This window comes from Carcharhinus amblyrhynchos, unplaced genomic scaffold, assembly GCF_965287045.1.
Source record: "Carcharhinus amblyrhynchos unplaced genomic scaffold, sCarAmb.v2.hapA chromosome_277, whole genome shotgun sequence".
NCBI classification, from domain to species: Eukaryota; Metazoa; Chordata; class Chondrichthyes; order Carcharhiniformes; family Carcharhinidae; genus Carcharhinus; species Carcharhinus amblyrhynchos.
Genome location: NW_027650017.1, coordinates 53,616 through 197,787, shown reverse-complemented (window position 1 = coordinate 197,787; position 144,172 = coordinate 53,616). Strand labels below are relative to the sequence as shown.

The 144,172-nt window shown below is 48.9% G+C and overlaps 1 protein-coding gene across 1 annotated transcript; it reads right to left on the bottom strand.

The window, feature by feature from the left end:
- Window positions 1-37,004: 37,004 nt before the first annotated feature.
- Window positions 37,005-125,640, bottom strand: LOC145338983 (uncharacterized). The gene is made up of 18 exons (XM_080183403.1): window positions 125,567-125,640; window positions 114,340-114,448; window positions 110,556-110,618; window positions 107,340-107,671; window positions 105,947-106,025; window positions 94,698-94,764; window positions 93,586-93,728; window positions 92,458-92,571; window positions 86,540-87,262; window positions 68,233-68,349; window positions 65,179-65,299; window positions 62,073-62,148; window positions 59,721-59,825; window positions 57,605-57,676; window positions 56,151-56,244; window positions 43,206-43,298; window positions 40,361-40,558; window positions 37,005-37,387 (listed from the first exon to the last, which is right to left on the bottom strand). Exons 2-18 carry the CDS (start codon window positions 114,353-114,355, stop codon window positions 37,005-37,007), a joined length of 2,796 nt encoding a protein of 931 aa, XP_080039529.1. The 5' UTR covers window positions 114,356-114,448; window positions 125,567-125,640.
- Between the last annotated feature and the right edge of the window lie 18,532 nt (window positions 125,641-144,172).

Here is a 144,172-nt window from a genome sequence, read left to right as displayed (position 1 = left end):
GCCGCTACTTTTGCAAAAGAAAAGTTTGGGGGGTGGGCGGCGGGGTGAAAAAGATACCAAAGAAAGTGGGGGTGGGGGGGGTGGTTGGGGGGGGTTAAAAATGGGAAGAAAGCGATGGGGGTGGCTGCTCGGAGCATGTTTAGAGTTGGCAGGGTGTTCAGACACGGCCCAGCAGATATCCTGTTTACCTCTCCAATCTCTGCTATCCCACAGGGGAGAGACAGAGAGAGACACACACACACACACACAAACACACACACACACACACACACACACACACACACACACACACACGCGCGCGCGCGCGCCACTGAATACAATCGCAATTTCCTTTCCAGAGAAATCCCTGGAACTCTGTTGTCCGCCGAAGATTTGGCCTAACATCTCCCGTCCCCGGGAAATCGTGTCGGCGCCACCCCCCCCCCCTTCTTCTCCCCACGGACGAGGTTGGGGGGGGGTGGGGGCACTGCGACCGCCTGGCGCCAAAATAATCAGACCCACCCCCCCCCCCCCCCCCCCACACAGCCCCGACTCCCTTCCCCATCACTGGCCAGGTTGGAGAGGAGGAGGAGTTCTCGCTCCCCCCCACTGGCCCCACACCCCCCCCCCCAACCAACAAACGGGGTGGGGAGGCCAAATTGATCTGCTCCCCCAACACCTCCACCCCCCCCACCCAAACCCACCCTGGTCACCTTCTCTCAAGCACAGTGTCCCCCGCTGACCGGGCCCTCCCACGCCAGGTCATCCGCGGCAGCACCGCAAACGCAGTGTCCCCCGCTGACCGGGCCCTCCCACGCCAGGTCATCCGCGGCAGCACCGCAAAACTCGCTAGGGTCTTTTAAGAGACTTCTGGATGAGCTCTCGGGACTTAGGAGGATTGAGGGTGATCGAACGTAGAAAAACTACAGCACAAACAGGCTCCTTTGGCCCACAGGTTGCGCCCATCATAGCCCTACCTCCCAGGCCTATCTACAACCCTCAATCCCACTAAATTATAGGTAAGCCTAGTAGGTCGAGATGTTCGCCTCAACTTGTGGGCCGAAGGGCCTGTTTGTGCTGTAGTTTTTCTACGTTCTAAAACAATGGTGGGGGAGTAGCGCTCGCCAACAAAGATCTGCACCGCGACTCGATGAAAAGACCAAGAGCGCAGAGCTCCTGACCGCCACCAGTAAGGACAGGCAACAACACCTCCTCCACGGGCATCCTCCACACCGGTGCCCCACAAGGCTGTGTTCTCAGCCGCCCCTACTATACTCCTTATACACCTATCATTGTGCGGCCAAATTCCGCTCCAATTCGATTCTCATGTTTGCTGACGACACCACCGTATTGGGTCAGATCCCAAACAATGACGAGACAGAGCACAGGAATGAGATAGAGAATCTGGTGAACTGGCGCGGCGACAATAATCTCTCCCTCAACGTCAAACGGAATTGTTATCAACTTCAAGAAGCGTAGTGGAGAACATGCCCCTGTCGACATCAACGGGGACAAAGTAGAAAGGGTCAAAAGCTTTAGGTTTTTAGGTGTCCAGATCACCAACGACCTGTCCTAGTCCCTCCCCAGGCCGACACTGTAGCCTCTCACAACACCTCTACTTTCTCACAGGACTAAGGAAATTTGGCATGTCCGCTACGACTCTCCCCAACTTTTACAGATGCCCCAGAGAAAGCATTCTTTCTGGTTGTATCACAGCTTGGTCTGGGCTCCTGCTCTGCCCGAGACCGCAAGGAACTACAAAAGGGTTGTGAATGTGGCCCAATCCATCACACAAACCAGCCTCCCATCCATTGACTCTGTCTACACTTCCCGCTGCCTCGGGGAAAAGCAGCCGGCATAATCAAGGACCCCCCCACACCCCGGACATTCTCTCTTCCACCTTCTTCCATCGGGAAAAAGATACAAAAGTCTGAGGTCCCGTACCGACCGACTCAAGAACAGCATCTTCCCTGCTGCTGTCGGACTTTTGAATGGACCCACCTCGCATTGAGTTGATCTTTCTCTGCACCCTGGCTATGACTGTAACACTACATTCTGCACCCTCTCCTTTCCTTCTCTGTGAACGGTATGCTTTGTCTGTATAGCGCGCAAGAAACAATACTTTTCACTGTATCCCGATACATGTGACAATAATAAATCAAATCCTTCTCCCCTGTGTACTCTATGAACGGTATGCTTTGTGTAACGCACAAGAAACAACACTTTTCACTGTATCCCAATACATGTGACAATAATAAATCAAATCCTTCTCCCCTATGTACTCTATGAACGGTATGCTTTGTGTAACGCACAAGAAACAACACTTTTCACTGTATACTAATACGTGACAATAATAAATCAAACCAAACCAAATCAGTAACTGTAACACGACATTCTGCACACGCTCCTTTCCCTTCTCCCCTACGTACTCTATGAACGGTATGCTTTGCCTGTACAGTGCGCAAGAAACAATACTTTTCACTGTATCCCAATACATGTGACAATAATAAATCAAATCCTTCTCCCCTGTGTACTCTATGAACGGTATGCTTTGTCTGTATAGTGCGCAAGAAACAATACTTTTCACTGTATCCCAATACATGTGACAATAATAAATCAAATCCTTCTCCCCTATGTACTCTATGAATGGTATGCTTTGTCTGTATAGCGCAAGAAACAATACTTTTCACTGTATCCCAATACATGTGACAATAACAAATCAAATCCTTCTCCCCTATGTACTCTATGAATGGTATGCTTTGTCTGTATAGTGCGCAAGAAACAATACTTTTCACTGTATCCCAATACCTGGGGCAATAATAAATCAAACTGAATGTAGCCATCACCGCTCTCCTGCATTGCAGCCAGACCTGGTTGGCACCACGATCCGGTGCTTTGGCCAGACCCCGATTCCACGCCACGGTCTTGTCGGGGTGCGAGGGAAAATTCACTGAGTGACCCCACCCCCCCCCCCCCCCCACTCCCCGTGGGGGGAACATCCTCCAGACTCAGAGGGAGTCACCCCACCAAACGGGTCCCACTTCCTCAACTTGCCAGCGGGCAGCGTTCTGGCAGGAGGGTTTGGGGAAGCGGGGGGGGGGGGGGGGCGATGGATAACGTTTCAAGAGATGCTCCAAAGCTCTCCCACGAGGGTGGGGGTTGTAGGCCCGCCTTTCAAAATGGTGGCAGCGCAGGCCCACGGGGCTGATCCACACTCAAAACGACAAGGTCTTCATCTTCAGGTGGAGCGAGAGCAGCACGGGGTGGGGGGGGTGAGGTGGTGGGGAAGAAAGGGGGCGAATCCTGCACTCCAGGTGCCAGCACAAACATCTGAACAAGGCCGCTCTGCCCCTCAGGCCCTGCTGCCGCCCCCCCCCCCCCCCCTCAATAAGATTGTGGCCACTCTGATTTGAACCTCAATCCAAACATCTCCACCAACTCCCTTCACCGCCCCCTGCCACAACCCCCCCACCTCCCCTCCCTCACCGTCAACCAAGAATCCAGCTCCCTCTCCCTTAATATTCCCAGACGCTGCCCCCACTGCCTTTCGAGGAAGGAAGTTCCAGAGATTCACCACCCTCTGAGAGAAAATATTCCTCCCCACCTCCGTCTCAATAAGGGCGGTTAGCACTGCTGCCTCACAGTGCCAGGGACCCAGGTTCGACACACCTAACCTGCACATCTTTGGACACTAAGGGGCAATTTAGCATGGCCAATCCACCTAACCTGCACATCTTTGGACACTAAGGGGCAATTTAGCATGGCCAATCTACCTAATCTACACATCTTTGAACACTAAGGGGCAATTTAGCATGGCCAATCCACCTAACCTGCACATCTTTGGACACTAAGGGACAATTTAGCATGGCCAATCCACCTAACCTACACATCTTTGGACACTAAGGGACAATTTAGCATGGCCAATCCACCTAACCTGCACATCTTTGGACACTAAGGGACAATTTAGCATAGCCAATCCACCTAACCTACACATCTTTGGACACTAAGGGACAATTTAGCATGGCCAATCCACCAAACCTACACATCTTGGGACACTAAGGGACAATTTAGCATGGCCAATCCACCAAACCTACACATCTTGGGACACTAAGGGACAATTTAGCATGGCCAATCCACCTAACCATCTTTGGTGACTAAGGGGCAATTTAGCACAGCCAATCCACCTAACCCGCACATCTTTGGACTGTGGGAGGAAACTGGAGCACCTGGAGGAAACCCATGCAGACACGGGGAGAGAACGTGCAAAACTCTATGCAGACGGTGACCCCCGAGCTGGGAATCGAACCTGGGTTCCCTGGTGCAGTGAGGCAGCCGTGCTAACCACCGTGCGAGAATGACTGTGTGTGTCTGTGTGTGTGAGTGTGTGTGTGTGTGTGTGTGTGTGTGTGTGAGTGTGTGTGTGTGTGTGTGTGTGTGTGTGTGAGTGAGTGCTTGTGAGCGTTAAGTATGTGACAGAGAGAGTGCGAGAGAGAGAGAAGGTGTGAGTGGGTGTGCACGCGCGTGCGACCGAGTGTGTACGGAAAGAAACCATTCCCGAACTCGCTCCTGAACAATCACAGTTCAGATCGGAATGCTGTAACTGAAGATTAAAGACCACCCCCCCCCCTGCCCCACCCCACCCTTATACCAGTTCCCACGCCCCCCTCCACTCCTGACGCAGTCACAGAATCCCCCCTCCTCCTTGTGGGCTCGAGGGAGGGGATACACATGGGTTTGCAAATGATAAAAGGACAGCAGACGGCAACAGAGAGGGAGGGAATCGCTCCAAATTCAGCAAAATCTGAGCTTCAACATGACCCAAAAAGAAAAGATCTCCACACCTGAAAAACGACAAGAGTTTCTGCTCCCCCCACCCCCACACACCCCCAACACCCCCCTCTCCACGGCCCCTCTCACCTTTTCAAAACACTTTAAACCAAAGCCACCACTAAACAGTCCTGTTCACTAACAGGGCACATAAACTCAATTTACAAGATAATGGCTGGAATGCGAGTCTTTAACCTAATCAAGTCTTAAAGGTACAGACAATGTGAGTGGAGAGAGGGTTAAGCACAGGTTAAAAGAGATGTGTATTGTCTCCAGACAGGACGGTTAGTGAGATTTTGCAAGCCCAGGCATGTAACGGGGGTTACAGACAGTGCGACATCAACCCAAGATCCCGGTTGAGGCCGTCCTCATGTGTGCGGAACTTGGCTATCAGTCTCTGCTTGATGATTCTGCACTGTTGTGAAGGCCGCCTTGGAGAACGCTTACCCAAAGATCTGAGGCCGAATGCCCGTGACCGCTGAAGTGTTCGCCAACAGGAAGGGAACAGTCTTGCCTGGTGATTGTCGAGCGGTGTTCATTCATCCGTTGTTGTAGTCTCCCCAATGTACCAGGCCTCAGGACATCCTTTCCTGCAGTGTATCAGGTGGACAATGTTAGCCCAGTTGCAAGAGTATGTACCGTGTACCTGGTGGATGGTGTTCTCACGTGAGATGATGGCATCCGTGTCGATGATCCGGCACGTCTTGCAGAGGTTGCTGTGGTAGGGTTGTGTGGTGTGGTGGTCACTGAAGGCTGGGTAGTTTGCTGTGGACAATGGTCTGTTTGAGGTTGTGCGGTTGTTTGAAGGCAAGATGTGGGGATGGCCTTGGCGAGATGTTCGTCTTCACCAATGATATGTTGAAGGCTCAGGAGAAGATGTTGTAGCTTGTCCGCTCCGGGGAAATAGTGGACGACGAAAGGTACTCTGTCCACCATGTCCCGTGTTTGTCTTCTGAGGAAGTCGGTGCGGTTTTTCGCTGTGGCGCATCGGAACTGTCGATCGATGAATCGACTGCCACATCCTGTTCTTATGAGGGCGTCTTTCAGTGTCAGGAGGTGTCTGTTGTGATCCTCCTCAACTGAGCAGATCCTGTGTATACGGAGGGCTTGTCCGTAGGGGATGGCTTCTTTAACGTGTTTAGGGTGGAAGCTGGAGAAGTGGAGCATCGTGAGGTTATCCGTGGGCTTGCGGTACAGTGAGGTGCTGAGGTGACCGTCCTTGATGGAGATGTGTGTGTCCAAGAATGCAACCGATTCCGGAGAGTAGTCCATGGTGAGTCTGGTGGTGGGATGGAACTTGTTGATGTCATCTATACGATGTTGTCTACCTGATACGCTGCAGGAAAGGATGTCCCGAGGCATGGTACATTGGGGAGACCACGCAGACGCTACAACAATGGACGAATGAACACCACTCGACAATCACCAGGCAGGAGTGTTCCCTTCTTGTTGGCGAACATTTCAGCGGTCATGGGCATTCGGCCTCTGACCTTCGGGTAAGCGTTCTCTAAGGCAGCCTTCACGACAGCGCGGACTGAGTAGAGACTGATCGCCAAGTTCCGCACACATGAGGACAGCCTCAACCGGGACCTTGGGTTCATGTCACACTCCCACAACTTGCCTGGGCTTGCAAAATCTCACTAACCGCCCTGTCTGGAGACAATACACATCTCTTTAACCTGCACTTAACCCTCTCTCCACTCACACTGTCTGTACCTTTAAGACGTGATTACCTGTAAAGACTCGCATTCCAACCATTATTTTGTAAATTGAGTTTGCGTCTGTATATGCCCTGTTTGTGAACACAACTCCTCACTCACCTGAACAAGGAGTGACTCTCCGAAAGTTGTGCTACCAAATAAACCAGTTGGACTTTAACCTGGTGTTGTGAGACTTCTTACTGTGCCCACCCCAGTCCAGTCTCCACATCACCGCTAAACGGGTCAGAGTGGTTTGTGATGAATGAGGTGCTGGGTCGGGGAGGTGCTGTGGGTTGGGATGGGGTTGCACAGATATCCCTACACCGGCACCCAAGGTATCTCGAAGTTCCACAGGTTGTAAGGAGTCGACACAGCACATGGTACAGGGTCCCACATTCTCCCCCAGTCCCCCTGTGGGAGCGAGTCCCACATTCTCCCCCGTGGGAGCGAGTCCCACATTCTCCCCCACTCCCCCCGTGGGAGCAAGTCCCACATTCTCCCCCACTCCCCCTGTGGGAGCGAGTCCCACATTCTCCCCCACTCCCCGTGGGAGCGAGTCCCACATTCTGCCACTCCCCCGTGAGAACCAGCCCCGCATTCTCCCCCACTCACTGTGGAAGCAAGTCCTGATTTTGTAGGCCCAGTGAGCAAAGGTTTGGCTAAGGGAGGTTAGGAGAGAGACAGCGAGAGAATTCCAGAGCTAAAGGCCAGACAGGTACAGCATGGGGTTTGATACAGAGTAAAGCTCCCTCTACACTGTCCCCCATCAAACACTCCCAGGACAGGTACAGCACGGGGTTAGATACAGAGTAAAGCTCCCTCTACACTGTCCCCCCATCAAACACTCCCAGGACAGGTACAGCACGGGGTTAGATACAGAGTAAAGCTCCCTCTACACTGTCCCCCATCAAACACTCCCAGGACAGGTACAGCACAGGGTTAGATACAGAGTAAAGCTCCCTCTACACTGTCCCCCCATCAAACACTCCCAGGACAGGTACAGCACGGGGTTAGATACAGAGTAAAGCTCCCTCTACACTGTCCCCATCAAACACTCCCAGGACAGGTACAGCACGGGGTTAGATACAGAGTAAAGCTCCCTCTACACTATCAATGTGGTGTGACCCCCCCCCCCACCAAAGGTTGTTGGGTGATGATACATTGGCCAGGGGTCTATTTTGAGTGGGATTTATTAGCTCTGCTTACATCCACGTCACTCAGCTGTGTGGAATTGTTAATCACTACGTGTTTCCAGACTCTGATCCAGGAGCTAGAATAACAGGGTGAATCAGAGTGATACATTACCAGTCCAGATTGTAGATGCTTAGGATTGAGTCCCTGCCAGTCTGGAAGATCAGGAGATAGCAACAGGAACGCGACAGGGGTTCCGGCAGCAGAGACCACCCCCCCCACAACCGTTCGGGTTTGCTGACGACACCACCGTAGTGGGACGGATCTCAAACAATGACAAGACAGAGTGCAGGAATGAGATTGAGAATCTGGTGAACTGGTGCAGCAACAATAATCTCTCCCTCAGTGTCAACAAGACGAAGAAGGAGATTATCATCGACTTCAGGAAGCGTAAAGGAGAACATGTCCCCGACTACATCAACCAAGTGGAAATGATCGAGAGCTTCACATTTCCAGGTGTCCAGATCACCAACAACCTGTCCTGGTCCCCCCCACGCCGACACTATAGTTAAGAAAGCCCCACCAACGCCTCTACTTTCTCAGAAGACTAATGAAATTTGGCATGTCCACTACAACTCGCACCAACTTTTACAGATGCACCACAGAAAGCATTCTTTCTGGGTGTATCACAGCTTGGTCTGGGCTCCTGCTCTGACCAAGACCGCAAGGAACTACAAAAGGGCCATGAATGTAGCCCAATCCATCACACAAACCAGCCTCCCATCCATTGACTCTGTCTACACTTCCCGCTGCCTCGGGGAAAAGCAGCCGGCATAATCAAGGACCCCACACACCCCGGACATTCTCTCTTCCACCTTCTTCCATCAGGATAAAGATACAAAAGTCTGAGGTCCCGTACCGACCGACTCAAGAACAGCTTCTTCCCTGCTGCTGTCAGACTTTTGAATGGACCTACCTCGCATTAAGTTGATCTTTCTCTACACCCTCGCTATGACTGTAACACTACATTCTGCGCTCTCTCCTTTCCTTCTCTATGAACGGTATGCTTTGTCTGTATAGCGCTCAAGAAACAATACTTTTCACTTATCCCAATACATGCGACAATAATAAATCAGATCAAAATTAGAAGTTACCAAATTGCCTGACCTATCCCTCATTCAGAGACCTGTGCCCTTTGATTCAAGGATTTGATTTGATTTATTATTGTCACATGTATTGGGATACAGTGAAAAGTATTGTTTCTTGCGCGCTATACAGACAAAGCATACCGTTCATAGAGTACATAGGGGAGAAGGATTTGATTTATCATTGTCACATGTATTGGGATACAGTGAAAAGTATTGTTTCTTGCGCGCTATACAGACAAAGCATACCGTTCATAGAGTACATAGGGGAGAAGGATTTGATTTATCATTGTCACATGTAATGGGATACAGTGAAAAGTATTGTTTCTTGCACGCTATACAGACAAAGCATACTGTTCATAGAGAAGGAAAGGAGAGGGTGCAGAATGTAGTGTTACAGTCATAGCGAGGGTGTAGAGAAAGATCAGCTCAATGCGAGGTAGGTCCATTCAAAAGTCTGACAGCAGCAGGGAAGAAGCTGTTCTTGAGTCAGTTGGGACGTGACCTCAGACTTTTGTACCTTTTTCCTGTTGGCAGCTGAGGCCAATTCTTGCGCACGTTCTTGGAGGTGCTCGATTAAGTTCTGTGGTGTAAATAGGTCATCAGTATTCGTACAGGAAACCGTCCCCACAGACTCTCTGCAGCTCGGAGCGGCTTCCATCGCAACCTCTGCAACTCACAAGTCAGTGGTCGCCAGGAACAAAACCGACCTGAGCCCACAGAATCACAGCACAGGAGGCAGCCATTCGGCCCCGTCACCTCTGTACTAGCTCCCCAAAGCAGCAATTCTCCTCATCCCACTGCCGCCCACCCCTCCTTTAGCTCTGTACATTTTCCCTTTACTGCATGGTGGGCACAGTGGGTTAGTGCCGCTGCCTCACAGCGCCAGGGACCTGGGTTCACTTCCTGGCTTGGGCCACTGTCTGTGTAGAGTCTGCATGTTCTCCCCGTCTCTGCGTGGGTTTCCTCCGGGTGCTCCGCTTTCCTCCCACAGTCCAAAAGGTGTGCAGGTTAGGTGGATTGGCCATGCTAAATTGCCCCTCAGTGTCCAAATATGTGCAGGTTAGTATCAAAGGACCCCTACAGTACAAGGGAGGCCATTCGGCCCGCACTCACAACAACCCCACCCTAACCCGGGAACCCCACGCATTTACCCCGCAAATTCCCCAACCCCCCCCCCGAACTTGGGGTCAATTTAGCACGGCCAATCAACCTAACCTGCACATCTTTGGAGGGTGGGAAGAAACCGGAGCACCCGGAGGAAACCCAGGCAGACACGGTGGGGGAGAACGTTCAGACTCCATGCAATCACCCAAGCCGGGAATCGAACCTGGGTCCCTGGCGCTGTGAGGCAGCAGTGCTAACCACTGTGTCACCGGGATACCCACGGTGGAAAAGCCATGCTAAGTTGCCGTTAATGTCCAAAGATGACATAAGTCGCCTGGACCAGATGGGATGTACCCCAGGATACTGTGGGAGGCGAGGGAAGAGATTGCAGAGCCCCTGGCGATGATCTTTGCGTCGTCAATGGAGACGGGAGAGGTTCCGGAGGATTGGAGGATTGCGGATGTAGTTCCTATTTTCAAGAAAGGGAACAGAGATAGCCCGGGAAATTACCGACCGGTGAGTCTGACCTCTGTGGTTGGTAAGCTGATGGAGAGGCTTCTGAGGGACAAGATTTACGAATATTTGGAGAGGTTTGACATGATCAGGAATAGTCAGCATGGATTTGTCAAGGGCAGGTCGTGCCTTACAAGCCTAGTTGAGTTCTTCGATAATGTGACTGAACACATTGACGAAGGAAGTGCCGTGGACATAGTGTACATTGACTTCAGCAAGGCGTTTGATAAGGTCCCCCATGCAAGACTTCTTGAGAAGGTGAGAGGGCATGGGATCCAAGGGCCTTTGGCCTTGTGGATTCAGAACTGGCTTGCCTGCAGAAGGCAGAGAGTGGTTGTGGATGGGGCTTTTTCTGAATGGAGGTCAGTCACCAGCGGAGTGCCTCAAGGATCTGTTCTGGGACCCTTGTTGTTTGTCATTTTCATAAATGACCTGGATGAGGAAGTGGAGGGATGGGTAAGTAAGTTCGCTGATGACACTAAGGTCGGTGGTGTTGTGGATGGTCTGGAAGGATGGCAAAAGTTGCAGCAGGACATAGATAGGATGCAGTACTGGGCGGAGAAGTGGCAGATGGACTTCAACGCGGATAAATGTGTAGTCGTCCATTTTGGCAGAACCAACGGGATGAACGAGTACACTATCAAGGGCAGAAGTCTGAGTAGTGTTGAAGAGCAGAAGGATCTTGGGGTCCGGGTCCACAGGACTCTTAAATCGGCCTCGCAGGTGGAGGAGGTGGTCAAGAAGGCGTATGGTGTACTGGCCTTCATTAATCGAAGGATTGAGTTTAGGAGTCGGGAGGTAATGCTGGAACTTTATAAGACCCTTGTCAGGCCTCATTTAGAGTATTGTGTGCAGTTCTGGTCGCCTCACTATAGGAAAGATGTAGAAGCTATTGAGAGGGTACAGAGGAGATTTACAAGGATGTTGCCTGGACTGGGAGGCATGCCTTATGAAGTTAGGTTGAGGGAGCTGGGACTCTTTTCCCTGGAGAGACGAAGGTTGAGAGGCGGCCTGATAGAAGTTTACAAAATGTTGAGAGGAATAGATAGGGTGGACTCTCAGAGGCTATTTCCCCGGGTTGAAATGGTTGCTACGAGAGGACACAGATTTAAGGTGCAGGGAGGGAAGTTCAGAAGTGATGTTAGGGGTAAGTTTTTCACTCAGAGGGTGGTGAGTGAATGGAATCGGCTGCCGTCAGTGGTGGTGGAGGCGAACTCGCTGGGGTCTTTTAAAAGACTTCTGGATGAGTATATGGGGTTTAATGAGATTGAGGGTTATGGATAGGTCTGTAGGTTGGTAGGTGTTGATGTGATCGGCGCAACTCGTGGGCCGAAGGGCCTGTTTGTGCTATAGTGTTCTATGTTCTATGTTCTATGTGCAGGTTGGCCATCAATATTGTTGCTACATGTGACAATAATAAATCAAATCCTTCTCCCCTATGTACTCTATGAACGGTATGCTTTATCTGTAGAGCGCGCAAGAAACAATACTTTTCACTGTATCCCAATACATGTGACAATAATAAATCAAATCAAATCCTTCTCCCATATGTACTCTATGAATGGTATGCTTTTTGTGTATAGAGCACAAGAAACAATACTTTTCACTGTATCCCAATACATGTGACAATAATAAATCAAATCCTTCTCCCCTATGTACTCTATGAACAGTATGCTTTGTCAGTACAGCATTCAAGAAACAATACTTTTCACTGTATCGCAATTACATGTGACAATAATAAATCTAATCTCTCGGCCTGCTCCCAGGCTGTTGAAATTCAGTGGGAGATCAGTGAAGCAAGACTCAGATGGATTCTATGAGGGGCGCACAACACACACAACTCCAATGGAAACCTACTCCTAAACGTGTGCATCTCGTTTTACACGGTCTAAATATAGCACGAGGGTAAAGGGTTAGGTCACAACACTTACATCATGCACTGACTCTAACCCGGTTTAAAATAGGGGCTGAGATAGAATTCCTACAGTGCAGGAGGAGGCCATTCAATCCTCCAGTCTGTACTAGCTCCCCGAATGAGATTCTTATCCAGGCCTACCCTATCCCCAAGTATTACCCTGCTCGTCCCCCAAACCTACATTAAAAGGGCAATTTAGCACGGCCAATCCACCTAACCTTCACATCTTTGGACACTAAGGGGCAATTTAGCATGGCCAATTCACCTAACCTACACATCTTTGGACACTAAGGTGCAATTTAGCATGGCCAATCCACCTAACCTGCACATCTTTGGACACTAAGGTGCAATTTAGCATGGCCAATCCACCTAACCTGCACATCTTTGGACACTAAGGGGCAATTTAGCATGGCCAATTCACCTAACCTTCACATCTTTGGACACTAAGGGGCAATTTAGCATGGCCAATTCACCTAACCTTCACATCTTTGGACACTAAGGGGCAATTTAGCATGGCCAATTCACCTAACCTACACATCTTTGGACACTAAGGGGCAATTTAGCATGGCCAATCCACCTAACCTGCACATCTTTGGATACGAAGGGACAATTTAGCACGGCCAATCCGCCTAACCTGCACATCTTTGGATACGAAGGGACAATTTAGCATGGCCAATCCGCCTAACCTTCACATCTTTGGACACTAAGGGACAATTTAGCATGGCCAATCCACCTAACCTGCACATCTTTGGACACTGAGGGGCAATTTAGCATGGCCAATCCACCTAACCTGCACATCTTTGGACACTAAGGGGCAATTTAGCACGGCCAATCCACCTAACCTGCACATCTTTGGATACGAAGGGACAATTTAGCATGGCCAATCCACCTAACCTGCACATCTTTGGATACGAAGGGACAATTTAGCATGGCCAATCCACCTAACCTGCACATCTTTGGATACTAAGGGGCAATTTAGCATGGCCAATCCACCTAACCTACATATCTTTTGGGCTAAACCTACGCCCTCTAGTTTTGCACTCCCCTTACCCTAGGGAAAAGACCTCATCAGAAACCTCTCCAACGTCACCCCTCATCCTCCGACACTCCAGGGAGCCAATCCAGCCTCTCCTTATAATTCAACCTCCTCGTCCCAGTAGCATCCTTGTAAATCTTTTAATTCATTTGAGAGACACTGGAATCGCTGGCTGGCCAGCATTTGTTGCCGATTCCTGAGTTGCCTAAGGGCAGTTGCGAGCCATCCACCCAGGCTCTATGCAAATATTACCCATGCTAATCCTCCTGATATTAAAGGGGGCAATTTAGCATGGCAAATCCACCTAACCAGCGCCATCTGGGCGGTGCAGTGGGTTAGCACTGCTGCCTCACAGTGCCAGGGACCCGGGTTCAATTCCCGACTTGGGTCACTGTCTGTGCGGAGTCTGCGCATTCTCCCCGTGTCTGCGTGGGTTTCCTCCAGGTGCTCTGGTTTCCTCCCACAGTCCAAAGATGTGCAGGTTAGGGTGCACTAGCCGTGCTAAATTGCCTCTTAGTGTCCAAAAATGTGCAGGTTAGGTGGGTTGGCCATGCTAAATTGTCCCTTAGTGTCCAAAGATGTGCAGGTTAGGTGGATTGGCCATGCAAAACTGTCCCTTAGTATCCAATGATGTGTAGGTTAGGTGGATTGGCCATGCTAAATTGCCCCTCAGTGTCCAAAGATGTGCAGGTTAGGTGGATTGGCCATGCTAAACTGTCCCTTAGTATCCAATGATGTGTAGGTTAGGTGGATTGGCCATGCTAAATTGCCCCTCAGTGTCCAAAGATGTGCAGGTCAGGTGGATTGGCCATGTTAAATTACCCCTTGGTGTCCAAAGATGTGTAGGTTAGGTGGATTGGCCATGCGAAATTGCCCCTTAGCGTCAGGGGACTAGCTGGGGTAAGTGTATGGGGTGATGGGGAGAGGGCCAGGGTGGGATTGTGCTTGGTGCAGACTCAGTGGGCCGAATGGCCTCCTTTTGCACTGTAGGATTCTATGATCTTTGGACACTAAGGAACAATTTAGCATGGCCAGCGCACTCTAAAAAGTACGTCTTTGGACTGTGGAAGGAAACCAGAGCACCCGGAGGAAACCCACGCAGACACCAGGGGGAGAACGTGCATACTCTGCATAGACAGTGACCCAAGCCGGGAATCGAACCCGGCTCCCTGGCACCGTGAAGTAGCAGTGCTAACCCACTGTGTCACCGTGCTGTTGCTTTCCATCTGCCAAAGTGTCATTTGTCCTTAAAAAAAAGTAACCCATAGATTGGGCATATTTGATTTTTTTTGACTTCCACAGAGAGTCCTGCTTCCCCAGACATACCCGAAAATTGCTCAGCCCCATTGCAAAGCCGACAGTTACCAAGAGTCTCTGCAGAGTCTGTACGTTCTCCCCGTGTCTGCATGGGTTTCCTCCAGTTTCCTCCAGTTTCCTCCCACCGTCCGAAAGACGTGCTGGTTCGGGTGCATTGGTCGTGCTAAATTCTCCCTCAGTGTTACCCGAACAGGCGCCGGAGTGTGGAGATTTTCACGGTCGGTCGGTACGCGACCTCAGACTTTTGTATCTTTTTCCCTGACGGAAGAAGGTGGAAGAGAGGATGTCCGGGGTGCGTGAGGTCTTTGATTTTCCCGAGGCAGTGGGAAGTGTCGACAGAGTCAATGGATGGGAGGCTGGTTTGCGTGATGGATTGGGCTACATTCACCACCCTTTGTAGTTCCTTGCGGTCTTGGGCAGAGCAGGAGCCCATACCAAGCTATGATACAACCAGAAAGAATGCTTTCTGTGGTGCATCTGTAAAAGTTGGTGAGAGTCACAGCTGACATTCCAAATTTCCTTCGTGTTCTGAGAAAGTAGAGGCGTTGGTGGGGCTTTCTTAACGATAGTGTCGGCATGGGGGGGGACCAGGACAGGTTGCTGGTGATCAGGACACCTAAAAACCTGAAGCTCTCGACCCTTTCTACTTGGTCCCTGTTGATGTAGACAGGGGCATGTTCTCCTTTACGCTTCCTGAAGTCGATGAGAATCTCCTTCGTTTTGTTTGACATTGAGGGAGAGATTATTGTCTCTGCGCCGGTTCACCAGATTCTCTAGCTCATTCCTGTTCTCTGTCTCATCACTGTTTGAGATCCGACCCACTACGATGGTGTCGTCAGCAAACTTGAACAGTTGGAGGGGACGGCGGGGGGGGCTCTGCTACTCAAACCCCATCCCGTCCCTCTTGCTATCTCCTGATCTTCCAGATTGTAGATACTTACGTCCCTGCCAATCTGGACTGGTAATGTGTTACCCTGACTTACCCTGTTATTCGAGTTCCTGAGTCTGGAAATGCGTGGTGATTAATAATTCCACACAGCTGAGTGACGTGAGCAGAGTTAATAAATCCCACTCAAAATAGACCGCTGGCCAATGTATCATCACCCAACAACCTTTGGTGGGGGGTCACTACACAACGATAGTGTAGAGGGAGCTTCACTCTGTATCTAGCCCCGTGCTGTACCTGTCCTGGGAGTGTTTGATGCGGTACAGTGTAGAGGGAGCTTTACTCTGTATCTAACCCCGTGCTGTACCTGTCCTGGGAGTGTTTGATGGGGGATACTGTTGAGGGAGCTTTACTCTGTATCTAACCCTGTGCTGGACCTGTCCTGAGAGTGTTTGATGGGAGGACAGTGTAGAGGGAGTTTTACTCTGTATCTAACCCCGTGCTGTACCTGTCCTGGGAGTGTTTGATGGGGGGGACAGTGTAGAGGGAGTTTTACTCTGTATCCAACCCTGTGCTGTACCTGTCCTGGGAGTGTTTGATGGGGGGACAGTGTAGAGGGAGCTTTACTCTGTATCTAACCCTGTGCTGGACCTGTCCTGAGAGTGTTTGATGGGAGGACAGTGTAGAGGGAGTTTTACTCTGTATCTAACCCCGTGCTGTACCTGTCCTGGGAGTGTTTGATGGGGGATACTGTTGAGGGAGCTTTACTCTGTATCTAACCCCGTGCTGTACCTGTCCTGGGAGTTTGATGGGGACAGTGTAGAGGGAGCTTCACTCTGTATCTAGCCCTGTGCTGTACCTGTCCTGGGAGTGTTTGATGGGGGGACAGTGTAGAGGGAGCTTTACTCTGTATCTAACCTCGTGCTATACCTGTCCTGGGAGTATTTGATGGGGATGGTGTCGAGGGACAAAGTGTTCTGTTCATAGAGTACATAAGGGAGATGGATTTGATTTATTATTGTCACAAGTATTGGAATATAGTGAAAAGTATTATTTCTTACACGCTATACAGACAAAGCATAATGTTCACAAGAACAAAGAAAATTACAGCACAGGAACAGGCCCTTCGGCCCCTCCAAGCCCATACCGACCATGCTGCCCGACTGAACGAAAACCCCTTAACCTTCCGGGGACCGTATCCCTCTATTCCCATCCTATTCATGTATTTGTCAAGATGCCCCTTAAAACTCACTACCGTATCAGCTTCCACTGCCTCCCCCAGCAGCGAGTTCCAGGCACCCACCACCCTCTGTGTAAAAAACTAGCCTTGTACATCTCCTTTAAACCTTGCCCCTTAAACCTGTGCCCCCCCAAGTAATTGACTCTTCCACCCTGGGGAAAAAGCTTCTGACTATCCACTCTGTCCATGCCTCTCATAATCTTGTAGACTTCTATCAGGTCGCCCCCCCCCCCCCCCCCCCCCCCCCCGCCGCCTCCCCCCTCTCAACCTCTGACATTCCAGTGAGAACAAACCGAGTTTCTCCAACCTCTCCTCCTCGCTAATACCCTCCAGACCAGGGCAACATCCTGGTAAAACTTTTCTCTACCCTCTCCAAAGCCTCCACATCTATCAATAGAGTATATAGGGGAGAAGGATTTGATTTGATTTATTATTGTCACATGTATTGAGACTCAGTGAAAAGTATTGTTTCTTGCGCGCTGCACAGACAAAGCATACCGTTCATAGAGTACACAGGGGAGAAGGATTTTGATTTATTACTGTCACATGTATTGGGATACAGTGAAAAGTATTGTTTGATTTATTATTGTCACGTATTGGGATACAGTGAAAAGTATTGCTTCTTGCGCACTATACAAACAAAGCATGCTGTTCATAGAGTACATGGGGGAGAAGGATTTGATTTATTATTGTCACATGGATTGGGATACAGTGAAAAGTATTGTTTCTTGCGCGCTATACAGACAAAGCATACTGTTCATTGAGAAGGAAAGGAGAGAGTGCAGAATGTGGTGTTACGATCATAGCGAGGGTGCAGGGGAAGAACAAGGTCGGCACTTTTTGGGGATTATTCCTGCAATTGTGCAGGAGGCCATTCGGCCCGCTGTCGCCGGTACTGGCTCTCCAGTGTAACTTTGTCGCAGTGCCGTTCCCCTGCCTTTTCCCTCCACCCACCCTCTGCATGCTCACCGTTCCAACAGTCAATCCAATGCCCTCTTGAACGCTCTGTTGAACAGTTACGGCTTTGCGCCCTGCAAGCAGGGGGTACAGGGGTGTAAAGGCAGAAGGCGTTAAGCTTACTCACTCGACTTGCAGCCTCCACCGCTCCTTCCTTCCGATCGTTCCCCCAGTTGATATTCCACAAAACCGGCGGGATCTTTCTCTGCAGCAATCCAGGAGGGTTCTCTTCTTAAAAACAGTCCACCCCACCTGCAGCTCCCCCCCACCCTTCCTCCTCCTCACCGAGCCCCCTCTTCCTCCTCCTCCTCCCCCCTTACCTACCCCTTCAAAGGGGAGGAGGGAGGGAGGAGAAGCAAGTGCAGATTCGACCGTGGGAGGGGATAGAGGAGAAACGGGGAGGGGAGGGGAGGGGGGTGGAAAAGGGACGGAGGTGGGGAGGGAGGGGAGAGAGGGAGGGGAGTGGGGGAGGGAGGGGAGAGGAGTGGGGGAGGGAGGGGAGAGAGGGGATGGGGAGAAACTAAGGGGAGGGATGGGGAGGGAGGGAGAGACAGGAGGGGAGAGACAGAGGGACGGGGGGAGAGGGGACAGGGGAAGAAGGGGGGAAGGAGAGGGGGGAGGTGGGGAATGGGGAGAGGGGGAATGGAGTGAGGGGGAATGGAGTGAGGGAGAGGGGGAGAGATGGGGAAGGGGGAGGATAAAGGGTCAGGAATTGCCTGGCATTGGCCCTCAGTGAGTTTGCTGTGCCCCTGTCTCTGGGTCAGAGTCTCTGCCTGGCTGCCAGGCTCTCTCTGTGTCTGTGTCTCTGCCCCTCTCTCTCAGTCTCTGTCTCAGCCTCTCTGTGTCTCTGTCTCTCGGTCGCTGCGTCTCTGTCTGTGTCTCAGCCCCTGTCTCTCTCTGCACTGCTCTTTGTTGAGGGCTCCCCGACCTCTCTCTTTTTCTCTCTCTCCGTCCCCGGCCTCTTTCTCACTGTCCCCAGCCTTTCTCTCGCTCTGTCCCCGGCCTCTCTCTCTCTCACTTTATCCGCAGCCTCTCTCTCTCACTCTATCCGCAGCCTCTCTCTCTCGCTCTGTCCCCGGCCTCTCTCTCTCTCACTCTATCCGCAGCCTCTCTCTCTCGCTCTGTCCCGGCCTCTCTCTCTCGCTCTGTCCCGGCCTCTCTCTCTCACTCTGTCCCGGCCTCTCTCTCTGTCCCCGGCCTCTGTCTTTCTCTCACTCTGTGTCTGCGGCCTCTCCCTCACTGTGTCCCCGGTGCCGGTCTCTCTGTATCCAGAGCTCCGGGGGCGCGGATATCCGCTCACTCCAGCCCGGGAAGCCGGGAGTGCTTAAAGGGACAGGCAACCCCCGGTTCCAGCACTGACTCCTTAAAGGGATCGGCACCCAGCTCTGGCACTGCCTCCTTAAAGGGACAGGCAACCCACAACAGCACTGACTCCTTAAAGGGGCAGGCAACCCCCCCCACCCCAACCCCACCTCTCAGGCACCATCTCCTGAAAGAGGCAGGCACCTAACCCTGACTCCTTAAAGGGATCAGCACCCACCCCAGTATTTTCACCTTAAAGGGACAGGCACTCAACTCCCAGTACATTTTCCTTAAAGGGGCAGGAACCCCATCCCAGGATTAATTCCTTAAAGAGACATGCGCACCACCACCTCCCCCACCCTGCTCCGGGAACCATGCCTTAAAGGGATAGGCAACTAATCCTGTCCTGTCTCCTTAAAGGAGCAGGCACCTGACCTTGGCACTGACCCCTTAAAGGAATAGGTACCCCACCCCAGTATGTTTGCCTTAAAGGGACAGACACTCAACCCCAGCACATTCTCCTTAAAGGGACAGGCAATCATCCCGGCACAGACTCCTTAAGGGGACAGGCACCAGACTCTGGCACTGACTCCTCAAAGGGATTGGCACCCCACAACAGCACTGACTTCTTAAAGGGGCAGGCACCTGACCCTGGAATTGACTTCTTAAAGGGACAGGCACTCAACCCCAGCATGTTCTCTTTAAAGGTGCAGGCACCCTGTCCCAGCATGAACTCCTTAAAGGGATAAGCACACTGCCCCTGGTGCTGTTTCTTTAAGGGGCAGGCACTCTGCTTTAAAGGGACAGGCACCCCACCCTGGCACTGACTCCTTCAAGAGACAAGCACTCACCACTGAACTGTCTCCTTAAAGGGACAGGCACCTGCCCTGGTACTGACTCCTTAAAGGGGCAGGTACCCCACGAAGGCACCATCTCCTTAAAGGGGCAGGCACCTGACCCGGGCATTGATCCTTAAAGGGACAGGCAAGCCACCCTGGCACGGTCTCCTTAAAAAGGCAGCCAACTTGCCCCAGCACTGACTTCTTAAAGGGACAGGCACTCTCCACCAAACTGTCTCCTTAAAGGGAAAGGCACCTGCCCCAACACAGGCTCTTTAAAGGGACAGGCACCCCACCCTGGCAGTAGCTCCTTAAAGCTGCAGGCAACCTGCCCTGGCACTGTCGCCTTAAAGGGACAGACACCCCACTCCGGCACTTTCTTCTTGAAGGGGAAGCCCCAGAACTGTTTCTGTGAAGAGGCAGGCATCCCATCGTGGCACTGACTCTTTAAAGGTGCAGGCACCTGGCACTGACATCTTAAAGGGGCAGGTACCCAGCATTATCTCCTTCAAGGGGTAGGCGGTCTCCACTGAACTGCCTCCTTAAATTGATAAGCACCCGCTCCGAAACTATATCCTTAAAGGTTCAGGCACGTCGTCCCAGTCTTCTAAAAGGGACAGGCGACCGATCATGGCATGTTCTCCTATAAGGGAAGGGGACCCCACCCTGGCACAATCTCCTTAAAGGGGCACAAACCGCATCCCCGCATTATTTCCTTAAAGGGACAAACATCCCGTCCTTTGCCCTCTCTCTCCTAAAAGGAACAGACACCCAAATCCGGAACTGTCTCCTTAAAGGGGCAGACACCCTGCCCTGGCACTGCCCTTAAAGGGACATGCATCGGAAATGTCTTCTTAAAAGGAGAGGCGCGCTGCTCCAGTCCTGTCTCCTTAAGGGGACAGACACACCGCCCAGACACTGTCTTCCTAAAGGGGCAGACACTCTCCACTGAACTGTCTCCTTAAAGGGACAGGCACCCAGCCCCAGTCTCCTTAAAGGGAGAGGCAAACATTTCCGGAGCATTCTCCCTAAAGGGATAGGCATCCCAACCAAGGCATTATCTCTTTAAAGGAACGGGCACCAAGCCCCACTGACTCCTTAAAGGGATGGGCACCTTGCTGTGGCACCCCCTCCTTAAAGGGGCGGGCATCTTGCCTTGGAAATATCTCCTTAAAGGGATAAACACCCTGTTCCAGCACTGTCTCCTTAAAGTGACAGACTCACCATCGCTGCATTGCCTCCTTAAAAGGACAGGCACCCCGCTCTGACACTGTCTCATTAAAGAGGCATGCATCCCACACTATTACAGACTCCTTTAAGGGGGAGGCACCCCACCTCTCTCTCCTCAAATGGGCAGTCCTACCACCTCTCTCTGCTTACAGCTGTAGGAACCCCAGCCCGGCACAGTACCCTTAAAGGGACGAGCAGCCGACCTGGCACTGATTCCGTAAAGGGAAAGGTACCCTGTCCCCTTAAATAAACAAGCAACCTCTCCTGCACTGTCCCAATTTTAGCAACAGGTGTCGAGAAGTGATCAAAATAAGTTGTGGTAGAGTACTGGTGGGGTTGGTCTGGCACTGTATAACACTGGGGTACAGTACTGGTGGGGACGGGTCTGTCGCTGTATAACACTGGGGTACAGTACTGGTGGGGATGGGTCTGTCATTGTATAACACTGGGGTACAGAACTGGTTGGGATGAGTCTGTCCCTGTATAACACTGGGGTACAGTACTGGTGGGGACGGGTCTGTCCCTGTGTAACACTGGGGTACAGTACTGGTGGGGACGTGTCTGTCGCTGTATAACACTGGGGTACAATACTGGTGGGGATGGGCCTGTCACTGTATAACACTGGGGTACAGTACTGGTGGGGATTGCTCTGTCCCTGTGTAACACTGGGGTACAGTACTGGTGGGGATGGGTCTGTCGCTGTATAACACTGGGGTACAGTACTGGTGGGGACGGGTCTGTCGCTGTATAATACTGGAGTACAGTACTGTTCGGGACGGGTCTGTCATTGTATAACACTGGGGTACAATACTGGTGAGGATGGGTCTGTCACTGTATAACACTGGGGTACAATACTGGTGGGGATGGGCCTGTCACTGTATAACACTGGGGTACAGTATTGGTGGGGATTGGTCTGTCCCTGTGTAACACTGGGGTACAGAACTGGTTGGGATGAGTCTGTCCCTGTATAACACTGGGGTACAGTACTGGTGGGGACGGGTCTGTCCCTGTGTAACACTGGGGTACAGTACTGGTGGGGACGTGTCTGTCGCTGTATAACACTGGGGTACAATACTGGTGGGGATGGGCCTGTCACTGTATAACACTGGGGTACAGTACTGGTGGGGATTGGTCTGTCCCTGTGTAACACTGGGGTACAGTACTGGTGGGGACGGGTCTGTCACTGTATAACACTGGGGTACAGTACTGGTGGGAATGGGTCTGTCACTGTATAACACTGGGGTACAGTACTGGTGGGGATTGGTCTGTCCCTGTGTAACACTGGGGTACAGTACTGGTGGGGATGGGTCTGTCACTGTATAACGCTGGGGTACAGTGCTGGTGGGGCGGGTCTGTCACTGTATAACACTGGGGTACAGTACTGGTGGGGACGTGTCTGTCGCTGAATAACACTGGGGTACAGTACTGGTGGGGATGGATCTGCCGCTGTATAACACTGGGGTACAGTACTGGTGGGGACGTGTCTGTCGCTGAATAACACTGGGGTACAGTACTGATGGGGATGGATCTGCCGCTGTATAACACTGGGGTACAGTACTGGTGGGGATGGGTCTGTCACTGTATAACACGGATACAGTACTGGTGGGGATGGGTCTGTCACTGTATAACACTGGGGTACAGTACTGGTGGGGACGGGTCTGTTGCTGTATAACACTGGGGTACAGTGCTGGTGGGGCGGGTCTGTCGCTGTATAACACTGGGGTACAGTACTGGTGGGGACGGGTCTGTTGCTGTATAACACTGGGGTACAGTGCTGGTGGGGCGGGTCTGTCGCTGTATAACACTGGGGTACAGTACTGGTGGGGACGGGTCTGCCGCTGTATAACACTGGGGTACGGTACTGGTGGGGACAGGTCTGTCACTGTATAACACTGGGGTACAGTACTGGTGGGGAAGGATCTGTAGCTGTATAACACTGGGGTACAGTACTTGTTGGGGCAGTTCTGTCACGCTACAACACCAGTGTAATTTAAACTTATATTGTTCCAATAATTGTGGTTTCAGCGCTGGAGAAACAACTCAAGGGCAATTCGAGATGGCTATTCAATGCAAGAGCCCCATCCTATGAACTCATGTAAAAACAGCGCCTGTCAGTCTCAAACCGTTAGCGTGTAAAGCCCTGAGAAGCACCTAGGGCTGGCTGCAAAAACCGCGAGACCCCCTCCCGTTCTGCCTAAACTTCAATACTCAGGTTGAGAGCTTCATGATTTCAGGTGTCCAGACCACCTGAACTGGTTTCCCCCCACGCCGACATTATAGTTCAGAAAGCCCACCAACGCCTCTACTTTCTCCGAAGACTAAGGGAATGTGGTGTGTCCGCTACGATTCTCTCCAACTTTTACAGATGCATCGTAGAAAGCATTCTTTCTGGTTGTATCACAGCTTGGTATGGGCTCCTGCTCTGACCAAGGCTGAAAGAAACTGCTAAGAACGTGAATGTGGCCCAATCCATCATACAAACCAGCCTCCCATCCATTGACTCTGTCTACACTTCCCGCTGCCTTGGGAAAAGCAGCCAGCATAATCAAGGACCCCCACGCACTGCAGACATTCACTCTTCCACCTTCTTCCGCTGGGAAAAAGACACAAAAGTCTGAGGTTATGTACCAATTGTTAGACTTTAGAATGGACTTACCTTGCATTAAGTTGATCTTTCTCTACATCTTGTCTATGACTGTAACCCTACATTCTGCACTCTCTCCTTTCCTTCTCTATGACCGGTATGTTTTCTCTTTATAGTACGCAAGAAACAATACTTTTCACTGTATCCCAATACATGTGACAATAATAAATCAAATCAAATCCTTCACCCCTATGTGTTCTTTGAACGGCATGCTTTGTCTGTATAACGCGCAAGAAACAATACTTTTCACTGTATCCCAACACGTGTGACAAGAATAAATCAAATCAAATCCTTCTCCCCTATGTACTCTATGAACGGAATGCTTTGTCTGTCCAGTGCGCAAGAAACAATACTTTTCACAATATCCCAATACATGTGACAATAATAAATCAAATCCTTCTCCCCTATGTACTCTATGGACGGAATGCTTTGTCTGGAGGGAGTGCAGAGGAGGTTTACTAGGCTGATACCGGAGTTGAGGGGGTTGAGGTATGAGGAGAGGCTGAATAAATTAGGCTTGTACTCATTAGAGTTTAGAAGAATGAGGGGAGATCTCATTGAGACGTATAAGATGATGAATGGGATGGATAGGATAGAGGTGGAGAGACTCTTCCCGCTCAGAAAGGACAGTAGGACTAGGGGGCATAGCCTCAAGATAAAGGGGGGGCGGTTTAGAACGGAGTTGAGGAGGAACTTCTTCACTCAAAGGGTGGTGAATCTCTGGAATTCTCTGCCCGTTGAAGTGGTGGAGGCTACCTCGCTAAGTATTTTTAAGACGCGGGTTGATGGGTTTTTGATAAGAGAGGGGATTAAGGGTTATGGGGAGAGGGCGGGAATGTGGAACTGAGCCACGACAGATCAGCCATGATCTTATTGAATGGTGGGGCAGGCTCGAAGGGCTAGATGGCCTACTCCTGCTCCTATTTCTTATGTTCTTATGTATAGCGCGCAAGAAACAATACTTTTCACTGTATCCCAATATGTGTGACAATAATAAATCAAATCAAATCCTTCTCCCCTATATACTCTATGAACGGTATGCTTTGTCTGTATAGCGCACAAGAAACAATACTTTTCACTGTATCCCAGTACATGTGACAATAATAAATCAAATCAAATCCTTCTCCCCTATGTACTCTATGAACAGAATGCTTTGTCTGTATAGCGCGCAAGAAACAATACTTTTCACTACATGCTCATACATGTGACAATAATAAATCAAATCAAAACTTAAAACCAACTCAGAAGAGTGAGCTTTGCTTCAACTCACGTGAGATTGCCCAACTTGTTCCCTAGCCATGTCGTTAACTCCCTGAAGGATGATGTGGAGATGCCGGTGTTGGTCTGGGGTGGGCACAGTAAGAAGTCATACAACCACCAGTTTAGAGTCCAGCAGGTTTATTTGGTAGCACAAGCTTTCGGAGCGCTGCACCTTCGCTCACCCAATGAAGCGGCAGTGCTACAAAAGCCTGTGCCACCAAATAAACCTGTTGGACTTTAACCTGGTGGTGGTGAGACTTCTTGCTGTCTCTGAAGAATGGAGCAGTGGAGGCAGGGGAAAAGAATCACAAGACAACTTCCAGGGTTCTATCCACAAAGATCAATGGTCTTTTAATGCGAATCAACATTTGAAATAAGGGCAGCTGAAGTACATTGCAATGTTTCTCCCTGGCTGATATCTCCTTCGGAACTTACTCTCAGGGCGGCCCCGATTCACAGGGAGTGTGACAAACATGAGCCCGGTTCTCCATATCGAAGGAAAATATCAACGATTTACGAATGGAACGCCTTTTTTCCCCCCCTTTCTATTTTTAAAAACCGAACGTGCGTTCAAACAGTAAGGGGTGAAAATTGCCAATACTCAAAAGGCTCACGCAATCGTGAGAAAAGAGAAGTCGTCAACACTAAATAGAAACCAGCCCTCAGAGAGCAATAACGCATGGTCGCACCCACGTAGGCAACTGCAGGCTTTGGAAGAACTGAAAGAAGCGGTGAAAACTACCGTCGAGTCTGTGGGAGAAGCCAGGCTTAAGCTGGAAAGATAAACGCTTGCTTCAGTTTGACCTGTTCCTCTCGGTGGCTCAGCGGTGAGCACCACAGCCGCACGACGCCAGGGACCCGGGTCCAATTCCCCGGCTTGGGTCACTGTCTGCGTGGAGTCTGCACGTTCTCCCTGTGTCTGCGTGGGTTTCCTCCCACAGTCCGAAAGATGTGCGGGTTAGGTCGATTGGCCGTGCGAAATTGGCCCCAGTGTCAGAGGGGGGATTAGCTAGGGTAAATGTGAACGGTTCCAACGTTAGGGCCTGGGTGGGATTGTGCTCGGGGGCAGGCTCGATGGGCCGAATAGCCTCCTTCTGCACTGTAGGGATTCTGTATTCTGTTCTATGCACCTCCCAATCGCTCGAACGCAGTCGAGACTCAACTCGTCCTCCTCTGGACTACAATTACGTTAAAGAAAGGGGGCACAGGTTCATGGGAGAAAATGCAAAAATTAGTGGCTTGACACTCGGACTGAGAAGGTGTAACTATCAGAAAAACCGGACGGGCTGGAGATTTTTTTTCCTTATAAAAGGTAAGGCTGGGGGGTGAACTGACGGAATTATGAAGGGGTTCGACCAGAGAAGATGGGTGCAATTTTCCTGTCACAGGATTTGTAGTGGACGGGACAGGGACCACGGAAAGGTCCACTGACCTCAGGTGGGGTATTTCCAGTCTTGGGGCAAATGCGGCTGCAAAATCCACCCCCCCCCCCACCCAACCCACCTGATGTCTCCACCAGTCCAAAACAGAAGGTCACAACCTTAAGCTGGACACTCGTAAGCCCGGTCAGGAATTCAGGAGAAACCTTTCCACTCAGAGAGTGGGGAGAATGTGGAGTTCGCTTCCACGGGGACTGGTTGAGGTGGATCGTGTTGATACACTTGAGGGTGGAGCTGCTTTAAACACACGAGGGAGGCAGGGTTCAACGGATCATAGAATCCCTACAGTGCAGAAGGAGGCTGTTCGGCCCATTGAGTCCGCACCAACCATAATCCCGCTCAGGCCCCATCCCCATAGCCCCATGCATTTACCCTAGCTAGTCCCCCTGACACTAAAGGGCAATTTAGCATGGCCAATCCATCTAACCCGCACATCATTGGATACTAACAGGCAATTTAGCACAGCCCATCCACCTAACGTACACATCTTTGGACACAATGGGACAATTTATCATTACCAACCCATCTAACCTGCACATCTTTGGGCTGTGTCAGGAAACTGGAGCATGCGGAGGAAACCCACATAGACACAGGGAGAACATGCGGACTCCGCACAGACAGTGACCCGAGCCGGGAATCAAAGCTGGGTCCCTGGTGCTGAAAGGCAGCAGTGCTAACCACTGTGCTGCCTGGATAGGCGCCAGCATGTGGCGACTGGGGGATTTTCGCAGTAACTTCATTGCGGTGTTAATATAAGCCGACTTGTGACAATAACAAATAAACCATAAACTTAAACAGTGTCTCGGATTCTGATCGCGTCCTCTGACCACGGAAATCAGGATGAAATACGGGAACATTGGGAAATGGGCTAATACAGGTGGAGGAGATGCCAGCGTTAGACTGGGGTGGGCACAGTAAGAAGTCTTGCAACGCCAGGTTCAAGTCCAACGGGTTTATTTGGGAGCACGAGCTTTCTGAATACTGCTCCTTCACTCACCTGATGAAGGGGCAACGTTCCGAAAGCTCGTGCTACCAAATACACCTGTTGGACTTTAACCTGGTGTTGTGAGACTTCTTACTGTCTTTTTTGGGTGAGGTAGTACCATACACTGACAATTTCTAAAATGAATTTGCTGCAGCTCTGAACCAATGTCCTTATTAGCAACTCTGGACTTATCCACTGCCATAACAGATGCTGGACTGTCTTGCAAAGAGAAATAGTCTTTACAGTCTCGACCACCAAATGCTGCTGTGAAGGAAGGGCCAGGCATGGGGGCCCCCAAGGCTGGTCTGGTGCTAACTGTTCTGAGAAAGCTTCTCGTTGCAGGTGGAGGTGTGTGTGATTACTGGGAGGCGTTAGTTGTGTGTGTGTGTGTGTGTGTGTGTGTATGTGGCACACTGTGTGTAGCTTGCTGTACGGAAAAGGATGAGGGTCACAGTGCAAAAGACTTAAAAAGACTTACACCAATTGCTTGCTTTTAAATCCAGTCTGCCTGGTTACACACACACTCACTCTCCCTCTCTCATACATGCTTTCCCACCCACTCTCAGACATATACTCAACCAAACACACACACAGCAACACACACACACACACACTGTCACTCTCCCTCTCTCACACATGCTCTCTCACCCACTCTCACAGTCTGACACTCAACCAACCACACACACCTAACATTCTACCAAACACACACACACTCACATTCACAAACACACACTCACATACACACTCACTCACACACAAACACACACTCACATTCACATACACAAACACACACTCACATACACACTCACTCGCACACAAACACACACTCACACACACACTCTTTTCTCACACACACACATTGGCACACACAAACACACTCACACACACAAACTCCTACACATTCTCTCTCACACACACACTCTCTCACACTCACATTCATGTACACACACACACAAACACACACTCTCTCTCAAAAGCACACTCTTTTCTCACACACGCACTCACTCACAAACACTCACACATTCACATAGATACACACACACACTCACATACACACACACTCACATACACACACACACTCTCTCTCACACACACACACACACACACACACTCTCACACACACACTCTCTCACACACATACATACACTCACACACACACACACTCCCTCACACACACACTCTCACACACACTCACTCTACCAAGCACAGATCCATTCGGAACTTATTACCGAAGAATTTTAAAATGCAGCTAGTCAGGGTCTGGAGGTTTGCCGAGTCTCATCGCAACAGCAGACGGTTGCCATGGCAATCTTAAAATGTTCCCACAGTCTGCCAGCACAACTGATAGACTTCATTAGAATTATTGGCAGCGAAACTGTTGGTACTGTGTGATGGGAGAAGAGTCTGTGAGGCGTCCAGCCCAGCAGTGGGCTGGCCCAGAAAATCCCCTGCAGAGTCCAGACCCACGCACAGCACCCCCCACACACAAAAAAACAAAGAGGGCGGGCGCTTGTCCCTCGAGGACAACCAGATAGTCTTCCCCGTATGAGACAAGAGCGCCAGCTCCATGGCGGGGGATTCCCTGCCTTGCCTTTGAGCTGGGCTGTCCTCTAACCCTGACCATCAAACCCAACACGTGGGGTTCAGAAGCGTCCCTTAGCAGCCCCTGAAATTCAAGAGCTGGGATTGGCACAACATGAATGAGCTGACCTTAAACACCTGACAACTCACCTTGCTGGCTCCTTCCTCTCTCGCTTAACGGGATAACGCAGAAACAAGAGGAGGCCATTTGGCCCTTCCAGCCTGCTCTCCCATTCATCTTGATCATTGGCTGATCAACAAATTCAATGTTCTGATTTCCGCCGTATTCCTTCAACCCCAAGAGCTATATCTACGACTGTGGACAGTTCCGGTCACCCGATTACAGAAAGGATATTATCAAACTAGAAAGAGCGCAGAAAAGATTTACCGGGATGTTACCGGGACTTTATGGATTCAGTTAGAAGGAGAGGCTGGATAGACTGGGGCTTTTTTCTCTGGAGCGTAGGAGGCTGAGGGGATGATCTTATCGAGGTCTGTAAAATAATGAGGGGCACAGATCAGCTAGATAGTCAATATCTTTTCCCAAAGGTAGGGGAGTCTAAAACTAGTGGGCATAGGTTTAAGATGAGAGGGGAGAGATACAAAAGAGTGGGGCAATTCTTTCTCACAGAGGGTGGTGAGTTTCTGGAACAAGCTGCCAGAGGTAGTAGTAGAGGAGGGTACAATTTTGCCTTTTAAAAAGCGTTGAGATATCTGAGTGAGATGGGTATAGAGGGATATGGGACAAATGCAGGCAATTGGAACTCGTTTAAGGGTTTTAAAAAAAGGGCGGCATGGGCAAGTTGGGCCGAAGGGCCTGTTTCCATGCTGCAAACCTCTATGACTCTACCTAATTCCTTCTTGAAATCACACAACGTTTTGGCCTCAATCACTTTCTGTGGGAGTGAATTCCACACATTCACCACTCTCTGGGTGAAGAAATTTCTCCTCACCTCAGTCCTAAAAGGTTTACACCTTATCCTCAAACTATGACCCCCTAGTTCTAGGCTCCCCCAGCATCGAGAACATTCTTTCTGTATCTACCCTGTCTAACCCTGTTAGAATTTTATAAGTTTCTATGAGATCCCCTCTCACTCTTCTAATCTCCAGTGAACATAACCCGAACCGAATTAGTCTCTCCTCATATGACAGACCTGCCATTCCAGGAATCAGCCTGGTAAACCTTCGCTACACTCCCTCTGCAGCAGGGACAGCCTCATACGACAGATCTCTTTCTGTTGTAGCGTTTATTAAAAAGTTTGCCCTTGTTAAAATTGAGTTGAGTGATCAGTCGCTGAAAGTAAGCACACAGGTACAGCAGGAAGTAAAGAAGGCGAATGGTATGTGGGCCTTCATAGCGAGAGGATGTGAATATTGGTATGTTTTGCTGCAACTGTACAGGGCGTTGGTGAGGCCATACCTGGAGTACTGTGTGCAGTTTTGGTCTCCTTACGGAGGAAGGATGTCCTTGCGATAGAGGGAGCGCAGCGAAGGTTTGCCAGGCTGATTTTGGGATGGCAGGTCTGTCATTTGAGGAGAGACTAAGTCGGTCAGGATTATATTCACTGGAGGTTAGAAGAGAGAGAGGGGATCTCATAGAAACTTATAAAATTCTAACAGGGTTAGACAGGGTAGATTCACACAGAATGTTCCCGATGGTGGGGGGGGCATCCAGAACTAGGGGGTCACAGTTTGAGGATAAGGGGTAAACCTTTTCGGACTGAGGTGAGGAGAAATTTCTTCACCCAGAGGGTGGTGAATGTGTGGAATTCACTACCAAAGTTAAAGTTTATTTATTAGTCACAAGCAAGTCTGACATTAACACTGCAATGGAGTTACTGTGAAATTCTCCAAGTCGACACAGTCCGACGCCTGTTCAGGTCAATGCACTCAAACCAGCGCGCCTTTTGGACTGTGGGAGGAAACCGGAGCACCCGGAGGAAACCCACGCAGACATGGGTAGCAGTTGAAAGTAGAAAGTAGTTGAGGCCAAAACGTTGTGTGATTTCGGGAAGAAATTAGATACAGCTCTTGGGGGCTAAAGGGATTTGGGGGCGGGAGGGATATTGAATTCGATGATCAGCCATGATCAAAATGAATAGTGGAGGAGGTTCAAAGGGCTGAATGGCCTACTCCTGCTTGTTGTTTTTGCATAAGAGTCAGCATCACGGGCAGTCTTCCCCCTTCCTGAACCTGAAACACTGAAGGTGGATCACACGCAGCCTGAACATCTGATGGCCCCAGAATAAACCTCAGCTCATGTAGCGCCCCAATTGCTGCCATTGCGTGAGAGTGGACGGCAGAAGCGGCGAGGGGCTGGCCGGCCACACAGGGGCAGTTTGTAGCTGGTACTTTCTGCACTCCTGATTCGCTCACGTTAAGCAACACCGAGGGAGAATTTAGCATGGCCAATCCACCTAACCTACACATCTTTGGACACTAAGGGGCAATTTAGCATGGACAATCCACCTAACCTACACATCTTTGGACACTAAGGGGCAATTTAGCATGGACAATCCATCTAACCTACACATCTTTGGACACTAAGGGGCAATTTAGCATGGCCAATCCACCTAACCTACACATCTTTGGACACTAAGGGGCAATTTAGCATGGCCAATCCACCTAACCTGCACATCTTTGGACACTGAGGGAGAATTTAGCGTGGCCAATCCCCCTAACCTGCACATCTTTGGACACTAAGGGGCAATTCAGCATGGCCAATCCACCTAAGCTGCGCGTCTTTTGCACTGTGGGAGGAAACCGAAGCATCCGGAGGAAACCCACACAAGCACGGCGGGGCGGGGGCAGAACGTGCAGACTCCACACTGACAGTCACCCAAACTGTGAATCGAACCTGAGAGAGGTATGTAGTGGGCGGACAGTTGATGCTGTGTATGTTACAATAACATTGGAAGTCAGAACGATCTCTGACATTGAGTGTGTGTGTGTGTGTGTGTGTGTTTGTGTTGGCCAACCAAACCAGCAGGCAAAGTCAGGAGAACACTGGCATTTGAGCAGAAGAGCCAGGAGGAGGATTTTAAAACACTTCAACGCTCGGTTCTCGATGAAGCTGCAGCAATTACATAAAACACTTCATCGGATCCCTACAGTGGGGAAGGAGGCCATTCAGCCCATCGAGTCTGGCACCGACCACAATCCCACCCAGGCCCATACCCCGTAACCCCACATATTTACCCTGCCAGTCCCCCGGCATTAGGGTCAATTTAGCACGGCCAATGCCCCCTAACCCGCACGTCTTTCGGACTGTGGGAGGAAACCGGAGCACCCGGAGGAAACCCACGCAGACACGGGGAGAACGTGCCGGGAATTGAGCCTGGGTCCCTGGCGCTGTGAGGCAGCAGTGCTAACCGCTGTGCCGCCCCTATCTTACTGGGGTTATTGAATCTGATTGGGGTTATTCTAGCAACTGGCTATTGTTAGCAGCCATGTTTGCTATTTAGATAAAAGAAGAAATTTACATCAAAATGTCGATAATAGGTCAAAGGGAACTAAAGGGGGAAGCGGAGGGAGGGGAGAGAGAGACACACACACAGAACTGTCCTCTTAATAGAGGGGATAATTTTTCCTACAGGATCTAGCCTCCATAAAACAAGCAATAGTGACTCATTCATCCATCAAAAGCCTCTCCCAATACTTGAATTTCTAGTTTAGTTTCTTTATTAGTGTCACAAGTCAGCTGCATGAAGTTACTGTGAAAATCCCCCTAGTTGCCACACTCCAGCACCTGTTTGGGTATCACTGAGGGAGAATTTAGCACGGCCAATGCATCCTAACCAGCACGTCTTTCGGACTGTGGGAGGAAACCGGAGCACCCGGAGGAAACCCCACGCAGACACGGGGAGAACGTGCAGACTCCACACAGACAGAGACCCAAGCCGGGAATCAAATCCTGGTCCTTGGCGCTGTGAGGTAGCAGTGCTAATCACTGTGCCACCGTGTCACCCTCTTAAACGCCCCTTAAGTTTAATGTTTATTTTATTATTAGGTTACATTAACACTGCAATGCAGTTATTGTGAAAATACCCCAGTCGCCACACTCCGGCACCTATTCTGAGGGACAATTTAGTATGGCCAATGCGCCTAACCTGCACATCTTTGGACACTGAGGGGGGAATTTAGCAAGGCCAATGCACCTAACCTGCACATCTTTGGACACCGAGGGAGAATTTAGCATGGCCAATCCACCTAACCTCCACATCTTTGGACACTAAGAGGCAATTTAGCATGGCCAATGCACCTAAGCTGCACATGCAGGAATGGGACGGCAGTAGTTATGGGAGATTTCAATCTGCATATTGATTGGTCGACCCATGTTGGACGAGGTGGGCTCGAGGAGGAGTTCTTGGAATGCTGCCGGGATAATTTCCTTGAACAGTGTGTGTTGGAGCCGACGAGGGAGCGAGCTATCTTGGATCTGGTGCTATGTAATGAGGCGGGTAGAATTAGGGACCTTGCGGTGAAGGATCCTCTTGGAGAGAGTGATCATTGTATGGTGGAGTTTCTGGTGCAGATGGAGGAGGAGAAAGTGGGTTCCCGGACACGCGTCCTTTGTTTGAATAGAGGGGAGTATGGTAGGATGAGAGAAGAATTGGCGAATGTGGACTGGGGGAGTGCGTTGGAAGGTAGGTCTGCTGAGGAGCAGTAGAGGATCTTTAAGGAGATCTTTCTTGGTGCTCAGCAGAAATTTATTCCGATGGTTAAAAAGGACAGTAGGAAGAGAGGTAATAAGCCGTGGATAACGAAGGAGGTGAAGGAAAGTGTTAAATTAAAAGCGGAGGAATTTAGAGTAGCTAAGAGCAGTGGGCGAGAAGAGGATTGGGAAAGGTTTAAATGTCAACAAAGATTGACAAAGAAGTTGATAAAGGAGGGTAGGAGAAGCTATGAGGCTGGGCTAGCACTTAATATAAAAAAGGATAGCAAGAGTTTTTATAAATATATAAAAAGGAAGAGGCTGGCTAGGGTGAACGTTGGTCCTTTAGAGGATGAGAAAGGGGAGCTAGTGGTAGGGGATGGGGATATGGCTAAGGTCTTGAATAACTTTTTTGTTTCTGTCTTCACGGAGGAGGATGTGAATAATTTGCCGGGTGTTAGCGATGGAAAGGTGGTAGGAATGGAGGGTCTTAATGACATTACTGTTACTAGAGAGGTGGTGCTCGACAGACTGGAGGGGCTGATTGTGGACAAGTCCCCAGGACCGGATGGAATGCATCCGAGGGTTCTGAAATAAATGGCGGAGGTTATAGTGGATGCCTTGGTGGTTATTTTCCAGACGTCGCTGGATTCCGGGGAAGTGCCGGAAGATTGGAAAACGGCTAATGTTACGCCGTTGTTTAAGAAGGGTGCCAGGCAAAAGGCGGGGAATTATAGGCCGGTTAGTTTAACGTCTGTGGTAGGTAAAATGTTAGAATCCATCATTAAGGAGGAAATTGCGAGGCATCTTGAAGGGAATTGCTTGATAGGGCGGACGCAACACGGTTTCATTAAAGGGAAGTCGTATCTGACAAATTTACTGGAGTTCTATGAGGATGTGTCTAGGGCAGTGGATAGAGGAGAGCCGGTGGATGTGGTCTTTCTGGATTTTCAGAAGGCGTTTGACAAGGTACCTCACAAGAGGTTATTGCAGAAGGTCAGGGGACATGGAGTTGGGGGTAGGGTGTTAGCGTGGATAGAGGATTGGTTGTCAAATAGGAGGCAGAGAGTGGGGGTCAATGGGTGCTATTCGGATTGGCGGTTGGTGACTAGTGGGGTGCCCCAGGGGTCGGTGCTGGGGCCTCAGCTATTTACCATTTATATAGATGATCTGGAGGAGGGAACCGAGTGCAGGGTGTCGAAATTTGCTGATGACACCAAGATTGGGGGAAAGGCAAATTGTGCGGAGGGTGTGGAGATTCTGCAGAAGGATCTAGATAGGCTGGGCGAATGGGCCAGGAAATGGCAAATGGAATTTAATGTTGGCAAGTGTGAGGTGGTCCACTTTGGTAGGAAGAATGGTAGGAAGGACTATTACTTACGGGGCGAAAAACTGCAGCAGGCGACGGTGCAGAGGGACCTCGGGGTCCTTGTGCATGAGTCGCAAAAACCCAGCTTGCAGGTGCAGCAGGTGGTCAGGAAGGCGAATGGGATGCTGGCCTTCATAGCGAGGGGGATTGAATATAAAAGTAGGGAGGTCTTGCTGCAGCTGTATAGGGCATTGGTGAGGCCGCAGCTGGAGTACTGTGTGCAGTTTTGGGCGCCGCACCTGCGCAAGGATATTTTGGCCCTGGAGGGAGTGCAGAGGAGGTTTACTAGGCTGATACCGGAGTTGAGGGGATTGAGCTATGAGGAGAGGCTGAATAAACTAGGCTTGTACTCGTTAGAGTTTAGAAGAATGAGGGGAGATCTCATTGAGACGTATAAGATGATGAATGGGATGGATAGGATAGAGGTGGAGAGACTCTTCCCGCTCAAAAAAGACAGTAGGACTAGGGGGCACAGCCTCAAGATAAAGGGGAGGCGGTTTAGAACGGAGTTGAGGAAGAACTTCTTCACTCAAAGGGTGGTGAATCTCTGGAATTCTCTGCCCGTTGAAGTGGTGGAGGCTGCCTCGCTAAATATTTTTAAGAAGCGGGTTGATGGGTTCTTGATAAGAGAGGGGATTAAGGGTTATGGGGAGAGGGCGGGAAAGTGGAACTGAGCCACAACAGATCAGCCATGATCTTATTGAATGGCGGGGCAGGCTCGAAGGGCTAGATGGCCGACTCCTGCTCCTATTTCTTATGTCCTTATGTTATCTTTTGCACTGTGGGAGGAAACCGAAGCATCCGGAGGAAACCCACACAAGCACGGCGGGGGGGGGCAGAACGTGCAGACTCCGCACTGACAGTCACCCAAACTGTGAATCAAACCTGAGAGAGGTATGTAGTGGGCGGACAGTTGATGCTGTGTATGTTACAATAACATTGGAAGTCAGAACGATCTCTGACATTGTGTGTGTGTGTGTGTGTGTGGGGCGGTGGAGGGGGGTGGGTGCAGTGGTTGGTGCTTGTGGTGGTGGTGGAATTGGCACTCAGTCAAATCCCTGTTCACTGCAGCGGGATCAGCCGGTGTGAATGGCTGGAAGATAGTTATTTAGATAAAAGAAGAAATTTACATCAAAATGTAGATAATAGGTCAAAGGGAAGGGACAGGTGGAAACTAAAGGGGGAAGCAGAGAGATGGGAGAGAGAGAGAGACAAAGAATTGTACTCTTAATAAAGGGGATAATTTTTCCTACAGGATCTAGCAAGGCGCTCGGTTAACAAGCCCTGGTCCCATTGACCACACGAAGGTGGCACGGTGGGTTAGCACTGCTGCCTCACTGCGCCAGGGACCTGGGTTCGATTCCCGGCTTGGGTCACTGTCTGTGCAGAGGCTGCACGTTCTCCCCCCGTGTCTGCGTGGGTTTCCTCCGGGTGCTCCGGTTTCCTCCCACAGTCTGAAAGACGTGCTGGTTGGGGTGCTAAATTCTCCCTCAGTGTTACCCGAAGAGGCACTGGATGGTGGCGACTCGGGGATTTTCACAGTAACTTCATTGCGGTGTTAACGTAAGCTGACTCGGTCGAGGCGCGCGTCAGGAAATTGGTCTGTTACATGAAAAGCAGGGGGACGGGGATGAGTGGGAGAATGGCACGGAGTAATTTGTGAGAGAGATTCGGAGCTGTCGACACGATGGGCTAAATGGCCTCCTGCGCGCGTGGTGAGGTTTCCAGCATTAGATGGCATACTCTATGGTTGAGAACGAAACTGAGATTCTAGTTAAAGCACGGTGCAACATTCGAAACCAGACGGGCCCTGATTTTACCAGCACGGTTGCCCGAGGCTCGCAAGATCACACCCAAGACCAACGGGGGGAATGCCGTTCTGCGCGCCTCGCCTGCCCCGATTTCAGGGCGGCCGTCCCGCTAAAAAAAATCAGGGCCGTGATCTCAGTTACTCCTCGAACATGAGCTCAGCGAAGTCTTCTTTCCCCTCCGGCTTCGCCGAGGTCAGGATCGCCATGTCCTCGTCCGAGAACGCGTCGGCATCCTGCTTACTCGCCGTGACCTCCCGGGGCGGCTTGGCAATACCCCCGCGGTCCGGGTCATCCCCGCCGGGCTTCGCGTGGTCTTTGCGGAGGGCTCTCGGCTCCACCGGGGCATCTTCCTCGCTCGGGTCAGACGCTACGCTCAGCTCCACGCTGAAGGGGTCGGGGTTCGGGCAGGAGTTTCGGCTGGCGTGATCGCGCCCTACGACCTTGCCCTCGGCCGCCTCGGACTCCGGAGGACCCAGGTCCGGCTCTTCCACCCCGTTTGGGACGGCCGATTTCCCGGCAACTGCGGAAGAGAGCAGTCAACACATCAGCACTAACACGGAGGTCAACAACGGGATTGGCAAGCACAGAAAAGTAGATTTGCAGCTCGCTGGAGTGGAGGACAACACAGGCCCTTCGGCCCCTCCAAGCCTGTACCGACCATGCTGCCCGACTGAACTGAAACCACTTACCCTTCCGAGGACCATATCCCTCTATTCCCATCCTATTCATGTATTAGTCAAGACGCCCCTTAAAAGTCAATATCATATTTGCTTCCACTACCTCCCCCGGCAGCGAGTTCCAGGCACCCATCACCTTCTATATAAAAAACTTGCCTCGTACATCCCCTTTAAACTTTGCACCTTAAACCTGTGCCCCCAAGTAATTGACTCTTCCACCCTGGGGAAAAAGCTTCTGACTATCCACTCTGTCCATGCCCCTCATAATCTTGTAGACTTCTATCAGGTCACCCCCTCAACCTCTGTTGTTCCAGTGAGAACAAACCAAGCTTCTCCAACCTCTCCTCATAGCTAATGCCCTCCAGACCAGGGCAACACCCTGGTAAATCTTTTCTGCACCCTCTCCAAAGCCTCCACATCCTTCTGGTCGTGTGGCGAACAGAATTGAACACTATATTCCAAGTGTGGCCTAACTAAGGTTCGAGAAATTGCAACATGACTTGCCAATTTTTATACTCAATGCCCCGGCCGATGAAGGCAAGCATGCCGTATGCGTTCTTGACTACCTTCTCCACCCACGTTGCCCCTTTTAGTGATCTGTGTACCTGTACACCCAGATTCCTCTGCCTATCAATACTCTTAAGGGTTCTGCCATTTACTGTATATTTCCTATCTATATTAGACCTTCCAAAGTGCATTACATTACTGTTGCAAGTCGTGTTACATTAACACTGCAATGAAGCTACTGTGAAAATCCCCTAGTTGCACACTCCAGCGCCCGTTCGGGTACATTGAGGGAGAATTTAGCATGGCCAATGCACCCTAACCAGCACATCTTTCAGATTCTGGGAGGAAATCGGAGCACTCAGAGGAAACCCATGCATGCATGGGAAGGCACAGGCCTGATCCCAAATATTTACCTTGCTAATCCCCCTAACCTCTGAGTGATCAAAGACCTGCAGGTTAGGTGGATTGGCCATGCTAAATTGCCCCTTAGTGTCCAAAGATGTGTAGGTTAGATACATTGGACATGCTAAATTGCCCCTTTGTGTCCAAAGATGTGCAGGTTAGGTGGATTGGCCATGCTAAATTGGCCTCTTAGTGTCCAAATATGTGCAAGTTAGGTGGATTGACCATGGTAAATTGCCCCTTAGTGTCCAAAGATGTGCAGGTTAGGAGGATTGGCCATGCTAAATTGCCCCTTAGTATCCAAAGATGTGCAGGTTAGGTGGATTGGCCATGCCAAATTGCCCCTTAGTGTCCAAAGATGTGCAGGTTAGGAGGATTGGCCATGCTAAATTGCCCCTTAGTATCCAAAGATGTGTAGGTTAGGTGGATTGGCCATGCCAAATTGCCCGTTAGTGTCCAAAGATGTGCAGGTTAGGTGGATTGGCCATGTTAAATTACCCCTTACTGTGCAAAGATGTGCAGGTTAGGGGACTGGCCATGCTAAATTACCCCTTAATGTCAGTCGGATTAGTGGGGTAATTACGTGGGATCGAGGGTATATGCCTGGGTGGGATTGTGGCCGGTGCAGACTCGATGGGCCGAATGCCCTCCTTCTACGCTGTAGGGATTCTATGATCACCTTTCTGTTGCTTCACATTTTAAACTACCACATCTCAGTGTGTGAAGGGCTCTTTGCTCTTGTGCAGTGTGTGTGCAGGAGTTCATTATGTGTACCAGGCATCTATGATCCTCTCTGGTGAAATGTGCTCTGTGCCCAGGTTCCCACACTTTTGGGTGAGTCAGCAGAACAATCACGGACTTGTAGAGTCATCTCCTGGGTGGGCTGGGCTTGTGTGTGAACTATTTAATTACACAAGCAGCTGAATCAGCAGAGAAGGTTTCCAAGTAAATGGTTCGGGCCTGATAATTAAACTATGTGGTATTATATCAGCCCTCAGATCTACATCTTATCCAGGATGTGCCCATGCTAAATTGCGCCTGAGTGTCTAAAGATGTGTGGGTTAGGTGGATTGGCCATGCTAAATTGCCCTTTAATGTCCAAAGATGTGCAGGTTAGGGGGATTGGCCATGCTAAATTGCCCCTTAATATCCAAAGATGTGTAGGTTAGGTGGACTGGCCACGGTAAATTGCCCTTTCATGTCCAAAGATCTGCTGGTTAGGTGGATTGGCCATATTAAAATGCCCCTTAGTGTCCAAAGATATATAGGTTAGGTGGATTAGCCATGCTAAATTGCCTCTTAGTGTCCAAAGGTGTGCAGGTTAGGTGGATTGGCCATGCTAAATTGCCTCTTAGTGTCCAAATATGTGAAGATTAGGTGGATTAGCCTTGATAAATTGGCCCTTAGTGTCCAAAGGTGTGTGGGTGAGGTGGATTGGCCATGCTATATTGACCCTTAGTGTCCAAAGATGTGCTGGTTAGGTGGACTGGCCATGCTAAATTGTCCCCTAGTGTCCAAAGATGTGCTGGTTAGGTGGACTGGCCATGTTAAATTGTTCCTTAGTGTCCAAAGATGTGCAGATTAGTTGGATTGGCTATGCTAAATTGCCCCCTTATGTCAAGTGGATTAGCAGAGTAAATAATGTGGGGTCGTGGGATACAGCATGGGTGGGATTGAGGTTGGCGCAGGCTCGGTGGGCCGAATGGCCTCCTTCAGCGCTGCAGTGATTCTATAATTCTATTCTATGAATCTGTAAGATGGGCCTGCTTCTGTGCTGCATCATTCTGACTGGTTCTAACTCTGTAGGCGTAATCCACATGCTTAGATTTGCCTTGCCCATGTTATCACATCCCCAAGGCAGTACTGCACCTCAGCCCAGTGCCCAGAAACATTTTGCTTCAGCTAACCTCTCGGCTTCTCCCCGAGGCTGCTGTCCTTTCTCACTGTGGGAGCTCTGAACCGTTTGCAGGGATTGGCAAAGGTCTTTTTCACAAGCTGTACCGGGGATTCTTGTTTCCTCTGTTTCTTTGGACTGACACCGTGGTTGGCATCTGTGTTGCAAAAGGAGAAGCCATCAGTCACGTTGCTTGAGCTTTCGACCGCAGCTGCCGACAACAAAATTATGAAGCTTTATTTATTTGTCACAAGTAAGGATTATATTCGCACTGCAATGAAGTTACTGTGAAATTCCCAAGATCACCACACTCTGTTTGGGTCAATCCACCCTAACTAACACATCTTTCAGACTGTGGGAGGAAACCGGAGCACCATGTAACATGTACACAGAGGACTGAGCTAATTGTAAGATACTTGGTAGTGTGGATGAGCAGAGAGATCTCGGTGTCCATGTGCATAGATCCCTGAAAGTTGGCACCCAGGTTGATAGGGTTGTTAAGAAAGCGTACAATGTGTAGCTTTTATTGGTAGAGGGATTGCGTTTCGGAGCCATGAGGTCATGTTGCAGCTGTATAAAACTCTGATACGGCCGCACTTGGAGTATTGCGTACAGTTCTGGTCGTTGCATTATTGGAAGGATGTGGAAGCATTGGAAAGAGGAGGTTTACCAGGATGTTGCCTGGTATGGTGGAAAGGACTTACGAGGGACTTGAGGCTGTTTTTGTTCAAGAGAAGAAGGTTAGTTAATAGAGGCATACAAGATGATCAGAGGATTAGAAAGGGTGGACAGTGAGAGCCTTTTTCCTCGGATGGTGATGGCTAGCATGAGGGGACATAGCTTTAAATTGAGGGGTGACAGATACAGGGCAGATGACCTGTATCTGTTCTTTACTCAGTAGTAAGGGCGTGGAATGCCCTGCCTGCAACAGCAGTGGACTCGCCAACATTAAGGGCATTGAAATGGTCAATGGGTAAACATATGGATGATATTGGAATAGTGTAGGTTAGATGGGATTTAGATAGGTTTCACAGCTCAGCAGAACACTGAGGGCTAAAGGACCTGTATTGCGCTGTAATGTTCTACATTCATCTGGAAGAAGCCCACGCGGACACAGGGAGAACATTCAAACTCCGCACAGACAGACAGTGACCCGAGGCTGGAATCGAACCGGGGTCCCTGGTGCTGTAAGGCAGCAATGCTAACCATGGTGCCAGTGGGAATTGAACCTGGGTCCCTGGCGTTGTGAGGTAGCAGTGCCAACCCACTGTGCCATCGTGCCACCCTCTCAAGGAGCTTGACACCATCCAGGACAAAGCAGGCCCGCTTGATTGGCACCCCATCTACAAACATCCACTCTCTCCACGGCTTCAAGTTTTTAGATGTCCAGATCACCAACAACTTGTCCTGTTCCCCCCCTCCACCCCCCATGCCGACGTTATAGTTAAGCCCCCCAGTGCCTCTACTTTCTCAGAAGACCAAGAAAATTCGGCATGTCAGTGACGGCTCTCCTTCTCTATGAATGGTATGCTTTGTCCATACAGCGCGCAAGAAACAATACTTTTCACTGTATCCCAATACATGTGACAATAATAAATCAAACCAAATCAAAAAGATTTAGGGAGGATGTTCTCAATGGTGGGGGGAGCCCAGGGGTCACAGTCTGAGGATTCAGGGTAGACCATTTAGGGCGGAGGTGAGGAGACATTTCTTTCTCCAAAGATTGGTGAGCCTGTGGAATTCATTCCCACAGGAAGTAGTTGATGCCAAAACATTGACTGTATTCAAGAGGCGGCTGGAGAGAGCACTTGGAGCGAATGGGATCAAAGGTTATGGGGAGAAAGCAGGATTAGGCTATTGAGTTGGATGATCAGCCATGATTGTGGTGAATGGCAGGGCAGGCTCAAAGGGCTGAATGGCCTCCTCCTGTTCCTATCTTCTATGTTTTTGTATGTAGAGGGGTGGAGTCGATGATGGTCTCTTATATTTGCTATAAAAAGCATACCATTCATAGAGTACATGGGAAGAAGGATTTGATTTATTATTGTCACATGTATTGGGATACAGTGAAAAGTATTGTTTCTTGCACGCTGTACAGACAAAGCATAGCATTCATAGAGAAGGAAAGGAGAGGGTGCAGAATGTCATGTTGCAGTCATAGCTAGGGTGTAGAGAAAGATCAACTTAATGCAAGGTAGGTCCATTCAAAAGTCTGACAGCAGCAGGGAAGAAGCTGTTCTTGAGTCGGTTCGGATGTGACCTCAGACTTCTTCCCCACTTTGCTGAGGCAGCGGGAAGTGTAAACAGAGTCAATGGGTGGGAGGCTGGTTTGCGTGATGGATTGGGCTACATTCACGACCTTTGTAGTTTCTTGCGGTCTTGGTCAGAGCAGGAGCCCATACCAAGCTGTGATACAACCAGAAAGAATGCTTTCTACGGTGCATCTGTAGAAGGTGGTGAGAGACGTAACTGACATGCCAAATTTCCTTAGTCTTCTGAGAAAGTAGAGGCGTTGGTGGGGCTTTCTTAACTATAGGGTCAGCATGGGGGAAACCAGGACAGGTTGTTGGTGACCTGGACATCTAGAAACCTGAAGTTGTCGACCCTCCATGGCCTGGGCGACTGGATCCTGAACTTCCTAACCCACAGACCACAATCAGGGGGTACAGGCAACAACACCTCCTCCACAATCATGCTCAACACCAGCGCCCCACAAGGTTATATTCTCAGCCTCAATGGAGTTGCTCCAACAACTCTCTTGACTTGCCCTGAGCCAGGGCTTCTTGGCCATCTCGTCTTCCACTCTTCTCGACCTCTGGTCACGCCCCACAACAACAGTGTTAGCCCTTTGCTCATACATTGACTAAAAGTGAAATACGGCACTTCCCTCTTTGCTTTCTGGCTTTCAGCTGAGGGGTTCCAGCCACGGCAGGCTCCTTCACGGCACCGTCCTAGAGGCAAAAGGACATTGTATTTATTAAACAGACAATATCAATTACTAGCAGGTTCAAGGTGCGAGGGGCAAGGTTTAAAGGAGACGTACGAGGCAGATTTTTTTTACACAGAGGGTGGCGGGTGCCTCAGACTCACAGCCGGGGGAGGTAGTGGAAGCCGATACGGAAGTGACTTTTAAGGGGCGTCTTTGACAAATGCATGAATGGGATGGGAATGGAGGGATATGGTCCCCAGAAGGGTAGGGGGTTTTAGTTCAGTCAGGCAGCAATGCTCGGTGCAGGCTTGGAGGGCCGAAGGGCCTGTTCCTGAGCTGTAATTTTCTTTGTTCCTTGTTCAAAGAGATTTGATTTGATTTATTATTGTCATGTGTATTGGGATGCAGTGAAAAGTATTGTTTCTTGTGCGCTATACAGGCAAAGCATACCATTCATGGAGAAGGAAAAGAGAGATTGCAGAAAGTAGTGTTACACTCATAGCTTGGGTGTAGAGAAAGATCAAGTTAATGCGAGGTAGGCCCATTCAAAAGTCTGACGGCAGCAGGGAACAAGGTGGAAGAGAGAATGTCCGGGGTGAAACTACCAAGCATAAAATGGCAGGCGGGCTTTAATGTGTGACCTTCCTTGTACATATACATATATGTGTGTGTATATCTCAGCTTTAATTATATTTCAGGAAGACAGTTTGGAAGGATTAGTCTGAACTGGAAATCATCAGATTAATTCGCACTGGTTCACCTCATTAAGAGTCCCCACGTGCTACTCTGGATCAGTTACTGGCTTATCCCTTGGGCAGGTGAACTGTAAAAAATGGGAATACCTCAGGATCAATCAGAGTTCTGTCCTGATTTGCGGGCACCAAGTTTGGGAGCGTAAGGTTGGTGGTGCAGTGGGGTGGCACAGTGGTTCGCACTGCTGCCTCACTGCGCCAGGGACCCGGGTTCGATTCCCAGGCTTGGGTCACTGTCTGTGCAGAGTCTGCACATTCTCCCCGTGTCTGCGTGGGTTTCCTCCCACAGTCCGAAAGACGTGCTGGTTAGGGTGCATTGGCCGTGCTAAATTCTCCCTCAGTGTTATCTGAACAGGAACCGGAGTGTGGCGACTCGGGGATTTTCACAGTTACTTCATTGCAGGGTTAATGTAAGCCTTACTTGTGACTAATAAATCAGCTTTACTTTAGAATCATTCGTAAGTTTATAAGTTCACAGGATATAGGAGCAGAATTAGGTAATTCGGCCCATCGGGTCTGCTCCATCATCTGATCATGGCTGATTTGCTCCTCATCCCCATTTTTCTGCCTTCTCCCCATAACTCTTCAACCCATTAAAAATCTGTCTAACTCCTCCTTAAATGTACTCACTATCGCAGCCTCCACCGCACACTCCGTTGCCTATTTGGGTAACACTGAGGGAGAATTTAGCACGGTCAATGCACCCTAACCAGGACGTCTTTCGGACTGTGGGAGGAAACCGGAGCACCCGGAGGAAACCCACGCAGACACGGGGAGAACGTGCAAACTCCACACAGACAGTGACCCGAGCCGGGAATCGAACCCGGGTCCCTGGTGCTGTGAGGCAGCAACGCTAACCACTGTGCCACCATGCTGCCCCTTTGTATCCAGAGATGTGCAGGTGAGGTGGATTGCCCATGCTAAATTGCCCTTTAGCATCAGGGAGACTGACTAAGATTATGGGGTTACTGTGAAAATCCCCTAGTCGCCACACTCCGGGCGCCTGTTTGGGCAACACTGAGGGAGAATTTAGCACGGCCAATGCACCCCAACCAGCACGTCTTTCGGACTGTGGGAGGAAACCGGAACACCCGGAGGAAACCCGCACAGACATGGTCGGGGGAGAACATGCAGACTCCGCACAGAAGGTGACCCGAGCCAGGAATCAAACCCAGGTCCCTGTCGCTGCGAGGCAGCAATCTCCCAGCTTGCCACTCCAATCGACCGGCCCAGCCAAGTTGGTAAGATCATGCCGGGGTTCTGTCCTCACCCTTACCCATCGCAAAAACAAAACAAAAAAAATCACCGCACGGTGGCTCGGTGATTAGTTGCCAAGGATCTGCCTTTGCGCGGAGAGCTGAACGGGGAGCAGAAATCAATTTAACCGCAGGCCCATGCAAAATTTGATGCCAGCGACAGATTTTTTATTTTGTGTCACAACTTGCGTTTTCCTCCCTGCCTTGTGCAATGTCACCTTGCTGTATAAGGCGCTGACTTGTGCTGGGATGCAGCTGCACGGGAGCTGGACACCATCCAATGCCTCGCCCAAATGCACAGCCTTTGCGTGGAAACTAAAACGGCGGCCCCATCCTCTCCTCACCCCCGCTTTCCACAGAGGTCGAAAGCTCCCTAATTTTATCCCGGCACTCCCAGCCCAGAGCCGCTGACGGTCGAGACGAAGAAACTCGAAGGGCAGGTCATGGAAACGGATACGGTAGTGACTTTTAAGGGGCACCTTGACAAATGCATGAACAGGATGGGAATAGAGGGATATGGTCTCTGGAAGGGTAGCGGGGTTTTAGTTCAGTCAGGCAGCACAGAACATAGAACATTACAGCGCAGTACAGGCCCTTCGGCCCTCGGTGTTGCGCCGACCAGTGGAACAAATCTAATGACCCTCCAACCTCAACTATTCCAATGTTGTCCGTATGCCTATCCACTGACCATTTGAATGCCCTCAAAGTTGGCGAGTCCACAACTGCTGCAGGCAGGGCATTCCACACCCTTACTACCCTCTGAGTAAAGAACCTACCTCTGACATCCGTCCTATTACTACCACCCCTCAATTTAAAGCTGTGTCCCCTCGTGTTAGCCATCACCATCCGAGGTAAAAGGCACGGTCAGTGCAGGCTTGGAGGGGCTGAAGGGCCTGTTCCTGTGCTGTAATTTTCTTTGTTCTTTTTTCTAGAAGTTGGAGGAGGCCATTCGGCCCTTAACCCTGCTCCCCCATTCATCATGGCTAATGATTAAGTTCAATATCCTGATCCCTCCCTTCCTCCCATATCCCTTGATCCCTTTCACCACACCCCCCCCGCCCGAAACCCCCCGCAGAGCTATATCTAATTTCTTCCTGAAATCACACCACATTTTGGCCTCGACTACTTTCTGTGGTAGTGAATTCCACACAGTCACCACCCTCTGGGTGAAGAAATTTCTCCTCACCTCAGTCACAGGTAGCACAGTGATTAGCACAGCTGCTTCACAGCACCAGGGAGCCGGGTTCGATTCCTGGCTTGTGTCACTGTCTGTGCAGAGTCTGCACGTTCTCCCCCGACCGTGTCTGCGTGGGTTTCCTCCGGGTGCTCCGGTTTCCTCCCACAGTCCGAAAGACGTGCTGGGTTCGGGTGCATTGGCCGTGCTAAATTCTCACTCAGTGTTACCCGAACAGGCACCGGATTGTGGCCACCAGGGGAATTTCACAGTAACTTCATTGCATTGTTAATGTAAACCTACTTGGTGCACTATTAAATAAACTTTCAACTTAAACTGACATTTGGTTACGTGGCTTGGTGGTTTGAGCTTTAACCGTCTGTGACACACTTTGGGACATTTTGCTATGTTAAGAGATGATACACAGACGCAAGGATGAAGTAGAAAAGATTGAAAGCTTCAAGGTTTTAGGTGTTCAGATCACCAACAACCTGTCCTGGTAACCCCCATGCCGACACTGCAGGCAAGAAGTCCACTATTCCGCAGGTGGAGGTCCACCTCGTTGTCAAACGAGGGGCATGCACACGGTGGGTCGTGCGTGGGCTGCTCTTGGAGGTTCCGGGAGAGGCCTAGTACTTCGTGTCGGTGTGTGTGCTTGATCCTGGACCGGTAGAAGGGCGCCGCAACAGCTCGGTGACTAGCACTGCTGGCTGTGCAGATACATGGATTTGGGCCTGTGTCTGTGGGAGTTTGTGCATTCTCCCTGTGGTTGCGTGGGTTTCCTCCGGGCGCTCCGGTTTCCTCCCACACCCCAAAGATGTGCTCTTAGGCTGATTGGTTTACCAAATTGACACTATTCTCCCCTGAATCTGGCTAAGTTAGGGGTTCCATTCGTAGACACGCAGGTTAGAATAGGTGTAGGGTGATGCGGCGGTGCGGGCTCGTTGGGCCGAAGGGCCTGCTTCCCGCACTGGGTTGTTCTTTGTTCTAACGCCTCTACTTTCTCAGAAGACTAAGGAAATTTGGCTTGTCAGCTACGACTCTCACCAACTTTTACAGATGCACCATAGAAAGCATTCTTTCCGGTTGTATCACAGCTTGGTATGGGCTCCTGCTCTGCCCAAGACTGCAAGAAACTACAAAGGGTCATAAATGTAGCCCAATCCATCACACAAACCAGCCTCCCATCCATTGACTCTGTCTACACTTCCCGCTGCCTCAGCAAAGCAGCCAGCATAATCAAGGATAAGCCACACCCCGGACATTCTCTCTTCCAAAAGGGACAAAATGTTCTGTATCAACCGACTCAAGAACAGCTTCTTCCCTGCTGCCGTCTGACTTTTGAATGGACCTACCTCGTATTAAGTTGATCTGTGACTGTGACACTACATTCTGCATCCTCTACCTTTCCTTCTCTGTGAATGGTATGCTTTGTTTGTACAGCTTGCAAGAAACAATACTTTTCACTGTATCCCAATACATGTGACAATAATAAATCAAATCAAATCCTTCTCCCTGAAATACTTTATGAACAGTATGCTTTGTATAGTGCACAAGAAACAATACTTTTCACTGCATCCCAATACATGTGACAATAATAAAACAAATCCTTCTCCCCTATGTACTCTATGAATGGTATGCGTTGTCTGTATAGCGCGCAAGAAACAATACTTTTCACTGTATCCCAATACATGTGACAATAATAAAACAAATCCTTCTCCCCTACGTACTCTATGAATGGTACGCGTTGTCTGTATAGCGCACAAGAAACAATACTTTTCACTGTATCCCAATACATGTGACAATAATAAATCAAATCAAATCCTTCTCCCCGAAATACTTTATGAACAGTATGCTTTGTATAGTGCACAAGAAACAATACTTTTCACTGCATCCCAATACATGTGACAATAATAAAACAAATCCTTCTCCCCTATGTACTCTATGAATGGTATGCGTTGTCTGTCTAGCGCGCAAGAAACAATACTTTTCACTGTATCCCAATACATGTGACAATAATAAAACAAATCCTTCTCCCCTACGTACTCTATGAATGGTACGCGTTGTCTGTATAGCGCACAAGAAACAATACTTTTCACTGTATCCCAATACATGTGACAATAATAAATCAAATCAAATCCTTCTCCCCGAAATACTTTATGAACAGTATGCTTTGTATAGTGCACAAGAAACAATACTTTTCACTGCATCCCAATACATGTGACAATAATAAAACAAATCCTTCTCCCCTATGTACTCTATGAATGGTATGCGTTGTCTGTCTAGCACGCAAGAAACAATACTTTTCACTGTATCCCAATACATGTGACAATAATAAAACAAATCCTTCTCCCCTACGTACTCTATGAATGGTACGCGTTGTCTGCATAGCGCACAAGAAACAATACTTTTCACTGTATCCCAATACATGTGACAATAATAAATCAAATCAAAATCAATTAGCTGTTTTCAGCCAATCACAACCACACCTGATATTCAAAGCACACACCTGCCAGCACTGATCAATGAGGTAGCTCTTTTTGACACCAACCAAATAGCTCAAATTAACTTAGGGAGAAATTAAAAGGGGCAGCTCCCCAAAAGGAGGGGGTGCAGCCCGAACAAAAAACAAAGTTGAAAGGAAACTCAAAACATTAAATCAAAATGTGACTGTCGGGGTCTATAATACACCCCAGCCCCTGCGGTGCCCAACTGGCCTATTAATGAGGTGTGATCTCTCTCTCTCTCTAGCCCAGAGATGCCCAGATCCGTCCACACTTCTCTCTATAGCTGTCTCGCCTTAGTTCAAGTAACTTAACACATATCGCAGGTCTGGACATTGTACTGAGACCTACCGCTCTCCGAGTACCCTCCTCCTTCCTAGGCCGAGGTCTTTTCTCATCCTTGACAACACAGGGAGTCTCTGTGGAAACAAGTGCAATGACTTCAAAGCTGATGCTTTTGTACACGCTTTAAACTTTATTTATTAGTGCCACAGGTCGGCTTACATTAACACTGCAATGAAGTTACCGCGAAAATCCCCCAGTCGCCACACTCCGACACCTGATCGGGTAACACCGAGGGAGAATTTAGCATGGCCAATGCGCCTAACATAAAGTTTTATTTATTACTGTCACAAGTTGGCTTACATTAACGCTGCAATGAAGTTACTGTGAAAATCCCCTAGTTGCTACACTCCCAGCCCCTGTTCAGGTAACACCGAGGGAGAATTTAGCACGGCCAATGCACCTAACATAAAGTTTTATTTATTAGTGTCACAAGTTGGCTTACATTAACGCTGCAATGAAGTTACTATGAAAATCCCCTAGTTGCTACAGTCCCAGCCCCTGGTCAGGGAACACTGAGGGAGAATTTAGCATGGCCAAACCACCCTGATCTAAAGTTTATTTATTAGTGTCACAAGTAGGCTTACGTTAATGCTGCAATGACGTTACTGTGCAAATCCCCCAGTCGCCACAGTCTGGCGCCTGTATGGGTAACACTGAAGGAGAAGTAAGAAGTCTCACAATACCAGGTTAAAGTCCAACGGGTTTATTTGGTAGCACGAGCTTTCGGAGCGCTGCTCCTTCATCAGGTGAGTCAAGGAACGGTGATACGAAAGCTTGTGCTACCAGATAAACCTGTTGGACTTTAACCAGCTGTTGTGAGACTTCTTATTGTGCCCACCACAGTCCAACGCCGGCATCTCCACAACGCTGAGGGAGAATTTAGCACGGCCAATCCATCCTAAGCAGCACGCCTTTCGGACTGTGGGAGGAAACCGGAGCACCCGGAGGAAACCCACAAAGACACGGCGGTGGAGGGGGGTGGTGGAAGTGGGCAGACTCTGCACAGAAAGTGAGACAAGCTGGGAATTGGACCTGTGCTAACCACAGATGGCTACGCTCAGATGGACACGATGTTTAACGTAGATAAGTGTGAGGTTGTTCATTTTGGCAGATAAAATTGAAAGGCAAATTATTTATCCGAATGAAAAGCAGACTCAAAATGCGTCTGGGGCAGAGGGATCTGGGTGTCATTGTCCATGAATCGCAGAAAGTCGGCACGCAGGTGCAGCACATGATTAAAAAAAGGCAAATGGGATGTTGACGTTTATTGCAAAGAGACTGGAGTATAAAACTAGAGGAGTGTGGTTGCAATTGTATAAGATGTTGGTGAGACAATATCTGTAGCACTGTATCCAGCTTTGGTCTCCTTCTTTGAGGAAAGATGTGGTGACATTTGAGGCAGTTCAGAGGAGGTTCGCCCAGATTGATTCCGGGGATGGAAGGGTTGACTTATGAGGAGAGATTAAACAGTTTGGGGTTGTACTCGCTGGAGTGTAGAAGGATAGTAAAAAGTCTGACAACACCAGGTTTTAGTCCAACCTATTTATTTGATAATATTCTCACTAGCTTTCGAGGGGACAGCCTCTTCGTCAGGTGAATGGAGAGTTCTGGCCTCAGACAGAGCATATAAAGCACAGACAGTTTAGAGATTACTGATTAAAATGCGAATCCTTACACCTAACCTGCTGTTCAAGACCTGAAGTGGCTGACAATGAAGGATGACAGGGATCTGATCAAGGGATATGAAATTCTAAAAGGGATTGATAGCGTGAATGTAGACTAAATATTTCCCCTGTGTGGGGCAATCTAGAACAAGAGGTGACAGGGTATAGATTGAGAGGCAGTAGATTTAAAACTGAGATGAGGCGAAACTACTTCTCACAGAGGGTGGGGTGAATTTGTGGAACTCGATGCCCCGTAGCGCTGAATTGTTTCAAGCAGGAACAGTGGCACAGCGGGTTAGCACTGCTGCCTCAGAGTGCGAGGGACCCGGGTTCGATTCCCGGCTCGGGTCACTGTCTGTGCGGAGTCTGCACGCTATATTTCACGATTTCAAAAAAAAAACGGTTCAAAGGGAGATGGCGAGCAGGTGGGGAGGTGGATTTGAGACCAGGGAGAAGTCAGCCACGATCCGACTGAATGGCGCAGCAGGCTCAAGAGGGCTGAATTTGCCCATCTTCCGCTCCTAATTCCGACGTTCCTGTGAACAATTTGCTTCCCTATGGAAGGGTTACTGTCATCGGGGGGGAAATGGGCAGCACTGTGTCCATTTCTGATCACTGTGACACCGGAGGACACGCGAGCCCTGGCAGTGAGCACAGAGAAGAGGCACGAGGTTAGTTCCCAGTGCCAGGGTTCCGAGGAAAGATTTGGGCTGCTCGGCCCAGAAAAGAGGCGTCCTGAGAGGCGATCTCGTAATAAGATAATTAAGGGAAAGTTAAAAAATAAATCCTGAATAATACTGGTTTAAAGTTGGAGACCATGGCAAAGGAACACAGGTTCAAACGAGGGGGACGGCACGGTGGTTAGCACTTGCAGCACCCCAGGGACCCGGGCTCAAAGCAGCCATGACCAATTAAATGGGGGTGCAGGCTCGAGGGGCTGAATGGCCTCCTACTCCTGCACCTATTATCTATGTTCCCTGCCAGTCTCAGGTGTGACTCCTTGCTGGGGTATGACTGGGGTATCTACGTAATCCCCCTTGACACTCCCACTCAATAAAATCCCCTCCGAAGAGGGCAGGATCAGTGGCACGGTGGTTAGCGCTGCTGCCTCACAGCACCAGGTTCCCGGGTTCAATTCCCAGCCTGGGTCACTGTCTGTGCGGAGTCTGCATGGTCCTCCCCCCTCCTACCCGTGACTGTGTGGGTTTCCTCCAGGCGCTCCGGTTTCCTCCCACAGCCGGAAAGACGTGCTGGTTAGGGTGGATCGGCCGTGCTAAATTCCCCCTCAGTGTTACCAGAACAGGAGCCGGAGTGAGAAGATTTTCACAGTAATTTTTCACAGCAGTGTTAATGTGAGCCGACTTGTAACACTGATAAGTAAACTTAAATATTCCGATCTGATCGCTAGCTCCGTTTTAAATGTGATCGCAAATAGCGGCGTACAGTAACATTGTATACCGCAATAAGAGCCTGTGGTTAGAGTGAACTTCCTTGTGTGGTTCACATTCCTAAAACGGGCCCCAACTTTGAGGAACAACATGTAAGGAAGCCTGAATTTTCTTTGTTACTCAATCGTAGGACATGGGCATCACTGGCTGGGTCAGCATTTATTGCCCATCCCTAGTTGCCCTTGAACTGAGTGGCTTGCTAGGCCATTTCAGTGGGGCAGTTGAGAGTCAACCTCATTGCTCTGGAGTCACATGTAGGCCAGACCGGGTAAGGACGGCAGATCTCCTTCCGCACAGACAGTGACCCAAGCTGAGTCCCTGGCACTGTGAGGCAGCAGTACTAACCACTGCGCCACCATGAACCAGATGGGTTTTTCCGACAATGGGTCATCAGTAGATTCTTAATTCCAGATTTTTTGTTTTAATTGAATTCAGATTCCACCACGTGCCGTGGCGGGATTTGAACTCGGATCCCCAGGAACATTAGCTGAGCTTCTGGTTCAATGGTCCAACAATAATACCAGTAAGGCCATCGCCTCCCCATTATGTGTGACCCGAATTTTAAGTTTAAGTTCACTTATTGGCGTCAGAAGTAGGCTAATCGTCAGTGTTCGGCTAACACTGAGGAAGAATTTAAGTTTAAAGTTTATTTATTAGTCACAAGTAGGCTGACATTAACATTGCAGTGAAGTTACTGTGAAAACCATCATCCACGATCATCCTCAACACCAGTGCCTCACAAGGCTGTGTTCTCAGGCCCCTACTACACTCCTTATACACCTATGACTGTGCGGCCAAATTCCCCTCTGATTTGATTTTCAAGTTTGCTGACAACACTGACGCCACGACAACGGATGAATGAACATCGCTCGACAATCACCGGGCAAGACTGTTCCCTTCCTGTTGGCGAACACTTCAGTAGTCACGGGCATTCCGCCTCTGACCTTCTGGTAAGCGTTCTCCAAGGCGGCCTTCACGACACACGACAGCGCAGAGTCGCTGAGCAGAGACTGATAGCCAAGTTCTACACACATGAGGACGGTCTCAACAGGGATCTTGGGTTCATGTCGCACTATCTGTAACCCCCGTTACTTGCCTGGGTTTGCAAAACCTCACTCACTGTGCTGTCTGGAGACAATACACATCTCTTTAACCTGTGATCAGTGCTCCTTCCACACACATTGTCGGCCACTTTAGGACTTGAACAGCAGGTTAGGTGTAAAGATTCGCATTCCAATCAGTAATCTCTAAACTGTCTGTGCTTTATATGCTCTGTCCGAGGCCAGAACTCTCCATTCACCTGACGAAGAGGGAGTCCCCTCGAAAGCTTGTGGGTTTACTAACAAATAAATCGGTTGGACTAAAACCTGGTGTTGTCAGACCTTTTACTGTGACAACACCAGGGTCAGATCTCAAACAATGGCGCGACAGAGCACAGGAATGAGATAGAGAATGTGGTGAACTGGCGCTGCAACAATAATCTGTCCGTCAATGTCAACAAAACGAAGGAGATTGTCATCGAATTCAGGAAGCGTAAAGGAGAACATGCCCCTGTCTACATCAACGGGTACGAAGTAGCAAGGTTCGAGAGCTTCATGTTTTTAGGTGTCCAGGTCACCAACAACCTGTCCTGGTTCCCCACTATACTGACACCATAGTTAAGAAAGCCCATCAATGCCTCTACTTTCTCAGAAGACTAAGGAAATCTGGCATGTCAGCCAGGACTCTCACCAACCTTTACAGATGCACCATAGAAAGCATTCTTTCTGGTTGTATCACAGCTTGGTATGAGCTCCTGCTCTGCCCAAGACCGCAAGGAACTACAAAAGGTTGTGAATGTAGCCCAATCCATCACACAAACCAGCCTCCCATCCATTGACTCTGTCTACACTTCCCGCTGCCTCGGGAAAAGCAGCCGGCATAATTAAGGACCCCACGCACCCTGAACATTCTCTCTGCCACCTTCTTCCTTCAGGAAAAAGACACAAAAATCTGAGGTCACGTACCAACCGACTCAAGAACAGCTTCTTCCCTGCTGCTGTCAGACTTTTGAAAGGACCTACCTCACATTAAGTTGATCTTTCTCTACACCCTAGCTATGACTGTAACACTGCATTCTGCACTCTCTCCTTTCCTTCTCTATGAAAGGTATGCTTTGTTTGTGTAGCAAGCAAGAAAGAACACTCTTCACTGTATCCCAATACATGTGACAACAATAAATCAAATCAAATCCTTCTCCCCTATGTACTCTATGAACAGTACGCTTTGTCTGTATGGCATGCAAGAAACAATACTTTTCACTGTATCCCAATACGTGTGACAATAATAAATCAAATCCTTCTCCTCTATGTACTCTATGAACGGTATGCTTTGTCTGTATAGCACACAAGAAACAATACTTTTGTATCCCAATACATGTGACAATAATAAATCAAATCAAATCAAATCAAAACTCTCCTAGTCGCCACACTCCGGCACCTGTTCGGGTAACACTGAGGGAGAATTTAGCATGGCCAATGCACCCTAACCAGCACATCTTTTGGACTGTGGGAGGAAACCAGAGCAATGATTACTCAGGTGTCTATGATCGGCCGTCTGGGGAATGTACACACATATCAATACATATGCGAACGCGGGGCCCAATGGTTGTGTCAGGTAGGGCCTCTCCAGAGGTCTGCTGCCTCACAGCTCCAGGGACCTGGGTTCGATTCCCGACTCGGGTAACTGTCTGTGTGGAGTCTGCACGTTCTTTCCTCCGTGTCTGTGTGGCCCTGACAAGTACAGTAGACACCCGAGTTACTCGGATCATCCTGGCATTGTGTAAGTGCAGAGGATGAATGACTTCAAATAGGTTACTGAAGGGGAATAAATTTAAAGGGTTATGGGGATGGACGGGAGTAATGGGACTAATTGGAGAGCCTTCATAGAGTCCCCACGTGCAGCCCCCATTCCACCACCAGCTCTGTTCCCCCGTTAACCCCCCTCCCTTACTCCTCCATGCCAACGTGGCTCCCTCATCCCCTCCCAGCCCTCACCTCAGGTTAAAATCATGAAATAACATGACTTCCCGGCTTTGGGTCATTGTCTGTGCAGAGTCCACGCCTTCTCCGTGTGTCTGCATGGGTTTCCTCTGGGTGCTCTGGTTTCCTCCCGCGGTCCCCAGTGCAGGAGGAGGCCATTTGGCCCATTGGGCCTGCAGTGACAGCAATCCCATCCAAACCGTACCCCCTTAACCCCATCACTAGACCTTCACCGCCCCTCCCACCATGGGAATCGAGCAGGCGAGGGATGGATCATGGAAAGATTGACCTTTCAGGATGAGCCAGGCTGTAAAATCCCACCCCATGTATTTCCCCTGCTAATCCCCCGACACTGAAGGGCAATTTATCATGGCCAATCCACCTAACCTGCATATCTTTGGACACTAAGGGACAATTTAGCATGGCCAATCCACCTCACCTGCACATCTTTGGACACTATGGGGTAATTTAGCATGGCCAATCCACCTAACCTGCACATCTTTTGGAGTGTGAAAGGGAAACTGGAGGACCCAGAGGAAACCCACACAGATACGGGGAGGGCATGCAGTGACTCAAGGCCACAAGTCAAACCCAGTCCCTGGAATTGTGAGGCAGCAGTGCGAACCACCATGCCACCCATTCTGCTGTGACATGGAAAACAGTATCTTCCACGTTATTCCAATTGTGAATGAGGCATAAAAAAAGTCATACCCAGTGAATCCTGACTGGAATCGTCCTCATCAGAAAGTTCAGCATCTCCGTTCCTGCTGCATCCGACAGCAAAGCCAAAACGGGATATTCGATCCTACAAAATCAAATTCAATAATTTTAAAAAGTGAAATAGTGCTTTATTTAGTGCATCCGTGCAATCCCTGTTTTACACACACACTCATGCACATACTCACACACACTCAAACACACACACACAATCACACATACTCCCACACACACAAACACACACACACACATACTCCCACACACACACACAAACACTCACACACACACTCATAGTCTCACACACATTCACACATACTCCCACACACACACACACTCTCACATACTCCCACACGCACAAACACTCACACACACTCATACATACTCCCACACACACACACACTCACACACACATAATTACACACTCACTCACATACACATTCACTCACTCACGCACACACTTCCGCACACACATGCACTCGCACTCACACACTCACATTTACACACACACATATACTCACACTTACTGACACTATAGTTAAGCAAGCCCACCAATACTTCTACTTTCTCAGGAGGCTAAAGAAATTTGGCTACGACTCTCATCAACTTCTACAGGTGCACCATTGAAAGCATTATTTTTCGTTGCATCACAGCTTGGTATGAGCTCCTGCTCTGCCCAAGACCGCAAGAAACTACAAAAGATCATAAATGTAGTCTAATCCATCACGCAAACCAGCCTCCCATCCACTGACTCTGTCTACACTTCCCACTGCCTCGGGAAAAGCAGCCAGCATAATTCAAGACAGGACATATTCTCTTCCACCTCCTTCTGTCAGAAAGTCTGAGGTCACGTACCGACCGACTCAAGAACAGCTTCTTCCCTGCTGCTGTCAGACTATTGAATGGACCTACCTCGCATTAAGTTGATCTTTCTCGACACCCTAGCTATGACTGTAACACTACATTCTGCACTCTCTCCTTTCCTTCTCTATGAATGGTATGCTTTGTCTGTATAGCGCGCAAGAAACAATACTTTTCACTGTATCCCAATATGTGACAATAATAAATCAAATCAAATCCTTCTCCCATATGTAGTCTATGAATGGTATGCTTTGTTTGTATAGCGCACAAGAAACAATACTTTTCACTGTATCCCAATACATGTGACAATAATGAATCAAATCAGAGAATGGAGATGTCAGGGGTAAGTTTTTCACTCAGAGGGTGGTGGGTGAGTGGAATTGGCTGCTGTTGGTGGTGGTGGAGGCGAACTCGCTAGGGTCTTATAAAAGACTTCAGGATGAGTACATGGGATTTAATGGGATTGGGAGTTATAGATAGTTCTATGGCCTGGTAGGTATGGATATGATCGGCGCAACTTATGGGCCGAAAGGCCTGTTTGTGCTGTAGCGTTCTATGTAATCAGAAACAGAACAGAGATTCCAAATGACCTGTATTTTCACTTTCTGAGCCTCCTCAGCCATCTTCTTGGCTGCATTTATCCTCTTGCTGAAATCACGTCTCTGGGGTAAAGAGAAACAGAATAAAACAAAGTCAAGTCCTTTCTGTAATAATCCAGTGGAAGAACACGTGTTTGTGCAGCAGTCTATTGCATCTCGAAACATTCTGAGATGTATAGTGCCTGCTGCGCAGGACAAGGGGGTGGCACGGTGGCACAGTGGTTAGGCACTGCTGCCTCACAGCAACAGAGACCCGGGTTCGATTCCCGGCTTGGGTCACTGTCTGCGCGGAGAATGCATGCTTCCCCCCCAACTCCGTGTCTGCGTGGGCTTCCTCCGGGTGAATCCTAGAATCCTTACAGTGCAGAAGGAGGCCAGTCAGCTCATCGAGTCTGCCCCATTCACAATCCGACCCTGGCCCTATCCCCACAACCTCAAGCATTTACCCTGGTTAGTCCCCCGAACACTAAGATGAAATTTAGTATGGTCCGATCCACCTAACTTGCACGTCTTTGGGCTGTGTGAGGAAACCAGGGCACCCGGCGGAAACCCACGCAGGCACGGGGAGAATGTGCAAACTCCACACAAACAGTGACCCAAGCTGAGAACATAACCCCGATCCCTGGGGCTGTGAGGCAGCAGTGCAAACTACTATGCTGCGCCTGTGTTCCAGTTTGCTCAGCAAGATGTCTCACAACACCAGGTTAAAGCCTCACAGGTTTATTTGGTAGCAAAAGGCACTAGCTTTCGGAGCGCTGCTCCTTCGTCAGGTGAGGAGGATTTCAGTTCTCATATAACTGGGCATATAAAGACACAAACTCAATTTACAAAATAAGGGTTGGAATACGAGTCTTTACAGGTCATCAAGTCTTAAAGGTACAGACAATGTGAGTGGAGAGAGGGTTAAGCGCAGGTGAAAGTGATGTGTATTGTCTCCAGCCAGGACGATTAGTGAGATTTTGCAAACCCAGGCAAGTTGTGGGAGTGCGACGTGAACCCAAGATCCCGGTTGAGGCCGTCCTCATGTGTGCGGAACTTGGCTATCAGTCTCTGCTCAGCCACTCTGAGCTGTTGTGTGTCTTGAAGGCCGCCTTGGAGAACCCTTACCCGAAGGCCAGAGACTGAATGCCCATGAGCGCTGAAGTGTTTCCCAACAGGAAGAGAACACTCTTGCCTGTGACTATCGAGTGGTGTTCATTCATCCATTGTTGTAGCGTCTGCATGGTCTCCCCAGTGTACCATGCCTCGGGGGAGGGGGGGGAGTGGTCATCCTTTCCTGCAGTGTATCAGGTAGACAACGTTGGCCGGGTCACGAGAGTATGTACCGTGTACCTGGTGGATGGTGTTCTCATGTGAGATGATGGCATCCGTGTCAATGATCCAGCATGTCTTGCAGAGGTTGCTGTGGCGGGGTTATGTGGTGTCATGCATTCCAGGTTCCTCCCACAGTCTGAAAGACGTGCTGGTTAGGGTGCATTGGCCATGCTAAAGTTTCCCTCAGTGTTCTCCAAATAGGCGCCGGAGTGTGGCAGTAACTTCACAGTAACTTCATTGCGGTGTTAATGTAAACCGACTTGTGATGACACTAATAAATAAACTTTTACTTTACTTTGAAATAAGGTCCATTCACCTGATGAAGGGACAGCGCTCCAAAAGTTTGTGCTATCAAATAAACCAGTTGGTCTTTAACCTGGTGTTGTGAGACTTCTGACTGAGCCCACCTCAGTACAACGCCGGCATCTCCACAACAAACATTAATACTGTAATGAAGTTATTGTGAAATTCCTCTGGTCACCACACTCTGGCTCCTGATCGGGTCAATGCGTCCTAACCAGCACGTCTTTCAGGCTCTGAGGGGAAACTGGAGCACCCGGAGAAAACCCATGCAGACAGTGGGGGGAGAATGTGCAGACTCTGCACAGACAGTGACCCAAACTGGGAATCGAACCCAGGTCCCTGGTACTGTGAGGCAGCAGTGCGGACCACTGTGCCAGCCATCGCAACACCATTCAGGGTGAAGTAGCCCTGTTTGATTGGAACGCTTTAAAATAGATAGCAAAAGAAAACATGACTTGTACTCAAGATTCTGCTCATGGAGTTTACTTACTGCGATGTTTTTCTCTTGAGGAATTTCCTGGAAACTCTTTATCAGTGGCACAGGAATCCATGCATGGCTTGCGGTCGTGTCGAAAAACGTAATGTGATATTTTGACTGGAAAAGCAGCGGGGGTGGGGGGAAAAAGGAGGTTACAATTGGAGAATTCAATTCACATCGTTTAATGGTGACACACTTAGACAGCTAAACCCGGCTCCAAATGCACTCCTCTCCCAGTGGGATCTGCCAAGGCGCCGGATCGCAGACAATGTCAAGTTAAGGGCGGCACGGTGGGTTAGCACTGCAACCTCACAGCGCCAGGGACCCGGGTTCGGTTCCCAGCTCGGGTCACTGCCTGTGTGGAGGTTGCACGTTCTCCCCGTGTCTGTGTGGGTTTCCTCCGGGTGCTCCGGTTTCCTCCCACAGTCCGAAAAACATGCTGGTTAGGTACACTGAACAGGTGCCGGAGTGTGGCAACTGCGGGAATTTTACAGTAACTTCATTGCAGTGTTAATGTGAGCCTTACTTGTGACTAATGAACTTTTACTTTTAAAAAATTACATGGGAATATAGGGACTAGAAGCAGGAATAGGCCATTCGGCCCATCAAACCTGCTCCACCATTCATTTTGATCATGACTGATCATCAAATCTAATATCCTGATTCCTCCCCTTTCTCCCCTCATATCCCTTGATCCCTTTAGCCCCAAGAGCTATATATAGAATATATATAGAACATTACAGCGCACTACAGGCCCTTTGGCCCTCAATGTTGCGCTGACCTGTAAAACCAATCTAAAGCCCATCTAACCTACACTTTTCCATACATCTGACCCATCAAGTCTGCTCTGCCATATCTAATTTCTTCTTGAAATCTCACAATGTTTTGGCCTCAATTACTTCCTGTGGTAGTGAATTCCACAGATTCGCTTCTCTCTGGGTGAAGAAATTTCTCCTCACCTCAGTCCTAAAAGTAAGGAGTCTCACATCACCAGGTTGAATTCCAACAGGTTTATTTGGTGTCATGAGTTCCCAGAGCGCTGTGCCCTCCTCAGGTGAGTATAAATTCCCTCACCCGATGAAGGTGCAGCGCTCCGAAAGCTCATGATATACCAAATTAAACTGTTGGACTTTAACCTGGCGTTGTGAGACTCCTTACTGTGCCCACCCCAGTCCAACGCCGGCATCTCCACATCAGTTCTAAAAGGTTTACCCATTATCCTCAAACTACGACCCCTAGTTCTGGACTCTCCCACCATCGGGAACATGCTTTCTGAATCTCCTCCTGTCTAACCTTGTTAGAATTTTATAAGTTTCTATGAGATTCTCTCTCACTCTTCTAAACTCCAATGAATATAATCCTGACCGACTTAGTCTCTCCTTATGTGATAGGCCTGCCATCCCAGGAATCAGCCTGGTAAATCCTCGCTGAGCTCCCTCTGTAGCAAGGACATCCTTCCTCCATAAGGAGACCAAAACTACACACAACACTCCAGGTATGGCCTCACCAACACCCTGTACAGTTGCAGCAAAACATCCCAATCCCTATACTCAAATCCTCTTGCTATGAAACATACACTGGGTGAGACTCATTCACAGATAGCTATCATATACAAAACCCAGCCACTGAGATATGAAGTTACTGATGCTTTTTTTCAAATGAGCATCATGGAATCATTTAAGAAATGAGAGATGTCAAATTGAGGAAAAATTTATCCACATCTTTGGATGCACACATCACCCACAACATGCTGTACCTGTACTGGGAGTGTTTGGTGGGGTACAGTGGAGAGGGAGCTTTACTCTGTATCTAACCCCGCACTGTACCTGTCCTGAGAGTGTTTGATGGGGGGACAGTGTAGAGGGAGCTTTAATCTGTATCTAACCCCGTGCTGTACCTGTCCTGGGAGTGTTTGATGGGGACAGTATAGAGGGAGCTGTATTCTGTATTTAACCCCATGCTGTACCTGTCCTGGGAGTGTTTGATGGGGGGACAGTGTAGAGGGAGCTTTACTCTGTATCTAACCCCGTGCTGTACGTGTCCTGGGAGTGTTTGATGGGGACAGTGGAGAGAGAGCTTTACTCTACCCAATCCTGCCACATTCCGGCGCCTATTCGGGTAACACTGGGGGAGAATTTAGCGTGCCCAATGCACCCTAATCAGCATGTCTTTCGGACTGTAGCAGAAAACCGGAGCACCCAGAGGAAACCCATGCAGACACAGGGAGAACATGCAGGCTCCACACAGTCACTGACCCAAGCTGGGAATCAAATCCAAGTCCTTGGTGCTGTGAGGCAGCAGTGCTAATCACTGTGCCGCTGTACCGCCCATTTTGCCTTTGTCCATTCAAATCAGGATACTCACCGGAAATTGATCTGAGTCACTGGTGAACATGAAGTATTTTCCAGTCTGAGGATCATGTTCCACCATGCCAGGCCACCTAAACAATCGAATATTGGTAGTTACGAAGCCAGCTAGACACAGGCCAGATACTTATAATAATTAAATTGCAGAGCAACTCGCACCTAGGTTGGGAACGCTGAAACAGGGGTTTGGGGCTTCACACCCACACATACCCAGGGGTGGAATGGGAGGTAGGGGAGTAGGATCAAGTGGGAACGGCAGTGGATGCTGTTAGCTGCCACATTCCTGCCTCCTCCGACCCATCACCATGGAGGCGTGCGACCCACCCAAGGCCCATAAGTGACCATTAAACAAGAACATAAGAACTAGGAGCAGGGGTGGGCCATCTGGCCTCTCCAGCCTGCTCCACCATTCAATAAGATGATCGCTGATCTTTTCAGCTCCCCTTACCAGGCCGCTCATTGTAACCCTTAATTCCTTTACTGTTCAAAAATCTATCTATCCTCGCCTTAAAAACATTCAATGAGGTAGCCTCACTGGGCAGGGAATTCCACAGACTCACAACCCTTTGGGTGAAGAAGTTCCTCCTCAACTCAGTCCTAAATCTGCTCCCCCTTATTTTGAGGCCATGCCCCCTAGTTCTAGTTTCACCCACCAGTGGAAACAACCTCCCTGCTTCTATCTTATCTATTCCCTTCATAATCTTATATGTTTCCATAAGATTTCCCCTCATTCTTCTGAATTCCAGTGAGTATAGTCCCAGGCGACTCAGTCTCTCCTCATAAGCCAACCCTCTCAACTCCGGAATCAACCTAGTGAATCTCCTCTGCACCCCCTCCAGTGCCAGTATATCCTTTCTCAAGTAAGGAGACCAAAACTGTACACAGTACTCCAGGTGTGGCCTCACCAGCACCTTATACAGCTGCAACATAACCTCACTGTTTTTAAACTCTATCTCTCTAGCAATGAAAGACAAAATTCCATTTGCCTTCTTAATTACCTTGCTGCACCTGTAAATCAACTCAAGACTCTTGCACTAGGACACCCAGGTCCCTCTGCACAGCAGCATGCTGCAATTTTTTTACCATTTAAATAATAGTCCAATGCGTGCATGCCCATTGCCCTCCTGCCGCCGCTGGTGTTTTGGAGGTGGTGATTCGCTTGGGAAGTCCACTCATAGAATCCCAACAGTGCAGAAAGAAGCCCATCGAGCCTGCACCGACAACAATCCCACCTCGGCCACATTCCCATAACCCCTCGACATTAAGGGGCAATTTAGCACAGCCAATCCATCTAATCTGCACATCTTTGGACACTAAAGGGCAATTTAGCATGGCCAATCCACCTAACCTGTGCATCTAAGGGGCAATTCAGCATGGGCAACATCTAATGCGTACATTTTTGGAGTGTGGGAGGAAACTGGAGCACCCGGTGGAAACCCATGCAGACACGGGGAGAATGCGCAAACTTCGCACAGACAGTGACCCAAGCCAGGACTCGAACCCAGATCCATGGCGCTGTGAAGGCAGCAGTGCGAACCACTGTGCCAAGTGCCGAAACATAGACACTCGAAGCAGCAGGTGGCCATTCGGCCTTTCGAGCCTGCTCTGCCATTCATGTTGATCATGGCTGATCATCAAATTCAATATCCTGATTTCCTCCTTTTCCCCCATATCCCTCCATGCCTTAGCCTCAAGAGCTTTTCCTAATTCCTTCCTGAAATCACTCAACATTTTGGCCTTCACTACTTTCTGTGGGAGTGAATTCCACACATTCACCACCCTCTGGGTGAAGAAATTTCTCCTCACCTCAGCTCTAATCATCAAACTATGACCCCCAGTTCTGGACTCCCGCACCATCTGGAACATTCTTTCTCAATCTTCTCTGTCTGATCCTGTTAGAATTTTGTCAGTTTCTATGAGATCCCCTCTCCCCCTTCTAAATTCCAGTGAATATAATCCTAACCAACTTCGCCTCTCCTCATATGACAGATTATACCGCTAGGTCATCCCAGGAAGAGGCGATGGCCTCGTGGTATTATCGCTAGACTATGAATCCAGAAACTCAGCTAATGTTCTGGGCACCTGGGTTAGAATCCCGCCACCGCAGATGGTGAAATTTGAATTCAGTGAAAAATATCTGGAATTACGAACCTATCACTGACCATGAAACCATTATCGATTGTCAGCAAAACCCATCTGGTTCCTTTAGGGAAGGAAATCTGCCGTCCTTGCCCGGTCTGGCCTACATGTAACTCCAGAGCCACAGCCAATGTGGTTGATTCTCAAATGCCCTCCAAGGGCAACTAGCGATGGGCAATAAATGCTGACCCAGCCCAACCCCGAATGAATAAAAATAAAAATTAGAGTGGGACACCTTCGCTGCACTCCCTTGATAGCAAGGACATCCTTCCTCAGATAAGGACACCAAAGCTGCACATAATAGTCTAGGTGTGGCCTCACCTGACTGCCCCTCATCCTCAGGCTACAACCCCCCCTAGTTGGCCCTGACGCTAAGAGGCACAGATCAGCGAGGTTGTCAGTATCTTCTCTCAAGAGTAGGGGAGTCTAAAACTAGAAGGCATAGGTTTAAGGTGAGAGGGGAGAGATGCAAAAGGGTCCAGAGGGGTAATTTTTTCACACAAAGGGTGGCAAGTGTCTGGAACAAGCTGTCAGTGGTAGTAGTTGAGAGGGAGGTACAATTTTGTCTTTTAAAAAGCGTTTGTAGATAGTTACACGGGCAAGATGGGTATAGAGGGATATGGACCAAATGCGGGCAATTGGGACTAGCTTTGGGGTTTGAAAAGAAGGGCAGCATGAACAAGTTGGGCCAAAGGGCCTGTTTCCATGCTGTAAACCTCAATGACTTCAGTTCTGGACCTCGACCACTGGAAGGCAAGTACTTCCCCACCCCCTCCCCAACCCCTAAGGACATCAGTCTCCATCCTGCCCAAGATCTTGAACTTCTTAAAACAGACAAACAAGGCAGAGTGATGGGGATATTGGGAAATGATTCCAGAGCTCAAGCCCAGGCTACTGAAGTAGCTGAAGAGAATGGCAACCGATAGTAAGGAACAGGAATGGTCTTTGTGCATTGGTGAGCCCACCATGGGTATCCCAGCTGCTTCGCCCACACCACGGAACCAGGAACCAGCTCGGCATAAATAATGTCATTCTCTCTTCCATCCCAGACTTCCTCTGGTAGCTCGCACATGTTGTACAGGGGATCTGCAACACAGAGAAGGTTAACAGCAATTATTCAACTCAACAAGCATCCAACACCACGTCTTTTAGCATATTCTTAAAGTTTTATTTGTGAGTGTCACAAGTCAGCTTACATTAACACTGCAATGAAGTTACTGTGAAATTTCCCTCATCACTCTCTCGTTTCCCCCACCATCAACTCTGCCATCTCCCCCTCTCCCAGCGATCAAAGCTAGAATCTGCCCCCTCATCCATTTCCCCACAACCCCACCCCCACCCCAGTCCCCGCCCTCCACACTCCCCAGCAGTCACTGCCAGCATCTCCCTCTCCATCTTCCAACCACATACACCTTCCCACCATCCTCATGCCAAACCTGTATCAGAGGTGCCAGAGCACTGTCTGGGTCTCTCCCATTCCTCAGGGAAGGGATGGGGGGGCGGGGGGAAGCAGGGGGAAGGTGGGGGAATAGGGGGTGGGCAAGGTAGATGATACTCACCTTTGTAATCCCTGGAGGGATCCCCACAACAGGTTCATGTCTGGATGAATCTGTCGTAAAATAGCAGTGGGGAGGAAAATATGGTGAGGGGAGGGGGGGTCGATTAATTCTGTTAAAGTTAAGTTAAAAGTTTTTATGTTTCTTTATTTATTAGTCACAAGTAAGGCTTACATTAACACTGCAATGAAGTTATTGTGAAAACCCCCTAGTCGCCACACTCCGGTGCCTGTTCGGTAACACTGAGGGAGAATTTAGCACGGCCAATGCACCCTAACCAGCACGTCTTTCGGACTGTGGGAGGAAACCGGAGCACCCAGAGGAAACCCACGCAGATGTGGGGAGAACGTGCAGACTCCACACAGACACTGATCCAAGCCAGGAATCGAACCCAGGTCCCCGGCGCTGTGAGGCAGCAGTGCTAGCCACTGTGTCACCGTGCCGCCCAGTGCAAATCTATTAAAATGTCACTGGCAGACGGGGGCGTGGTTGGAGGAAATATCCTGAACATGATCACTCCGGGGAGAATCCCGTTTCCCGATTCTCCAGGGATTTCCAGCCCTCGCTGAGTGCGAATATGGTTGAATATTGACCTCACTGGATCTGCATGACAGGAAGGCCAGTAACCAGAGAGCCCAGATTAAAGCAAGTTGTTATTATCTGGAACCCGATGCATGAAAAGGGAGCGGCACCTTTCACTGGTAGCTTTGGATAGACAAACATTCGCAGGGTCTTCAGGAAAAGAGTGGGGATAAGGAGGAGTGGGGAGAGCTGTGTGCGAGAGCCAGCACAGGCAAGAGAGGCCGAATGGCCTCCTGGTACGCTGTATCATTCAGTGACCTGATGACTCATCCCACCACCTTATCTAACTCAACCTTGAATGAACCTCAGGATTTTTACCCTCAGTATCATAACCAGTAGGCACAGTGGCACAGTGGCTGGCACTGCTGCCAGAGAGTCTGCACATTCTCCCCCCTGCCGTGTCTGCGTGGGTTTCCTCCGGGTGCTCCGGTTTCCCGATAAATAAACTTTAAACTTAAATTCTCTCTCAGTTACCCGAACAGGTGCCGGAGTGTGGCAACTAGGGGATTTTACATAAGAATATAAGAACATAACAAATAGGAGCAGGAGTAGGCCATCTAGCCCTTCGAGCCTGCCCCGCCATTCAATAAGATCATGGCTGATCTGTCGTGGCGCAGTTCCACATTCCCGCCCTCTCCCCATAACTCTTAATCCCCTCGCTTATCAAAAACCCATCAACCCGCGTCTTAAAAATATTTAGCGAGGCAACCTCCACCACCTCAACGGGCAGAGAATTCCAGAGATTCACCACCCTTTGACTGAAGAAGTTCCTCCTCAACTCCGTTCTAAACCGTCCCCCCTTTATCTTGAGGCTGTGCGCCCTAGTCCTACTGTCCTTTCTGAGCGGGAAGAGTCTCTCCACCTCTATCCTATCCATCCCATTCATCATCTGATATGTCTCAATGAGATCTCCCCTCATTCTTCTAAACTCTAACGAGTACATTCACAGAAACTTTATTGCAGTGTTAATGTAAGCCGACTTGTGACACTAATAAATAAACTTATAAACTTAAATTCTTTCTCAGTGTTACTCGAACAGGTGCTGGAGTGTGGCAACTAGGGGGATTTTCACAGTAACTTCATTGCAGTGTTAATGTAAGCCAACTTATGACACTAATAAATAAATTTTAAACTTAAATTCTCCCTCAGTGCTACCCGAACAGGCGCCAGAGTGCAGAGACGAGGGGTTTTTCACAGTAACTTCATTGCAGTGTTAATGTAAGCCTACTTATGACAATAATAAATAAACTTTAAATTTAAATTCCCCCTCAGTGTGAATTGAACAGGCACCTGAGTGCAGAGACGAGGGGTTTTTCACAGTCACTTCATTGCAGTGTTAACGTAAGCCTACTTGTGTCACTAATAAATAAGCATAAATTCTCCCTCAGTGTTACCCGAACGGGCGCCGGAGTGTGGCGACTAGGGGATTTTCACAGTAACTTCATTGCAGTGTTAACGTAAGCCTACTTATGACAATAATAAATAAACTTTAAACTTAAATTCCCCCTCAGTGTTACCTGAGCAGGCCCTGGAGTATAGCGACTAGGGGATTTTCACAGCAACTTCATTGCGGTGTTAATGTGAACCGACTTGTGACACTAACGGATAAACTTGAAACTCTTAACAAGGGTCGAATCAATATCTTTGTAAAGTATTGCTTCTTTGCAATTTTATCTCTCGCCCCCAACGCTGACCCAAGAGCCCACAACAACAGCCAGCCCTCAGTAAGGAAACGTTCCCACCTCGTTCGGAATATGTTTCACCTCTGACAATAATAATTAAAAATAGCTCATGCGGAAGATTGTTCCTCTCCTCAGAGGACGGGCGAGCGAGTGGAAGCAATAACATCATTGTGTTTATTATGGGAGGATTACTCAGTACCTGGATTCTGACTGCATGTCCAGTACTCCGGCAGGGTTGCTGGATCCACATTGTCTGCCAGCCGTCTCCACTTCCCACATTTCTCCTTGCTGCACTGGACCCAGGTCACATAATTATCTGGGAGGAAATCAAAGGCACGAAATCAGCGCAGCCAGGCCTTCTGTCAACAACCGGTTCCCCAGGAGAGTAAGGGGCAGTCTGAAGTGTTTAAGGCCTCCGCAACTTGAGTCAAAAACAGTTGCAGCGACTCTTAAGCCGAGAGGGCGGCACGGTGGTGAGCAAGGACCTGGGTTTGATTCCCTGCTCAGGGTCACTGCTTGTGTGGAGTTTGCACGTTCTCCCCCCCGTGTCTGCATGGGTTTCCTCTGGGTGCTCCGGTTTCCTCCCACAGTCTGAAGGTGTGTAGGTGAGGTGGATTGGCCATGCTAAATTTCCCCTTAGTATCCAAAGATGTGCAGGTTAGGAGGATTGGCCATGCAAAATTGCCCCTTAGTGTCCAAAGATGTGTGGGTTAGGTGGATTGACCATGCTAAATTGCCCTTAGTGTCCAAAGATGTGCAGGTTAGTTGGATTGGCCATGCTGAATTGCCCCTTAGTGATCAAGGATGTGTAGGTTAGGTGGATTGGCCATGCTAAATTCTCCCTCACTGTTACCCAGACAGGCACCAGTGTGTGGCAAACTACAGGAATTTCACAGTAACTTCATTGCGGTGTTAATGTAAGCCTGCTCCAGTTGACATTCCATTGTAAGAGTGCAGGGCTAGCCGCCTGGCTGTATAAGGCTCTGGTCAGACCCCCATTTCGAACATTATGAGCAGTTTTGGGCCCCGTATCTAAGGAAGGATGTGCTGGCCATGGTAAAGGTCCAGAAAAAGTTCACAAGAATGATCCCTGAAATTAAGGGCTTGTCATTCGAAGAGCGTCTGAGGACTCTGGGTCAGTACTCCTTGGAGTTCAGAAGCATGAGGGGGAGTCTCATTGAAACTCATAAGATACTGTGGATGCGGGGAAGATGTTTCCATTTGTGGGAGAAACTGGGATACGCAGGCACAGTCTCAGAGTAAAGGGACGATCCTTCAGGAGCGGCATGGTGGCACAGTGGGTTAGCACTGCTGCCTCACAGCTCCAGGGACTTGGGTTTGATTCCCAGCTTGGGTCACTGCCTGTGTGGAGTCTGCACATTCTCCCCGTGTCTGTGTGGGTTTCCTCCAGGTTTTCCAGTTTCCTCCCACAGTCCAAAAGACCTGCTAGTTAGGGTGCATTGGCCGTGCTAAATTCTCCCTCAGTGTTACCCGAACAGGCGCCAGAGTGTGGCGACTAAGGGATTTTCACAGTAATTCAATGTAGTGTTAATGTAAGCCTACTTGTGACTAATAAATAAATTTAACATTAATACAGAGAATAAGGAGGAATTTCTTCAGCTTGAGAGGGGCGAATCTGTGAAACTCATTGCCAAGAAGGCTGTGGAGGCCAGGTCATTGAGTTTAAGACAGAGATAGATCGGTTCTTGATCAATAAAGGGATCATGGGTCATGGCGAAAAGGCAGGAGAATGGGGATGAAAGTCATATCAGCCATGATTGAATGGCCAAATTCTGCACCTATATCTTATGGTCTAATTTCTACAGTGCAGAAGGAGGCCATTCAGGCCATCAATCCTGCAGTGACAACACTTCCACCCAGGCCTTATCCTTACAACTTCACTTATTTTTCCTGGTAATTCCCCTGACTCTAAGGGGCAATTTCGTATTCAACCCATCTAACCTGCAGATCTTTGGACACTAAAGGGCAATTTAGCATAGCCAATCCCCCTAATCTGCATATCTTGGGACACTAAGGGGCAATTTAGCATGGCCAATCCACCCAACCTGTACATCTTTGGACACTAAGGACAATTTAACATGGCCAATCCACCTAACCTGTACATCTTTGGACACTAAGGACAATTTAACATGGCCAATCCACCTAACCTGTACATCTTTGGACACTAAGGACAATTTAACATGGCCAATCCACCTAACCTGTACATCTTTGGACACTAAGGACAATTTAACATGGCCAATCCACCTAACCTGTACATCTTTGGACACTAAGGACAATTTAACATGGCCAATCCACCTAACCTGTACATCTTTGGACACTAAGGACAATTTAGCATGATCAATCCGTCTAACCTACAATTCTTTGGACACTAAGGGACAATTTAGCATGGCTAATCCACCAAATCTATACATCTTTGGACACTAAGGGGCAATTTAGCCAGTCCAGCTAACCTGCACATCTTCGGAGAGTGGGAGGAAACCACAGCGCCCAGAGGAAACCCACTCAGAAAAGAGGAGAATGTGCAGACTCCACACTGACAGTGAGCCAAGCCAGGAATCAAACCCAGGTCCCTGGCACTGTGAGACAGCAGTGCTAACCACTGTGCCGACCTCTGTTTAAGCAACACGTTTAACTCCTTAGGAACAAACATCGAACAAATTTAGCAGCGAGTCACACAAGGCACTCTTAATCAAGAGGTGATCAAGAGGTAGTTACGAAGGAGCTGTGTCTCAAGGCAGACGATGGAGGTAGAGAAGCGGAATTTTCTCCTTCGGAAGGAAATTCAGAGCTTGGGGACTGAAGGTACAGCCGCCAATGGGGAGCAGTGATAAAATTAACTCAAAGCCCAATTATGGAGAGGCATGGTGGTTAGCACTGCTGCCTCACAGCACCAAAGACCCGGGTTCAATTCCAGCGTTGGGTGAAGGTTTGTGTGAAGACTGCATGTTTTCCCTGTGGCTGGTGGCTCTGACATCCATCATTATGAAGTGCTCCGAAAGACTAGTCATGGTACAAATCAATTCCAGCCTCCCAGATTGCCTGGATCCACTACAGTTTGCCCACTGCCGCAACAGGTCCACAGCCACAGATGCCATCCCCTGGCCCTGCACTCAACCCTGGAACACCCAGATAACAAGAACATCTATGTCAGAGTCCTATTTATTGACGGCAGTTCAGCCTTCAACACCATTATTCCCATGAAACTCATCTCCAAACTCGGTGGCCAGGGCCTTGGTTCCTCCCTCTGTGACTGGATGCCGAACTTACCAACTCACAGGCCACAATCAGTCAGAATCGGCAACAACACCCCGTCCACGATCATCCTCAACACCGGTGCCCCACAAGTTAACGTTTAGTTCTTCGTGTCACAAGTCGGCTTCCAGTATCACTGCAATGAAGTTACTGTGAAAATCCCCTAGCCGCCACACTTGGGAGCCTGTTCGGGTAACACTGAGGGAGAATTTAGCACGGCCAATGCACCCAACCAGCACATCTTTGGACACTAAGGGACAATTTAGCATGGCCAATCCACCTAACGTGCACACCTTTGGACGCTAAGGGGCAATTTAGCATGGCCAATCCACCAAACCTGCACATCTTTGGACACTAAGGGGCAAGTTAGCATGGCCAATCCACCTAACCAGCCCGTCTTTGGACACTAAGGGGCAATTTAGCATGGCCAATCTACCTAACCAGCACATCTTTAGACAGTAAGGGGCAATTTAACATGGCCAATCCACCTAACCTGAACATCTTTGGACACCAAGGGGCAAGTTAGCATGGCCAATCCACCAAACCTATATATGTTTGGACACTAAAGGGTGGTTTAGCATGGCTATTCCCCCTAACCTGCACATCTTTGGAAACTTACGGGCAATTCAGTATGGCCAATATACCTACACTGCACATCTTTGGACACGAAGAGGCAATGTGGCATGGCCAATCCACCCTAACTTGCACATCTTTTGGACAGTGGGAGGAAGCCGGAACACCCGGAGGAAACCCACGCAGACTCGGGGCGAGAACGTGCAGACTCCGCACAGACAGTGACTCGAGCCGGGAATTGAATCCGGCTCCCTGGTGCCGTGAGGCAGCAGTGCTAACCCACTGTGTCGCCCCTGCAAAAAAAAAAGCTACGACAGCTAGTACGGGTTTTGGCATTAGTGTGCACCACATTCACAGGATGAGTTAACGAACACCCACCAGTCCCCCACCACCCCCACCCCCGGACAGGCAGTTTTAATCCAGCACTAACTTTCTGATAATCAACCTTAACACTTGGTGAAAAATTGTGCGCTCGAGGCACGTAATTTATTTGAAATTGTCAAATGCTGTACTTTGTTTTTCAAAGTCCCAAATAAGGCTGGTATTAAAAAAAAAACCATTTTGTTTTGTGTTGTTTTTTTCAGTGGGGGAAGGAAATAGCTCTCTGGATTTTATTCTGGCTGGCTACTTCCTTCCTGATGCTCCAGAATATATCAATGCACTGACACAGAAACAGGGCACTAACACGTTCAATCAGTCTCCTGCATGTTTGCACATTAGTGAATCATACATTATCCGAGAGGCATTCTGGCTTCACTTCACAGGATATTTACAGAGCGGGAGGCCATTCGACCCATCACATCTACAATGGCTCTCCGAATCCCTCTCACTATTCACACAGTGCCGTTTCCCCAACTTCACCCCGTCACCACAACGCAGTCTCATTCTCTATCGCACGCCTCAGTTAAAGTTTTTGAAGTTTATTTTGTTGCTGTCACAGGTCGGCTGACATTAAGACCGCAATGAAGTTACTGTGAAACCGCCCCCCCCCACCCCCCCCACCCACAGTCGTCTCACTCTGGCGCCTGTTCGGGTCACACTGAGGGAGAATTTAGCATGGCCAATGGCACCCTAACCTGAACGTCTTTCGGACACTAAGGGACAATTTAGTATGGCCAATCCACCTAACCTGCACGTCTTTGGACACTAAGGGACAATTCAGCATGGCCAATCCACCTAACCTGCACATCTTTGGACACTAAGGGACAATTCAGCATGGCCAATCCACCTAACCTGCACATCTTTGGACACTAAGGGACAATTCAGCATGGCCAATCCACCTAACCCGCACGTTGTTGAACACTAAGGGATAATTTAGCATGGCCAATCCACCTAACCCACACATCTTTGGACTGTGGGAGGAAACTGGAGCACCCCGAGAAAACCCATGCAGACATGGGGAGAACATGCAGACTCCACACAGACAGTGGCCCCAAGCCCGGAATTGAACCCAGGTCCCTGGCGCTGTGAGGCAACAGTGCTGACCACTGTGCCACCCATGCCTTCACCACTCTCTCAGGCCAGTGATCTTAGGGACATCTCTGCAGGAGTTCCTCAGTGAGAAGTCTGACAACACCAGGTTTAAGTCCAGCCGATTTATTTGATAGTAAACTCACTAGCTTTCGCGGTTTCCCCCTTCGTCAGGTGAATGAAGAGTTCTGGCCTCAGACAGAGCATATAAAGCACAGACAGTTTATGGATTACTGATTAGAATGCGAATCACAGATTACTGATTAGAGTGCTCAGTGCTCCTTCCACTCACATTGTTAGCCACTTTCAGACTTGAACAGCAGGTTCAGTGTAAAGATTCGCATTCTAATCAGTAATCTGTCAACTATCTGTGCTTTATATGCTCTGTCTGAGGCCAGAACTCTTCATTCACCTGACGAAGAGGGAAAACTTGTGAGTTTACTATCAAATAAATTGGTTGGCCTTAAACCTGGTGTTGTCAGACTTCTTACTGTGTTTACCCCAGTCCAACGCCGGCATCTCCACATCAGGAGTTCCTCAGTACAGTGTCCCAGGCTCAACTAACTTCAGCTGTTTCATCTGTGACCTTCCTCCTGGCATGAGGTTAGATATGGGGGTGTTTGCCGATGATTGCACAATGTTCAGCACCACTGAACAAATCCCAAGTTACTGAAGCAGTCCACAACCAAATGCAGCAAGACCTGGACAATATCCAGGCTCGGGCTGACAAGTGGCAAATAACATTCATGCCACAAAAATGCCAGGCGAAGTCCGTCTCCAACAAGAGAGGATCGACCCATCGCCCTTTCATATTCAATTGCATTGTCTCTTAAAGGTGGCACAGCGGTTAGCACTGCTGCCTCACAGCGTCAGGGACCCGAGTTCGATTCCCGGCTCGGGTCACTGTCCGTGCAGAGACTGCACGTTCTCCCCGTGTCTGCGTGGGTTTCCTCTGGGTGCTCCAGTTTCGTCCCACAGTCCGAAAGACATGCTGGTTAGGGTGCACTGGCTGTGCTAAATTCTCCCTCAGTGTTCCCCCAACAGGCGCTGGAGCGTGGACACTAGGGGATTTTCACGGTAATTTCATTGCGGTGTTAATGTAAGCCTTACTTGATTTGATTTGATTTACTATTGTCACATGTATTGGGATTCAGTGAAAAATATTGTTCCTTGTGCGCTATACAGAATCATAGAACCCTACGTGCAGAAAGAGGCCATTCGGCCCATTGAGTCTGCACCAACCACAATCCCACCCAGGCCCTACCCCCATATCCCTACATATTTATCCGCTAATCCCTCTAACCTACGCACCTCAGGACACTTAGGGGCAATTTTCGCATGGCCAATCAACCCAACCCGCACATCTTTCGACTGTGGGAGGAAACTGGAGCACCCGGAGGGAACCCATGGAGACACGAGGAGAATGTGCAAACTCCACACAGACAGTGACCCGAGCTGGGAAACAACCCCAGGTCCCTGGAGCTGTGAAGCAACAGTGCTAACCCACTGTGCTACCGAGCCGCAGTGAAAAGTATTGTTTCTTGCACGCTATACAGATAAAGCATACAGTTCATAGAGTACATAAGGGAGAAGGATTTGATTTAATTTATTATTGTCACATGTATTGGGATACAGTGCAAAGTATTGTTTCTTGCGCACTATGCAGACAAAGCATACCGTTCATAGAGTACATCGGGGAGAAGGATTTGATTTAATTTATGATTGCCACATGTATGTGATATAGTGAAAAGTATTGTTTCTTGCGCGCAATACAGACAGAGCATGCCATTCATAGAGAGGAAATGAGAGCGTGCAGAGTGTAGTGTTACAGTCATAGCTAGGGTGAAGTGAAAGATCAACTTAATGCAAGGCAGGTCCATTCAAAAGTCTGACAGCAGCAGGGAAGAAGCTGTTCTTGAGTCGGTCGGTACGTGACCTCAGACTTTTGTATCTTTTTCCCGATGGAAGAAGGCAGAAGAGAGAATGTCCGGGGTGTGTGGGGTCCTTCCTAATGCTGGCTGCTTTTCCCGAGGCAGCGGGAAGTGAGACAGAGTCAATGGATGGGAGGCTGGAGTGCGTGATTGGGCTATATTCACAAACTTTTATCGTTCCTTGAAGTCTTGGGCAGAGCAGGAGCCTGTACCAAGCTGTGAGACAACCGGAAAGAATGCTTTCTATGGTGCATCTGTAAAAGTTAGTGACTTCACCACTCTCTCAACGGGCGGCACAGTGGCACAGTGGTTAGCTCGCTGCCTCACAGCGCCAGGAACCCAGGTTCAATTCAGGCCTTGGATCACGGTATGTGTGGAGTTTGTACGTTCTCCTCGTGTCTGAGTGGGTCTCCTCCGGGTGCTCCAGTTTCCTCCCACCGTCCAAAGACGTGCGGGTTAGGTCGATTGACCGTGATAAATTGACCCTCGTGTCAAGGGGTAAATATGTGGGATTACGGGAATAGGGCCTGGGTGGGATTGTGTTCAGTGCAGGCTCAATGGGCCGAATGGCCTCCTTCGGCGCTGTAGGATTCTATTCTATAGTTGTAGCTGACGTCAAGTATCCTTGTTTACAAATTTCATTGCCGTGCAAATGTAAGCCGACTTATGACACTAATAAATAAACTTTCAATCAGGAGATTTTAAATTAACGATCGAGATTTCCCTTCCTTCTGTGGGATTTTTACTCTGCGAGGAACGGTGACTACTTTTTTTTGCTGGAGCAGTACCACACTCCGACCAGCAGATGGCTGTGCTTCTGTACGTGGTTGACCGTTCATTTTTTTCCGCCCCCCCCCCCCCCCCACCTCCCCCCTCCCCCCTCCCAGCGTCCAGTCTGCTGGGTCCCCACCCCGAGTAGAAATGAGGGTCAAACCGGTTCATTTACAAGTGTGAATGCACAGCCTGCCTGGGATCATCGGCAAAGCAGCCCAGGTAAAGATTACAGAGCAGCACTCACTGAACAGTGAAACTGAATTCGTGCCAATCACAGATTCCCTGCAGTGCAGAAGGAGGCCGTTCAGCCCATCAGGTCTGCACCGGCTCCCTGAAAGAACACTCCGCCTCGGCCCACACCCCACTCACCCTTTCCCCGTAACCCCATGCATTTTGGCATGGCTGATCCAACCAATTTACATATCCCTGGACACTAGGGGACAATTTAGCATGGCCAATCCACCTAACCTGCACATCTTCGGACGCTAAGGGGCAATTTAGCATGGCCAATCTATCTAGCTTGCACATCTTTGGACTCTAAGGGGCAATTTAGCATGGCCAATCCACCTAACCTGCACATCTTTGGACTCTAAGGGGCAATTTAGCATGGCCAATCTATCTAACTTGCACATCTTTGGACACTAAGGGTCAATTTAGCATGGCCAAGCCACCTAACCTGCACATCTTTGGACTGTGGGAGGAAACCAGAGCACCCAGAGGAAACCCACGCAGACATGGGAGGAGAATGTGCAGACTCCACACAGACAATGACCCAAGCCAGGATTCAAACCCACATCACTGGCGCCGTGAGGCAGCAGTGCTAACCACTGTGCCACCGTGCTGTGTCATTCCACTTTGCACGCAATTCAGTGGGTTGAAGTGGGTCTGGCCTATTTCTGCGAGGTGTGATGTTACACTGGATAAACACGAACACTGCTATTTTTCAAGGGCAGCGAAGGTGTGTTAAAACTTCGCCTCAGGCGGTCGAATGTTTCTCTCTCCTGTACTAACAGATCCTTTTAGACTTTTCTGGGTTGCATCATCGGGCAGCTGGGGTGGCATAGCAGGTTAGCACTGATGCCTCACAGCGCCAGGGACCCGGATTCAATTCCCGGCTTGGGACACTGTCTGTGCGGAGTCTGCACGTTCTCCCCGTGTCTGCGCGGGTTTACTCCGTGTGCTCCGGTTTCCTCCCACAGTCCAAAAGACATGCTGGTTAGGGTGCATTGGCCGTGCTAAATTCTCCCTCAGTGTTACCCCAAACAGGAGTATGGCGACTAGGGGATTTTCACAGTAACTTCATTGCAGTGTTAATGAAAACCTGGCTTGTGACTGATACATAAACTTCACTTTATCAATGTCAGTTGGCATCTAATGGGTAACAGACGCACTGGCAAAGCGGCCACCACATGCTGCACCTGTTCCTCCACTGCCCGTCCCTTTCGACACAGCGTCAAGAGCAAACATAAAGGGTTAGTTCATCACTGCCTCCCCTGGGATCCAGATGTCTGCCAACTGCGCTCATTTTAAAATCATGTGCCTCTTATTCAAAACATTTCAAACTTAAAGTGAAAGATTGTGTATTAGTTTATAATATTATAATTATAAGAAGTTTAATGGATGGCACAGCAGTTCGCACCAGTGACCCGGGTTCAACCCCCCCGCTCCCCTCCCACCCCCCCCCCCACCCCCCCCAACCACCCCCCACCCCCACTGGCTGGGGTCACTGTTGGTGTGGAGTCTGCACGTTCTCCCCACCGTGTCTGCGTGGGTTTCCTCCGGGTGCTGTGGTTTCCTCCCACAGTCTGAAAAGACATGCTGAGTCAAAGAGGTTTCCAGCATGGAAACAGGCCCTTTGGCCCAATTTGTCCACGCCGCCCTCTTTTCTAAACTTCTAAGCTAGTCCCAATTGCCCACGTTTTGGCCCATATCCCTCTATACCCATCTTACCCATGTAACTGTCTAAAAGCTTTTTAAAAGACAAAATTGTACCTGCCTGTACGACTACCTCTGGCAGCTCGTTCTAGACACTCACCACCCTCTGTGTCCAAAAATTGCCCCTCTGGTTTTGTATCTCTCCCCTCTCACCTTAAACTTATGCCCTCTAGTTTTAGACTCCCCTACCTTTGGGAAAGATGTTGACTGTCTAGCTGATCTGTGCCCCTCATTGTTTTATAGACTTCTATAAGATCATCCCTTATCCTCCGACGCCTTAAGAGAAAAAAAATCCCAGTCTATTCAACCTCTCCTTATAACTCAATCCGTCAATGCTGATTAAGTGCATTGGCCACGCTAAATGTTCCCTCAGTGTTATCTGAGCAGTGGTCGGAGTGTGGCAACTTGGGGAATTTCACAGTACCTTCATTGCAGTGTGCGTGTAAGCCTTACTTGCAACTAATAAATAAAAACTTTAAACCTTAAGGAGTTTCAGAACACCAGGTTAAAGTCCAACAGGTTTATAGATGGAATCAGGAGCTTTTGGAGCACTGCTCCTTCATCAAGTTTATTTATTAGTGTCACAAGTTAGCTTAGATTAACACTGCAATGAAGTTACTGTGAAAATCTAGCTATTCCCCTAGCTCGTCACCCTGGCACTAAGGGGTAGTTTAGCATGGTTAAGCCTCCTAACTTGTCGATGGCCCGACTAGAGAGGGAATAAAACTTGACCTCCTCTTGGGAAATAAGAAAGGGGAGGTGACAGAAGTGTTAGTGAGAGATCACTTTGGGACCAGTGACCGTAATTCCATTAGTATTAAGGTAGATATGGAGAATGACTGTTGAGAAAAGCATGGATGTTCAGGAACTTGGGGAAATGAACAGTGATGTCTTGAGGAGTGTACATACTACAGAGAAGGCGGTGCTGGAAGTCTTGAAGTGCATCAAGGTAGATGAATCCCCGGGACCTGATGAAGTGTATCCCAGGACGTTGTGGGAGGCTAGGAAGGAAATTGCAGGTCCGTTGGCGGAGATATTTGAATCATCGACAGCCACAGGTGAGGTGCCTGAAGATTGAAGGTGGCAATGCTGTGCCTTTGTTTAAGAAGGGCTGCAGGGAAAAGCCTGGGAACTATAGGCCAGTGAGCCTCACATCTGGAGTGGGTAAGTTGTTGGAAGGTATTCTGAGAGACAGGATCTACAGGCATTTAGAGATGCAGCAACTGATTAGGGACAGTCAGGATGGCTTTGTGAGTGGAAAATCATGCCTCACAAATTTGATTGAGTTTTTTGAAGGGGTAACCAAGAAGGTAGATGAGGGCAGTGCAGTTGGTGTTGTCTACATGAACTTTAGCAAGGTCTTTGATAAGGTACCGCATGGGAGGTTGTTGCATAAGTTTAAATCTCACGGGATCCAGGGTGATGTAGCGACATGGATACAAAATTGGCTTCTTTGGAGAGGATTGTTTTTCAAACTGGAGGCCTGTGACCAACGGTGTGCCTCAGGGATTGGTGCTGGATCCACTGTTATTTGTCATTTATATCAATGATTTGGATGAGAATTTAAGAGGCATGGTTAGTTAATTTGTAGATGACACCAAGATTGATGACACAGTGGACAGTGAAGAAGGTGTATTTGAATAACGTTTTTGATTGCATTCTCCAAACCTAAAGTGAGAATTTGATTGTGTTGTGGTTTTCCAGTTACTGAGCCACAGTTGCAGAATTTTGGTCATTAGACCTTTCATTTGTCATGGAGTCTGAGGCAGCAGCAGTGTATGCTAGGTGCAGCAGTCAAAACACAGTCTGAAGCTAGTATATGGATGTGAATCTGGAAATGAAAAGGGGAGATCTACACATCTATTATGGACAAGAAGAAGAATACCCAGTTGCTTTCAAAATTGTTAAATGATCCTGTGGGCAAATGAACTACATAGTTTGATGCTGAGCCATTCAGATCAGCAAGATCTGTTGTTTAGTTCTGGTCTAGCTTGTTGACCGCTCTGAAATAGAGGAATTATCATAGATTATAGAATCCTATAGTGCAGGAAGAGGCCCTTGGGCCAATCGAGTCTGCACCGACCACAATCCCACCCAGGCTCCACCCCCATATCCCTACATATTTTACCTGCTAATCTCTCTAATCTACGCATCTCGGGACACCAAGGGGCAATTTTAGCATGGCCAATCAATCTAACCCGCACATCTTTGAATTGTTTGGGCAATGCCAATTTAATGATGTAAATAGAAAAAAGATGTTGACTGCTGATAAGGTTGGCAGCCAAAAAACAATGATTTGAGATAATTGATGAATAACAGAGGGACCATGAGTTTTTGTTTATGCAGAGAGTTATGCTGTGGAATACAATGCCTCAGAGCTTGGTGAGAAGATGTTTAATAGCAACTTTCAATGGGAATTGGATAAATACTTGGAATAGGAAAGAAAATGCTATTATGGGCACAGCAGGTTAGTGGAACTAATTGGATAGTTTTCAAAAGGAAAGTATATATACAGTGGGCTGAATGGCCTCCTTTGCCATATTACTGAATTATCCAGGATTGCAGCAGGATCTTGATCAATTGGGCCAATGGGCTGATGAATGGCAGATGGAGTTTAATTTAGACAAATGCGAGGTGATACATTTTGGTAGGTTAAACCAGGGCAGGACTTACTCAGTTAATGGTAGTACATTGGCAAGAGTTATAGAACAAAGAGATCTAGAGATACATAGCTTCATAGCTCCTCGAAAGTGGAGTCACAGGCTGACAGAGTGAAGAAGGCATTTGGCATGCTTGGTTTCATTGGTCAGAACATTGAATACAGGAGCAGGGACGCCTTGTTGAAGTTGTTCAAAACATTGTTAAGGTCACACTGTGTACAGTTCCAGTCACTTATTATAGAAAGGATATTATTAAACGAGAAAGAGTGCAGAAAAGATTTACTAGGATGCTACTGGGGTTTGATGGTTTGAGTTATAAGGAGAGGCTGGATAGACTCGGACTTTTTCTCCTGGAGTGTAGGAGGTTGAGGGGTGACCTTATAGGGGTCTATAAAATAATAAGGGGCATAGATCAGTTGGATGGTCAATATCTTTCCCCAAGAAGGAGTCTAAAACTAGAGGACATAGGTTTCAGGTGAGAGATGCAAAAGGATCCAGAGGGACAATTTTCTCAAAGGATGGTGAATGTCTGGAACAAGCTGCCAGAGCTGGCAGTAGAGGTTGGTACAAATTTGTCCCAAAAGCGATTAGACAGTTACGTGGGTCTGATGGGTATAGAGGGATACGGGCCAAACGTGGGCAATTGGGACTAGCTTAGTGGTTAAAAAAAGGGCCTGCATGGACAAATTGGGCTGAAGAACCTGTTTCCGTACTGCAAACTTGTATGACTCTATGAATGACCCAAGCAGGGAATTAAACCTCGGTCCCTGGCAATGGAGGCAGCAGTGCTAACCACTGTGCCACACTGTAATTGGAGTGTGTGTGAGTGTGAGCGTGAGTGAGTGTGAATATGTATGAGTGTGCGTACGAGCTTGTATGTGTGTGTTTGAGTGTATTTGTGTGTGTCTGTCTGAGTTACTGTTGTGTGAGTCAATGTGCGTGTGTGTGACTGTGTTCGTGTGTGTGACTGTGTTCGTGTGTGTTTGTGTGTCTGTAAATGTGTGTGTGTGTGTGTATGTGCGTGAGTGCTTGTGTTTGAGTGCGTGTGTATGTTGTGTGTGTATGTTATGTGTTGTGTATGTGTGAGCATATGAGAGTGTGTGAGAGAGTGTGCATGTGTGTGTGGGGGGGGCGCAATGTGAACAGTCTGACCACTCAACATTCCCCATTTCTTTGCTCCGTGAATTTTCAATCTGTTACACTGCAGTCTGCCAGCGGGTAACTAGCTGGCATGCAGTGGCAGACGGTATAACGAAAGCTAACTCCACCCTCATGTTAAGCCTTTCTCTACAGTCGACAGGTTAGCACTGCCCAAAGCATCCTTGCTTACTCACTCAATCATAGAACTGTGGAATCTCAACAGTGCAGGAGGCCATTTGGCTCATAGACCCTCCAACAGAGCATCTCTCCCAGGCTGTATCCCAGTAATTCCATACATCCTCCTAACTCACGCATCTTTGGACACTAAGGGGCAATTTAGCATTGCCAATCCATCTGACCAGCACAACTTTGGACACTAAGGGACAATTTAGCATGGCCAACCCACCTAACCTGCACATCTTAGGACACTAAGGGGGCAATTTAGCATGGCCAATCCATCTGACCAGCACATCTTTGGATACTAAGAGGCAATTCAGCATGACCAATCCATCTGACCAACTCATCTTTGGATACTAAGAGACAATTAAGCATGGCCAAGCCACCTAACTTGTGCATCAGTGCTAACGACTGTGTTGCTTCACAGTGCCTGGGACCTGGGTTCGATTCCCGGCTCGGGTCACTGTCTGGGTGGAGTCTGCACGTTCTCCCCATGTCGGCGTGGGTTTCCTCCAGGTGCTCCTGTTTCCTCCCACAGTCATAAGAACATAAGAAATAGGTGCAGGAGTAGGCCATCTAGCCCTTCGAGCCTGCCCCGCCATTCAATAAGATCATGGCTGATCTAAAGTGGCTCAGTTCCACTTTCCCTCTTTCTCCCCATAACCCTTAGTTCCCTTGCCTACCAAAAACCTATCTACCCGTGTCTTAAATATATTTAGCAAGGTAGCCTCCACCATTTCAACGGGCAGAGAATTCCAGAGATTCACCACCCTTTGAGTGAAGAAGTTCCAGTCCAAAGATGTGTTGTTTAGGTTGCATTGGCTGTGCTAAATTCTCCCTCAGTGTTACTCGAACAGGCATCAGAGCGTGGCGACTCGGTGATTTCCACAGTGATTTCATTATAGAATCCCAACAGTGCAGAAGGGGACCATCCGGCCCATTGAGTCTGCACCGACCATAATCCCACCCAGGCCACTTCCCCTTAACCCCATTCATTTACACTAGCTAGTCCCTAGCTACTGTTCTTTGGATGGGGGGGGCTTCGAGTTCAGTCAGGCAGCACGGTCGGTGTAGGCTTGGAGGGCCTAAGGGGCCCAAAGATGTGTTGTTTAGGTTGCATTGGCTGTGCTAAATTCTCCCTCAGTGTTACTCGAACAGGCATCAGAGCGTGGCGACTCGGTGATTTCCACAGTGATTTCATTATAGAATCCCAACAGTGCAGAAGGGGACCATCCGGCCCATTGAGTCTGCACCGACCATAATCCCACCCAGGCCACTTCCCCTTAACCCCATTCATTTACACTAGCTAGTCCCTAGCTACTGTTCTTTGGATGGGGGGGGCTTCGAGTTCAGTCAGGCAGCACGGTCGGTGTAGGCTTGGAGGGCCTAAGGGGCTGTTCCTGTGCTGTAATTTTCTTTCATCTTTGTCCCTCTGACACTAAGGAACAATCCACCATTGCTAATCCACCCAACCCGCACATCTTGTGGAGGAACATGACATCACTGGTTGGAAATTCTTGGGTCTCGCCTTACCCTGCGCATGTGCACACTCCAAGAGGTGCTGTCAATTTCGCTGGGGTAACAATGGCCAATGCTGTTTTGCCGTCATCGAATCTGGGTCCCTTGTCGCTCAGAGCAATAACGTTAAGGGATTTTCACAGAATTGCTCATTTGGACCTGTTGTTCTCCATGGAAAACCTCAACAGGGACAAAATGGAAAGAGCCGAGAGCTTCAAGTTTTTAGGTGTCCAGATCACCAACAACCTGGCCTGGTCCCCCCATGCCGACACTGCAGTTAAGAAAGCCCACTAACGCCCCGACTTTCTCAGAAAACTAAGGAAATTTGGCATGTCAGCTATGACTCTCACCAACTTTTACAGATGCACCACAGAAAGCGGTCAGCATAATTAAGGACCCTACGCACCCCAGACATCCTCTCGTCCACTTTCTTCCATCAGGAAAAAGATACAAAAGTCGGAGGTCACGTGCCAAATGACTCAGGAATAGCTTCTGCCATCGGACTTTTGAACGGGCCTATCTCACATTAAGCTGATCTTTCTCTACACCCTAGCTTTGATTGTTAACACTACATTCTGCATCTCTCATTTCCTTCTCCATGAACGGTATGCGTTGTCTGTATCGCGCACAGGAAACAATACTTTTCACTGTATCTCAATACACGTGAAGTAGGGAAAGGGTTAATGCATTTTGTACCTTGAAGGAGGGAAAGGGTTAATGGATTTTGTACCTAGAATATATCACAAACATAACCCTTCATCATGGCTGATCTTCCCAGGCTTATGTTGCTCCTGGCATTAATGTAAATTACTTGTTCATGTCTTTCATTCTTTAACTCTCAAAGACAAACGGTCAGATGTGAATATAGATGGTCAGATGTGAATATAAAGACAAATGGTCAAATGTAAATATAAGGACATCATCAGGTGTGAATGTTATTTTGCAGACATCGCAAACCTTGCCTGTTTATATTAAATTTACATCATTAAACAGCTGCTGTTGGGAAGCCGCGATCACACAAAGTAACTTCAAAGACAGAAGCCGTAAATACACAAGTAACTTCAAGGACAGAGATGCCGAAGCAGTCGTAGGCGTTGTAACTGAAGAAGGAAGATCAAAGATTTTGACCGGAATTGGAAGTTTGTGTCATGATTGTTACTAAGAATCATGATGTGTGAATACCCACTTGTATTTGAGTTCCATGAGAAGTCTGGCAGTCCTTATTTAGAACCAGTTTCTCCCAACGCTCTGGAATAAAAGCCAGAGCTTTGAAATAAAAGCCACTGTATTTTGACTCGCTGACAATCTCAGAGGTATTATTTTACCTACAACACATGTGACAATAATAAATCAAATCAAATCCTTCTTCCCCTACGTACTCTATGAATGGTATGCTTTGTCTGTATAGCACGCAAGAAACAATACTTTTCACTGTATCCCAATACGTGTGACAATAATAAATCAAACCAAATCCTTCTCCCCTATGTACTCTATGAAGGGGATACTTTGTCTGTATAGCGCGCAAGAAACAAAACATTTCACTGTATACCAATACAAGTGACAATAATAAATCAAATCAAATCAAACATGCCTTGTACGTAGTGTGACGAGAAAAATAACACCAAACTAAGGAGTTGCATCGGCAGGACTATTTATTGTTTCACATTTGGAAACACAAACACATTGGTACCTTTTGCTCTTTACGTTAAGCACCCGCCCCTTTCCCGCAACTGTTCCCCTCTTTTGTCCCGCCAACCCTGCCCCTATGCACCAATCGCCAACCAAGGTGGTTGCAAGTGGCTTCTGCCAAGGAGTCGGCCTTCCAAGTTACCTGAGTGTGTTCCGGGATGGTCTAACCTTTTGCGCGCGCGCGCTTTCTCCCTCGGGAGATAATTCCCACTCAGTCTTTTCCTCCCAGGCAAGGTTTGGAAGGGTACCGAATGCGCACACATCGTGCATAGCTAAACTCACCCCCGCCTCCCTGTTGGACATTAGAACGACTTCCCTTTTAAGCATTCTCCAAGTTCACAGTTTCCACAGTACCATAGAATCCCGACAGTGCAGAAGTCTGCATCGAGTCTGCACCGACCACAATCCTATCCAGACTCTATCCTCATGACGCCACACATTTACCTTAGCTAATCTCCCTGACACTAAAGGGCAATTTAGCATGACCAATCCCCCTAATCTGCATATCTTGGGACACTAAGGGGCAATTTAGCATGGCCAATCCACCTAACCTGCACATCTTTGGATACTAAGGGGGCAATTTAGCATGGCCAGTCCACCTAATCTTTACATCCTTGGACACTAAGGGGCAATCTAGCATAATCAATCCAGCCAACCCACACATCTTTGGACACAAAGGGGCAATTTAGCGTGGCCAATCCACCTAACCTGCACAACTTGGGACACTAAGGAACAATTTAGCATGACCAGTCCATTAACTTGCACATCTTTCAGACTGTGGGAGGAAACTCATGCAGACATGGGAGGGAGAACATGCAAACTCCACACAGACAGTGACCCGAGGCCGGAATTGAACCCGGGTCCCTGGCACTGTGGGGCAGCAGTGCACTGCCACTGTGCCATCGCCCTTTCCCCGATGAAAAGAGAAAGGAATCTGAAATGGCACCCGACAGGAAAACAGAAACTGAAAACGTTTTAAAAGCGGATGTAAACAGGCGCTGCGGGAATTTCACATTGTGCATCCCAAGGTAATCCATTGCCTCACATGCTTCTGTTCACTAGCAAATGACTGGGGAACCAAATGGCGTTGGGAGTGGCGGGTATGGATGGGGGAAAGGGATCACAAACGAACTTCCTTCACATCTGCTGGTTTCAACCACATAGAACAAAAATGTCAACACGCAACGACCTCCACGATCAAACCGTCTCACCAAACAGAACAGCTCCTCCCTTTCAAAGTCATAGAGTAATCTGGTCAGCTCAAAACAACCGCTAAGGTAACAGGCTATTATTGTACAAACTCCACTGACCATTGAGACTCTAAACTGCGCCAAACCCGCTGGTCTTTGGCTCTCCCCTTACACGCCTACTCTATCCACCTTCGAGGGCGTCTCAACACTGCGGCTCGTCGCAGATGACCGGCGTTTCCTGAGCGTGGCGGGTGCCAAAGGAGTGGCGGCGGGCACCCGGCTCTCCGCGGCATCCTGCTGCCTGCTGGGGGCGGGGACGGGTATCACCTCCTGCTGGACCCCCTTGTCGGGGCTCTGGCAGGCCGCCGCGATTCGCGCGTGGGCACCGGGCAGCAGGGCAGTGCTGACGCTGTGGAGGAGCTCCACCAGGACTGACATCTGGCCGGACAGCCTGACCAGCCTCTTGCCCAACCTCCGGGAGAAGCCGTCGATCCCTCCGCCAAGGGTCTCCCGCAGCTGCATCAGGTCCCGGTGCAGTGTGCGGAACCCCTCCTGCTGCAGCTCCAGGAATCTGGAGGCTAGGACCTCCTCCACCACCTCCCCCGCCGACCGCTGGCACCCAAACGCCAAGCCGCCCCCGCCTTGGCCAACCTCTCCCCCGCCCTCCCTGGGAAGACTCCTGGAAGCACTTTGGTCGGGGCTATCCCGGACACTCTCCTCCTCCTCCTCCTCCTTTGGCAGGTAGTCTCGCACAGCCGTTGGAGTGGCCCAAGGATCGGAGCTGCCAGCTGCCATATCCTGGCTACTGTCCCCGCGAGAAGGCTCCATGGACCCGCTCCCTCTGGTGGTGTCTGACCTGGATGTGACGATGAAGGGGGGGCTGGGCCGGTTGCTGAACTCTGAGGATGAGAACCATTGAGATATTACAATATCAGGTAAGAATCTTTGACCCCCCCACAACCACACCTCGCTTTCCACCCCCCCTCCTCCCCCAGCTCCCCCTCCCCTTCCTCCAGCCCTGCCCTAAACATTGAACTAACTACCTTCAAGCCTCAGCAACGAGGGTGATAGAAGGGCGGGGGAATCTAAACTGTATTTTTGCTGCCCTGATGACTTTTTTGACCATTATCCAGTTGATTCAATTTTCAATAAAATACCTAGCGTTTTATTCGATTCCTGTTCATCTCATTAGCCCATCCGACCCAACCCACCAAATCCGCCCCCCCCCGACCTTTCCAATAAGTCCCCATAATTATAATGGAGCAATTTTACCATGCAGCATAACAAGATCAGGCGCAGGATTATTCTCACCCCGCCCCGCCGGCCTCGGGAATTGTAGCGGGCGGGACACAGATAGATCCGCCGACCTCGGATGAGATTTTCTGGCCTTGGAGTGAACGAGGCTGGAAATCCGCGCCCCCCCCCCCCCCCCGCCCCCCCCAACCCCCCACCCAGTAGTAAGACATGGCCAGCTTATTAAGAACGTAAGAAATAGGAGCAGGAGTAGGCCATCTAGCCCTTCGAGCCTGCCCCGCCATTCAATAAGATCATGGCTGATCTGAAGTGGATCAGTTCCACTTTCCCGCTTTCTCCCCTTAATTCCCTTGTCTGTCAGAAACCTATCCACCCGTGACTTCAATATATTCAGCGAGGAAGCCTCCACCACTTCAACAGGCAGAGAATTCCAGAGATTCACCACTCTTTGAGTGAAGTAGTTCCTCCTCAACTCCGTTCCAAAATGCGCCCCCCCTTATCTTGAGGCTGTGCCCTCTAGTTCTGCTGTCCTTTCTCAGCGGGAAGAATCTCTCTTCCTCGACCCCATCCAACCCTTTCATTATCTTATACGTCTCTATAAGATCCCCTCATCAGCCTTCTAAACTCCAAATTATTAAATTATGACAAAGGACACCACAGCACTGGAAAAGGGCCTTCCGCCCGCCAAGCCTGTGCCAACACATGCATGATGCCTTTCTAAGTTAAATTAAAGACCTTTTGCCTCTACACGGTCCATAGCGCCCCCCCCACCCCATGACGGCACAGTGAGTTAGTACTGCTGCCTCACAGCGCCAGGTTCCAATCCCAGCCTGGGTCACTGTCTGTGTGGAGTCTGCACGTTCTCCTCCCCCCCCCACCGTGTCTGCGTGGGTTTTCCCCCGGGTGCTCCGGTTTGCTCCCACAGTCTGAAAGATGTGCTGGTTAGGGTGCAATTGGTGTAATAACTCCACGGAGGCGGAAGTCCCGTCACCAAGTAACTCTATTTACACCATACACCTGTACACAGCCAGCTCTCCAGTTGCTGCCTGCGGAATGCAGGCTGGGAGTCTGACACACCTGCTTTAAATAGGGAGCATGAGGCTCACTGATTTAACCATCAATCAGGTCTCATCGGGTAGCTCATACTCTAGCAAGCCAACCCCATCAACCTGGCTAAATTCTCCCTCAGTGTTATCCGAATAGGCGTCGGAGTGTGGCAACTAGGGGATTTTTGCAGTAACTGCATTGCAGGGTTAATGTAAGCTGATCCGCGACTGACTTTACTTTGACGACCCTTTGTGGAGAGAAAGTCCTATTTAATTTTATTTGCTGCTCCAAGCTTCTTAAGTTTTTGAACTCGTCTGACCTGGTATTCAGATCTTTTGCCACTAGGAACAATTTACCCACTCAGCATGTCTCCTCAAGATTTCTTTCCCCCATCCTCCCCAAACAGGACGAACCGACCTCCCTGAACTATCCCCCAAGGAACAGGGGGAGAAGCCCAGGATTAAAAGTCACCAGTCCAAACCCCCGCTTGAGTTGAGAATGTTTTCAAAGTTTATCCATTAGTGTCGCAAGTAGGCTTACATTAACACTGCAATGAAGTTATTATGAAAATCCCTCCAGTTGCCACACTCGGGCACCTATTTGGGTAACACTGAGGCAGCCGTGCTAACCACCGTGCGACCACCCTGTGCCACGTTCAAGGATCTCAACTGACTCGGCATTTGGCCTCTCAGCGCACGGGTGAAAAGAGTCTGAAATTCCTGGTGGGCGCCGACTTCTGATCACTACCCAGGACTCTGGCAGAGACCATGAATGTACGGACTCCCCAGTGAGAGAGAGAGTGAGTCAGGGTCCACCGTGCTCTCACAGTTAAACAACGCATCAAAACCTGCTATCAAAGGTCTACGCGTAAGTAATGTCCATTGAGCTGCAACAGGGGACACGGTGCCTGGTACTCACTGAACTGCAACTACAACCACACAGAAAATCTTCCCCTCCCCCGAGTTACAGTCCTGGATGGATGAATTGAAGACGTCAAAACAAAGGTTAATGGAACTTCTGCTGGGTAAGACTATTCTGCGGACAAGAGTGGGGTAAAGATACAAAGAATAAACTACAGTACCACAAAGAACAAGGCACTTTGGCCCTCCACGCCTGCGCCCGATCACTTTGTCCTATTCAGACCAACCACTTATATCCCTCCATTCCCCATCTGTCCTTATACCTATCAAGAAAAGTCTTAAATATCGCTCTCGTGTCTGCCTCAATCACTTCACTTGGCAGTGCATTCCAGGCCCCCTACCACCCTCTGTGTAAAACAGCACTCCCCACACATCTCCACTCAACCTCCCCCCCCCTTATCTTGACTTTGTGCCTCTTTGTAATTGTTTATTTATTTATTTATTGGTCACAAGTAGATTACATTAACAGTGCAATGAAGTTACTGTGAAAATCCCTCAGTGGCCACACTCTGGCACCTGTTTGGGTAACACTGAGGGAGAATTTAGCATGGCCGATCCACCCTAACCAGCACGTCTTTTGGACTGCAGGAGGAAACCCACGCAGACACGGTGGGGGAGAATGTGCAGACTCTGCACAGACAGAGTCTGTTTTCTCTTTTAATTCACAGGTTTTAAGTCGGTCTACCTTGTCGTCCAACGAGGGGCATGCACGCGATGGGTAGTACTGGGGCTGCTCTTGGGTGTTTCGAGAGTAGCCTAGTGCTTCAAGTCGTTACTGTGTGCTTAAACTGGACCAGATGCTGGGCAACACGACAGCTCAGTGACTATCACTGTTTGCTGTGCAGACACATGGATTTGGGCCGGTGTCTGTGGGACTTTGCGCATTCTCCCCGTGCTTGCGTGGGTTTTCTCCAGGTGCTCTGGTTTCCTCCCACACCCCAAAGATGTGCTATTTAGGCTGATTGGAGGTAATAAATTGTCCCTAAATTAGTTTCCCTCAATGTGGAATGCCATAAACAAAAGATAAGGGTCATGGGTGGAGGGGGGACTGGTAATGTTAAAATGGCGGCGCGGGCTCGTTGGGCCGAAGGGCCTGTTTCCTGGGCTGTTTTTGTTCTTTGTTCTTCGACAGTGACCCAAGTCGGGAATCGAACCCGGGCCTCTGGCGCTGTGAGACAGCATTGCTAACCACTGTGTCACCGTGTTGCCCCTGTCATTTCTGCCCTGGGAAAAAACTTCCAACTGTTCACCTTATCCATACCCCTCATAATTTTATTAACTTCTACCTGGTGGCCCCTCAGCCTCCGTTTTTCCAGAGAGAACAATCCCAGATTATTCAATTGCTCCTCATAGCTAATATCCCTCCATACCAGGCAACATCCTGGTAAAACTTTCTCCAAAGTCTCCGTGTCCTTCTGATGGTGTGGTGACCAGAATTGGACACAGTATTCCAAGTGCCACAGATTAATCACAATCTAATTGAATAGTACAAATAGATCGATGGGCTGAGTGGCCAAATCTTGCTCTGAAGAGCCATAACTTCAATAAGAATGGTGGCGGCTGTGGTAGATGGAGCCTGGGGAGGGGGGAGAGACAAGTACGCAATATAAATGTACAAGCAGTCTGAATACTATTTGGATAGGTAAGCAATTCCTCTACTTTCCCAGGAGGATAAGGAAATTCAGCATCTTTGCTGCAACTCTCACCAACTTTTACAGATGTGCCACAGAAAGCATTCTTTCTGGTTGTATCACAGCTTGGTATGGCTCCTGCTCTGCCCAAGACTGCAAGGAATTACAATGAGTTTTGAACAAAGTCCAGTCCATCACGCAAACCAGCCTCCCATCCATTGACTCCGTCTACACTTCCCGCTGCCTCGGGAAAAGCAACCAGCGTAATTAAGGACACCACACATCCCAGACATTCTCTCTTCCATCTTCTTCCGTCGGGAAAAAGATACAAAAGTCTGAGGTCACACAACAACCGACTCAAGAACAGTCTCTATCCTTCTGCTGTCAGACTTTTGGATGGACCTACCTCGCATTAAGTTGATCTTTCTCTACACCCTAGCTATGACCACATTCTGCACTCTGTCCAGCCCTTCTCTATGAACAGTATGCTTTGTCTGTAGAGTGCGCAAGAAACAATACTTTTCACTGTATCCCAATAAATCAAATAATAAATCAAATCAAATCCTTTCCCCCTATGTACTCTATGAATGGTATGCTTTGTAGCATGCACACGCAAGAAACAGTACTTTTCACTGTATCTCAATACATGTGACAATAATAAATCAAGTCCTTCTCCCCTATGTACTCTATGAACAGTATGCTTTGTCTGCAGAGCGCGCAAGAAACAATACTTTTCACTGTATCCCAATACATGTGACAATAATAAATCAAACCTTTCACTGCTATGTATTCTATGAACAGTATGCTTTATCTGTATAGTGCAGAAGAAACAATTCTTTTCACTGTATCCCAATACATGTTGCAATAATAAATCGAATTGAATCCTTCTCCCCTATGTACTCTATGAATGGTATGCTTTGTATAGCGCGCAAGAAACAATATTTTTCGCTGTATCCTAATACATGTGACAATAATAAATCAAATCAAATCCTTCTCCCCTATGTACTCTATGAACGGTATGCTTTGTCTGTATAGTGCACAAAAAACAATACTTTTCACTGTATCCCAATACATGTGACAATAATAAATCAAATGGAAATTGAACATCCATGCACGGACACCGAACGCTGTTTGACCACGCACACACTACCTTGACAATCCTCACCAAAACTTTGGATGTGCTACAAAGGTTATCTGCGTCAGACAGCAATGCAAACGGCCTCATCGCTCAGGTGCACTTACCTAAGGCAGTTTCCTCATCGTCGTCGATAAACTTGGTGTAGTCCTGAACAATTTTCTTTGGCTGGCCTTTTCGTTTGTGCTTTCGTCCCTCCCGGTTTCCTTCGTGTATTTCATCTGATGACAAAAGGGTTATAAGAGAAAAAAAATTACTGTCCAGAAATCCCTCTGACAGATAACGCTGACAATTATCTGTATTTCTTTTCAAAGTTTGTTTACTGGTGTCACAAGTCGACTTACATTAACATCGCAATGAAGTTACCACACTCTGGCGCCTGTTCGGGTAACACTGAGGGGGAATTTAACATGGCCAATCCACCTGTCATTTTCGGACACTGAGGGGAAATTTAGCATGGCCAATCCACCTAACCTGCACATCTTTGGACACTAAGGGGCAATTTAGCATGGCCAATCCACCTAACCTGCGCATCTTTGGACACAAAAGGGCAACTTAGCATGGCCAATCCACCTAACATGCACATCTTTGGACACTAAGGGGAAATTTAGCATGGCCAATCCATCTAACCTGTACATGGTTGGACACTAAGGGGCAATTCACCATGGCCAATCCACCTAACCTGCACATCTTTCAGAGTATGGGAGGAAACCGGAACACCCGGAGTAAACCCACGCAGACACAGGGAGAAGGTGCAGACTCCGCACAGACAGTGACCACAAGCTGGGAATCGAACCCAGGTCACAGTAACTTCATTGCAGTGTTAATGTAAGATTATTTGTAACACTAATAAATAAATAAAAATAGATTCTGCACGATAGGGATTCTATGATTCTTAACAATATAATGCCACACAGTACATTCCTTGTGCTGTGTGGCCTGCCTCTAAAAATAAATTAATTTATTAGTCACGAGGAAGGCTGACATTAACACTGTAATGAAGTTACTGTGAAATTCCCCTAGTCGCCACACTCCAGTGCCTGTTTGGGTCAACAAACAGGAAACTGGAGCACCCGGAGGAAACCCACGCAGGCGCAAGGAGAACATGCAGACTCCGCACAGACAGCGACCCAAGCTGGGAATCGAACCAACAAGGCTACCTGGCAGCAGTGCTAACCACCATGCCACCCTCCCCACAATCAATTACAGTCGCGGGGCTTTTACTCGTTGCTTACTTGTGCTGGTGAGAGCTTTGTTTTTCCGAGATAGTTTGTTGAGCCTTTTCTCCTTTGACTTGCTCTTGATTTTCCTTACGCCCTGTGTCTCCGGATCCTCGCCACCTCTGGCCACCGAAGGCTCTGCCGACGCGGTGTTCTCACTGTGTGGGTGGGAAAATTTCACTTTTGAGCGTAGGTCAAATCAAGCACGATGCCACCGGCGTCTTAGCAAGACGAAGGCCACATCATTAATCTGGTTAAAGTTCCGGGGCAGAACGTTCCCAACCCGCAGCGAAACGGGACATGGATTTGCAAAGGTCCTCTGACCTCGGGTGGGGCTTTCTGGCATTGGGGCGAGCGTGGTCGGAAAATCCCTCCCCCCAGGGTCCTGTTGGGAAGCAACTTGTCACGCGATTAATTAATACTTGGAAAGGTGTTTTATTCATTCGTGGGACATGGGCGTCGCTAGTTAGGCCAGCATTTATTGCCCATCGCTAGTTGCGCCTTGAGTTGGTGGTGGGTGAGCCATCAACTTGAACCCGCTGCAGTCCACGTGCTGTGGGTTGACTCACAATGCTGTTAGGGAGGGAATTCCAGGATTTTGTCCCCGGCCATTGCAAAGGAACGGCCAATATATCTCCAAGTCAGGATGGTGAGTGGCTCGGAGGGGAACTTGCAGGTGGTGGTGTTCCCATGTGTCTGCTACCCTTGTCCTTCCAGATGGAAATGGTCGTGGGTTTGCAAGGCGTTGTCTAAGGATCTTTGGTGAGTTGCTGCAGTGCATCTTGTAGATGGTACACGCTGCTGCTACCCAGTGCGGGTGGTGGAGGGAGAGGATGTTTGTGGGTGGAGTGCCAATCAAGCAAGCGGGGCTGCTTTGTCCTGGATGGTGTCGAGCTTCTTGAGTGTTGTTTGGGAGTCGCATCCATCCAGGCAAGTGGGGAGTATTCCATCACACTCCTGACTTGTGTCCTTGTAGAAGGTGGACAAGCTTTTTGGGGGAGGGGTGTGTGTGTGTGTGTGTGTGTGTGTGTGTGTGGTGAGTTAGTCGCCGCAGTATTCCTAGCCTCTGACTTCCTCTTAAAGCCATGGTACAGTGGTAGCTCACAAATTTGTGTCCGGACACTAACCTGACTAGCGGCTGCTCACTGTTCTCCTGTAAGCTCTTCACTTTGTGCAGCAGCTTCTTACTGTTTTCTGTGAGTAATGAAATAAAAGACCGCTTCATTATTCCAAGATTTTTAATTTTGAAAGGGCAACAAACAGGAAGTTGAACGGTGAATACCTCCATTCGTAACACCGATGAATTTTTATTGGAACTACTTTTTAAAGCAAAGTTGTTTTGCAAACCTGTGGCATTCCCTCCCACAGAAAGCTGTCGGGGGCCAGTTGGTTAGGTATGTTCAAGAGGGAGCCGGATGCGGACCATGCTACTGGGCTTGTACCCACTGGAATTGAGAAGAATAGGGAGGATCTCATAGAAACATATAAAATTCTGATGGGACCTGACAGGCTAGATGTGGGAAGAATGTTAGGGAAGTCCAGAACTAGGGGTCACAGTCTAAGAATAAGGGGGTAAGCCATTTAGGACTAAGATGAGGAAGAATTTCTTCACTCAGGGAGTTGTCAACCCATGGGATTCTCTACCACAGAAAGCTGTTGGGGGCCAGTCTGTTAGATATGTTCAAGAGAGAGCTGGACATGGCCCTTGCGGCTAAAGGGATCAAGGGGTATGGAGGGAAAGTGGGATTTGGACACTGAAAGCACATGACCAGCCATGTTCAAACTGAGTGGAGATTCAGGCTCAAAGGGATGAATGGCCTACACCTGCACCTATTTTCTATGTTTCTTGACAACCTCGGATGTGACCCCTTGCTGAGGTGTGATGAGGGAATCCACGTATTCTCCCTCGACACTCTCACCAGAACAAAATCCCCTGTGAAGGGGGGCAGTTCCGGCGGCGCAGTGGTTAGCACTGCTGCCTCACAGCACCGGGGACCAGGGTTTGATTCCCAGCTTGGGGTAACATATGAGCAGGGGTTAAAGATTGTGAGCAATTTTGGGCCCTGTAGCAGGAACAGTGGCACAGTGATTAGCACTGCTGCCTCATAGCGAGTTCGATTCCCGGCTTGGGATCACTGTCTGTGCGGAATCTGCACATTCTCCCCATGTCTGCGTGGGTTTCTTCCAGGTGCTCCGGTTTGAAAGATGTGCAGGTTAGGTGGATTGGCCGTGCTAAATTCTCCCTCAGTGTTACCTGAACAGGCGCCGGAGTGTGGCGACTACAGGATTTTCACAGTAACTTCACGTGGGCGGCCCGGTAGCACAGTGGTTAGCACTGCTGCCTCAGTGTCAGAGACCCGGGTTCGATTCCAGGCTTGGGTCTTTTTGCGTAGTCTGTAAGTTTTTCTGCGTGGGTTTCCTCTGACGGAACCAGTTTCCTCCCACAGTCCGAAAGATGTGCTTGTTAGCTGTATTGGCCACGCTAAATTCTCCCTCATTGTTACCCGAATAGGTTGTGGGGACGGGACAATGTCTGTGGGGGACCAGGAGTAGGCATTATTTGGCCTGGGAGGGATGTGGAACGGGAGCAGCGTTCTGTCATTTCATTTTTAGTGCGTGCGCAGTTGGGGGCGCAAATTGGAGCTGCAGGATTTTGGGGGCGTTAAGCCCCACCCACAGGCTTCTGCAGTGAGATTCTGACTTGCTGATATTTTTGCAGGCAGAGTGCGTATGGGGGCACCTGAGAAGGATCTAAAAGTCGGATCTGAAACACACCCAGTTTCAACAAAGTGGTAAAATAGGGCCCAATAGCTTGAAAACATTGATTACATTGCACCTTAACGTTCAAGGTTCCGTGGACTACAGCCCTAATTTAAACTCATAACATAAAGCTAAAATTCTGGGCAACACTTCTAGTGAATCACAGAACCCCTACAGTGCAGTCGGGTGCCGTTTGGTCCAACGAGTTTGCACCAACTCTCTGACAGAATTTCTTACCCCGACCCAACCCCGCCCAATCCCTGTAACCCCACTAATCCTCCTCACCCGCACATCTTTGGACATGAAGGGGCAATTTAGCATGGCCAATCCACCGAACCTGCACATCTTTGGACACTAAAGGGCAATTTAACATGGCCAATCCACCTAACCTGCACATCTTTGGACACTAAGGGGCAATTTAGCATGGCCAATCCACCTAACCTGCACGTCTTTTGGACTGAGGGAGGAAACCGGAGCAGCTGGACAAAACCCATGCAGACACAGGGAGAACATGCAGACTCTGGACAGACAGTGACCCAAGCCAGGAATCGAACCCAGGTCCCTGGGTCTGTGAGGCAGCAGTGCTAACCCACTGTGCTGCCTCTGATATGCTTGCTGCCCTAGAGCTTTTCAGGGCCCTTATACTTTAACTCTGCACTGAGATTGCCTGTTTGTATCTCCTCTGAGTCCGTGAGCATCCTCTGCAGGCTTGGTGCCTTACTGCACACGTGCTAAGACGCTGCCTTTCCTGACACAGCATTTTACCAAGGCTAGGCCTTGTGATTCATTGCAACTTAGCTCCCCATGCAGTCCAATAACTCTGCCTTTAGCCTTTCTTCTTCATTTCCCTTGGCCAGTCAGCTGTGCTCAGAATACCACCACCACTATCACTCCCCACCAACCCACCCCCATCCCACATTTATTTTTTATTCATTTGTGGGATATGAGTGTCACTGGCTGGGCCAGCATTTATTGCCCAACCCTAGTGTACCAAGCATAGAGTACATAGGGGGAAGGATTTGATTTACTTTTGTTCTATGTATTGGGACACAGTATAAAGTATTGTTTCTTGTGCACTATACAGACAAAGCATACCGTTCATAAAATACATTGGGGAGAAGGATTTGATTTGATTTATTACTGTCACATGTATTGAGATACAGTGAAAAGTATTGCTTCTTGCACGCTATACAGGCAAAGTATACTGTTCATAGGGTACATAGGGGAGAAGGATTTGATTTGATTTATTATTGTCACATGTATTGGGAAGCAGTGAAAAGTATTGTTTCTTATGCACAGACAAAGCATACCATTCATAGAGAAGGAAAGGAGAGAGTGCAGAATGTAGTGTTACAGTCATAGCTAGGGTGTAGAGAAAGATCAACTTAATGCGCGGTAGGTCCATTCAAAAGTCTGAGGGCAGTTGAGAGTCAGCCCCATTGGCTGTGGCTCTGGAGTCACATGTAACCACGATGCGGAGATGCCAGCGTTGGACTGGGGTACATGTAGGCCAGGCCGGGTAAGGAGGGCAGATTTCCTTCCCTAAAGGGAACCAGATGGGTTTTTCCGACAATGGGTCATCAGTAGATTCGTAATTCCAGATGTATTTTATTGAATTGAAATTCCGCCACCTGCCGTGGCACAATTCGAACCCAGGTCCCCCAGAACATTAGCTGAGTTTCTGGATTAATAGTCTAGTGATAATACAACTTTGTGCAGCATGTGGGCACAGTGGTTAGCAAGCACTGATGCCTCACAGTGCCAGGAACCCAGGTTCAATCCCAGGCTGAGTTTCTGGATTAACAATTTCACGATAGTACCACAAGGTCATCGCTTCCTCTTAATATTAAATTTAATATTTAAGAGTCTCCACAGCAGACTACTGTCACTTCCAGAGAATTCCTTTCTGCACAATCTGAGTGCATCGTTCTCCCATACGGCTACACCCAGCTTAAATATATATATCCAGAGAGCTTGAGTGCACACTGGCAAATAGCAATCAAAACGAAAGACGCAACAAGTGTTGCTGGGCCAACTAAAACTAGTCAGCCTGCCTGCACAGATGAATTCTGAGCGCCAACTGAATGTGCAAACAGGACCTGTGGACAGCACTTAGAATCAACATAGAATCTACGTCACGGAGACAGGCCCTTCAGCCCAAACTGGTCCACGCTGACCAAAAAGCCCATCTAAGCTAACCCCATTTGCCTGCATTTGGCCCATATCCCTCAGAAGTTTATTTATTCAAGTGAGGCTTACATTAACACGGCAATGAAGCTCTGGTGAAAATCCCCCAGTCGCCACACTCCGGCGCCTGTTTGCGCAAGACTGAGGGAGAATTTAGCACGGCCAGTGCACCCTCACCAGGACGTCTTTTGGACTGTGGGAGGAAACCCGGAGCACCCGCCAGAAACTCACGTAGGCACGGGGAGAACGTGCCGACTCCACACAGAGAGTGACCCGAGTCAGGAATCGAACCCAGGACCCTGGCGCCGTGAGGCAGAAGTGCTAACCACTGCGAATCCTTTCATATCCAAGTGTCTGTCTGAATGCCTTTTAAATGTTGTCGATGTCTCTGCCTCAAACAGTTCCTCAGGCAGCTCATTCCCCGTATTCACCACCCTCTGTGTAAACAAACGCTGCTCCTTCAGGTTCCCATTAATTCTTTCCCCTCTTGACTTAAACTAATGAATGCCCTCTAGCTCTTGATTCCCCAACCCTGGGAAGAAGGCTGAGTGCATTCATCCTATCCACGCCTCTCTTGATCTTAATGTGGCGATGCCGACATGGGACTGGGGCGGGCACAGTAAGAAGTCTCACAACACCAGGTTAAAGTCTGATGGGATTATATGGAATCACAAGCTTTCGGAGCACTGCCCCTGATGAAGGAGCAGTGCTCCGTAAGCTCGTGATTCCAAATAGACCTGTTGGGACTCTAACCTGGTGTTGTGAGTCTCCTCTATATAAGATCATCCCTCACTCTCCTACGCTCCAAAGAAAAAAGGTCCGAGGCTGGGTACCTGGCACTGTGAGGCAGCAGTGCTAACTACTGTGCGGGGCAGAACGATAGCAGTGATTCCCAGCTTGGATCACTGTCTGTGTGGAGACTGCACCTTCTCCCCGTCTCTGCATGGGTTTCCTCCGGGTGCTCCAATTTCCTCCCACAGTACGTCAGGAAAAAGATACAAAAGTCTGAGGTCACATACCAACCGATTCAAGAACAGCTTCTACCCTGCTGCTCTCAGACTTTTGAAAGGGCCTACCTCGCATTAAGTTGATCTTTCTCCACACCCTAGCTTTGACTGTAACACTATATTCTGCACTCTCTCGTTTCCTTCTCTACAAACGGTATGTTTTGTCTGTGTAGCACGCAAGAAACAATACTTTTCACTGTATCCCAATACATGTGACAACAATAAATCAAATCAAATCCTTCTCCCCTATGTACGCTATGAATGGTATGTTTGTCTGTACAGTGCGCAAGAAACAATACTTTTCACTGTGTCCCAGTACACGTGACAATAATAAATCAAATCAAACCTCTATCAGATCTCCCGTCAGCCTCTGCAATTCCTTGCACACGTGATGGGACACACGGCTGCTGCTGTGCGTTGGCAATGGAGGGAGTGAACGTTTAAACTGATGGACGGGGTGCCAGTTTACTATCAAGATATAATCTGAAATTAATCTAGATAAATCGCAATTTTATCCTTAGTTAAGAGGTTTTAAAATATTCCGTGCCGGTCGATCAGAAAGAAGTAAGCTGCTTTTTTAAGTGGAGCCTTTTGCACAGCCTCGTAGTGTCCCCAGAGCTGGTCACTGATAATTAAATGCTTCTGAAGTGTGATCACAAGTCACTGGAGCCAACTGGCGCCCAGCGAAGTCTGACAAGCAGCAAGGCAGTTAAATAATCTGGACTGTCTTTTAGGTGGTGTTACGGGACAACCATAAGCTGGGGTAGCACCACGGCTGTTCTCACACACACACACGCACACACACACACACACGCGCGCACACACACACACACACGTGCAGTACCAGTGGATCCTTTAGGTCCATCTGACAGGACTAGGGGCCTGCGAGTAATGACTCGCTTGAAAGACAGCCAGCCCCCTTTCAGCGTTGCAGTGAACTGTCCTGTTAGTCCCGAATTCATCTGCTCAGATCTCTGGAGGGAAACACGAACCACCACCACCACCACTCCTCCCACCCCCAACCCCCACCGCAGCCTCGTGACTTTGAGAGGCAAGAACCTTACCCCACTGAGCTCAGAAGACAGATGTTAAAACTAAAATTACACTGCTTCTTCTGCCTCCCATTCGAAAAGGCAGCCCTTACCCTGGCCTTCCTTCAGCTCTCTGGCAAGCAGTCTACATCCAATGGAACTAAGAAGTGTACTTTTTTGTTTAATGTCCTAACAGTTTCCTCCCCGCGTGTGACCATTTTGCAGCCGGTACTTTGTCTCCCTTCGCACAGACAAATGAATCGAGAATGTTCCTTTTTATGTTGCACAGTGCGTTAGCACTGCTGCCTCACAGCGCCAGGGACTCGGGTTCGCTTTATAAAATCCGGCCTCGGGTCACTGTCTGAGTGGAGTCTGCACATTCTCCCGTGTGTCTGCCTGGGCTTCCTCCACATGCTCCGGTTTCCTCCCAATAGTCCAGAGATTGTGCGGGTTAGATGGATTTGCCAGGCTAAATTGCCTCTTCGTGTTCAGAGATACACAGATTAGGTGGACTGGCCATGCTAAATTGCCTCTTAGTGTCCAAAGTTGTGCAGGTTAGGTGGATTGGCCATGCTAAATTGCCCCTTGGTGTCCCAGCATGGGTCGGTTGGGTTGATTGGTCATGCTAAGTTAACCCGTGTCAGGGTGATTAGCAGCATAAATATATGGGGTTACAGGAATAGGGCCTGGGTAGGATTGTAGCCAGTGCAGACTTGATGAGGTGAATAGCCTCCTTCTGCACTGTTGGGATTATATGACTCCCAGCTTGGGTCATACCTGGGCGGAGTCTGCCTGTTCTTCCATCGTGTTGGCGAGGCTTTCCTCCGGATGCTCCGGTTTCCTTCCACAGTCTGTGAGACGTGCAGGCTAGGTGCACTGCCCATGCTAAATTCTCCCTCAGTGTTCGCATGGCACAGTGGGTTAGCACTGCTGTCTCACAGCGCCAGGGATCCAGGTTGATTCCTAGCTCGGGTCACTGTCTGGGCAGAATCTGCACGTTCTCCCTGTGTCTACATAGGCTTGCTCCAGTTTCCTCCCACAGCCCGAAAAACGGGCTGGTTAGGGTGCATTAGCAGTGCTAAATTCCCCCTCCATGTTACCCGAACAGGCGCTGGAGTGTGGCGACTCGGAGATTTTCACAGTAACTTCATTGCAGTGTTAATGTAAGCCGAGTTGCCACACTACTAAATAAACTTAAGACAAAAACTCTTCTCACCCTGAACCGCTTCAGATTTCACTTTGTTCCTGACAGCCTTTTCTGAGATATCTTCGAGCTACCTCAACCTCTTGTTTAATTTGAAATGTGTGGGGTTTCTGTCCCGTCTTTTGAAGACCCTGAGGCCTGCAGAGTGTTTCCTGTATAAAATGCTCTTAATGGCCAATCCACCTAACCTACACATCTTTGGACACGAAGGGGCAATTTAGCACGGCTAATCCACCTAACCTGCACATCTTTGGACACGAAGGGGCAATTTAGCATGGCCAATCCATCTAACCTACACATCTTTAGACACTAAGGCTGGAATTTTACTGGCACACCCACTCCGATTCCAGGGGCGGGCGAGGCTCAGAGAACGGCGTTCACCCTTGGCCTCCGGCGGGATCGTACGAGTCTCAGACGAACCTACTGGTAAAATTCCACTCTTAGGGACAATTTAGCGCGGCCAATCCACCTAACCCACGCATCTTTGGACTGTGGGAGGAAACCAGAGCACCTGGAGGAAACCCACACAGACACGGGGAGAACGTGCAGACTCCACACAGACAGTGACCCAAGCCAGGAATCAGACTCAGCGCTGGGAGGCAGCAGTGCTAACCTCTGTGCCACTGTGCTGCCAGCCCTGATGGGAGTGGTTTTAAAGGTCGCCAGACAGTGGTGACGTTGCAGGACAGAGTATATAAATCAAGAAATAATGGAAGGTTGCAAGGAAGGTACTGCGATAATTGTGGGAGATTTTAATCTGCATTTATCGAACGATCAAATTGGCAAAAGTAGGCCAGAGGATGAGTTTGTTGGGGTTGCTGCATATAGGACAATTGGTGAAAATAGCACACTCCATAACCAACCAGGAAACAGGTTATTGTAGGCCTGGTAATGCCTAAGGAGACAGGACTAATTAATGAGCTGATAGTGAAGGATGCACTAGGCTAACATGGTGGAATTTTAATTCAATTTGCAGATGAAAACTTGTGGGTCTGAAACTAAGGTCTTGAATTCAAATGAAGACAGTTTTAAAATGTATGAAGACAGAATTAACTAAAGTGGAAAGTGGGTAAGAGATCACGGCGTCGGGGGTTACATATGCACGAGGGAAGAGGATTAGCTAACTCAGAGGAAACAAAGAAGTTGGCAAACTGTAACGACTGGTGCGCCGCAAGGATTAACGTTGAGCCTCAACAATTTACAATCGATATTGATGGATGTGATTGCCACTCGAGAGGGTGCGGAGAGGATTCGCCAGAAAGTTGCCTGGGTTGCAGTAATCCAGCTGTGAAGAGATCTATGGCTGGGCTGGAGGTTTGTCCTCCTTGGAACAGAGAAAGGCTGCGGGGTGGAGTGGGGGATATCAGAATGGGGTATACAAAATGATGGAGGGAATCTATAGGGTAGAGAGGAAGGAACCACTTGCTTTAGTCGAGATGTCGATAAGCAGCAGCCACGATGTGGGTGGGGATGCCAGCGTTGGATTTGGGGTAGGCGCAGCAAGCAGTCTCACAGCACCAGGTTAAAGTCCAACAGGACGTATAGGTTTCAGTTTACGTTTGTGAATTAATGAATTTATGAAGCGCACAAAAAGAATGGGAATAGAGCGATATGGATAGAGGGTTTTAGTTCAGTCGGGCAGCATGGGCAATGCAGGCTTGGTGGGCCAAAGTGCCTATTCCTGCGCTGTAATTTTCTTTGCTCTTGGTTGCTCAGTTTTAAGTTTATTCATGAGTGCCACATGTCAGCTTACATTAACACCGCAATGAAGTTACTGTGAAAATCACCTAGTCGCCGCACTCCAGAGCCTGTTGGGATAACACTGGGAGAATTTAGCACAGCCAATGCACCTAACCAGCAAGTCCTTGGACACCAAGGGGCAATTTAGCATGGCCAATCCACCCAATCAGCACAGCTTTGGACACTGAGGGAGAATTTAGCATGACCAATCGACCTAATCTGCACATCTTTGGACACTAAGGGGCAATTTAGCATGGCCAATCTACCCAATCAGCACATCTTTGGACACTAAGGGGCAATTTAGCACAGCCAATCTACCCGATCAGCACATCTTTGGACACTAAGGGGCAATTTAGCACGGCCAATCCACCTAACCTACACATTTTTTGGACTGTGGGAGGAAAGCGGAGCACCCGGAGGGAATGCACGCAGACACGGGGAGGTTGAAAGTGGGGGTAAAGGTGCTCAGTGGTCCAAGGGAATCGAACCCAGGTCCCTGGCGCTGTGATGCAGCCATGCTAACCGCTGCTACAACGTGTTGTTAGGCCCAACTGTCTGCTCCTCTGCTGCCGCCACATTTGCGCCCAGGAGTCCCTTGAGGGCTAGCAGTGTCTGCCAGTAAGCACGAGGCCTCCTGAGACTGGTGGGCACTGCAGAAACTGGAGTGCATTGTCAGCCCGAGAAACACCATTTTAAGTTTCCTTTAAAAGATTTCCTTTCACCTCAGCGTCCCTTCAAAGGGCTGTCACCCCTGATAGTTGTTAATTTTTTTTTTGGTTTATGGATTTTTGAGAACATTTAAAGAAACACTTATTGACAGTGAAGTGGGGAGTGGAATAAGAAACACTGGTAATGTCTCATTCCATGAGTAAATCTAATGCTGAGTAATGATTGATTTCTGGTCTCCTATTTCACCAGCAGGCTGCCAGAAGTTAGCATAACATACCTCTGTCATTAAGTGAACAGTGCGGGGGGGAGCATGGTGGATCAGTGGTTAGCACCGCTGCCGCCAGCAGCCAGGGACCCGGAATTGATTCCTGCCTCAGGTGATAGCTTGTGTGGGGTCTGCATGTCCTCCCGGTTCTCTCTCTCTCTTGGCAGTACGGTGGCACAGTAGTTCGCACTGCTACCTCATGGTGCCACGGAACCGAGTTTGATTCCTGACTTGGGTTAATGTCTGTGTGGAGTTTGCAGGATCTCCCCGTGTCTGCATGGGTTTCCTCCAGGTGCTCCTGTTTCCTCCCACGGTCCAAAGATCATAGAAACCCTACAGTTCAGAAAGAGGCCATTTGGCCCATTGAGTCTGCACCTAGCTACAATCCCACCCAGGCCCTACCCCCACATATTTACCCGCTAATCCCTTTAACCTACGCATTGCAGGACTCTAAGGGGCAACTTTTAGCATGGCAATCAACCGAACCCACACATCTTTGGACTGTGAGAGGAAACTGGAGCACCCAGAGGAAGCCCACGGACACATGGAGAGAATGTGCAGACTCCACGCAGACAGTGACCCGAGCCGGGAATCGAACCTAGGTCCCTGGAGCTGTGAAGCCGCAGTGCTAACCACTGTGCTACTGTGCCACCGTGCTGGAGATGTGCAGGTTAGGTTGATTGCCCATGCTCAGTTCCTTAGTGTTCTCGGATATGTAGGTTAGAGGGATTAACAGGGTAAATGCGTGGGGTTGCAGGGAAAGGGCCTGGAGTGGGATTGTTGTCAGTGCAGGCCTGATGGGCCAAATGGACTCCTTCTGCGCTCAGGATTTCTATGAAGTCTCCCCTGCGTATGCGTGGGTTTCATCCCACACTCCAAACATCTGCAGGTGAGGTGGATTGGCCAAGCTAAATTGCCCCTTTGTGTCCAAAGATGTGCAGGTTAGGTGGACTGGCCATGCTAAATTGCCCCTTAGTATCAAAAGATGTGCAGGTTAGGTGGATTGGCCATGCTAAATTGCCCCTTAGTGTCCAAAGATGTGCAGGTTAGGTGGGTTGGCCATGCTAAATTGCCCCTTTGTGTCCAAAGATGTGCAGGTTAGGTGGACTGGCCATGCTAAATTGCCCCTTTGTGTCCAAAGATGTGCAGGTTAGGTGGACTGGCCATGCTAAATTGCTCCTTTGTGTCCCAAAATTTCAAGGTTCGGTGGATTGGCCACGCCAAATGAGTGGGGTTACAAGGATAGAGTGGAGGTGGGGGGGGTAAAATATTCTGTCAGTCGGTGCAGACTTGATGGGCCGAAAGGTCTCTTCTGCACCCTTCTACAACCTTCCAAGTCCACACTGTAGCCGGGGTGCCTGACATACGGAAGGGCAAATTAGGATTTTTAGATGCATACCGCACAAATGTTTTCCCACCGCCAGCTATGCAGCCCTGAGGGCTGACAAGCAATTTACAACACTGTGTGGCGCAAGACCCAACAGAATCCGAATCGAACGTCTAGGTACCGTACCTAAGCATTCCTCCAGAGACTTGTCTATGACTGACTGGAAGAGCTTTTCGTACTGACTGTCACTGAGTGTTGGGATTGCCTGAAAAGATAAGCAGAAGGCAACGATTTCAGAAAAAGAAACTCAAAAGGAAAACTTCTGCAGGCAAATTCTTTCTATCGAGAAATGCTGACAGTAAAATTATCCAGTACGTGAGAGAACAAATGTTTAATACATAAATATTAAATTGTTATGTCTGTAGGGTTTTTTATAACAGAGATATGAACCACTTATTGTGAATAGGCTATTAAAACAAAAGATAAAGGAATTTGATAAGCTGTTTGCTCACCCTTCGTTGCACTGTGCAAGAGTCAAGGGGAAGAATTTTGTGTCCCACGGGATTCTTAACCAGCGGGCAGAAAGTTTAGACTACGCCAGGGTCCCTTCACCTTGGGCAGGAATTTCCGATTTTGTGGCAAACCATAAAGTCCCACCCCAGAGGTCTACACTTGAAAATTACAGCACAGGAACAGGCCCTTCGGCCCTCCGAGCCTGCACCGGCCATGCTGCCCGACTGAACTAAAATCCCCTACCCTTCCAGGGACCGTATCCCTCTATTCCAGTGGGTGGCACAGTGACACAGTGGTTAGCCTCATGGATTGGCCATGCTAAATTGCCCCTTAGTGTCCAAAGATGTGCAGGTTAGGGTGGATTGGCCATGCTAAATTGCCCCTTAGTGTCCAAAGATGTGAAGGTTAAGTGGATTGGCCATGCTAAATTGCCCCTCAGTGTTCAAAGATGTGCAGGTTAAGTGGATTAGCTGTGCTAAATTGCCCCTTAGAGTCGGGTGGATTAGGAGGTTAAATATGCGGGGTAATGGGGATGGGATCGTGGTCGGTGCAGGCTCGATAGGCTGAATAGCCTCCTTATGCATTGCAGGGATTCTATGATTCTATCAGAGCTGGCATCCGTGTTGGCCTCTAAATCACTCTGCACACAACCCCTGAAGCTAGGGTCAGGAACAATCAGTGGCGAGGCCGCTTGTGTGAGATATCCTGCTTTTAAATTCAGTTCAAACAGATCCCTAACCCATTTGAAGATAGCAGCAGACTGTGGTTGGGAGGGAATTGAATGTGAACTCATTAAACTTTCGCATGTGAGTACAAGCACCGCGGTGCAATTTCATGGTCTTCTCGCCTTGCACGCCCACCAACACTCGATAGCCCCTTTCCTATTTTGACCACCACACACTTTGGCATTTCCTCCAGCTAACCATTCACAAGCCCTGATTATATATATATGTCAACTTCCTAACTTAAACCTGACAGGGCTACTCCAGGGGCATCTTAAGGAAGAAGCTGCATTTATCACGACTTGTCACCATCTATCTAGATTTGGCTTATTTAAGAACCGCACCTTATTTGTTTTAGCCATGCCTCCGATGCACTTGGCTTTGCCTTTAACCTTCTCTTTGTCAGTTTTTCCTGGTCTTGTTACGCAGCCTTCGTCGAGATACACCTTTGCCTGCCTCTTTTCTAACATGCCTTTCTTTTTCTTCAGGGTAAAGCCTTTCTGGCTTCTCTTTTCCACCTCGGGGTACAAGCCCTCCGTGCTCTCCCCGTTCTGACCCTCAAGAACGGCAGAGGAGTACTCGCACAGGACATCCTTCTTCTTCTTCGACTTCAGCATCTTGTCCTTCCCGCCCGGGGCTAGAAAGCTTGCGCCTCTCTTCATGTTCCTCTCGATACCTGGGCATTTAAAAGTGTTTTTTTTTAGTGACAAGGGCAGATTTGCTTCCCTGAGCTTTTCCCTGAACGGTGCCGCGTGCAGCGCGACAAGAAGAAAACCTGGTGCGGCTGGAGCCCCAAAGCATCGCTCTGTGGGTTAACAGCACTCGTGTACCCAATCGGTGCCAAACCAGTTAGGGGCCGCACAGTGACACAGCAGGTTAGCGCTGCTGCCTCACAGCACCAGGGACCCGGGTTCGATTCCCAGCTGGGGTCACCGTCTGTGCGGAGTCTGCACATACTCCCCATGTCTGCGTGGGTTTCCTCGGGCACTCCGATTTCCTCCCACAGTCTGAAAGACGTGCTGGTTAGTGTGCGTTGACCCAAACAGGTGCCGGAGTGTGGCAACTAGGGGAATTTCACAGTAACTTCACTGCAGTGTTAATGTATGCCGCACTTGTGACTAACAAATAAACTTTCCTTTTATTTTTTACATTCTCCCCCATGTCTGCTTGGGTTTTCTTTGGGTGATAGTTTCCTCCCAGTCTGAAAGACTTGCTGGTTAGGGTGCATTGACCCAAACAGGTGCTGGAGTGTGGCAACTAGGGGAATTTCACAGTAACTTCATTGCAGTGTTAAATGTAAGCCATACTTGTGACTAATCAATAAACTTTACTTTTTACTTTTTCCCCCCATGTCTGTGGGTTTCCTCTGGGTTCTCCGGTTTCCTCCTACATTCCGAAAGATGTGCTGGTTAGGGTGCATTGACCATGCTAAAATTCTCCCTCGGTGTTACCCAAACAGGCGCTGGAGCGTGACGACTAGGGGATTTTCACAGTAACTTTGTTGCAGTGTTAATGTAAACCAAGTCAGAGGTTTACAGTGTGGAAGCAGGCCCTTCGGCCCAACTTGTCAATGCCACTCTTTTTTTTAAACCACTGAGCTTGTCCCAATTGCCCGCGTTTGGCCCATATCCCTCTATACCCATCTTACCCATGCAATTGTCTAAATGCTTTTTAGAAGACAAAATTGTACTTTCCTCTACTACTACTCTGGCAGCTTGTTCCAGACACTCACCATCCTCTGTGTGAAAAAATTGCCCGTCTGGACCCTTTTGTATCTCTCCTCCTCATCTTAAACCTCTGCCCTCTAGTTTAAGACTCCCCTACCTTTGGGAAAAGATATTGCCGATCCAGCTGATCTGTGCCTCTCATTATTTTATAGACTTCTCTAAGATTACCCCTCAGCCTCCTACTCCCCAGGGAAAAATAGTCCCAGTCTATCCGGCCTTTCCTAATAGCTCAAACCATCAAGTCCCGGTAGCATCCTAGTAAATCTTTTCTGCACTCTTTCTAGTTTAATAATATCCTTTCTATAATGGGATGACCAGAACTGTACACAATATTCCAAATATGACCTTACCAATGTCTTGTGACACGAATAAATAAACAAATTCATATCCCTATTTAGTTAATTTTATCTAATAATATATATGAAGTAGCATATAAAAAACTAATTTTACATCAAGTAATACAGCAATTAGGGGAGGTGATGACCTAGTGGTATTATCGCTAGACTATTAATCCAGAAACTCAGCTAATGTTCTGCGATCGAATCGCGCCATGGCAGATGGTGGAATTTGAATTCAATAAAAAAAATCTGGAATTAAGAATCTACTGATGACCCATTGTCAGGAAAACCCATCTGGTTCCTTTTAGGGAAGGAAATCTGCCGTCCTTATCTGGTCTGGCCTACATGTGACTCCAGAGCCACAGCCAATGTGGTTGACTCTCGACTGTCCTCCAAGGGCAACTAGGGATGGACAATAAATGCTGGCCCAGCCAGCGACACCCGTGTCCCACAAACAATTAAAAAAAATTGATTCGAATTTTTATGTCGGTTTAACAGGAACCCTGTTGGAAACGCATTACGTGGTAATAAAGAAAATGTAATTATTATTATACTTAATTATATAAAATCAATACGTTTTGTTTCTTTGTTGGTTCAAGATAATGTGCCATGGTGGTATGAGGAAAAACCTTTTCACACGATGAATGGTGAAGATCTGGAATATGCTGCCTGACATGGGCAGCACAGTGGTTAGCACAGCTGCCTCGCAGAGCCAGGGACCTGGGTTCCATTCCTGGCTTGGGTAACTGTCCTGATCTCCCCGTGCCTGCATGGGTTTCCTCTGGGTGCTCCGGTTTCCTCCCACAGTCCGAAAGATCTGCTGCATCGATGTATTGGCCGTGCTAAAGTCTCGAACAGGGTGTGGCAACTAGGGGACTTTCAAAGTAACTTAGAATCATAGAATCCCTACAGTGCAGGAGGCCATTCAGTCTATCAAGTCCGTACCAGCCACAATCCCACCCAGCCTCTATTCCCGTAACTCCACACGTTTACTCTGCTAATTCCCCTGACATTAGGTTCAATTCAGCAGGGCCCATCAGTGTAACCTGCACATCTTTGGACACTAAGGGGCAATTTCACACGGCCAATCCACCTAACCCGCACATCATTGGAGTGTGGGAGGAAACCGGAGCACCCGGAAGAAACACATGCAGACACAGGGAGAAGATGCAGACACCACACAGACAGTGACCCGAGGCCGGAATTGAACCCAGGTCCCTACCGCTCTGAAGCAGGAGTGCTAACTACTGTGCCGCCTTTCATTGCAGTGTCAATCTGAGGCTAATAAATAAACTTGTAAAAGTGTGGTGAAGGCAGATTCAATCGTGGATTTCAAAAGGGGAATTCGAGAATGATCTGAGCAGGTGAGATTTGTGCAGGGCTTTGAGGAGGTGGGGGAGAGGGGGTGGGGGAGTGAGACTACTCATTTTCACAACAATTATACAAGTGTTTGGCACCTCTGAGTGTACAGGGCGGTCCCACGTGTACAACCTACCATTGCTTGCTGCAGTCACCTCAAACGCAGCAGGGTTGTCTGGGTAGCACAGTCTTCTCAGCTCTGGAAAAAAAGGGTTAAGTACACAGAATGAACAGCAGGTAATTTTTTTTTGGGCGTTATCTCATTGCAAACAGCGGGTGGGGCTGCAGAACCTGTGTGTACGTGTGGGGAACAGCAGTTTGTGACTCGAGGCTCCTGCTAGTTACTGCAAGGTCTTGTAAGTGACCAGTTCTCACACTGCAATCAGTGCTCCCTCTACCTCATCAAAAAGAATTTAAAAGGCCCCCAACCACATTAATGCTATGGGGCAGTCAGTGGTATAGCGGTCTTTTTAAAGTTTATTTGTGAGTATCACAGAATCCCTACAGTGCGGAAGGAGGCCATTTGGCCCTTTGAGTCTGCTCCAACCACAATCTCACCCAGAACCTATCCACATAACCCCATGCATTTACCCTAGCTAGTCCCCCTGACACTGAGGGGCAACTTAGCATGGCCAATCCACCTAATCTGCACATCTTTGGACACTAAGAAGCAAATTAGCAAGGCCAGCCCACCTAACTTGCACATCTTTGGGCAATAAGGGGCAATTTAGCATGGCCAATCCACCTAACCAGCACATCTTTGGGCACTAAGGGGCAATTTAGCATAGCCAATCCACCTAACCTGCACATCTTTGGACACTAAGGGGCAATTTTGCAAGGCCGATCCCCCTAATCTGCACATCTTTGGACACTAACAGGCAATTTAGCAATGGCCAATCCACCGAACCAGCACATCTTTGGGCACTAAGAGGCAATTTAGCATGGCCAATGTACCTAACCTGCACATCTTTGGTCTATGATTTGATTTGATTTGATTTATTAGTGTCATATGTATTAATACACAGTGAAAAGTATTGTTTCTTGTGCACTATTCAGACAAAGCATACCGTTCACAGAGAAGGAAACAAGAGAGTGCAGAATGTAGTGTTACAATCATAGCTAGTGTGTGGAGAAAGATCAACTTAATGCTAAGTAGGTCGATGCAAAAGTCTGACAACAGCAGTGAAGAAGCTGTTCTTGAGTCGGTTGGTACGTGACCTCAGACTTTTGTACCTTTTTCCCGATGGAAGAAGGTAGAAGAGAGAATGTCTAGGGTGCGTGGAATCTGTAATTATGCTGGCTGCTTTGCTGAGGTAACGGGAAGTGTAGACAGAGTCAATGGATGGGAGGCTGGTTTGCGTGATGGATTGGGCTACATTCACAACCTTTTGTAGTTTCTTGCAGTCTTGGGCAGAGCAGGAGCCCATACCAAGCTGTGATACAACCAGAAAGAATGGTTTCTATGGTGCATCTGTAGAAGTTGGGTGTCCAAAGATGTGTAGGTTTGGGGGATTGGCTGTGCTAAATTGCCCCCAGGGTTTGATTTTACCATTTTGATTCTAATTGCTGAATCTGGGCGGAATTCAGATCTGACTTGGGAATCTTGCTCTCAGGCGCCCCCACATGCACTTAGCCTGAAAAAAAAATCACGGGACTGGATCACGCTGTGGGTGGGGTTCAGCTCACCTGAAACGATCGGAGCTCTGAACTGCGCAGTGATGAAAAAAATTTGAAAAAGCGCACAGATGTCAGATCACTACCAGGCCCCAGAAAGCGGAGAAAGCCACTCAGGAGCAAAAAGCGGGAGCAATGGCCCCCAGACATCACTGTCCGCCTTATCCATCTAGCTACCCCCCGCTACCGAGACCAATTGCGACCCCCAGCCCCGTTCTCCCCCACCGATTACTTGCAGAGTGGCAGCGGACCCACCTAAAATCCCCCGCGCTCGCTCCCCACCAGAGGTCCATCCAGCCTCCCTTCCTATCCCCACTCCCCAGAGAGCAACCCCCTCCCCACCTCACCCCCTGTCTACATTCTGCGTACTTCCCCACCGTTGGAAGTTCTGAAATTACCTCTTCAGCAGCTGCAGCGCCCGAAACAGGCTTTTGTTTAGCATGTCCATTTCGGTGCAATTCCGGATTGGCAAACGGGCACTTCATTAATTTAACTGAAATGCATGCAAATACATCTAAATCGCCATTGCGCCCGTTTTGGATGCAAATCAGTTGACAGCCATTCCCAGGACTTGGTGAAGTGGCTATCTGCGCAGACTTGGATCGCGGTAATGGCCTCGTGCCCGACTTTACCATGTTTCCGCGTCCATCGGCCCCTTAGTGTCCAAAGATGTGCGGGTTAGGTGGATTGGCCATGCTAAATTGCCCCTTAGTGTCCAAAGATGTGCAGGTTAGGTGAATTGGCCATGCTAAATTGCCCCTTAGTGTCAATTCATAATCAGGACAGCTTATAATTTGGTTAGTGGTGCAGGCAGCCAGAGAACTCAAGGTAGCAATGTGGATCAGTCTTTGCGATATGTAAGTAACTGGAATTTTTCAAGTGTATGGTCCAGAGATTAAAGCTATATGCACCACTTAGCACTTTTGCAGATGTCTGTCCTAACCCTGGTGATGTAAGTTATAAACCGTTTGAATTTTTCTTTTGGCACTCTTAATGGAAGCTGACTTTCTCATCCTTTACTCTTCAATCACTCTAATCACTTTGCACAACCTTGGAAAGGTCTCATGTTTAAACAGTATTTTGCTTTTAGTGAACGTGTCCTGTCCTACGAGTGCGTACGCCCTCTTTTTCCACTCCACCCTCTCTCCTGGCAGATCCCACACTTCCACAGTGTCTGAGATGGTACAAGGTGGGCCACCCAGGAGGCAAGCCTCCACCACGATCCTCAATGTTGGCTGGATGTGTCAGGCGGCACGGTGGCACAGTGGTTCGCACTGCTGTCTCACAGCGCCAGGGACTCAGATTCGATTCCAGACTTGGGTCACTGTCTGTGCGGAGTCTGCATGTTCTCCCTATGTCTGCATGGGTTTCCACCGGGTGCTCCAATTTCCGCCCACAGTCCGAAAGGTGTACTGGTTAGGGTGCATTGACCGTGCTAAATTCTCCCTCCGTGTTACCCGAACAGTATCGACTAGGGGGATTTTCACAGTAACTTCATTAGTGTTAAAGTAAGCCAACTTGTGACACCAATGAAAGGATAGGATTAAGGCCAGTTATTCTTATCTTCAACAGGGACTATTGCCCCCAGAGCGCTCCTGAGATAAGGAACATGTGGGAGACAGAGGGGGCCATTTTACCGTCGTGTCCGTTTTAGAGCACGACGCTGTGATAAAGTGGGGTATAAGGCGATTAGCATGACCGGTTTTTATGACCGGCAGGAGAGGGATGGTCTGCAGGGAGAGCCAGTAGAGGGGGTATATCTCAGACTGTGCGCCTCTGCGATTTCGGGGGGTAGGGCTGCTTCAGGCTGCCTGCACTAGCAGGGGCCTGACAGCTCTCTCCTTGTCTATCAGACCCTTGCGACTGCTAATGCGCCTGTGCAGCAACAGAGGCCTGCACATGCGCGCTACCTCCCTCTGCAGGCTTTCGGGCACGTTAAGGCCCATCCACAGACTTCTGCAGCAAACAACAGGTTCGCTCCGAATTGTGCGGGCGGGGTGCTCCGGGTGGTGGCGGTCGCAGTCGTGGTGGCCTAAGAACAAGCCCAAAAGACAGATTTGAAACCCTCCCAGTTTCAAGTCCGCCCAGCACTCAAGGCAAAAAAATGGTGAACTGGCCTCCAGTGACTGAGCCCGAATTATTCCACCGTGCCCTCGCCCTGTCTTTCAAGTCTCACTGTTATTCCTTGCGGGGTAAAGTACGTGCCCACAACATCCCAGATCAATAGTTATCAATGCATGTCGCACCTTCAAAGTCTTTCATGTTCCTCTCTCTGAAGCTTCACACCCTGAGCAGTTCCTGTGAAGTTTGCAATTATCTGGTAAACGGGCAACTCCTTCTTTCACACGCTTGTCTCTGCGGGATAAAGACCAAAAGTCCGGATTAATGTACTTCACTTAGGATGGTTTTCCTTTCTGATTATTTTGACAATTCCCTGCTCGTGCCTAAGATGACGATAGTGTTCAGGCTTTTGGTCTCTGTTTTCTCTTTCCAACGCTATTTAATAGTTTAGTTTAGTCGGGGTTTTAGTTCAGCATGGTCGGTGCAGGCTTGGAGAGCCGAAGGGCCTGTTCCTGTGCTGTAATTTTCTTTGTTCTTTAATGCTTTAGACACACCATAGAAAACATTGTTTCTGATTGTATCACAGCTTGGTATGGACTCCTGCTTGGCCCAAGGCCGCCAGGAACTAGAAAAGGGTTGTGAATGTAGCCCAGTCCATCACACAAACCAGCCTCCCATCCATTGAATCTGTCTACACTTCCTACTGCCTCAGGAAAAGCAGCCGGCATAATCAAAGACCCCACACACCCCGGACATTCTCTCTTCCACCTTCTTCCGTCGGGAAGAAGATACAAAAGTCTGAGGTCACGTACCGACCGACTCAAGAACAGCTTCTTCCCTGCTGCAGTCAGACTTTCAAATGGTGCCTTTCTTCTTGTAACTTATTTGCAGTGTTAATGTAAGTCTACTTGTGACACTAATAAAATAAACTTAGATAAAGCTGATCTTTTTCTACCCTAGCTATGACTGTAACACTACATTCTGCATTATCTCCTTTCCTTCTCTCTGAATGGTATGCTTTGTCTGTATAGCGCACAAGAAACAATACTTTTCACTGTATCCCAATACATGTGATAATAGTAAATCAAATCCTTCTCCCCTATGTACTCTATGAACGGTATGCTTTGTCTGTATAGCGCACAAGAAACAACACTTTTCACTGTATCCCAATATATGTGACAATAATAAATTAAATCAAATCCTTCTCCCCTTTGTACTCTATGAACGGTAGAGCTCACCACGTTCTCGGGGGTTATTAGGGATGTGCAACGATGCCTTCATCCTATAAACAAACGTCAGACGAAACTTCTGGCCTGTGTCACACAACTACTGCCTGAGCCACTGGGAAAGTAAGCAGAATGCAGCACTGATGATCCATCCCAATTTTTTCCTGCTCTCAGCCCACATGGTGTGAAAAGAATCATAGAAATCCTACAGTGCAGAAGAGGCCATTTGGCCCATAAAGTCTGCATGACTCTCTGACAGAGCATCTTACCCAGGCTCTCTCCCCCAACCTGATCCCCAAAACTCCATACATATTTCCCATGGCCAATCCACCGAACCTGCACATCTTTTTTTATTCACTCGTGGCACATGGGAGTCACTGGTTGGCCAGCATTTATTGCCCATCCCTCATTGCCCTTGGAGAGCAGTTGAGAGTCAACCAAATTGCTGTGGCTCTGGAGTCATGTGTAGGCCAGACCACGTAAGGTTGGCAGATTTCTTTCCCTGAAGGACATCAGTGAACCAGGTGGGTTTACTTTGTCTTTGGGCACTAAGAGGCAATTTATCATGGCCAACCCACTAAACCAGTACATCTGTGGACTCTAAGAGGCAATTTACCATGGCTAGTCTACCCAACCTACACATCTTTGACACCAAGGAACAATTTAGCATGGCCAATCCACCTAACCTACACATTTTTGAACTGTGGGAGGAAATGGGAGCAACCGGAGGAAGCCTATGCAGATATGGGGAGAATGTGGATACTCCAGCCTGACTGTCATCCGAGACCGGCATTGAGCCGGGTCCCCAGAGCTGTGAGGCAGCAGTGCTAACCCATTGTGCCAAACCGCACCTCCCCCAACCCCCAACGCAGGTTTAATTTGCTTTTGGCAGATGCGGTTAATGTGTTCCCTTCAACCTCAGGCCCTGGACAAAGTATTTCCTCACAAGATCGGGGAGATAAAACTGGAGCAAGAGAATCTGTAGTCAGCACTCAACAACTCAGAGAAGTAAACAATAGAAGCAAAGCAACACATTAACTTCCAACCCTCCAGAATGCAGTATCCACAGATGCCGAAAGAAAATTGAAGGAGTTGGACCCTCATAAAATTGGAATGAATAAAATGATATAATTGTAATATTTACCAAACACCATAATTGCTAGTCCTGAGACAGTTATTACACCTTCTATGTTACACTGACTATCCTGAATGCTGACTCCAACTTTAAAATCTTGTAATTCTTGCAATCTGTATCTGTTACACATTATTAAGTGGAGCCATGATCAGGGAGGTGCTTGCAGTAGACTGTGCGGCAAAATGCACGGTAAAATCAGAAAATTCTTAAGTGGGAGTTGATGCCGGGGGGTTATGAGCCACCCACTGGAGTGCAGAGTCCCTTTTCTGGTTCTCTACTTCTCCATAATAACTGGGCAGCACTGTGGTTAGCACCGCTGCCTCACAGCGCCAGGGACCCGGGTTCATTTCCTGGCTCGGGCGACTGTCTGTGCAGAGTCTGCACGTTCTCCGTCTGTGTCTGCGTGAGCTTCTTCCGGGCGCTCCGGTTTCCTCCCACAGTCCGAAAGACCCGCTGGTTAGAACCACTGAATCCCGACAGTACAGGAGGAGACCATTCGGGCCCACCCAGCCTGTACCAACTACAATCCCACCCAGGCCTTATCCTGCAACCCCACACATTTACACCAGCTATCCCCCTGACACCAAGGGACAATTTAGCACGGCCAATCCACCTAACCCTCAAATCTTTGGCGTGTGGGAGGAAACCGGAGCAACCTGAGGGAACCCATGCAGACACGGGGAGAACGTGCAGTCTCCACACAGACAGCGACCCCAGCCGGGAATCGAACCCAGGTCCCTAGAGCTGTGAGGCAGCAGTGCCAACCACTGCGCCACCCTTTAGGGGCAGTGGCCATGTTAAAGTCTCACTCAGTACACCTGAGTGTGGCGCCTCGGGGATTTTCACAATAACTTCATTTCACGCATACTTGAGATACCAATAAACTTCAAACATTATACAAACTGCTATAATTCCTGTTGTTTAGTCCACGGTACAGTCTAATGCTCCAGCTGAGGTATTTACCATGCTATGCAGAATAATGTACTGAAACCTATTCAGTGCAATAACCCACCTGAATTCAAAGTAAGGTGAAGTATCTTTTCACACTAAGTAAATTACAGCTACATATTTTACACTGAGTGCTAGGACTGTGCCGTATTTTTCAACTGGAAGGAGGGGATTTATTTTTCTAACCTCTGTAATTAACACAGAGAAATATCTATTAAGGCAAGTGCGATTACCTCCACGGGTAATTCTCATTTCCCAAGATTGTGGTCTGCAGCTCTAGTGTTTGACACACTGCTGAGAGGCTACACCAAGTTCATACGAGGTGAGAACCTAGCTAAGATTAGCCTGCACTTCCTAAAGCCAGCTTGCCTGCATCTCTGGAAAAGGACGTGCATTCTGGCTGCAGCTGACAGGCAGTGACATTCATAGGATCATAGAATCCCTACAATATAGGCGAGGGCCATTTGGCCCATCGAGGTCCCTAGAGCTGTGAGGCAGCAGTGTTCCATCAGCTGTGTTCCATCAGCAATCCCATCCAGGCCCTATCTCCATCATCACACATACGTATCCTGCTAAGCCCCCTGACACTAAGGATCAATTTAGCGTGGCCAATCCACTTAACCTGCGCATCTTTGGACATGAAGGGGCAATTTAGCATGGCCAATCCACCTAACCAGCACATCTTTGGACACTAAGGGGCAATTTAGCATGGCCAATCCACCTAACCAGCACATCTTTGGACACTAAGGGGCAATTTAGCATGACCAATCCACCTAACCAGCACATCTTTGGACACTAAGGGACAATTTAGTATGGCCAATCCAACTAACCTGCAAATCTTTGGACACTAAGGAGCAATTTAGCATGGCCAATCCACCTAATCCATGCATCTTTGGACCCTGAGGGGCAATTTAACATGGCCAATCCAGCTAATCTGCGCATCTTTGGACACTAAAGGGCAATTCAGCATAGCTAATCCACCTAACCTGCACATCTTGGAACATTTATCCTAGTTTTTGAACATTTTATCCCAGTATTTCTGGAACATTTATTCCATTTTTTTAAAACATTGATCCCACTATTTTTGAAGCATGCTTTGGAGCAGTTTCCTCACTGTTTTCACTTATCCCATTATTTTTTAATATACAGACGTTTACAGCATGAAAACAGGCCCTTTGGCCCAACTTGTCCATGCTGCCCTTTTTTTTAAACCCCTAAGCTAGTCCCAATTGCCCGCATTTGGCCCATATCCCTCTATACCCATCTGACCCATGTAACTGTCTAAATGCTTTTTAAATTGCACCCGCCTCTATTACTGCTTCTCACAGCTTGTTCCAGACACTCACCACCCTTTGTGTGAAAATATTGCCTCTCTGGACCCTTTTCTATCTCTCCCCTCTCAACTTAAAGCTATGCCCTCTAGTTTTAGACTCCCCTACCTTTGGGAAAAGATATTGACTATCTAGCTGATCTATGCCCCTCATTATTTTATAGACCTCTGTAAGATCACCACCTCAGCGATCTACGCTCCAGAGAAAAAGTCCCAGGCTGTCCAGCTTCTCCTTATAACTCAAAACATCAAGTCCTGATATCATCCGAGTAAATCTTTTCTGCACTCTTTCTAGTTTAAGAATATCCTTTCTCGAATCGGGTGACCAGAATTGCACACAGTATTCCAAGTGTGGCCTTACCACTGTCTCAACTTTAACAAGATGTCCCAACTCCTGTATTCAGTGCTCTGATCAATGAAACCAAGCATGCTGAATGCCTTCTTCACCACTCTGTCCACCACTTTCAAGGAGCTATGAAGCTGGACCCCCAGATCTCTTTGTTCTGTAACTCTACGCAATGCCCTGCCATTAACTGAGTGAAGTCCTGCCCCTGGTTCAATCTACCAAAATGCATTACCTCGCATTTATCTAAAATAAAATCCCATCTGCTGTCTGTCAGCCCACGGGCCCAATTGATCAAGATCCCGTTGCAATCCGAGATAACTTTCTTCACTATCCAATCTTTACGCCACCAATCTTGGTGTCATCTGCAAGCTTACTAACCACATCTCCTGTATATTCCAGAACTGCGGGAACATTTATTCCACTGCTTCTGAATATTTATTGAACTAGTTTTTAAAAAATGTATCTATTTTTCTAAGTTTATTCAAGTAGTTTTGGAAGGTTTTTTCCAGCTTCCAAACACTCATCCCACTCTTTTTTAACATATATATCCTGGTATTTTGGGAACGTTTACACCACTATTTTTGAAGACCTGTCTCAGTAATTTTTGAAGGTAAATCCCAGGATTTTTGGAACTCATCCCACTGCTTCTGAACTTTTTGTCACTGCTGTGACAAGTGGCGTTCCTTGGGGATCAGTGCTGGGGCCTTTGCTGTGTGTAATATATATAAATGATTTGGAGGAAAATGTAACTGGTTTGATTAGCAAGTTTGCAGACGACACAAAGGTTGGTGGATTTGCGGATAGCGATGAGGACCGTCAGAGGATACAGCAGGATATAGATCAGTTCGAGACTTGGGCAGAGAGATGGCAGATGGAGTTTAATCTGGACAAATGTGAGATAATGCATTTTGGAACGTCTAATACAGATGGGAAATATACAGTAAATGGCAGAACTCTTAAGAGTGTTGATAGGCAAAGGGATCTGGGTGTACAGGTACACAGGTCACTGAAAGTGGCAATGCAGGTGGAGAAGTTGGTCAAGAAGGCATACGGCATGCTTGCCTTCATCGCCCGGGGCATGAGTTTAAAAATTGGCATGTCATGTTGCAGCTTTACAGAACCTTAGTTAGGCCGCACTTGGAATATAGTGTTCAATTCTGGTTGCCACACTACCAGAGGACGTGGAGGCTTTGGAGAGGATACAGAAAAGATTTACCAGGATGTTGCCCTGGTATGGAGGGCATTAGCTTTGAGGAGAGGTCAGAGAATCTTGGTTTGTTCTCACTGGAACAACGGAGGTTGAGGGGCAACCTGATAGAAGTCTACAAGATTATAACAGGCATGGACAGAGTGGATAGTCAGAAACTTTTTCCCCAGGGTGGAAGAGTCAATTACTAGGGGGCACTAGTTTAAGGTGCGAGGAGCAAAGTTTAAAGATGTACGAGGCAGATTTTTTACATGGAGCACAGTGGGTGGCTGGAACTCGTTGCCAGGGGAGGTAGTGGAAGTAGATATGGTAGTGACTTTTAAGGGGCGTCTTGACAAACACATGAATAGGATGGGAATAGAGGGATACAGTCCCTGGAAGGGTAGGGGGTTTTAGCTCAGTTGTGCACCATGGTCGGTGCAGGCTTGGAGGGGCCTGTCCTTGTGCTGTAATTTTCTTTGTTCTTATATCCCGGTAGTTTGGAACATTAACCCCGATATTTTTAGATCACTCATCCCTCTATTTTTAGAACATTCATCCCGGAATTTTTGGAACTCGTCCCACTGCTCTTGAACATCTGTCCCATTAGTTTGGAACATTAATCCTGGTATTTTTAGATCATTCGTCCCACTATTTTTGAACATCCATCCCAGAATTTTTGGAACACATCCCACTGTTTTTGAACTTCCATCCCGGTATTTTGGAACATTAATCCCAGTATTTTTAAGAACACTCATCCCGCTGTTTTTAAACATTTATCCTGCCGGTTTCGAACAACTCATCCCGGTATTTTATGGAACATCCGTCCCACCGTTTTCCAAGGTCCGATCCGCTATTCCTGAATGCCGATCTCAGCCAGCCCTGTGAACCTTTCATCCCGCTGCCACCTCTTCCCGGACGGACAAACGGGGGCGGGGGGGGGGTGTCGTCGTCGCCCCACCACTTCTGAGCATCTCACAGAAGTTTTCTTCGGAAAGATCCTCCCCCTTTCGTTTCCAGACCCGGAGAGGTCTGGAGTGTCGTCGCCCCTCCACCCCAGGGTGTTTTTTTGGGGCACACTGTTTTAACAGATGGTTTACCCCACCGTTCCTGTATTGTTGAGCGTGGGATGGGGATGGCAGAACTGATGTCTGAGGAGAGATTGACTGGGTTAGGATTGTTTTCACTGGAGTTCAGACGAATGAAGGGGGGAATCTCATCGAGACTTAGTATTGTCAGTATTATTCTCAGTATGACTGTGTGAGGATTAACAAGGTAATCTACGTGCAGATCCACAAGAGATGGGTGAGATCCGAAATGAATATTTCTCATCAGTATTGAGAAAAGCATGGATGTTAGGGAACTTGGGGAAATAAATATTGATGTCTTGGGAAGTGTACATATTAGAGATTCTGGAAGTCTTAAAGCGCATCAAGGTAGATAAATCTGTGGGACTTAATGAGGTATATTCCAGGACGTTGTAGGAGGCTAGGGAGGAAATTGCGGGTCCCCAAGCCGACATTTTTGAATCACTGATAGTCAAAGGTGAGGTGCCTGAAGATTGGAGAGTGGCAAATTTTGTGCCTTTGTTTAAAAAGGCTGCAGGGAAAAGCCTGGGAACTATAGGACGGTGAGCCTCACATCTGTGATGGGTAAATTGTTGGAAGGTATTTTGAAAGACAAGGTCTACAGGCATTTAGAGATGCAAGGGCTGATTAGGACAGTCAGCATGGCTTTGTGAGTAGAAAACCATGTCTCACAAATTTAATTGAGTTTTTTGAAGGGGTAACCAAGAAGGGAGATGAGAGTAGTACAGTTGATGTTGTCTACATGGACTTTAGCAAGGTCTTTGGTGGTTATTTTCCAGACGTCGCTGGATTCCGGGGAAGTGCCGGAAGATTGGAAAACGGCTAATGTTACGCCGTTGTTTAAGAAGGGTGCCAGACAAAAGGCGGGGAATTATAGGCCGGTTAGTTTAACGTCTGTGGTAGGTAAAATGTTAGAGCTATGAGGAGAGGCTGAATAAACTGGGCTTGTACTCGTTAGAGTTTAGAAGAATGAGGGGAGATCTCATTGAGACGTATAAGATGATGAATGGGATGGATAGGATAGAGGTGGAGAGACTCTTCCTGCTCAAAAAAGACAGTAGGACTAGGGGGCACAGCCTCAAGATAAATGGGGGGCGGTTTAGAACGGAGTTGAGGAGGAACTTCTTCACTCAAAGGGTGGTGAATCTCTGCAATTCTCTGCCCGTTGAAGTGGTGGAGGCTGCCTCGCTAAATATTTTTAAGATGCGGGTTGATGGGTTTTTGATAAGAGAGGGGATTAAGGGTTATGGGGAGAAAGCGGGAAAGTGGAACTGAGCAGCGACAGATCAGCCATGATCTTATTGAATGGCGGGGCAGGCTCGAAGGGCTGGATGGCCTACTCCTGCTCCTATTTCTTATGTTCTTATCCGTCATTAAGAAGGAAATTGCGAGGCATCTTGAAGGGAATTGCTTGATAGAGCAGATGCAGCACGGTTTCATTAAAGGGAAGTCGTGTCTGACAAATTTACTGGAGTTCTATGAGGATGTGTCTAGGGCGGTGGATAGAGGAGAGCCGGTGGATGTGGTCTTTCTGGATTTTCAGAAGGCGTTTGACAAAGTACCTCACAAGAGGTTATTGCAGAAGGTCGGGGGACATGGAGTTGGGGGTAGGGTGTTAGCATGGATAGAGGATTGGTTGTCAAATAGGAGGCAGAGAGTGGGGGTCAACGGGTGCTATTCGGATTGGCGGATGGTGACTAGTGGAGTGCCCCAGGGGTCGGTGCTGGGGCCTCAGCTTTTTACCATTTATATAGATGATCTGGAGGAGGGAACCGAGTGTAGGGTGTCGAAATTTGCTGATGACACCAAGATTGGGGGAACGGCAAATTGTGCGGAGGGTGTGGAGAGTCTGCAGAAGGATCTAGGTAGGCTGGGCGAATGGACCAGGAAATGGCAAATGGAATTTAATGTTGGCAAGTGTGAGGTGGTCCACTTTGGTAGGAAGAATGGTAGGAAGGACTATTACTTACGTGGCGAAAAACTGCAGCAGGCAACGGTGCAGAGGGACCTCGGGGTCCTTGTGCATGAGTCGCAAAAACCCAGCTTGCAGGTGCAGCAGGTGGTCAGGAAGGCGAATGGGATGCTGGCCTTCATAGCGAGGGGGATTGAATATAAAAGTAGGGAGGTCTTGCTGCAGCTGTATAGGGCATTGGTAAGGCCGCAGCTGGAGTACTGTGTGCAGTTTTGGGCGCCGCACCTGCACAAAGATATTTTGGCCTTGGAGGGAGTGCAGAGGAGGTTTACTAGGCTGATACCGGAGTTGAGGGGGTTGAGCTATGAGGAGAGGCTGAATAAACTAGGCTTGTACTCGTTAGAGTTTAGAAGAATGAGGGGAGATCTCATTGAGACGTATAAGATGATGAATGGGATGGATAGGATAGAGGTGGAGAGACTCTTCCCGCTCAAAAAAGATAGTAGGACTAGGGGGCACAGCCTCAAGATAAAGGGGGGGCGGTTTAGAACGGAGTTGCAGAGGAACTTCTTCACTCAAAGGGTGGTGAATCTCTGGAATTCTCTGCCCGTTGAAGTGGTGGAGGCTGCCTCGCTAAATATTTTTAAGACGCGGGTTGATGGGTTTTTGATAAGAGAGGGGATTAAGGGTTATGGGGAGAGGGCGGGAAAGTGGAACTGAGCAACGACAGATCAGCCATGATCTTATTGAATGGCGGGGCAGGCTCAAAGGGCTAGATGGCCTACTCCTGCTCCTATTTATGTTCTTTGACAAGGTACCGCATAGTAGGTTGTTGCATAAAGTTAAATCTCACGGGATCCAGGGTGAGGTATCGAAATAGCTTCTTGATAGAAGCCACAGGTTGGTTGTCGAGAGTTGTTTTTCAAACTGGAGGCCCATGACCAGCGGTGTGCCCCAGGGATCAGCGATGGGCCCAGTTATTTGTCATTTATATTAATGGTTTAGATGAGAATATAGGGGCTAGGTTAGTAAGTTTGCAGATGACACCAAGATTGGTGGCATGGTGGATAGTGAGGCAAGTTATTTCCAATTGCAGCAGGATCTTGATCAATTGGGCCAGTGGGCTGATGAATTGCAGATGGAGTTTAATTCAGACAAATGCAAAGTAATGTATTTTGATAGATTGAGCCAGGGCAGGACTTACTCAGTTAATGGCAGGGCGTTGGGGGAATTATAGAACAAAGAGATCGAGGGGTACATGTTCATAGCTCCTTGAAAGTGGAGTCACAGGTGGACAGAGTGGTGAGGAAGGCATTCGGCATGCTTGGTTTCAGTTGGGACGTCTTGTTGAAGTTGTACAAGACATTGGTGAGGCCACATTTGGAATACTGTGTGCAATTCTGATCACCCTATTATAGAAAGGGTATTATTAAACTAGAAAGAGTGCAGAAAAAATTAACTCGGATGCTACGGGTACTAGATGGATTGAAATATAACGAGAGCCTGGATAGACTAGGACTTTTTTCTCTGGAGTGTAGGAGGCTGAGAGGTGACCTTATGGAAGTTTATAAAATAATGACGGGCATAGACAAGGTAGATAGTCAATATCTTTTCCCAAAGGTAGGGGAGTCTGAAACTACAGGGCATAGGTTTAGCGAGAGGGGAGAGATACAAAAGTGTCCAGAGGGGCAATTTGTTCACAGAGGGTGGTGAGTGTCTGGAACAATTTGCCAGAGGTAGCAGTAGAGGCGGATACAATTTTATCTTTTAAAAAGTATTTAGATAGTTACATGGGTACGATGAGTATAGAGGGATATGGGCCAAATGCGGGCAATTGAGACAAACTTAGGGGTTTTTTAAAAAAGGGCCTGTTTCCATGCTTTAATCTCTATGACTCTATTACTGTCAGTATTATTGTATTATTATTCAGTATTACTGTTATTTTCAGTATTATTCTCAATATGACTGTATTATCATTAGTATTACTGTCAGTATTACTGTATTATTCTCAGTATTACTGTCAGTATTATTCTCAGTATAATTATTATCAGTATTACTGTCAATATTATTCAGTATTACTGTATTATTAGTATTACTGTATTAATGTTACTGTACTGTTATTACTGTATTATTATTCAGTATTATTGTATGATCAGTATTACACGACTATTATTATTCAGTATTATTGTATTATCAGTATTATATGACTATTATTATTATTATTCGGTATTTCTGACCCACCTTGCCTTTGGGGAAGGTTTTATTCTGACTGAATTTTGACGCCTCTGCCTATGTTTAATTTTTGAGGGGAGGGTGAGTCTCCTGAGGGGACCTGACCCACACCCGGGAATGTTTTTTTACCCCCTCCCCACCCTCTCTCTCTCCTGACGCTCTCCTCAGCCCGCCGCCTCCAGCCGCTCTTCCTCCGCCTCGAGCTTCCCGCTCCGCCGTCCGTCCGCCCGCTCTCTTGGCGCCAACTGGGCCTCCGCCAATCAGCGCTCGGATTTGCTGACCACGCCCCCCCTCCAGCCGGCACCGCCTGGCCGCCTCTTCCCACTGCGCATGCGTGCCGCTCGCTACCTTCTCCCACAGCGCATGCCCACCGTACTCCGGCGGCCGCCTCCTCCCACTGCGCATGCGTACTTCTCTCGCGCGCGCGCTCACTCTCCGCGCCACCTCCCCCCACTGCGCACGCGTGCCGATCTCTGCGTGCCACTCGCTACCACCTCCCACTGTGCACGCCCATCGTTCTCCGCTGGCCACCTCCTCCTAATGCGCACGCAACCCCATCCTCTCCCAACCCGGCCCCGCCCCATCTTCTCAATGCGCATGCGTGCGGCTCTCCGCCTCTTTGCTGTCCTCACCCAGCTTCAAACCCACCCCCTTTCCGTTGCGCACGCGTGCCACTCCCCACTGCACACGCGTGTTTGCATTCAGGCCCTGCCCCCCACCTTGACAACGCCCCCACCCTCTCACTGATCACGCGTGCCACTCTCAAACCCAGCCCCGTTTTTGACCGCGTCCCCCCTCCCCCCCGGGTCCTCTCACTGCACACGCGTGCCGCACTGCAACGCCTTTTGCTATTGACATTCAAACCCCGCCCTCCTCTCCCCGGGCCCGCCCATCCACACTGCGCGTGCGTGTTCTAGTCCGCTGCTTTACATCCAGCCTGTTCCCCCCTTCCTCCCACTGCGCACGCGTGCTGCTCTCTACGGCGAGCGCCTCGCGGCGGCCGCAAGTCGAAACCGTTTTTCCATGGCCAAGCAGCCCCTCCCCCTGTCCTCTCCCAACACCCAGAACCTGTGTGAGCTGAACCTTCCCAACTCAACCTGAGCAACTTTCACAACTTGGCTCAACTGATTCAGGGGTCTTTCATATGCATACATAGATTATAAAATAGATCATTAAATTGTCCCTTAGTGTCCAAAGATGTGCAGGTTAGATGGATTGGCCATGCTAAATTGCCCCTTAGTGTCCAAAGATGTGCAGGTTAGGTGGATTGGCCATGCTAAATTGCCCCTTAGTGTCCAAAGATGTGCAGGTTAGATGGATTGGCCATGCTAAATTGCCCCTTAGTGTCCAAAGATGTGCAGGTTAGGTGGATTGGCCATGCTAAATTGCCCCTTAGTGTCCAAAGATGTGTAGGTTAGGTGGATTGGCCATGCTAAATTGCCCCTTAGTGTCCCAAGATGTGCAGGTTAGATGGATTGGCCATGCTAAATTGTCCCTTAGTGTCCAAAGATGTGCAGGTTAGATGGATTGGCCATGCTAAATTGCCCCTTAGTGTCCAAAGATGTGTAGGTTAGGTGGATTGGCCATGCTAAATTGCCCCTTAGTGTCCCAAGATGTGCAGGTTAGATGGATTGGCCATGCTAAATTGCCCCTTAGTGTCCAAAGATGTGCAGGTTAGGTGGATTGGCCATGCTAAATTGCCCCTTAGTGTCCAAAGATGTGCAGGTTAGGTGGATTGGCCATGCTAAATTGTCCCTTGGTGTCCAAAGATGTGTAGGTTGGGTGGATTGGCCATGCTAAATTGTCCCTTAGTGTCCAAAGATGTGTAGGTTAGGTGGATTGGCCATGCTAAATTGCCCCTTGGTGTCCAAAGATGTGCAGGTTAGGTGGATTGGCCATGCTAAATTGTCCCTTAGTGTCCAAAGATGTGTAGGTTAGGTGGATTGGCCATGCTAAATTGCCCCTTGGTGTCCAAAGATGTGCAGGTTAGGTGGATTGGCCATGCTAAATTGTCCCTTAATGTCCAAAGATGCGCAGGTTCGGTGGATTGGCCATGCTAAATTGCCCCTTGGTGTCCAAAGATGCGCAGGTTCGGTGGATTGGCCATGCTAAATTGCCACTTAGTGTCCAAAGAATGTGTAGGTTAGATGGATTGGCCATGCTAAATTGTCCCTTGGTGTCCAAAGATGTGCAGGTTAGGTGAATTGGCCACGCTAAATTTCTCCTTAGTGTTCAAAGATGTGCAGGTCAGGTGGATTAGCTGGATATGTATCGGTAGGGTTCCATGAAAATGCTTAGTTGAATTGCTCTGTCAGAGAGTCTGCGCAGACCCGATGGGCCAAATGGCCTCCTTCTGCACTCTAGGGATTCCATGATTCAATACCATTCGCCTACCAAAAGTTTTGCGCATGTATAATACATACTGATGGGTCAAAATATGATGTGGCAATAGGCCGTTCGGCCCCTCTCAAGCCATTCAATACAATCGTGGCTGATCCTATAGGAGCCTCAAATCTACATCCTCCAGAGCCATGGGGCAGGATTTTCCGATCTTGTTCATTCCAGCCACCACTCCGAGCAGGAACGTAGAATTTGGCGCTCAGCCAAAACGCCATCCACTGCTGCGTCTCTTGGTAATCCCAGCCGCGAGGTCGGAGGTGGCCGTCAATTGAATTTTACAGCACGGCGAGCGGCCCTTCAGCCCATCGTGTGTGTGCCAGCCATCAAGCACCCATCTATTCTAATCCCACTAGGTCCATCGCCTTGTGTGCTCGGGCATTCCAAGTGTCCACCTAAATGCCTCTTCAATGCTGTGAGGGTTCCCGCCTCTGCCAGCCTTTCAGGCAGCGAGTCCCAGATGCCCACCACCCACTGGGTGAACCTAGAATCATAGATAGAATCACACAGTGCAGAAGGAGGCCCTTTGGCCCATTGAGTCTGCACCGACCACAATCCCATCCAGGCCCTACCCCCCCGTATCCCTACATATTAATACCCGCTAATCCCTCTAACCCATGCATCTCAGGACACTAAGGGGCAATTTTTAACGGTCAATCAACCTAACCCGCACATCTTTGGACCGTGGGAGGAAACCGGAGCACCCGGAGGAAACCCACGCAGTCACGAGGAGAATGCACAAACTCCACACAGATAGTGACCCGAGCTGGGAATCGCATCCAGGTCCCTGGAGCCGTGAAGCAGCAGTGCTAACCACTGTGCTACCATGCCGTCCTCTGATGGGGAATAACCTCTGCTCCCAGGCAACCCCCCACAAACAGACTCCAACCCTGAGTGACAGTCGGAGACTTTGGACAGATCCATGCCATAGAGCTGGGTGGTAAATGTTAGACGGATTGAAACCTAGTCTAACTCCTGGGTAACTACAGAGCTGGCGCCCTGTAACACTCAGGCTGTCTGCCCCTTCCACCCCCCACACCCTCTACCCCTCCAATGCATCCCAACCCGACTACATCTCACTGACTACCCACCGCCAAGGGAACCGATACCACCTATCCCTCGACCTGACCAAACCATGGACACCAAACTGTGTCCCCAACCCAATCTGCCTAGCCTCCAACCTAACTACCCCTCCTGTCCTGACATCCCCGCCCCACCCAGCTACACTTTACCTACCACCCTACCCATACTGTGGAATACTATGTACAGCTCTGGTCACCCTATTAGAGAAAAAGATATTATTAAACTAGAAAGAGTGCAGAAATAATTTACTAGGGGTACTACCAGGACTTGATGGTTTGAGTTATAAGGAAAGGCTGGCTAGATTGGCACTTTTTTACTCTGGAGTGTAGGAGGCTGAGGGGTGATCTTATAGATGTCTGTAAAATAATGAGGGGCACAGATCAGCTAGATAGTCAACATCTTTTCCCAAAGGTAGGGGAGTCTAAAACTAGAGGGCATAGGTTTAAGGTGAGAGGGGAGACATACACAAGGGTCCAGAGGGGCACACAGAGGGTGGTGAGTGTCTGGAACGAGCTGCCAGAGGCAGTGGTAGAAGCGGGTACAATTTTGTCTTTTAAGAAGCATTTAGACAGTTACATGAGTTAGATGGGTATAGAGGAATGTGGGTCAAATGTGGGCAATTGGGACTAGTTTAGGGGTTTAAAAAAAGGGGTGGCATGGACAAGTTGGGGTGAATGGCCTGTTTCCATTCTGAAAACCATTGTGATACAATGTCGAATATCACTCTACCCCAGTATCACTCTACCCCAGCATCACTCTACCCCAGTATCACTCTACCCCAGCATCACTCTACCCCAGTATCACTCTACCCCAGTATCACTCTACCCCAGCATCACTCTACCCCAGCATCACTCTACCCCAGTATCACTCTACCCCAGTGTCACTCTACCTATTTGCCTCACCCACACACCCAACCCTCCCTTTCTAACCTTTATTATAACATGCCACTGGAACTGCACACAGTGTTGGCTAACCAAGGTTCAATACAAAGTTGATGCAAGTTTAGCATTAACTCCCTTCTTCTCTTCACGACCTTGTAAACTTTTAATGATTGACGACGCGTTTGTACTCAGAGGTTCCATTGTCACTCTTACCCGCTGAGACTGGCACACTCCAATTAATAGTTGTGCTGTGTAATCTTTCTGCCAAAATACACTATCTCACATCTATCAATGTCTAACCTCCTTTATTTACCCGCTGGCTCTGGGTGCCAGCCTAGGCCCGAGTTATGTCTGTCTACTGTTGGGGTATAGGATCCCTACAGTGCAGGAGGAGGCCATTTGGCCCATCAGGTCTGCACTGTCAACAATCCCACCATCCCCTTAAACCCCACATATTTACCCTGCTATTCCCCCTGACACTAAGGGGCAATTTACATAAGAACCTAAGAAATAGGAGCAGGAGTAGGCCATCTAGCCCTTCCAGCCTGCCCCGCCATTCAACAAGATCATGGCTGATCTGAGATGGATCCGTTCCAATTTCCCACTTTCTCCCCATCACCCTTCATTCCCCTTGCCTATCAGAAGCCAAATTTAGCACGGCCAGTCCACCCTAACCAGCACGTCTTTCGGACTGTGGGAGGAAACCGGAGCACCCGGAGGAAACCCACGCAGACACGGGGGTGGGGAGGGAGAACGTGCAGACTCCGCCCAGACAGTGACCCCCGAGCTGGGAATCGAACCCGGGTCCTTGGCGCTGTGAGGCAGTACTGCTAACCACTTGGCCATCAGGAATCGAACCCGGGTCCCTGGCGCTGTGAGGCAGCAGTGCTAACCCATTGTGCCGCTGTGCTGCCCTATATATGGATCAGGTTCCTCTCCCCCCCACCCTACAACAACCCCTCCCACCAGACACACACAAACACAAAACTCTCTTTCTGTTACATTGATGACTGGAATCGGTGTCACTTCATTCCCTCGCTGGAACCCAGAAAAAAATTAGTCTATTTTGCCTCTAAGTACCACCCCCTCCTTCACCACCAGTAGGGCCCAAACAGGACACAGTGGGTTAGCACTGCTGCCTCACAGCGCCAGGGACCCGGGTTCGATTCCCGGCTCGGGTCACTGCCTGTGCGGTGTCTCCACGTTCTCCCCCAGCGTCTGCGTGGGTTTCCTCCGGGTGCTCTCCGGTTTCCTCCCACAGTCCGAAAGACGTGCCGGTTAGGTGAATTGGCCGTGCTAAATTCGTGTCAGAGGTACGAACCTGGATGGGGTGAAAGGGATAGGGCCTGGGTGGGGGGGTTGTGGTTGGTGCAGACTCGATGGGCCGAATGGCAATCTTCTGCAGTGTAGGGATTCTATGACTCACTTCACACAGTCATCTCCGACGCCTCCCTTCCCTTCTGCCTCCATTCCTGGTCGTGATGTGGAGATGCTGGCGTTGGACTAGGGTAAACACAGCCAGAAGTCTCACAACACCAGGTGAAAGTCCAACAGGTTTACTTGGGAGCAAACGCCACAAACTTTCGGAGCGCTGCTCCTTCATCAGGTGAGTAGGGAGTTCTGATCACAGGCAGGGCAGATAAAGACACACACTCAGTTTACAGAATACTGATTAGAATGTGAGTCTTTACAGCTAATCAAATCTTAAAGGTGCAGACAATGTGAGTGGAGATAGCATTAAGCACAGGTTAAAGAGATGTGTATTGCCTCCAGACAGTACAGTAAGTGAGATTTTGCAAGCCCAGGCAGGTCACGGGGGTTACAGATAGTGCGACATGAACCCAAGGTCCCAGTTGAGGCTGACTTATGTGTGTGGAATTTGGCTATCAGTCTCTGCTCAGCTCTTGTGGAAGAACTGCCAACCCCAAGAGGCCATCAGCGAACACACTGAGACAGCTGAACCTGAACAGCTGACAGAGAGATCGCAGTGCAGCAACCTAAGAGGAAGGAGTCCAATTGGAATCCTCCGGAAGGCCGCTCGCTGCCTTCGACTTGACGTGTACGCCCAAACCATCAGGAGGTGCGCCAACACCAGATTCATCAACCGCACTCACAAGACAGCCCCGAACATCACCCAAGCACAACGCAACGCCATCCGCGCTCTCAAGACCCACCGCAACATTGTCATCAAACCAGCAGACAAAGGAGGGGCCCCTGTCATCCTGAACAGAACAGATCACTGCAGAGAAGTGTACTGACAATTGAACAATGAGGAACACTACAGACAGTTACCCGTAGATCCGACCAAAGAACACACCCGTCAACTCAACACTCTGATCAAGACCTTTGATCTGGACCTTCAGAGCACCCTCTGTGCTCTCATCCCACGTTCTCCCCGCGATGGAGATCTCCCCTTCCTCCCGAAGATACACAAGACAAACACACCCGGCCGTCCCATCCCATCGGGCAATGGGACCCTGTGCGAGAACCTCTCCAGCTACGTCGGGGGCATCCTGAAACCCATTGTACAAAGAACATAAGAACATAAGAAATAGGAGCAGGAGTAGGCCATCTAGCCCTTCGAGCCTGCCCCGCCATTCAATAAGATCATGGCTGATCTGATGTGGCTCAGTTCCACTTTCCCGCCTGCTCCCCATAACCCTTAATCCCCTTGCCTACCAAAAACCTATCTACCCGTGACTTAAATATATTTAGCGAGGCAGCCTCCACCACTTCAACGGGCAGAGAATTCCAGAGATTCACCACCCTTTAAGTGAAGAAGTTCCTCCTCAACTCTGTTCTAAACTGCACCCCCCTTATCTTGAGGCTGTGCCCTCTAGTCCTGCTGTCCCTTCTGAGCAGGAAGAACCTCTCCACCTCTACCCTATCCATCCCCTTCATCATTTTATACGTCTCAATAAGATCCCCCCTCATCCTTCTAAACTCCAACGAGTACAAGCCCAGTCTATTCAGCCTCTCTTCATAGCTCAACCCCCTCAACTCCGGTATCAGCCTAGTGAACCTCCTCTGCACTCCCTCTAAGGCCAAAATATCCTTGCGCAAGTGCGGCGACCAAAACTGCACACAGTACTCCAGCTGCGGCCTCACCAGTACCCTGTACAGTTGTAGCAAGACCTCCCTACTTTTATATTCAATCCCCCTCGCTATGAAGGCCAGCATCCCATTCGCTTTCCTGACCACCTGCTGCACCTGTAGGCTGGGTTTTTGCGACTCATGCACAAGGACCCCCAGGTCCCTCTGCACTGTAGCATGCTGCAGCTTTTCATCCTTTAAGTAGTAGTCCTTCCTACTATTATTCCTACCAAAGTGGATAACCTCACACTTGCCAACATTGTATTCCATCTGCCAGGTCCTCGCCCACTCGCTCAGCCGATCTAGATCTCTCTGCAGACTTTCCACACCCTCCGCACAATTTGCTGTTCCACTTATCTTTGTGTCATCAGCAAATTTCGACACCTTACACTCAGCTCCCTCCTCCAGATCATCTATATAAATGGTAAATAGCTGAGGCCCCAGCACCGATCCCTGGGGCACTCCACTAGTCACCAACCACCAATCCGAATAGCACCCATTGACACCTACTCTCTGCCTCCTATTTGACAGCCAATCCTCTATCCACGCTAACACCTTCCCCCGAACTCCATGCCCCCTAACCTTCTGTAACAACCTTTGGTGCGGCACCTTATCAAAAGCCTTCTGAAAATCGAGAAACACCACATCCACCAGTTCCCCTCTATCCACCGCACTAGGCACATCCTCATAGAATTCCAATAAATTCATCAGACACGACTTCCCCTTAACGAATCCGTGCTGTGTCTGCTCTATCAAACAATTCTTCTCAAGATGCCTCGCTATTTCTTCTTTGATGACGGATTCAAGCATTTTTCCTACAACAGATGTTAAACTAACCAGCCTATAATTCCCTGCCTTTTGCCTGCTACCCTTTTTAAACAGCAGCGTAACATTAGCCGTTTTCCAATCTTCCGGCACTTCCCCGGAATCCAGCGAGGTTTGGAAAATAATCACTAAGGCATCCACTATCACCTCCGCCATTTCCTTCAGAACCCTGAGATGCATTCCATCCGGTCCTGGGGACTTGTCCACCATCAGTTTCCCCCCAGCTTTTGTCGCGACACTATGGACTTCCTACGGAAACTCAGCACACATGGAGCAGTTGAACCAGGAGCACTCCTCGTCACAATGGAGGTCTCGGCACTCTACACCGGCATCCCCCACGACGATGGCATTGCTGCAACTGCCTCAGTACTCAATGCCGACAACTGCCAGTTTCCAGATACAATCTTACAACTCATCCACTTCATCCTGGACCACAATGTCTTCACCTTCAACAACCAGTTCTTCATCCAGACACCTGGAACAGTAATGGGGACCAAATTCGCACCTCAATATGCCAACATCTTCATGCACAGGTTCGAACAAGACCTCTTCACCACACAGGACCTTCAACCAATGCTATACACTAGATACATTGATGACATTTTCTTCCTTTGGACTCATGGTGAACAATCACTGAAACAACTATGTGATGACATCAACAAGTTCCATCCCACCACCAGACTCACCACGGACTACTCTCCGGAATCGGATACATTCTTGGACACACGCATCTCCATTAAGGACGGTCATCTCAGCACCTCACTGTACCGCGATGCTCCACTTCTCCAGCTTCCACCCGAAACACGTTAAAGAAACCATCCCCTACGGACAAGCCCTCCGTATACACAGGATCTGCTCAGTTGAGGAGGATCACAACAGACACCTCCTGACACTGAAAGACGCCCTCATAAGAACAGGATATGGCAGTCGACTCATCGATCGACAGTTCCGATGCGCCACAGCGAAAAACCGCACCGACTTCCTCAGAAGACAAACATGGGACATGGTGGACAGAGTACCCTTTGTCGTCCAGTATTTTCCCGGAGTGGAGAAGCTATGACATCTTCTCCAGAGTCTTCAACATGTCATTGATGAAGACGAACATCTCGCCAAGGCCATCCCCACACGCCCACTTCTTGCCTTCAAACAACCGCACAACCTCAAACAGACCATTGTCCGCAGCAAACTACCCAGCCTTCAGGAGAACAGTGACCACCACACCACACAACCTTGCCACAGCAACCTCTGCAAGATGTGCCGGATCATTGACACAGATGCCATCATCACACGTGAGAACACCATCCACCAGGTACATGGTACGTACTCTCGCGACTCGGCCAACGTTGTCTACCTGATACGCTGCAGGAAAGGATGTCCTGAGGCTTGGTACATTGGGGAGACCATGCAGACGCTACAACAACGGATGAATGTTCACCGCTCGACAATCACCAGGCAAAACTGTTCTCTCCCTGTTGGCGAACATTTCAGTGGTCACAGGCATTTGGCCTCTGATCTTCGGGTAAGCGTTCTCCAAGGCGGCCTTCACGACACACGACAGCGCAGAGTTGCTGAGCAGAGACTGATAGCCAAGTTCCGCATGCATGAGGACGGCCTCAACCGGGATCTTGGGTTCATGTCGCACTATCTGTAACCCCCATGACCTGCCTGGGCTTGTAAAATCTCACTTACTGTCCTGTCTGCAGACAATACACATCTCTTTAACCTGTGCTTAATGCTCTCTCCACTCACATTGTCTGCACCTTTAAGACTTGATTAGCTGTAAAGACTCACATTCTAATCAGTATTCTGTAAACTGAATGTGTGCCTTTATATGCCCTGTCTGTGATCAGAACTCCCTACTCACCTGACGAAGGAGCAGCGCTCCGAAAGCTAGTGGCGTTGGCTACCAAATAAACCTGTTGGACTTTAACCTGGTGTTGTGAGACTTCTTACTCCATTTCTGTTGACAGACTGTTCACCAATATTCATTAGAAGCCCACTGACAGCTACCGAGATGACAGCTCTTTATGTCCTACTCTCTGTAGGGGCTCCATTCCATTCTCCCAGTTTCTCCACATCTGTCGCATCACTTTTGAGGCTAACTTCCACAATGGTCCTACTGATACATTTCCCTTATTCCTGACATTCAGGTTTCACCCACTGTAGTTGACATTGCCCTCAACTGTGTCCCACAATGTTCTCACCCCTTCCCCTCCCTCCAGAATTGCAACAGTGTCCCTGAGATTCTGCTATTTCGCTCTCAGATACCTCTTATCTTTATTCTGCTATCAACACATTCTGCTATTTCACTCTCAGACAGTGCTGACCTTTATTCTGCTATTAACACATTCTGCTATTTCGCTTTCAGACTTTGCTGACCTTTATTCTGCTATTAACACATTCTGCTATTTCGCTTTCAGACTTTGCTGATCTTTATTCCACTATTAACACATTCTGCTATTTCACTCTCAGACAGCGCTGACCTTTATTCTGCTATTAACACATTCTGCTATTTCACTCTCAGACAATGCTGACCTTTATTCTGCTATTAACACATTCTACTATTTCACTTTCACACGGCGCTGACCTTTATTCCACTATTAACACATTCTGTTATTTCACTCTCATACAGCACTGACCTTTATTCCGCTATTAACACATTCTGCTATTTCACTCTCAGACAGTGCTGACCTTTATTCTGCGATTAACACATTCTGCTATTTCACTCTCATACAGCACTGACCTTTATTCTGCTATTAACACATTCTGCTATTTCACTCTCAGACAGCACTGACCTTTATTCTGCTATTAACACATTCTGCTTTTTCACTTTTAGACAGTGCTGATCTTTATTCTGCTGTTAACACATTCTGCTACTTCACTCTCAGACAGCGCTGACCATTATTCTGCTATTGACACATTCTGCTATTTCACTCTCAGACAGTGCTGACCTTTATTCCACTATTAACACATTCTGTTATTTACCATTAAAAATGACAAAAAACTTGAGTATTAGTTGAAAAGGGGAGAATTTACAAATATTATAAATGTACAGATATAAGAAACAGAAAATAGGTTTATCAATGTGGTTTTGTTTGTTTGTACTGATTGTGTGAAAACAATTAGTTTCTTGCGTTTTAACTCTCCAAAGTAAGAATGTTTCTGAGTGGTTCTGTTGGTACCTCCGGGCAGGTCAAAATGGTTTCGATAGCTGGAGAAGCTTGTGAAACACTGAGCTAGGCTGACGAGACCAGAGCATTAACACATACAGTCATCAACACCCTTGGCGACTCAAATAACATTTGCTGAGTTGTTACAGACTGATGAGTTTTGTAGATAGACAACAAGCACAAGGTGAAGAACAATCGTCTTTGAGTAATATTGAGGCAGACGTCATGTTGGTATGGTGGTGACATAGGCACATGGGATACTTGCCTTTATCAATCAATGGAACAGGATGGCACGGTGGCACAGCTGGTTAGCACTGCTGCCTCACAATGCCAAGGACCCAGGTTCGATTCCCGGCTTGGGTCACTGTCTGTGTGGAGTGTGCACATTCTCCTCCGTGTCTGTGTGTTTCCCCCCTGGGTGATCTGGTTAGTTGGATTGGCCATGCTAAATTGCCCCTTAGTGTCCAAAGATGTGTAGGTTAGGTGGATTGGCCATGCTAAATTGCCCCTTAGTGTCCAAAGATGTGTAGGTTAGGTGGATTGGCCTTGCTAAATTGCCCCATATTGTCCAAAGATGTGCAGATTAGGTAGATTGGCCATGCTAAATTGCCCCTAAGTGTTCAAAAATGTGCAGTTTAGGTGGATTGGACATGCTAAATTGCCCCTTAGTGTTCAAAAGTGTGCAGATTGGGGGAATTGGCTGTGCTAAATTGCCCCTTAGTGTCCAAAGATGTGCAGGTTACATGGACTGGCCATGCAAAATTGCCCCTTAGTGTCCAAAAGTGTGCAGATTGGGGGAATTGGCTGTGCTAAATTGCCCCTTAGTGTCCAAAGATGTGCAGGTTAGGTGGATTGGCCATGCTAAATTGTCCCTTAGTGTCCAAAGATGTGCAGGTTAGGTGGATTGGCCATGCTAAATTGTCCCTTAGTGTCCAAAGATGAGCAGGTTAGGTGGATTGGCCATGCTAAATTGCCCTTAGTGTCCAAAGATGAGCAGGTTAGGTGGATTGGCCATGCTAAATTGCCCTTAGTGTCCAAAGATGAGCAGGTTAGGTGGACTGGCCATGCTAAATTGCCCTTAGTGTCCAAAGATGAGCAGGTTAGGTGGATTGGCCATGCTAAATTGCCCCTTCATATCCACAGATGTGTAGTTTAGATAGATTGGCCATTATAAATTGACCTTAGTGTCCAAAGATATGCAGGTTAGGTGGATTGGCCATGTTAGGTTGCCCGTTAGCGTCAGGGGGATGAGCAGGCTAAATACATGGTGTCACGAGGATCGTGCCCTGGATGGGGTTGTTGTTCGTGCGAGCTTGATGGGCAGAATGGTCTCATTTAATGTTGGCAAGTGTGAGGTGGTCCACTTTGGTAGGAAGAATGGTAGGAAGGACTATTACTTACGTGGCGAAAAACTGCAGCAGGCGACGGTGCAGAGGGACCTCGGGGTCCTTGTGCATGAGTCGCAAAAACCCAGCCTGCAGGTGCAGCAGGTGGTCAGGAAGGCGAATGGGATGCTGGCCTTCATAGCGAGGGGGATTGAATATAAAAGTAGGGAGGTCTTGCTGCAGCTGTATAGGGCATTGGTGAGGCCGCAGCTGGAGTACTGTGTGCAGTTTTGGGCGCCGCACCTGCGCAAGGATATTTTGGCCTTGGAGGGAGTGCAGAGGAGGTTTACTAGGCTGATACCGGAGTTGAGGGGGTTGAGCTATGAGGAGAGGCTGAATAAACTAGGCTTGTACTCGTTAGAGTTTAGAAGAATGAGGGGAGATCTCATTGAGACGTATAAGATGATGAATGGGATGGATAGGATAGAGGTGGAAAGACTCTTCCCGCTCAAAAAAGACAGTAGGACTAGGGGGCACAGCCTCAAGATAAAGGGGGGGCAGTTCAGAACGGAGTTGAGGAGGAACTTCTTCACTCAAAGGGTGGTGAATCTCTGGAATTCTCTGCCCGTTGAAGTGGTGGAGGCTGCCTCGCTAAATATTTTTAAGAAGCGGGTTGATGGGTTTTTGATAAGAGAGGGGATTAAGGGTTATGGGGAGAGGGCGGGAAAGTGGAACTGAGCCACGACAGATCAGCCATGATCTTATTGAATGGCGGGGCAGGCTCGAAGGGCCAGATGGCCTACTCCTGCTCCTATTTCTTATGTTCTTATGTTCTTATGTTCTCATTTTGCACTGGCTGTTTCCGTGATTGTATGGAGAGTGAGGCACGGGGGGGATGGCGGGGGGGTGCTGTTTCTGTGGCTCGATTGAAATCTATCAGGTCCCGAATACAAGATGAACATAGAGCTTTCCTCTTGTGGGTCAGCCCGGAGCTATGGCGGGGCGGGGGGGTGGTGGTGGAGGGGGGGGGCGGCGTTGAACGGTGATGTGAGTTCAAGAAAAATTCTTTGAGAGGTCTATGTGACTTTGGAGCTCTCTGTCTCAGAAGGCAGTGACGTTTGCTCAGGGAGAAGTGGGGCCTGAACATTTCTAAGCCAGAGGGAGATAAATTCTTGTTATGTGAGGGATTTTTGTTATTATGATGGGAGCAAGGGGGTGGCGGGGGGGGGGGGGGGGGGGTGATGGGTTAGAGGGTGAAGGTGGAATTACAACACAAGCTGACTGGCCACGATCTTGCTGACTGGTGGGTCAGAACAGACTCGAGGGGCCGAACAGCCTATTCCTGCTCCTGTTGTGTGTGGCAAGGGGACTTGAAGCTGGGACTGAGAGACAGGAGTGCTACCAACTGAGCTACAGCGGACACTCCAACAGAAGAAGAGCTCTATGAATGAATGCTTTCCTTGCAGTTCATAACGCACCAAGAATTCGCTATCTTTGTCCTTAAACAGCCGAATATTTAAAAATAGCTTTAGGTGGGGAGACGGGTCTGATATCACCTATTACCAATAATACAACTCTTGCACAGTGTTTCATGTGGAGTATTATCAGGCTTTGAATTCCAATATTTGTAAAGGGCGGCACAGTGGTTAGCATTCCCAGCTTGGGTCACTATCTGTGTGGAGTCTGGGCGTTCTCCCCCTGTGTCTGCGTGGGTTTCCTCTGGGTGCTCCGATTTCCTCCTACAAAGATGTGTAGGTTAGGTGGATTGGCCATGCTGAATTGCCCCTTAGTGTCCAAAGATGTGGAGGTTAGATGGATTGGCCGTGCTAAATTGACGCTCAGTGCGAAAAACTGCAGCAGGCGACGGTGCAGAGGGACCTCGGGGTCCTTGTGCATGAGTCGCAAAAACCCAGCTTGCAGGTGCAGCAGGTGGTCAGGAAGGCGAATGGGATGCTGGCCTTCATAGCGAGGGGGATTGAATATAAAAGTAGGGAGGTCTTGCTGCAGCTGTATAGGGCATTGGTGAGGCCGCAGCTGGAGTACTGTGTGCAGTTTTGGGCGCCGCACCTGCGCAAGGATATTTTGGCCCTGGAGGGAGTGCAGAGGAGGTTTACTAGGCTGATACCGGAGTTGAGGGGATTGAGCTATGAGGAGAGGCTGAATAAACTAGGCTTGTACTCGTTAGAGTTTAGAAGAATGAGGGGAGATCTCATTGAGACGTATAAGATGATGAATGGGATGGATAGGATAGAGGTGGAGAGACTCTTCCCGCTCAAAAAAGACAGTAGGACTAGGGGGCACAGCCTCAAGATAAAGGGGAGGCGGTTTAGAACGGAGTTGAGGAGGAACTTCTTCACTCAAAGGGTGGTGAATCTCTGGAATTCTCTGCCCGTTGAAGTGGTGGAGGCTGCCTCGCTAAATATTTTTAAGAAGCGGGTTGATGGGTTTTTGATAAGAGAAGGGATTGAGGGTTATGGGGAGAGGGCGGGAAAGTGGAACTGAGCCACGACAGATCAGCCATGATCTTATTGAATGGCGGGGCAGGCTCGAAGGGCTAGATGGCCTACTCCTGCTCCTAGTTCTTATGTTCTTATGTTCAAGGGAATTAAGGGTTATGGGAAGAATAAAATCAGCCATGATTTTATTGAATGGTGGGGCAGGCTCGAAGGGCTAGATGGCCTACTCCTGCTCCTATTTCTTATGTTCTTATGTGGAGATGTCGGCGTTGGACTGGGGTACAAAGAACAAAGAACAACCCAGCACGGGAAACAGGCCCTTCGGCCCAACGAGCCCGCGCCGCCGCATCACCCTACACCTATTCTACCCTGCGTGTCTACGAATGGAACCCCCAACTTAGCCAGATTCAGGGGAGAATAGTGTCAATTTGGTAAAACCAATCAGCCTAACAGCACATCTTTGGGGTGTGGGAGGAAACCGGAGCGCCCGGAGGAAACCGACGCAACCACAGGGAGAATGCACAAACTCCCACAGACACAGGCCCAAATCCATGTATCTGCACAGCCAGCAGTGCTAGTCACCGAGCTGTTGCGGCGCCCGTCTACCGGTCCAGGATCAAGCACACACACCGACACGCAGTACTAGGCCACTCCCGGAACCTCCAAGAGCAGCCCACGCACGACCCACCGTGTGCATGCCCCTCGTTTGACACAAGGTGGACCTCCACCTGCGGAATAAACACAGTAAGAAGTCTTACAACACCAGGTTAAAGTCCAACAGGTTTATTTGGTAACAAAATCCACTAGCTTAGGTTCTTATGTCCAAAGATGTGCAGGTCAGGTGGATTGGCCATGCTAAATTGCCCCTCAACTTTATTTTTTTTATTCATTGTGGGACATGGGTATCGCTGGCTGGGCGAGCATTTATTACCCATCCCTAGTTACCCCTGTTGCGAATGTCATGCGAGGCCATTTTGGGGTCCAGCTGTGAGCCAACCACTTTGGTGGTGGCTCTGGAATCACATGTAGGCCAGACCGGGTAAGGACGGCAGATTTCCTTCCTTAAAAGGAAGTTTTTCTGACAATGGGTCATCAGTAGATTCTTAATTCCAGAAATATTTTTCTTACGAGAATATTTTGTTACAAGAAGGCGAATGGAACTTTGGCCTTTATCGCGAGGGGGATAGAATATAAAAGCAGGGAGGTCTTGCTGCAATTGTACAGGGCACTGGTGAGGCTGCAACTGGAGTACTGTGTGCAGTTTTGGTCCCCTTATTTGTGAAAGGATATATTGGCCATGGAGGGAGTACGGAGAAGGTTCACCAGGCTGATACCGGAGATGAGGTGGGTTAGCTTATGAAGAGAGATTGAATCGACTGAGCCTGTACTCGTTAGAGTTTAGAAGGCTGAGGGGGGATCTTATAGAGACTTACAAGATAATGAAGGGGTTAGATAGGGTCGAGGTCCTTTCCCGCTTAGAAAGGAAAACAGAACTAGAGGGCACAGCTTCAAAATAAGGGGGGCGCAGTTTACAGCAGAGTTGACAAGGAACTTCTTCAGTCAAAGGGTGGTGAATCTCTGGAATTCTCTGCCCGTTGAAGTGGTGGAGGCTGCCTCATTGAATACATTTAAGTCACAGGTCGATAGATTTCTGACAGACAAGGGAATTAAGGGTTATGGGGAGAAAGTGGAACTGATCCCAGCCATGATCTTATTGAATGGCAGGGCAGGCTCGAAGGACTAGATGGCCTACTCCTGCTCCTATTTCTTACGTTACTGAATTCAAATTCCACCATCTGCCGTGGCAGGGATTTGAACGCCAGGTCCCTCAAGAGTTTCTGGATTAATAGTCTAGCGATTAATACCACTGGGGCCACCACCTCCACAATAAGGGGAGGCTATGCTAAGTTATCCCTTAGTGTTGGGGAGGGGGGGGGTTAGCTGGGTAAATATGGAAATTGGGTAGGATTGTGATGGGTACAGCCTGGACGGGACGAATGGCCTCCTGCTGAAAATTTGGGAATCTATCTATGATCATTGGCTGCATGTGTCCCTCCTGCCTCCCCCCCACCAATGGGTGCCCATCTGTGGTGCAATGGTGGGTGGGGGGGGGGTGGTGGGGTGAGTCAATGTCGTGGCATGGTGCAGGTGCCATGCTCAGTGGTTGCTCTGGATGGGAGGCGGAAGGGGAGAGAGGAAGGAACTACAACTCCCGGCATGCACCGCGCCACCAGTGCCTGCCACGTGAGATGGACTTCCGTCGGAAGTGCTGTTGGCACCCACTTCCGCCGGAAGTCTCCTTGGCCCACACAGCAGCTCAAAAACACCAACAACAGCAAGAAAAAGGACGATTTAAAAAACGGGGAGGAGGAGGGGGGGGAAAACCCCGCCTCCGGCAGCCATCCGGTGAGGCGAACGGCATCTTTTTAACCGGCCGATTGCTCAAACCCGATCTCCATTGGGTTTGTTGTCCATGGGAGATAGGTGGCCGCGCCGTTCGCCTGACGGGTGGGGGGGGGGGGGTTTATTTTTAAATCGTTTCCGCGCCCGGGCGAGTCCTCTCCTCACCTTTCCACCGATGGCTACCAAGGCCTCTTAACAAAAAGAGAAAAAACACGCGCGGTGCTTTATTCAGCCGGGGCAACTATATCTCCTCCTTCTCCCGCCCTTTCCCAGTCAGCTAGCCCCGCCCACCCACTCGACGGCCATTGGAAAGAAGGGCAGCAGCTGGCGTGAGCGCCCGGCCCTTCTCCTCCAGCCCGTTGGTCGAGACCCATGTCAATCAAACCATCGGCGGCCAACCATTGCCTCGCTCTCACGTCCATCAAGGTCTGTCATGGGTTGCCACCCACTGATTGGTCGTGCGTCGTGCCATTCAAGGCGGGACGTGAGATGCCCGCCAGCCATTGGTCGGGCCCCGCACCAACCAGGGCCAGAGAGGGGACAGAGTCCGCTGGCCATTGGTCCAGCCGGACGTCAATCAATGCCACACCGCTCGCCCATTGGTCGGGTCCCGCCGTCCGTCCGGAGCGGCTAAGTGGGCCGGGCCGCCAGCCGTTGGTTACGCCCCGCGCCCATCAACAGCCAGCCTGGCAGCTGATTGGAGCAGCCACACGTCAGTCAACGCCAGACGGTGTATGCCGCTTGGCTATTGATGGAGCGCCGCGTCAATCAGGGTGGGCGGGGGGCGGGTCGGCCGCTGATTGGCGAAATCACGCGTCCTTTGGGGCGGGACTAAACGGGCTCCGGCCGGGTATAAAAGGAGACGCAAGCGCACTCTGAGGCGACAGAGCGAGTGCGCGTTAGTCGCTGTAGGGTCTGGGGGAGTTAAGAGGGGTGGGACAGAAAGAGGTGAGGGCGTAAAGTATTTTTAAATTTGTTTTAG

Bases quoted from the DNA above. Each gene is read 5' to 3' on its own strand.
- LOC145338983 (XM_080183403.1), bottom strand. The intron at 107,672-110,555 runs GTAGGTTGTACA...TTAAATGCCCAG, and splicing joins GGTGACTGCAGCAAGCAATG to GTATCGAGAGGAACATGAAG. The intron at 40,559-43,205 runs GTATGAGCAAAG...TGTTGTCGGCAG, and splicing joins GTATTTCACTTTTAGTCAAT to CTGCGGTCGAAAGCTCAAGC.